The 121,896-nt window shown below is 47.4% G+C and overlaps 5 protein-coding genes across 6 annotated transcripts; 3 read left to right on the forward strand and 2 right to left on the reverse strand.

Annotated features, from left to right (window-relative positions):
* Nucleotides 1–3,098: 3,098 nt before the first annotated feature.
* PLA2G5 (phospholipase A2 group V) lies at nt 3,099–20,355 on the reverse strand. The gene is made up of 5 exons (XM_016214727.2): nt 20,012–20,355; nt 7,635–7,681; nt 6,373–6,517; nt 4,012–4,118; nt 3,099–3,306 (listed from the first exon to the last, which is right to left on the reverse strand). The coding sequence occupies exons 2-5, from the start codon at nt 7,669–7,671 to the stop codon at nt 3,182–3,184; spliced, it is 414 nt and encodes a 137-aa protein (XP_016070213.1). The 5' UTR covers nt 7,672–7,681; nt 20,012–20,355; the 3' UTR covers nt 3,099–3,181.
* Nucleotides 20,356–32,507: 12,152 nt separating this feature from the next.
* On the forward strand, nt 32,508–35,355 carry PLA2G2A (phospholipase A2 group IIA). The gene is made up of 4 exons (XM_016214530.2): nt 32,508–32,547; nt 32,748–32,892; nt 33,152–33,258; nt 35,213–35,355. Exons 1-4 carry the CDS (start codon nt 32,508–32,510, stop codon nt 35,353–35,355), a joined length of 435 nt encoding a protein of 144 aa, XP_016070016.2.
* Nucleotides 35,356–51,327: 15,972 nt separating this feature from the next.
* PLA2G2E (phospholipase A2 group IIE) lies at nt 51,328–54,261 on the forward strand. Its single transcript, XM_016214587.2, has 4 exons — nt 51,328–51,367; nt 52,013–52,151; nt 52,293–52,399; nt 54,119–54,261. The coding sequence occupies exons 1-4, from the start codon at nt 51,328–51,330 to the stop codon at nt 54,259–54,261; spliced, it is 429 nt and encodes a 142-aa protein (XP_016070073.2).
* A 3,980-nt stretch (nt 54,262–58,241) lies between these two features.
* Nucleotides 58,242–121,554, reverse strand: OTUD3 (OTU deubiquitinase 3). Of its 2 annotated transcripts, XM_016214644.2 has the most exons (10): nt 121,534–121,554; nt 97,536–99,366; nt 93,384–93,524; nt 75,838–75,986; nt 72,041–72,153; nt 68,498–68,620; nt 66,293–66,424; nt 65,718–65,814; nt 64,329–64,513; nt 58,242–63,102 (listed from the first exon to the last, which is right to left on the reverse strand). In XM_016214644.2, the coding sequence occupies exons 3-10, from the start codon at nt 93,467–93,469 to the stop codon at nt 62,926–62,928; spliced, it is 1,062 nt and encodes a 353-aa protein (XP_016070130.2). In that variant the 5' UTR covers nt 93,470–93,524; nt 97,536–99,366; nt 121,534–121,554; the 3' UTR covers nt 58,242–62,925. The 2 variants fall into 2 exon arrangements, with proteins under 2 accessions (XP_016070130.2, XP_087676320.1); XM_087820194.1 differs by lacking the exons at nt 93,384–93,524; nt 97,536–99,366; nt 121,534–121,554 and adding an exon at nt 82,337–82,685.
* RNF186 (ring finger protein 186) lies at nt 109,424–110,193 on the forward strand. Its single transcript, XM_016214529.2, has one exon. It carries the CDS (start codon nt 109,498–109,500, stop codon nt 110,191–110,193), a length of 696 nt encoding a protein of 231 aa, XP_016070015.2. The 5' UTR covers nt 109,424–109,497.
* Nucleotides 121,555–121,896: the final 342 nt, after the last annotated feature.

Consider the following 121,896-nt stretch of genomic DNA (forward strand, 5'->3'; position numbering starts at 1 on the left):
TTGGGTTTGGTGGATCTCCCCCATGGCAGGTACCATTTATTGCATGCCCACTGTATGCCAGGCACTGCAGTGGGCAATTTCTGTGCATCATATCATCAAATATTTCCAACAACCTAGTGAGGAAGGTGTTATTAGCCCATTTGACAGCTGAGGAAACTGAGGCTTAGAGGATTAAAATCACAGGCTTTGAAGTCACATGGCAAGGAAATACGTAGAGTCGCAGTAGGAACCCCTCTCTCATTCCAAACCTTAAACACTAATTCCCCATGATTAAACTCGGTGGCTTGTTCTCTGGTTCCCAGTGAGGAGCCAAACACTGGTGTTTATGTCGTTCTTTGTGCTGGGTGGTTATTGAACATTTAGGGACTGGTGCCATCAGAGGCTTGGAAAGCCTTGGCCAGAAGCCCAGTTCTTATCAAATAATGTTTGAAGAGAAGGCTGAGGGATTCCAGGGGCATCGTTCCCCAGGGCAGCCTTTGGGGGTCCATATGATGAAGGCGAAAACATGGAAGCCACTGAGACAACCACAACTGCAGAGCCAGGTGGGCCCTGAGAGGTCATGTGAACAAGGGTTTCTCAAGCCCTTTTGATGGCAATTCACAGAATGTCATAAAATTTACAACTGGCAGGATCAGATTCAAACGCCAGTGAACTGCCCGTATTTCTAAGGCAACCTGCCTGTTGGGTGTCTATGTATCTATATTGTCTGTCTACTTTTATATAAAGCTCTACCCAGGGAGGCATTTATGGTCTGTACATTTCAGTACCTCCTTTGAAAGGAGGGCCATGCAATTTTGAGAGAGATGACCTTCTTGATGGTTCTCTTACCAGCCAAGAGAGAGTAAAATAAAAAAGTCAAGGAGGCCGCCCCTTCCCAAGTTTCAGCAATCACTTGGTTTTCATCATTTCCCCCAAAGCTGTTCACAGCTCTGAAGTTGGATCCAAGGCAGTGGACATGGAGGACCTCAGTGGGGTCCCCTCCACTGAAGATGAAGCCCAGAGCCCCAGCCAGCCTAACCATCCAAGGACAGACTCTGGAATCCCAGGAGGCAGTTAGAGCAGAGATGAAATTGAGCTGGTTCTCAGGCAGAATCCAGGGGATGCTCCTGAGAATCTCCCAATGTGGCCGAGTCCCTGAACCACTCCAGGTTCCGTTTTCTTTCTGTGGGGACTGGAGTCGAAGACAGTGGGAAGGTGGTCAGAGCCCAGGGTTTAGAACCAGCGTGTGTTGTCGGTGTGCTGTGTGACTTTGGGAAAGTCTCCTAACCTCTCTGAGTCTCACTGTCCTGGTAGGTAAATGAAGGTTCTTCATGGATCCTTCCAGCTCAAACCCACATCAGCCTGTAGTGTTGCTTTTATAACCTCATAGCATACGTCATCCATAAATGCCTGTTGGCATCTGTCTGAATACCAGGTCTCTGAGCTGGGATGTCCCAGGGAAAAGGGCCTGTTGACAGCAAGACTTACCTGCAAGACACCACCTTGCCTGCCACCTGACCCTGAGAGAAGGGAGAAGCCTGGGCTGGGTCTCTTCTCCATCACCCAGAATATTGCAATGGAAGAGAAATGGCATTAAGAGCGAAGCTCCCCATTTCCTCCACATACCTATTTAAAAATGGATTTGGGAAATGGCTCTGATCAAAAAAATTTTATGAGTACATTGGACATCTGAGCCCCATGCTGTGTTACATTGTCAAATATAGGCACGGGTCCACATCAAACTTTTCTGAAACACCAGCACATTCAGGGTAATCAAAAGATCAAATTTTATTTTGAAAATGTTTAACACTGGAGGTTTTTAAATATAGATCCCATTTATCATGTGGTTATTTTGGGGTTTGTCGGTGGAAGGAAGCCAAAGGTCTTTCCTTGGGCAGGACTCTCCTTTGTTTTAAAATATATCCTTTCTTCCTGCTGTCTTGATATTCTTTCATGCATTACTAGATGAGCTGGGGTTTTTATTTTTACCTTACTTGGTAAAAATAAACCCCATAGCTGAACCCTATTTAAAAAAATGTTCTGCTCTGTGAAATCCCAGAACCTCAGCATCCCTGCGTCAGCATCAGGGTGGTTTCGGGTTTCCCAATTTACACTGCAAGAAACATTACAGTTTCTTTTTTAAAAAGACAAAGTCAGAGCCCTGGCTGGTGTGGATCAGTTGGCTGAGCATTTTCCCATGCACCGCAAGGTCACCGGTTCGATTTCGGGTCAGGGTACGTGCCCGTTGCAGCTCGGTCCCTGGTCGGGTGTGTGCCAGAGGCAGCCGACTGATGTTTCTCTCTCACATCAGTTTTTTCTCTCTCTCTCCCTTCTTCTCTCTCTTAAAGAAGAAAAGATAAAAAATACACAATAAAAACATATATATAAAAAAAAGACAATGTCAGAGATGGTTCAGAAAGGGGTGGGCTCGCCTAGCTGGAGAAGCCAAGCTGGATTTGGACGTGGCCCTCTCTGGCCTGGAAGCCCGAGCTGGCATAATTGTCCATCACCTTCTCCCCACCCCCTCAAGGAAAAATGAGACCCAATGCTTGGCTCCAGAGGACCCCCAAGGTTTAAGGAGATGAGCCCCAAACAAGGCTTGACACTCATCTCAGAAAACCCCCCGTTTACTAATCCGCACCTTCTGTCTCTGAGGGAGTGTGGTTATCTTTGGGTTTAGTGGCTCAGTGGCAGAGACAGAGGCACAGGCAATCCTCCAGAGCACAGAAAAAGGCCTGATGGTTTTTATTAGTCTTGAGGAAAAATTTTATTTAATATCAACATGTCAGATTTATGGAGTCAATTTTGTTTCTCCTTGAGTAAAATTCTCTAGAGGGTGGCAGGAACCGAAAAGGAAATGCGTCCCAGGAAAGCCTGCCTTCCGGAGAAGGGGCACTGTCTTCAGAGGTGAGGACGGCTGGCCTGGCCTTAGGCGGGATCTCTGGGCACCAAAAGGACTGACCTCACAAGTGGAGGCCAGGGACCTTGACCTTGTCAAGTCCTGTGACCAGAATCCCTCTCTGGGGATTCTCTGGAGGGTGAAGGGCAGCCGTGGGGCTCCCCCAAGCCCAGGGGACCATCAAGAAAGAACCATCAAGGGGACCATCAAGAAAGAGCCTCCCTCAGGAACCCAGCAGAGTGGGTGAGCCCTGTGCAGTAGAAGGGGGCAAAAGTCATGGTCTGGGGGAGCTCATTGAGGTCACTAGGTGCAGAAGATGTTGGGAAAGAATTGGTAAATAGGGTTGTAGCTCCTTAGGTTTCTCTTCAGGCAGTAGACGAACTTCCGGTCACAGGAGCAGAGCTTCACCTGGCAGAAGGGCCCAAGCTCTGCAAACAGGACGCCAAATGCAGAATGAGGAGGGGAAGGCACGCTCTCCAGGCACTGCCGCCCAGGCTTGCTGCAGCTAGGACTCGCTTCTAGGCCGAGCACTCCCGGTCCGTTTCTGCTCTGATGGGCGCTCAGTCTGATGAGGGAGGCACAGCGTCTACGCTGGGGGAATGCATAATCTGATGGCAGAGGCCCAACTGCTGCACGGGGTGAGGGTTCAGCCCAGGGTGGCAGAACTCCTGTCCTCAGGGAGCTCCCAGTCTGATGGAGGACACACATTCCCTCCCCTTGGGAGTTCCCAGTCTGATGGTGGAGACAGCTCCTGCTCTGGAGGAACCCCCCTTCTCATAGAGACACCATACCCAGACTTAGCTTTGAACTCAGAGGGACCTGAACTTGAATTCCAGCTCTAGCTGTGTTTATTGGCAAGCCTTTGAGTTTCAGTTTCCTCATCTGTAAAATGGGGAGACTAAACCTACTCACAGGGTATTTTCAGGGAGCAAGTAAAAGGAAGTATGCAAAGCATTTGGTACCTACTGAATGCTCACTCTAGGAGGTTGCATATAGCTGCAATATGCCTGCCTCTCTTGCCCCCAGCTCTGTCCCCCAAGATATAGTCTGGCTGACTTCTAGGGACAGCTGAACTCAGAGCCAGCACAGACCCAGGCTCTTGCAGTGGCCTGAATGGGAAGTCGCAGCCTTACCGCAGGCGACCAGGCCCCGTGAGAATCTGTATTTGTATGACTGTGTCCGGATGCTGCAGCTTTTCTCCTCCAGCAGCCCATAGCAGTGGTCATGCACCTGACAACACCTGTCAATGCAAGACACTTAGATCCTGATTGGAAGGGGCGTGCCACTTAAGCAGAGGCCACACTGTAGGTGTGGTCTGGGAAAGAAAGACTCTAATAATAATATGCCCTTCCTCTAGGGCTGCTTGCCATTGGCTAGCAGCTCACTGACCTGCTTTTTCCTCCTAAGTTCATGGTGAGACTACATTTCCCAGCCTCCTTTGCAGGTACATGTGCTCACATGACTAGGTTCCAACCAGGGAAATGTGGGCAGAAGCGAAGTACACCACTTTCAGACCTACCCATAGAAACCTTACACAGTATCCTCTGCTTTCTCTCCTTCTCCACCTGGATAAAGGTGGATAAAGATGATCTAGCCAAGGACTCTGAGGCCATAGGGAATGGCAGAGCCACAAGATGGAAGGAACCTGGGTTCCAGAATCAACATGTTTGATTAAACTGTTATAAGATCAAAAAACAAATTTCCAGTATGTTAGGTGTAGCAGGTTGCATTAAAATTTTCTTTTGGCCTGGCCGGGTGTGGCTCAGCAGTTGAGCATCGACCTAGGATCCAGGCGATCGAGGTTCGATTCCCGGTCAGGGCACATGCCCAGATTGCGGGCTTGATCCCCATTCGGAGGCAGCCGATCAATGACTCTCTCATCATTGATGTTTCTATCTCTCTATCCCTCTCCCTTCCTCTCTCTGAAATCAATAAAGATATGTTTAAAAACAGAAAAAGTTCATAGCTTATTCAACTCTCCTTAGTTTTTACATAATGTCCTCTTTTCTGTTCCAGGATCCCACCCAGGACTCCACATGACATTGAGTCATCACGTCTCTTTAGGCTCCTCTTGGCCATGGCAGTTTCTCACACATCCTTTGTTTTTGATGACCTTGACAGTTTTGAGGAGTACTGGTCAGTTATCGTGCAGAATGCCCTGCTATTGGGATTTCTCTGATGTTTTTCTCATGTTATGTGTTTATGTTTTTGCTCAAATTGTTCCAGCTTTGGCTACTGGGAGCTCTTTCAGTTGGTTCCTGTGCTCTTTGACATATCTCTGTCAATGGGGTTTGTTTTGTTTGAGCACTTTCTTACTTTCTGCATTTTAAGAAGCTCCAGGCTCATTTTGTATATTTCCTGCCCTAGTCCTCGCAGCAGCCGTTCCTCCAAGGACCCTTGGTTCCTGGGACAATGGTATTAAAAAACAGATCTGGGCACTAGGTAGTGCTTATGGCTACTGAGGGGTTCTTTTTGGTCCTCTCAGCTGACAGAGTAAAAGAGTATATATATGTGTCTATGTTAACCCTGTGTATATACACATATGTGTACATGCTTCTATATGTAACCACCTGAATCTATATTAAGTTAAACGGGAGTTCATACTGACATCTCCAACTCTCATCCACCACCACATAGATCATTCTAGCTTCCTTCCCTTGCTTGCCTGTAAACTCCCACTCCAGCAGCGAGAAACTTGGCTCCAGCCATCTGCCATCCATTCGCTTAATTGCCCCATTCCATCATACGTGTCTAGCGGTCTCAGAATTGTTAACCCAGCAGGTGGCATTTTCCAAAGAACATTGACACTTCCTAATCAAGATGTGAAAACTAAGTCCCCTCCCCCTTAAGGCCATTGTTACTACCTCAACCAGGAGTGTGCTGGAAGGACCAGAGTGAACTCTCTGAGGCTTAATCATAAAAACGCTATACTTTTTTGCCTTGCAGTCTTGGGAAATGCACTCTTGGAACCCCAGAGTCACCGTGCTGTGAGGAAGTCCAAACAATCTTGGAGAGGCCTGGGTGAGAGGAACTGTGGCCTCCAGCCCCCACCCCCAGCCCCCAGCCTCATCTGAGCTCCCAGCCAGCAGACAATGTCCACATGCCAGCTATCAGAGTGCGCCATCTGGAAAGTGGCTCACCAGCCTCATTCCAGGTGCCCAAGCTGAACCCAGGTGGGGCAGAGACAAGCCATCCCACCAAACCCTGCCCAAATGGCAGATTCTTAGCAAAACAAATGGTCATTGTCACTTCAAGCCACTACATTTTAGGATGATTTGTTGTATAACAATAGACCGCCTGATACATCAGGCCACTGAGATTGGGGGGAGTTACTAGATGTATCTTGGGCAAGTCAGTTAACTTCCCCAAGACTCAGTTTTCTTATCTATAAAATGGTGCTTTAATATTCACCTTCCGGAAACAACATGGAATTGGAGGAGACAGTGTGGGCACAGAGCCCAGAGCGCAAAGGGCAGTTGTGATAATCAGCTCACCAATCGGTAGCATCCTTGGGAGTCCCTCGACCGCCCCAGCCACAGTAACAGCCGTAGAAGCCGTAGCTGATCACGGCGCTCTTTCCCGTCACCTTCTCAATCATTGACTTCAGCTCCAGCAAGCCCCCTGGCACAGCAGGCACACCTGAAAGACAGCCCGCTCTCCCAGCATGCTTTCTCCCACCGGGGCTTGGAGGGGCCGGGCGTCTCTTTGCTATCCCCTGCGTTCGTGGGCAAGGGGAGGGGCAAGGAAGGTGAGGGCAGGCGGCAGAGAGAAGCAGTCCCAAGTCTGGGGAGTGCAAGCCTGGGTCCAGGTCACAGCGCGGCCGCTGCCTCACGGCGTGGCATTGCGCAGGCCGCTGATCTCTCAGGGCCTCGCTGTCCTCGGCTTCCTAAAATGCACTCCTACCTCTTGGAGGGTTAAAATAAGGTAAAGGGTGTACATTTCGAGCACAGTGGCAGATCCGTGCTAAGTGACAGAGAAACAGTAGGTGTGATTACTAATGTATCTGTACGAAGTGGGCAGACAGGCCCTTCCTGTATCTCCTGACAATACGCCCCTCCCGCCTCCCTACTAACACCAGTTAGAACATAAGAACCTTCGGGCAGGGTGGGCCCCTGAGAGCCCATTGAAGCCAGCTCCCTCCTCGTGCAGATGGAGACACTGAGGCCTAGAGGGGAAAGGTGGTTTTTGCGGAGGTAGAGGCTCCAGGCCTCCTGCTCCTGCTGGAGTCGGTCTCCAGGGATCTGGAGGCATCAAAGAGCAGGACAGCCAGTCAGGAGCTGCAGGGGAGGGCTCAAGACAGACCCCAAACCCCATGCTGTGCAGCGACCCCCCCAGTGGGCTGCACAGAAAACCTGGACAGGCCTGAGCGGAGAATGACCAGGAATCCTGGGATGGAATATCCCTATAAGGTGCTTGTTTTTCATTTTGGTTTTGCTTTGGCTTTATTTTGTTTTGCATCAAACAAACAAAAAATCTGCCTCCTGTACTTACAAGCCACACAGTCTCCGTACAGCATGTTTACTAACCACCCCCGGGAACCCCGCCACAGCCCTGCTGGCCGACTGTTACCCTGCGTCATGAATGAGAAGGCAGAGGCTGGGAGAGGCAGAGTTTTGCCCACGTTTACACAGTAAATGCAGAGTCCAGATTCAAACTTAAGTCTCTATGACCTCAAAGACTCGTCTCCGTGCCATGACCCTATTGTTCTTAGAGGGTAGAAGGTCACAAGTTCAAAGGTCATGGGGCCAGCACTTACAAGCCAGGAACCAAGCCAGTGTGAGGAGCCCCTTCATCTCCAAGGTTCTGGAAAAGAAAACACATCCCGTGACACACTTTCCAGGAGATGTCCTCACAGCCCATTCGAACCCGGCCCCGGCTTCCCACCAAGCCCCGTCCTCTCACATTGTTCAATAAATAGGCAGCCCAGTGAGGAAGGATGAGGCAAATACCTCAAGGAGTTGACCCAAGGGGTCCCTGGGGGCAGAGGGGCATCCGCGGGGTATTGTCCCCAGGAGAGACGGGAGAGAACTGTCCCGCCACAAATGCGCCTGGCCACAAATGTCCCCGACACAGTTGCCCCTTCTGCAAAAAAATGGCTAAAAGTAACCAGAGGAATGGGTGAGATTCATACATGGATGGAGATTTGACGGCACAGTGGGGGCAGGAATTGACACACAGGGACAGGGCCCTTGAGGAGGGATGAAAGGACCTGGCAGGGAGAAAAGTATCCTGGACAAGGGGCGAGGCTGGGGCAGGGCGGGGAGGGCAAGGGAAGCTGATGCTTTTCAGTTTTGTCTTCCTCTGATCTCACGGTGCGGAGGGCCTGTTCAAGGGCGTCTTCTTTGCCCGGGCTGAGGGCAGAGGCTGGGAGGGTTCACCCCCCTCTCCTGGCACCGAGGGCAGCGGCTGCCGGGAGCAGGGGCTCAGGAATGAAGCAGAGCGCTTATGCGATGTGGCTCTCAGGGCCTCTTTAGGGCTTTTGCGGGTCCCAAGCACTTTTGCCTTCATAGTCCCGTTCCTCCAAAAGGAAATTCTAATAAATTAGATTTTACAACTGCATTGGTATAAAAACAAATGCAATCCATGCTGGATTCATTATTCTTATTATATTCCTTTTTTCTTCAATGTTAAAATAATTGAAAACAGAAACATTTTCATGGGTCCCAGGCATTATGCCTGCAATAAGTTCACCCTGGGCGCTCATGAGAGCTCTGAAGGGTGGGTATCACTGTTGTCATTTTGCCAGTGGAGAAGTGCAGGCTCAGAGAGCTCAAGGAACTTGCCAGAGGTCACACATTTAGTAAGAAGTGGAGGCAGTGTGCGCCTCAAGGCACCACGCACCTCGCTCCCCGGAGGGAGGAGCTCTCCTTTGAGCCTTGGAGCCCAGAGGCCCCAGCTTCCCTCCCAAGCAGACACATAAATCTCTGGCCTAGAGTCCAAAAAAGTCACACCCAGAGGCAGAGGAAATGTGTCTTGGGCCACTGCCTGATTCTAACTTGGCCTCTCAGAGGCTCCTTTACCAGCGGCTGCCTGCTTCCCTTCCCTCTCTGGATCCCAAAGTCCTTGTTCATCCGCAGCTGCTCAGTTGGCCAATGGTCTGCTGGGATTTCCCCTTCGGTGCCCTGCTATCTCTGATCCCTGAGTTCAGTGGTCATTTCTGCCAGTGCTGTGCCCTCAGCCTCTGCCCCCTCCCCGCCAAGGCCAGGCTCCAAACACACAACCCCCAATTCCCCAGGGCTCCTGGCTACTGGAATGTCCTCTCCATGCCATCCTTTGCCCAGCAGCTCCTCTGAATTCCAAGGACATTCCTGAGGGTGTATCCACCCATGGCCTCTGCTCTGAGGGCTCTGATTAGCCAAGGTAATGACCCTAGACCCTACCCTTCCACACCAATCTTCTTTCACAGCTGCTCCCTAGAGCTGTGACAAGAGGAAGATGCCAACTACCATGTGCTGGGCACCTACAATGTGCCAGGCACTGTCCACTGTCTCTTTAAACCCACCAAGGACCCTGGCAGGTGAGAATTGTTAGACCTGCTGGCACAGTGTCTGTCCCTTCAACAGTCCTTTACTGAATGAAATAATACATGTTGATTTTTACAGACAAGGAAATCGATGCTCAGGAAGGGGAAGTGAGTTGTCTGAGGATTCAGGCCAGGGATGGGCCTCAAGTCCTTTGACTGACTGGACTGCCCTGCCTCTGAGCAGCCCCCGTGCAGTAACCACGTTGTTCCCCTTCCACATCTTATAATGCTTTGACATCTTGGCGTCCTTGCTGGGCTGGGAAGAGAGAGCCTCTCCTAGGACTAGCTAATTCCTAGAGATAGCCAAAGACGGCTCTGTGAACACACCTTTCACAGGCAAGCCAACCAGTCCTAAGCCCCCTGGCCCAGCCACCTTTATTTAACACTCATGCTCCCAGCCAATATTTCTTCTGCCCTAAATCACCCGAGGGCCAGGGACAGACCACCAGGTGCCACCCCATGTAGCCTGGATTCCATTGAAATTTTTCAAGTTACTCAGTCGTGAACTTTCCTTTCCCGTGGAGAACACAATTAAGGCTCTGGACTATGCTTTCACTCATTTCTTTTGCCTCCTGGCCCACCCTGGTGCTTCCCCCAGTGGCCCTGCATGCTGTGGCATGTTCCCTTCTCTTGGAAACTGTGAACAGCAAACTCTCTTTTAAATGGTGCATCTCCTGACATGTTGGCCTCATCATACCTGAATAAGACCAAAATCCCAGTGCGTTTTAGAATACCTGGGGCATGAGCTGTGGGTGTGAGCACAGGCCCCGTGCAAAGGGGCTTAGAAGAGAGCAAATTGCACAGAGAAGGTGGCAGAGGCACTAAAGCAGCTACCCTTGTGGGGCAGGGAAAAGAGACCATCCGTGGCCCCAGGAGAAGGATGTGGGGGTGGCTATTTTTATCAAGTAACCACAGAGGGGAATGCATGCAGCCAGGAGATAATTTTGGAGTGGAACAGTGGCTGCCGTAATGAGAGGTGGAGAGAGTGGAGACAGACAGCCTGACAGAGCACGGAAATGTGGGGCTGGGGAGTGGCCGGGTCACTGATAGACAGGCCCCGATAGACAAATCCACATGCAGCAGTCCCCCGAGCTCCCAGGACCCCCTCAGTTCACGTCCTTCAGCAGGAAAGGAGGGACAGCACCAGCCCTGTCGGAAGGCACATCTGAGACCTCCTTGCAGCCCGTGGGGGAAGCAGTGGAGGGCCCGGAGTCCCTCTCACAGCCCCTCTTTGTGCCCAACCTCTGCACCCTCAGGTAAGGCAGCCCCCCAAATGAAATTCCTCACCAGTGAGACCTTCTCTCTGTCTTCATTGCCAGGCCTGGAAAAGAGGCAGAGGTTGGGCGCGCCTGGTTTTAAGGGCCTCGCTGCCCGCCTCCCACACCCTTGCCAGCTCCAGGATAACTGGAAACTCACGGAGGAAGCCTTACTCTCCCCCCAAGGCCTCTGGGGGATTTTTCCCTCTCTGTGTTCAGATGCAGCTACATCAGGGGGCCTGAGTAGCTTTCAGGAGGGATATTGAGTTCCGTCTGGCTTGGGCCACCCGCGGTCCCGGGCTCTTCTCCATCAAGGCCTGGAGATCTGGAATCACCCCTCTGGGCGTCACCGCCCTCGCCCCCGGCCACACCGGGGCTCTGTCTAGGCCTCCAGCCCACGTTCCTGCTCGAATTTCATTTTGTCTCCTTCATCCAGGGACAGCCAGGACAGCCAGGTGGCACCCCCTCCAGGCTCTGCCCCTTCTCTTCCAGTTGCTCCCCATCTGCCAACCCCGACTGTCTGTCCTGTTCGGGAACTTGTGAGAGCCCCGCTATGGAGTCGCAGTAACATGCTCCCAAGCGCAGCGGCCACCTCTTTTTTGCACCTGACTCCCTACCAAACTGCCATGTTTCCTCCCTCTGAGAAGGAGAAACCACCGCCTTGCAGCTGGAGAAATGCAAGCTGGAGGCCCCCCACTCCAAAGCTGTGTGACCCCAGGCCAGTCACCACACTTCTCTGTTTGCTCCTGCGACATAGCGGAATAATGACTCCCAGTGGCCCGAGAGGTTCGTGGAGAGGAACGCACTGTAGGAAATAAGGCCAAGGGGGGAGGTGTGCGGCGCAGGGGTTAGCAGCACGGACTCTTCTGGGCTAATGTCACAGCTCCAAGTCCCGGGTTCAAATCCTGGCTTCCCCACTCCAAGCTGTTTCACCTCAGGGCCGATTTTAGGTCTCTTGCCTCAGACAGTTATTAGGACTGAGTGATTTCATGCATTTGTAACAGAATAGTGGCAAAATAACGCTAACAAATAAATAACCTCCAAGTGTGTTGTCACAAGGACACGGGGAGCTGCTATGAGTCCATTCTCCTCTTCTGTTAATCCCCGCGTGCCCATCCCGACCCCACATACACACACTTTTCTGAGAAGACGCGGGTGCACCCATCCTCCTGTCCAAAAATCCCCTCCTTCAGGCCCTCGCGAACCCATTTCTTCCTGGGACCTGCCCACAGGCACCCCACGGAACCCCGTGAATCCAATTTAATACAAAAAGTACCCACTGACCGTCTGCTCTGCTGCATGCCAGGCACTGCTGGGGACCCAGTGTGAACAAGAGACACCCAGCCCCCACCAGGCGCCCGGCTGGTGGGGGGAAACTGGCAGCAAAGGCATCGAGTAAATAAATACAAGTCCAGGGGCATAACAGCTGTGGGCAAAGCTCCTCTATTCTGCCTTTTTATTTCTCTTAAGTCACCAGTTTCCTCCTCCGCCTGCGGGCACTCACAGGCCTCGCCTTCCTAAACCAAACAAAAGGGAGCCAACAAAAGGGGAAAACATCCCTTACCTCTGCTGACCTCGCTCCAGCTTGCTGTTTCCCCTGAGCGCCCAGTTTCTGGACAGAGAAGCCTCCACTGGCTCGTGGCCCGCTCGCCCCTGAAGCCTTTGCTGCCTGGCTCCGGCTGCGTCCCTGAGCCAGCTCTCAGGGCCCCCCAAAGCCCGGTGTTGCCCGAGCTTGGCTTCACCCCCCCCCCCCCCCCCGGTGTCTCGGGCACTCCGTCCGCTGACCGTCTAACCCCGCCGTCTGCGCTCCTGCTGCTCATTTCCCATTTCTGTCTGCCCCCCAAATGCTGGTGTTTTCAAGAGTGTTTGCCCCCCGTTTCTTCATCTCTCCTGGGGTGAGCTCATGTGAGGTCGGGGATTTGGGTCCTGTTTCCATGCGGATTCCAGGAGCTTTCGCTGGCCAAGCAGCGCCTGGCACTAGCTGTGAATCAGCAATAACACCGGGTAAGCAAGTGATCGCATGTGTGAATGGAGAGAGCACAGTGTCGGTCAAAGAGCCTGAGCTTCAGGTCGGACAGAAGTGTATTCAAAGCTGGTGTCACTTCTGATCGCCTCTGTCACCTGACCTCTTCAGGTCTCAGTTTCGTCATCTGTAAGGCAGGACAATAGTAAGACCCGCTTCATTTTATAGTTTTGATAATTCAATGAGATGAGGCAGGCTGAGGGGCTCGGTGCAGGGCCTGGCACCTAGCAGGTGCTCAGTGAGTCACAGCGATTATAAATATTATTGCTGTATGTCTTTTCACTAAACTCAGAGCTCTCTGAGGATAGGCGCTGTGTCTGCTTCATTAATGTACCCCCAGCACTTGGCACATAGCAGGTGCTCAGCTAGGTTTGCTAAGTGAATGCATGACCTCTCCCGCTCTAGCTTTCATGCTCACCCCACTGCCCCAGTCTGCACTTCTAATATAATTTGAATTATTACCAAATTTAAATATCAGGCAGGTATTTGAGTATCAGGCAGGTGTTTAGATTTTATTAATTATACTGTAATTTAATGTTATATTAATTATATGTTTAAATAAATTCAAATACTTACCTGATAGTCAGCTCAGTGGCCCACAAGAACCCCAGAACTAAACTCACTGTCTCCCCCACAATCCAGCCCCTCCCAACTCCCCTCTCTCTGGGAAAAGATCCAGTCATTCACACAGTTTCAATTAAAACACCCCAACCAGAGTAGAAGATTGTTGAGAGCAGGAATCTTCTCATTCATTTCTGACCCCAGAACCTGGAATAACTTCTGACCCCTGGTAGGTCCTCAAGAAATATCTGTGGAATGAATTAAGCATCCCATAAACATGCTTGTTCTCTGGTATTTGCTGTGTCTATCTCGTGCAGGCTCATCCCAGGGCCAAAGCCCCAGTGAGGGCAGCCACAGATACCTGGACAATCTCTGGCCCTGGGACCCAAGCTACTGAAACATCCCCGGCCTTATCAAATGAGTTGATGACCCCGAGGAGGCTTGCACATAGAACAGGATTGCCCAAGGGTCACAGACAGGAAGTCTACATTGAGTTTTCCTCCTCCAGGAAGTTTTCCCTGATTGCTTCTTCCACATGAAGTTTGTCTTATCACAGAACTTATCACATATACTGTCTACTCTGGTGCTTCCTGTTGGAGGGGATCATAAGGCTGATAGCTCAGGGAGGAAGGAAAAAGGGATTCAGGACTCAATGAGCATACACTGTGCCACAAGTTCAAGGCAAGTTCAGCATTTGTAATCTTTGATTCTCACAAAATCTTGGGGCATTATGATCCCATTCTGTGAAGAAACTGAGGGCCAGATGTTAACTAGTTTTCTCAAGGCCGCACAGCTAGTAAAAGGTGAACCCAGAATCTTAAGCCTGACCAAGTCCATGGTCTTTCCACTACAGAAAGGGGTTGAAATCCAATAGAGACATGATGATTAGGATTTTCACCAGAAATCGAACCGAAGTGACATATGATTTCTTTATAGACAAAATGGAGACGTGAAAGCTGAGGTATAGTTATTGCTAGGGGATGAAAGTTTACCCTGGGGGCAAAATTCTTGTTTGTCCAATTTTGCCCCTTGCTAGATGTCTGGGGCTTTCTGCCCTGGTGAATTTCTATACCTGGCCCATCATATTTGCTCTGCTCAAGTCTGTCTAACTGCCTATAACATTCCCCCCTCAAGGATCTTGGCTCTGAATTCTTTCAGAGAATAGGGGTGCAGGGTCTCTTTTGTAGCTGCTTCCTGCTGAAAGGGGGCGATGTTTTCCTTCAGAGCCAAGGGAGCCTTGCTCTTTGTCAGAGAGATGATGAAGCCTGGACACAAAAGGAGGTTGTGATGGTGCCTGGGGTGGAATTTCCTGACTACAAGTAGGGCTTGTAACTTGGTGGGGACTGACTGTATTACAGATCTCAGTATTATTGGGGCAAGAATTATGACAAATGGTCTGGTAAAAGCAATAAAGTTTTCGTTATTAATAGTTTCAAGGCAAAGGATGAAAGAAAAATGAAACATTAGTTTGGAGAGTTGTAGCCAATTATTTAAGAAAACTAGAAAAATTCAGGATCTAGTTCAGTTGAGTCTATGGGTGAAAAATAAAACTTTGAAGACAATTAGCTGAATTAGAGTCCAATATTCATAACTGTGTATAATGGACTTTATTGAAACATGGTTTCCCCCCTTAAAATCATTCTTATTTTTATTAGAGAACCAAATTAAGACCAATTTATTTACTATGTTAAGTCCAGTTTCAATTTGACCTGATTATTTCCATGAATACAAGAATAGTACTTGATTAGACAGTTCTTTTAAATTTCCTTTGCTGGAATTTCACAAGGAATTTTCAGATTGAGCTTTAATTTGCCCCTCAGCACAGGAGCCAAGCCACACAGTTGCCATTAGGCCTTGCCTGCAATACCTATAGGTTTGGGTGGATTCCTCAAGTTGTTGAGGTCCCCCAAATGTCTGAGGTTCTTTTCTTGCCATCTTTTGGGGAAGCAACCTTCGTTCCTTACCTGGCAAGACTGCCAACTGACCCACTGACCAAGCAAGTTACCAGGCCCTTTCTCCAAGGGGTTTTTATTAGCTTTAAAGTCAATCTTCATTTCTTAAGGCTTTCCAGTAACATCCAGAGTCTAGGCATGCCTCTCTCAGACATGCCATTCCAGTCAAAGTTTTGGTTAATAAAACCATAATTGGAAACTGGTCTTATTGAATTCATGCAAAGAAACGTATTGCCATGAAAATAATATTCATTTATTAAGAGTTGCCAAATTCTGGAGGAATTAGGTAGGGAGGGAAAGATAAGTGTTTCAATCTTGTTTATGAGGGCATTATTTGCCAAGTTACTCTAGGGAAAAAACAAGTTTCCTTATATCTGGAAAACAAAAAGATTTTAAAATCATCAACATCTTGAACAAAGTTATAAGAATAATAATTATTTTCAGTTCATTTAATCCCATATAACCAATTTTTGCTTATCCTGATTATTTGCCAGTATTTCCATGAATTCAGTTATTTCTTAGAGTTTTATGAATCTTTATCTAGTTTAAAGATATTATTTGCTTAGAAATCTGTAATTTAGAGTAAGTCAGAGTTATTTTTATGACCCTTCCAAAGACATATAACATATTTGCAAATGCATTAGAGTAAAACAATAACTGTCTGCAAATGACAAAATTAAAATGACATGGTTATAGATTTGTTTATAATGCAATTGATAAAGAAATGTGCTTTTTTTGTAAGATATAACTTTCCAAGATAACCATTTCTTGGTAAATATTATGAAACGACACAAAAGAACAATATAAAACCCATATGTTTAGATTTAACACACAATTTCAATATAGAAAGAACAAATAATATGTGAGATTTTAAAACATGCATGGCTTATTGGAAGTGTGCATTGAGCATTGAAAACAATTTATGAATTTTCAATGTATTAATCACAAACACCTGGAGTGTCACTGCCTGATGTCCCCCACAACAGGGAACCATCACTCTTGGCTTGCCTAGTGTCACTGACCGGACACCTGCTACCCCTGACAGTATTCTGTCTGATTTGGCTTTGAATCTTTGCAAGTTCCTTCCTATAGCAGGCTGAACATTTTAGAACATCCATTTTAGTAAAAATATATGTATATAAATAGAATATAGTTATTATTATTATTATTTTATTTGGCAAAGCTTCAGATGTAATTTTAATCATATTAAATAGGCCTAATTAGCTCAAAAAGTTTTCTTTTGTGAGGAGAGAGAACAAATCTTTAAGGTATTCCAGGGGCCCACTGGGATAACTTAAAGTCATTTCTCAGTTTAAAAAAAGTATTTTAAAATTTAAACTTTGGGGAGGTTGTCAAACAAACTTAACCAACAGATTATAACATAAATTTTTTTGTAAACCTGGGTAAAACTAACATATATTATATGGTAATAACTTTAAAAGATGTTAATCAAACTTAAGCTGGTGTTAATATTAAATATTTTGTCTAGACCACAGGATCCTGTTTAATTTATATAAGTATTTAATTTCTACAGGCCAATAAATATTACACCCCGGTTATGCTACCCAGAGGCAGAAAACACACCACATATAATACACTGACGAACACATATCACATAAAGACCATATACATAATCCAAGTCACTAATTTTGTAGAGAAGGCATAAGATTTTTTCATTTGTGTTTGATAACGTTTTAGAAGGCTGGAGAAGGTGGGAGGGTTTTAATCTTCTTACCTGTTCAGAAATAACCAGTTTATAACAACTCAATTTCGATTCTTGTCCTTCAAAACTGCATTATCATATTTTATATCTTCTATTACTAAACCATAGTTTTCCTCCAACTTAATTTGAATTCTTTACTTTTAGAAAATTTATCTTAGTAACTGCTAAAAGTAAGCAATTAGTCTTGTTTAGATTGGCAAGTATATTTTATGACTTCTAGAAACATAGGCTCTTTTTCTAGCAAACACATTCATACCTTTCAGAGACATACCTAATGAAGTGTAGGACGTGTGTTAATAGTTCCAAATTTATTTTCTAGTTTTTTTAATAACAAAAGGCCAAAAGTAGGTGAACTTCAGCTTTGTCTAGCAATTAATGTTTATCAGCTGAAATAAGTTAATTTGATTCACTTGAATGGCTAAGGTTTTTTTCCCCTTTTAATAAGGATTACCCCTTAGAAAGTTGCATTTTAAAGGCTAGTCCAGATGAGGTTTGGTAGGCTTCAAATTGTTCCTGGAGCCATACCTCTGGCCCTGTAAAGACTTTATTTGTAAAACAAGGACTGTGGTTTTTGGTATCTCAAGAACTGGGTTGTCACTCAAATGTTGGCAAACAGTGGATAAATAAATTCATTCACCCATTTTTGAAACGTTTCTTCTCTCATTTGGGTGTGTTTTCCTTTCAGGCTCCGCAGCAATTACAGAGAGATGCGGTTTACAGGTATACATAGTTTAGGATCATCCCCAAGAGCCATGAAGACTTGGGTACAGGGACCTCTGTCCATTCCCCTGGGACCCGCAAAACAGGTCTTGCTGCAAGTCTTACGAAGGCCTGGGTTGTTCCTTAAGGCCATGAAGACTTGGATGTACAGGAATTCAGCCCATTTGCCCTCATAACAGCAGAAAAAATCTAGCTGGAGGACGGTGCTCTAATTAAGGCTTCCATCCTTCGGCCAGGCCTCCTGGGTCCCCGCTTTGTACTGGGGCCATGCTGTACTGTAAAAGAAGACTCATCTCTTTTTCTTTAGAGTTTGGGGGTCCAAGTTTGACCAGTTTTTGAGGATACATTCTAGGGGAGAGTCCTGGGGAAGAGAGGGTGGTTTCCCATCTGGAAGAGAATAGAGGGGAGTAGGGGAGAAACAGGCATCCCGCCCCCCTACAGTGGGTTCAAAGGAGACTGTCCCCTGTTTCGTACCCCGATTTCTGGACTCAGCTAGCCTTACCACGTAACCCGCCCCCAGTCTTGTGTGAGACACCACGTCCCTAAGCTCACCGATGGGATCTCCTTCCTCTCCAGCCCCTCGTTGCTGGGTTTGGGTGCACACGCTAGTCTTGAGCAACTGAACTTGCCAGTTCGTCTCTTATCTTTCCCATTTCCCGTGACGCATAAGGAGGCCTAGCAGGGCAGCCCCTGACGTCAGGGACAAGGACCTGACCTCTTGTCCTTCCAGTCGTTTCTGAAATTCCCAGAAAAAGTGGCAAACCCATTGGAGATGACGAACAGTGTGCAGAAAGTTTTGCCACCTTCCGCCCGGGGGCTCTCTTTTGTCCCAGTTCAGTTTCCTAGAACCCTTCTTTAGGCGACCTGGCTCTCTACAAGAAAAACAGACTTCTACAGGAGTTTCCCAGCAGACTCTATTTAGTAATTCTGTTGTTTGGCTCCCAGAAATCAGAATCGGAATCGTTAGAAAAGCCAGGGCCATGTTCTCTAACAGTTCAATTAAATTCCTTTGCAAACCCATCAGGGCCCCGGAGAAAGTCAGAGAAATCTTTAGGCAGAACCCTTAATTCCTATTCTAGTATAAGGGAATGTGTACAATCCGTTTCCCCTCTCACGTAAGACCGATCTTTCTGGTTCTTCTATCCTGGGTACAGTTTACCTGCGCCTCTCCTAGAAGCCTTGAATTTCCAATCAAGATAAGCTTCCCATTCATTGAGTTTTCATTTTAGAGCTGGGTTTTTCTGATTTGGTGCAAAAATTAATTAGGCATCAAAAGCGCTACATTTGGACCACCTTCAGGTGATATCACTTCTAGTTAAGTTTTCCCATTTCTGTAAGTATTGGCAAGTAAAGGCTTTCTGTTAATTGTAAGAAGTATTAATGGGGCTGGCGGCTGGGAGTTTGCAGCCTTAGAGGCACAATCTCCCATGTTGATTTTAGTTTTGTTTTGAGATTTGTAGGGTCCGCACAAATTTCTAGGGATGTGGTGTAATGGGTTGAAAGTGTGCTGTTTGGGGGTTGAGCTCCGAGGAGCTTTTATCTCCCGAGTCGTCTCAAACCCTCTTGTGGGCCTTGGCTTCTCCCCCCAGCTTCTAACAGCCTCGTGGAGTCAGAGCGCTGGGTAACCAGCCTTGATGGGTGCTCCCCGGATGAGTCAAATAATTAATTACAGTCGAGCTGGATTCCCTATGGGGCTCCCGCACATCATGAGACACACCCTCTGAAACCTCCACAGAGATTCTCCGCGGCCCAAGAACACCCGAGACCCAGGCTGGAGGGTGGATGGGCCCGCCCTCGGAACTGAACAAGTTCAGCTTTCACTCATGTGGTAAAAGGTTTTGTTCAGACCCTCGGAAAGCACTGCCAAGTGGAAAGGCAAAGTTAAACACCAGACATCCCTTCTCTCCTGTCCTTAGTTATCGTGACCCTTGGCTATAGACTAGGTTCTTCTCAACCCTTAATCTTTAGCTCCACCTTGAGGGTTTCAAAAAAAGTTCAAAGGCAGCCTGACTTTAACTCCAGACACAAGGAACAAAGAGGAAAGAACATCCTTCCAGCCAAGGGCAAGGAAGCCTCTCTCCACTGGAACTAGTAAAGGACAGGGAAAGGCCGGGGGAGGGCTTCCACAGTGTCCCCGGCGCGGGCTGTGTCTTGCAGTCGGCGGGGTGCCCAGTGCGAACTTCCCCGGCCCAGGACCCTCTCATCCTGTCACTGGAGTCGTCTGGCTGTGAGCTCCCTAACCGCGTTTAAATGCTCACCCCGCACAGTGCAGCAATGGGGGGGGGAACCCAGGACCCGAGGAAAAGATTCAGGGAGGGGAGAGAACACAGAGAGGCATGTCCTTCCAGCCTAGGTGGCGAGGACGGCTGGCTTACCAGTGATGAAGCGACCGGAGCCACAGTAAGAACCATCCAGGTCAGGGCACCCAGTGCGTTACTGGCGAGAGGACGAGACTTCAGCTCTTGTCTCCTTGAGGGAAAGATTTCAATCAAGAGACAAAGTGCAGCAAAGCAAGCAAGAATTCACGGGCCACAGCAAAACACACTCGGGACGGTGCAGCAAGGAAGGAGCGACGGGAGGGCCGAGGGGGGGCTGCCCTGGCTCACTGGGAAGTCAGAGAGGCGCGGGGACAGCGACAGGTTCAGGGGGTCAGCTCGGGAAAAGCTGCCTCTGCCCGTCGCTCCCCTGGTTGCAAGTCTCGTGGGGTCTTTTAGGGGGGAAGGGAGACAGAGGGGAAGGGAACGGCCCAGGAGCTCTTCCCTGGGGGAGAGCACACCCTGGGTCCCTTGTGTGGAGGGTATTTGTGTCTCTTTCCGGCAGGTGGGACTCAGGGGCGGTCTCAGGGGAGGGTCGATGGAATATTCATCAGCTCTCCAGGTGTGCTCTTTCAGGGTCGTGGTCTCCAATGATTGGTCAGTGCCAGGGAGGGGTCATTAGTCAATGCAGCTGGTCCTGAGGCAGCCAGAGGCGTCACTTGTCTGGTTTTGCTGCTTTTCTGGGCCTGGAGCTGAAATACAACAGAGGCCTAGATGTTATCTTTAGGAAGGAAAAGGTCAGGGGGTCTAAACAGCATGAACAGTGATATGCTGGGGGAAGGAAAGGTTACCCTGGGGGGGCCAGGGGGGGCGGGGAGGTTCTTGTTTTTCCAGTTTTGCCCCTTGCTAGGCATCCGGGGCTTTCAGCCCTGGTGAGTTTCTGTACCTGGCCCACCGTCCTTGCTCTGCTCATGTCTGTCTAACTGCCTGTAACAGCTTCCTCTCTGTTTCTGAGTCAGTCTTCTCTGTGGCCGCACATACCCCATGCTGCCAAAGTCAGAGGCACCTGTCTGCCCCACAGGCACATGGACCCTCATCATCTGGCCCCCCTCTCCAGCCTCACCTTCTATATCACCCTGCTCCCCAAGGCATTCCTAGAAGAAGCCTCAAGCAAGCCCTTTCAGTTTCCCAAACACACAATCTCAGGAAGAAAAAAGTTTGTTGAATGACCAATAGAAACAGTTAATCCTTACTGAGCACAGATACAATGGTAAATTCTTTGCATGCTTATTCCGTTTCACCCTTTGGTTAGGGGACTCTGCAAAGTAGGGACTGTTCTCACATGCAGTTTAGGTGAGGACACTGAGGCTCAAAGGAAAAGAAATGGCTCGGCCACATCACAGCTGGCAAGGGGCAAAGCTCTGAGTTGAACCTGATCGGTTTGATTCCCAAGGCCACATATACTTAACCCAAAGCCTCTCTGACTTCTAGGGAGAGGGGTGGGAGTGGAAGGAGAGGAGGGCTTGAGAGAGATGGGGGAAGGGAGGGGAAAGGTCTTTCTATGGGTGAGAAATGGCATCTTCCCCATCTCTGTATTTCTTTCTACATGTTCCAAAGTGTCTGGTATGCAGTGGATGCTCACAGAAGGTTAAGAAATGTTAAAAACATGTAGACTGTTTCTATTGCCAGTGACAAATATGTTTGAGTGGTTTGAGTTAAAAAGAAATTCCAGCAAGGCCTCAGATTAACACAAACACAAGTCTCAACTCTAACGCTATGACCCTGCCCAGCGTTGGCCCTGATTTTACAGGTGGTCGTCTGGGTAACCTCCACCTTCCCTTCAGGTGCGGCCTTGCAGTCTTACGAACAGCACAGCTGCCCTGGCCGGGTGGCTCAGTAGGTTAAGCGCCATCCCCTAAGCCAAAAGGTGGCAGGTTCAATCCCCGGTCAGGGCGCATACTCAGGTTTTGGGTTTGACTCCCCGGTTGGGGCACATGCAGGAGGTAACCGATGAACGTTTCACTCTCTCTCTCTCTCAAATCAATAAAAACATATCATCAGGTGAGGAATTAAAAAAAAAAAAAGGGAGAGAATAAGACAGTTCACAAGCTTTGACTGCTTATGAGTAAAGGACCCCAGCAGCCCGAGGGATCCCCTGTAATAGGGTCTGTGCCTAGCCCACCCCTCTCTGGACCCCACCTTCTCCAGTCTCTCCAGCTGCAGCTGGTTCCCCCTCCCTGGTTTGTGCAGTCCCCGTGTCCGTAACTGACCTCTTTGGCCTGGCCTCAGCTCCTCCTCCTTGGCCTGCTCCCATGAGCAGCCTCATCAGGGAGTCTTGAGTCCTAGCCCAGCTGGCTCCCTGCTTCCTGCCCCAACACTGGGGCCCTCAGGCTGTAGATCCCAACAGACTCATGGACTCCAGAATCTTAACACCATGAATGGGAGCAAACGGTGAAGACAGGCCTGGAGGTGGTGAGGAGAGACTTCTGCCTGGACCCAGCTGGGCACAGCCTCTGCTCAGCCCCCAGCTGCCTCCACACGCAGGAAGTCCAGCCAAATCCTGGAGACTGGTGCTGGCGCTCCTGCCAAAGGGGCCTGGGCAGTCACTGAGAAAATCCAGTGGGGGTGTAGACTGGAGTCCTGAATTATCCAGGTCACAGCCTTATCCGGCTTCAAGGCCTTTGCTAATCCCTCAGCCTGGAGTGACCACCCAACCTGGGCCCCGAGCTCAGAACTTTCTTAAGGGTCTAACGTACTGCTCGGTAACTTGACTATCAGAGTACCTGGGGCACTCAGTTTTGGCAGAGGCAGGACCATGAACACAGACCCCGAGGATGAGATGCCCAGGAAAGCAGGTGGGGAGGAGAGCAGGAAGGGTGGGAGGTATGGACACCACCAAGGAAACAACCTAGTCCTGGAAGTGAGCCCTGAGGGTGGGAAACAGTGGCTAGAAATTCGGTGGTGTCGTGCACAAACAATTGCATGCAAAAATAATTTCCTGAGGACCTACTGTGTAGGACACCGGGTACGGAGATGAATAGGGCAGGGGAGCTCCTTGCTTGGAGTTTAATGGTGGAGACAGCACAGGAATGAACCTGCCACCAAAACCATCGCAGGAATTCGGGGACAGCTAAGCCCAGAGCAGCAGCGTGGAGAGGGGTGCCCTGCCCAGCCAGGCCAGCTGGGGAATCTCATACAGTGTCAGCAGCCCCAACAGTAATAATGGTGGTATCAACATTTCCTGGGTGCTTCCTGGGTGCCGGGCACTGTGCCAAGCACGACACCTGATTTATCCCGTTTAACACAGACATGAGCTCTCCAGGGGAAAGTGCCCTTCAGACAGGGGTCCAGGAGGTTGGCCAAAGTCACACAGCTAACCAGAGACTCCCATGAGCTTAGACGCAGAGGACTCTGTTTTTGTTTTTTCAGAGTGGCAGCCCCTAGTTTGACCGGTATAGTCCTTGGTACAATACAGATAGTAGAGCTTTTTTTCTCATGACCAGAGAGAAGAAAAAAAAACATTAAAAAATAAACCAGAAATGTGTAACGTTAAAAGTGAAACTTCCCCAGGCTCACTCAAAATAACCACTGTCACGAATTTTTCTTTTTCTTTCTCTTTGTTTTTTTCTATATTGGCTTTTGCTTCATATATACATATTTTTTTAAGAATGAAGGTCTTCCCAACTAAGTTGAAATTCGTCATTGTCCTCTCTCCCGCCCTACTTCCATCCTTCCTTCTCTGCCCACAGGGTACCAGACCTTGAACCTGATGTGTCCAGTCTAGAGTTTACGCTCCTGCTACACGTTTGAACCCATAAACAATATACACCATCACTTCTCACGTTATATTCCTACTCTGCTCAGACTGCGCCCTGCGGATCTGACTTATGCTAAGCTCTATATTGAAAATAGCAACGTTGGATCATAGAGTATTCACATTTTTTTGGCAAAATTTTATCTTGAAAAATTTTAAATCTACAGAAAAGTTGCAAGATTGCTGTAATTTACACCCATTTAACCCTTCAATTCCCCGAGTGTTAATGTTTTGCTGCCATTGCTCCACGTCTTCCCTCACACGGCATTTGAGAGGAAATTGCAGGCCCTTCATCCTGAATAGCTCAGCATCTGTCACCAGAGGACAAGACCTTCTCCTACATGGCCCCACGCAGTCGGGACACTCAAGAAATGTAACACTGATACAATATTGTCCAGTAACCACTATCCAGTAACCATTAAAAATGTCTAATACCAATTTCCCCCCATTGTCCTAATAATGTCTTTTATATCCAATTTGTTTGCTTTTTCCCCCAATTCAGAGTCCAAATATGAATCAGGCATTGCATTCTGTTGGATAGATCTCTTTGCTTTCCTTTAATCTACAAAGTGCCTGGATCATTGTTTTTTAATTTCTCATGACATTGACTTTTTTTTTTAATATATCTTTATTGATTTCAGAGAAAGGAAGGGAGCGGGAGAGAGAGAAACATTAGTGGTGAGAGAGTCATTGATCGGTTGCCTCCTGCACGCCCCCGACTGGGGATCGAGCCTACAACCCAGGCATGTGCCCTGACCGGGAATCGAACCCCGATCTCCTGGATCCCAGGTCGATGCTCAACCGCTGAGCCACACCGGCCGGGCTACTGGATTTTCTTAAGCCTTTACTCCTCCATATGTATTCTAGGACCAGTTTTTTGAGTTACATGATGACTCCCATTGGGATTTTTATTGGAATTCAATTGAATTTTACAGATTACTTGATGATAGTTAGTCTTGCCAGCTCAACATGACATGGTCTTACTCTCTATTTCTTTAGGTCTTCCAACATGTTCTTCGTAGCATCTCATGATTTTTTTCTTCATAAAAGTTTTTCACACGTATTAAATGTTTTTTAGAAATTCTTTTTTGGTTCTTATCATGAGCTGCATCTCCCCCCACCCGCCCCGTTACATTTTCTAATTTATTGTTGGTGTTACGTGGGGATGACTTTGGTTTTTGTATACCTCATTCTTGTATTGGCTAATCAGTGCTTTTTATGTTTATTTTTTAACCCATCTTTTCAAAATCTCTGCTTTCACTACCCTTTCTTTCCGAATCACATTCATTTCCTGATTCCAAAGACACTGCAACTCTTTGCTCAACTAAATAAGTCAGCTGAGACTGGAAGTTCCTGTGTCTGAGTGAAAGTCAACTGAAGATCAGTCACACTCCATGGCAGCCAAAAGGGTAACCAAATATTTGTATTTGTACAAGCCCCTTATGTGGTGGACGGATTGTACACACAACTACTAACACCAAAGACACTCAGCACCTTATAAAATGGCAGTGGGCTGACTTTTCCCCAAGAGCGTATTACGTCCCTGAGGTGTGAAGGTCATTCCTGGGTTTGCCCAGACAATGGCTTCTTTGGAGTTAGCAAGAATGGGCTTCTGACTTGAAGGAGAGCTTTAAGCCAAGTGGCAAACACCATGAGAGGGAGGTGATTGATTGTACAGACTTCACGTTCCCAGATAGCCATGACCTGGCGCAAAGGCTGGGAGGAGAGGAGAGTCCCAGCTTCGCCGGGCTCCGCCGGGAATTCTCTGAGCCTCAGCTTCGGAGTCTGTAGATTCAATGATTGAGCTCCATCCTCGTTAAGGGCCCTTCCCACTCTGCATTCTTTGTTTTTATTCTGGGCACATTCATTCCAAGTCAGAGCCCTGTCCTTCCTTTTCCAGGGCAGGGGTTTCAAGTTTCCAACTGTACCTCCGCCTGCCCCGGGCCCGCCCTTCATCGGTCTGTTGAGTAGTGTTCAGAGGCTGCCAGCCTGGCTGCAGGCCTCAAGGCCAAGGGCAAGTCCAGTTCCGGGCCCAGGGGCCTCCCCTGGGAAGGCTGCATACCCCAGGACTCTGAGCACAGGCACAACACCTTCTCCCCGCACCTCTGGCCACAGGCGCCACTGATCTCAGGTGGCCTCAGGGACGTTTGGCTGGAGAAGATCCTGGCTCCATTCTTCAGCCAAAGAAAATCCTGTTGCAGTTGAATAGTTCAGAAAGCCGACCGAGGAAATGACTGGACAGACAGCCAGCACAAACCAGGGCACCTACCCTCTGTGAGCAAATCAAACTCTTGTTTTCAACCCAACACAGAATCCTCAAGAAGCCATGAGCGGGCTTTCCCCAGAACCTTCCCTGGACCTTCTCGGCTGCAGGTCCTGAGACGCTAGAAACTTGGGACTACAATTTTGTCCCGTTATGATCCAGTCATGTCCCAGACAAGCAGTTTATCTGTCGGTCATCTTAGAGCCTCCCAAAGGTGGGGCCTAGAATTTATCTTATTGCCCTACCACCTGGTGCCTGGGATGGACTCTCTGTCCCTACATAGTTACCATTCATTCATTCACTCACTCATTCATTCGCTCAACACGAACTGATGGAGCCCTTGGCATCTATAGTCTGCGTGCTAAGGGAAAGAGCAAGTTCCCTCTGATTTTCAGCTCAGGAGGGGAAGGGGTGGAAGTTGAGCCCCTTAATGCTAATGGAGCTTTTCCTCCGCAGCGGACTTCGGGGCTCACCTCCTAAGTCCTGGCACTCTCCGTGTGGTTCAAACTGAAGGGACAAGCTTCTTACACCTTCCTGGAGTGTGTCACGGGGTGATATAGAAGTATGAGATGCAGGGAGTTCCCTGTCTGATGGAAAGACCATTCCATATTCTTGAGGGGTTCTCCGTCTGCAGGGAAAGACACAGCTCTAAGCTTGCAGAGCCCCTTGATGCTGAAGAGCCCCTTGTGTGTGGACAGATTGTATACACAAATACTAATATCCAATGACACGTAGGACCTTGTAAAAAAGCAGTGGGAGGGAAGGGAGGTGGCTTATTCCTAGGAAAAGTCCTTTGAGGTAAGATATGTGGAAAGAGGGATTCTTTGGGGCCTCACTCACTTCAAGTATGAAGGAGAAGCCCACATTCATAACAGCCAAGAGATTTATGACATGAGAGCTGTAGGCGGGCCAGGGTGGAGTGAATGTGAGGTAGCCATTCTGAGTGCCAATTTTTTTTTTTTTTTTAATATATCTTTATTGATTCCAGAGAGAGGAAAAGAGGGGGGGGGAGGGAGAGAGAGAAACATCAATGATGAGAGTCATTGATCAGCTGCCTCCTGCACGGTCCCGAGTGGGGACCAAGCCCGCAACCCGGGCATGTGCCCTGACCAGGAATGAAACCCCGATCGCCTGGATCCCAGGTTGATGCTCAACTGCTGAGCCATGCCTGGCCGGGCCTGAGTGCCAATTTTTTAAAGTGGAAAATGGAATTGAGGTGCGCTCTCTGGAAAGATGAAAGGTGGTTTTATTTGTGTCCCTGGATCAAATCCCAGAGAGAGTCTGAGCAATGGGGAGAGGCAGCCGATCTGAAGGGACATTCTGAGCCACTGAGCGGCATGGTCCACGAAGGGCCATTACGTCCAGCCCCTGCTGCAATGAAAGACTCACTTTATTCCCCTCCCAAACAGACTCTTGGCCTCCTCCATAACATCACACCAACACTAGCCTCTGATTGCCTCTGGGTCTTAAAACCATCCCCCAAATGAGGCTCTCTTCATGTCTATCTTAAACCTGCCACTACTCATTCATTCTCTCTCTCTCTCTCTCACTGCATTGATTGAAAATAAGGGCTGATCAATAACATTTCATATTTTACAACATGGCTTCACAGTGTTACAGGTTGAGCCAAGAAGGCCAGAAGGCTTGCAGCAATCTGTGTATGTGTGTGTGTGTGTGTGTGTGTGCATGTGTGCACATGTGTCCCAACTTTGACAGCTGAGAAGGCCCAGAAGCACTAAGCACCCTATCTCCCAGATCTTTGTTTCTAAACGCCATTCTCAAAACGTATGGGAGAAAGAAAGAAAGAGGGAGGGAGGGAGGGAGGGAGGGAGGGAAGAAGGAAAGGAAAAAAAGGAGCCAGGGCTCCTAGGAGAAATGGATGATTGGAAAGTTAAAATACAAGATAATCTTGGAACACTTGCAATGCCAGAAAGTAAGAAAATGCTAAGGAAAAAAACAATGATGATGAGGGCATGCCAAAAGGACACAGCTGTTACCCTAACGGTGCTTTCCATGGCCAAGATGGAACAATTTGAGCAAGAAAATAAATAATGATGATATAGACTTACAATCCACAGATGAAAATAAATGCGTACATACTAATATAAATAACGAATTGACTCAATCAATACAAAAAAAAGGAGAAATGGAATACTTGCATGGTTTCAAAGTAACTCCCCTCAAGATACATACTAATCACAAAAGGAAACTAGGAACTTTCCAGTGTTGATACCTGGCAGACACCACCTTCGCCAAGGGATCAAGGTAAATATCGGTAGCAATGAGACCTACCAATATCACGGGCCATCGATCAATTTCCCCGAGAAAGGCTCAGTGTCACTTCTGTGATAGTCCTGCCCCAAATGCATGACCTCAATCTGGTCATGAGAAAACATCAGATAAACCCAAATGAGGGACAGTCTATAAGAACCTGAGCAGTGCTCTCTAAAAGTTTCAAGGTCACCGCCCGGCCAGGCGTGGCTCAGCGGTTGAGGGTCGACCTGAGATCCAGGCAATCGGGGTTTGATTCCCGGTCAGGGCACATGCCCGGGTTGCGGGCTCCATCAATGACTCTCTCATCATTGATGTTTCTATCTCTCTCTCTCCCTCTCCTTTCCTCTCTCTGAAATCAATAAAGATTTTTTTAAAAAAAGTTTCAAGGTCACCAAAAAGCAAAGAAAGACTAAGGAGCTATGACAGATCAGAGGAGATGTGAAAACTACATGAGTTGTGACACCTTGGATTGCATCGTGGACTGGAAAAAAGGCATTTGTAGAAAAACTGGTCACACTCCAATAAGGTCTGCAGATGAGTTACTAATGTTCATTTGCTGGTCCCATAACTGTACCATGGCTATATGCAGGCTGCTAACATGCGGGAAAGCTGGAACGCCCCAGAATATAGAGGAACTGTACAATTGCAACTTTTCTATAAACGTAAATATATTTCAAAAGAAGAAGGGTTTTTTTTTGTGTGTGTGTTTCCCAAAAAAGGAGTGATGGATAGTATTTCCTCATACAAAGAAAGTTAGGAAATAGAAAGTAGTTGAAAAAATTTCAACCATAAGCCTGAGATGGAAAATAACCACGGCCAAAAGGCTGAGTCTGTTCAGTATGAATAATTTAAGAAAACTTCCCTGAACACTGAGGATGCTCAAAGAACCTTCCTTTTGAGAAGATCCGTCCTACGGAAAATTGCCCCCCCCCCCCCCCCACTGCCTCCCGCCATCCCTTCTCCATTTCTTTTGCTACTTTCTTCATTGCACCATCCCCACCTAGCATGCTATATAATTTATTTCTGGTGTCTCTTGTGTAGTCTGTGACCCTCTCCACTGAAACGACACCCCACGGGTAGAGGTGTTTCTTTTGTCCACTGATGTACTCCAAGTGCTTAAATTAGTCCTTGGGTGAAGGAGGCTGTCAAGAGGCCAAATCTTGGACTTTGAATGCTTGGGGGTAAAAAATCCTGCAAAGATGGGAAAAGAGAGGCACCATGTGCTGCCAGCAGTCAGTGGGTCCTGCTACCTGGATGCAACGCCGGGGCCCCCCAGGGTTTGGAGCTGGGGGCAGAGGTAGTTTGCTTATTCAAGAAATGACACGTTCCAAAAGCCGCGATGCTTAACAGGAGCCGGAGGTCTAGCCCATCACCTCTGAACCTCATCTGAGGCTAAAGCAAACAGCTGCAAGAGCGAAAATCCCAGACTGACAGTGATCCCTGGAGGCTGCATTGGTTTGCCAGGGCTGTGTACTAGGTACAAAGTCCCACAGACTGAGTGGCATGAACAGCAAGATGTACTGTTTCCTAATTCTTGAGGCCAGAAGTCTGAGAAAAAGGTGCCCGTAGGGTTGGTCCCACCTGAGGGCCGTGAGGGAGGATCTGTTCCATTCTTCCCTCCTAGCTGCTCTGGTGGGTGCCCAGCAACCTTTAGCGTTTCTTGACTTATAGAAGCATCGCCCCAGTCCCCACCTACATCTTCACATGGTGCCCTCCTGTGTGTGTCTGTGTCCAGATTCCTCTCCCCTCCCCTTTATTTTTAAAGGACACTCTTTCCATTGCTTTCCAGAGAGAGTGGAAGGGAGAGAGAGATAGAGAGAGAAACATGGATGTGAGACACATCGACTGGTTGCCTCCCGCACCTGCCTCGGCCAGGGTCAGGGATAGAGCCTGCCACTGAGGCATGTGCTCTTGGCCGGAATCGAACCCAGGGCCCTGCAGTCCTCGGGCTGGCACTCTAACCACTGAGCAAAACCGGCTAGGGCCAGATTTCCCCTTTTTATAAGGACACCAGTAGTAATATTGGATTAGGCCCAGCCTAATAACTTTATTTTAACTAGTCACATCCTCAAAGGCTCTATTTTCAAATAAAGTCACACCGGAGACACTGGAAGTTAGGACTTCAACATAGGAATTTGGCAGGGGACCCAATTCAACCCAATACAGGTCTAGCACTTGAATGAAATTGTATCTTAGAGGCGAAAGCTGCCTAGAAGGCTCTTAGCATAGATTAGGTTATGCTGTGGTCACTACCAAGCTCAGTGGTCAGTGATGTAAAATAAAACTCCTTTCTCTCTAAGTCCACTGAGGACCTGTGGGCCTCTCCAGGGCAGGCTTTCTCCATGCCCTGCCGCAGGGGTCCCGCCCCGGGTCCACCTGTCTCCTGGGCCTGCGCACCTGGACGGGTGCCTGGGGAAGACGGGGCACAGGGGGAGCGTTTACGAGCCCCACGACCTCTGCCACGCTGGCTCCTTGGGGACTGGTGTCAGGGAGTGTTTACTTGAGGCCATGGAAGCTAAATTCTTAGCATGTATTGGAAGGCAGGGGCAACGCTATTTGCTTTGGGGATTAACGCTGCGGCCTCTGTGTCCCTGATGGTTGAAGAAGAGCAATAGATCCGGGAAGCTCTGGCCAGTGAGGACGGGGTAAGGTGGAGGCAGTGCTTTAGGGTGACCTCCCGGGCGGTCTCTGGCTCTTTCCAGAAGGGGAGGAGAAAAACAAAGGAGAGCGAGAAGGGAAGGTGGAGGCGCTGGCCCAAGTCAGGAGGAAGGGACCATCTGCCTCACTGCACCCCTTTCCCTGCTGGGGCCCATAGGGGGGCAGACCAGTCCTCAGCACCCCCCAGAGGCTCACATTGGTCCTGGCACTTTGTAGAGGTTGAGTATGTACTTCTGGTGAATGAATGATTGATGGGATGAATGAATAACAATAAATGCCCCCCTTTTTTAAAAGCCCCCCTTTCTATACCCAAATGCCACATTCAGCCCAAGAAAGCAGCGATCGTCCCTCAGATCGTCCCTCAGTCAGTGGTCCCGCTGGCCGTGCAGATGAGTCACAGCCTGCAGCACTAGCCGCCCCTGCCCCGCCCCATCACCAACACGGTTCCTGGAAGGTGACTGGTGCTCACACCCAGTTGCAGTTATGAGCATGTGCTCAGTCAGGAATGAGGCCCCTGGGAAAGATTACAAAGTAATCTAAACTTCTGGCATCAGCTAACAGGACATAAAGTTTTTCCATCCTCAGCTCTGTCCTGCCAACTAATGAGGGGAAGAAAAGGGGATGGACCAGGGGTATGGGCCTGCCAAACTTTGAGTCCACCAACTGGCTGCACTCTGGGCCCATTTGCGTAATCACCAGCTCCCAACCTCCCCAAGGGACAGCTATTTAAGGGGAGCTGGAGTTTAGAGTATACAAGACCGTCACTTGGAGCTATCAATTCTGACGTCCTCTGAGAGGTAAACACCCTGGAAATTCATGCCCTGTCAGGAGTGTGAGTCCCTGCTCGTCGGCTGACTTTAAGAGAGGCTGTGTTGTACAAATGTGTGCATGTGTGCTTATGTGTGTGTATGTTGCATGCATGAACATAAACATGCATGCACATGATTTGGGGGTGTGCACAGTGTGTTGTGTGGGTATGTGAGTGTCTTGTATGAAAGGAGGTCTGCGCTAGCCGGCGAGCTCAGGAACGTGTGTATGCGTGCATATGTGTGTGAATATATATGCATTTTGCATGTGTATATGTACATGTAAGGGATTGTAAGTCTTTCAAAGAGATGGTGCTGTGCTTTAGTTTGGGAGAAAAATATTGGGGATTGGACTCCATGGATGAAATTCCCAAGCCTCGAATCCGGTTGGAACGAGTAAGATATGTCTAATGGGGGGCACACAGCCTGTGACCTTGGGAATCTCTCAGTTAGTAGGGATGACCTGGTTGTGACCTCCAGGGACTCTCAGTCTGATGGGAGCGTGGAGGTCTCCTTAGTGTACCATGTGGGGGTCTCATTGGGTCTGAGGCCTGCATGTGTGTCAAAATTTTCAACAGAACTGGGAAGGGTCAGGAGGTCATGCTTGTGCACACTCATGTGTTCCGTGTGTGACGAAGGTAGTTATCCTGGATTGAGGAGCATGTTTGTGTATTCCCTTGAAGATTTCTTTCTCCAAGGTTGCTGAGTGTGAGCCAGAGAACTGGGAGCCAGGGCAGAAGCTGGGACTACCTGGGAGTTTATGCCAATCCATCTGCATTTCTCCAGCAGGGAACTGTCCACATGAAGACCCTTCTGTTGTTGGCCTTGATCATGGCCTTTGGTAAGAGCAGACCCTGACCTCTGGCCACAAGGTGCAGCCCGAGATGGAAGCACCCTCAACCCCAGCTTTCCTACCCATTTCCGCAGACCCTCTCTCAGTGCGTGGGAGAGAAGCCATGAGGGAGGGAGAGAAGCAGAGAGGGGCAGGGAAGGAAGAAGACACAGGGCTCTGGGCCCCATCACCAGGCGATTTCCTTCCAGGCCTGCTGCAGACCCAAGGGAGTTTGCAGGATTTCCGGAGAATGACACGGCTAGTGACAGGAAAGACAGCTCCGGCCAGTTATGGCTCCTATGGTTGCTACTGTGGCCCTGGCGGCCAAGGAGCCCCCAAGGATGCAACGGATCGGTGAGACCACCCCAGCCCTCCTCCCCTCTGCCCACTCGTCCCCCCCGCAGGGCTGAGAGATGCCAGGGCAGTGCTGGTGCCCACCATCACAGAGCCCCAGGAGGTCCCGGCTGGAAAAGCAGTCATCGCGTTAGAAACTGAGCTCTAGAGCATTGCAAGGTCACTGGGTCTCTGCCCAGGGTCAAGAGGGCGAGACCACGGGGCACCAGGCTCCCTGGAGCTGTGGGGAGGCAGCCCCAATACTGTCTTCTCGCCGCAGGTGCTGCGCCAAGCATGACTGTTGCTACCAACAGCTGCGGAAGATGGGATGTGGCACCAATTTCCTAGGCTACAGGTTTACTTACCGCAATGGCCAAGTCATCTGTGGTAAGGGAGTCCTCCAGCTTCTCCCCTTCTCCTAGGTTTCTCTTACTGAGTGTCCGTTGTGCCAGGCACCGTGTTGGGCACCAGAGATAGAGATACAAAGGGACAGTGTCCCTGCCTCAGGGAGCTCACAGGTGAGTGGGGAGGAAAAATGAACACACGAGATGGGAGACTCCAATAGGACGTAAGCAAAAGGGAGGGGCCCTGAACGCAGGCTGAGGTTCGGGAAGGCTGAGACATCTATGCTGAGTCTCCAAGGCTGTGCGGGCATCAGGGGAGACGAGGGTTTGGGGGCCTTCCTACAGGAGGGCTCAGCAGGGTCCAAGCAACCCAAGGGAACTGGAACAGCTCTGTGAGGCTGAGGAGAGGGAGTGGTGAGAGGTGGTGCTGAAGGAATGGGGGGCTAGATCGAGCCCAAGGCCGTATAGTATTTGGATTTTGTCCTAGAGCTGTAGGGAGCTCTTGAGCAAAGGAGTGACAGGAACAGGTTTGCATTTGGGTGGACTCACCCTGGCTGCAGGGTGGGCAGAGACTGATGGAATTGCGGGGGGAGGGGCAACAATGAGACCATCGCCATTGGACATATGACAATGGTGGTCTTGATGGAAGGGGTGGAGAGTGACATTAAGGTGCATTTCAGGTAGAATCAGCCGAGCTTGGTGATTGACTGGGAAGGGGCATTGGGAGCTGTTGGGTGGGTACAGCTGTGTGGAATGAACAGGAGGTGGTCCTGGGGGGGGGGCTCTGTGTAGTCATGTTTAAGAGGCTTCTAGAACACCCAGCGAGAAGTGAAGGGGGTGGCTGGATGGAGGACCAGCAGCTCCAGGGGGGTTCCAGAGTGGGGACACAGGTTCCGGAGTCCGCAGCAGAGAGCTGAGAGCTGGATGTGCTCACCCACTCAATGACCAAAGGCTCAGAAAGGAGAGGAGGGGTAGTCAGAGAGGGACAGGAGATCTGAGAGAGAAGGTCAAGGAGTCTCCAGGATAAGGGCCGACCAGGCAGGAAGACCACCAAGGACCTCACTGGGGCCTCTTGCCATGGAGCTTGAGTGCAAAGCCAGGTCTGAGTGGGTGGGGAGCGAGCAGGGAGTGAAGCGGAGAGATTCTGGAGCAAGCCTGGCTCTGGAGGGAGGAGAGAGCTGGAGGCCGCTGAAAGGGTCTGCCCAGTGCCCCCAGACAGCAGGCCCACTGGTGGGATTTGGAGAGAGCACCGCCTCTCCCCCAGCGCCCTGAGCTCTTTAAGATCAGAAACTCTGTCTGCCTGTCATGCCCTCTCACAGGGTCATGTATTTTAGCAGGCTTTGGGTTGCAAGCAACAAGATGCCCAACTAAAAGAGGCTTGGATAAGGGGAAGCCAGACCTAACAAAACCGAGGCCTGGCAGAGGGCAGTGCCAAGGCGGGGCCGGGGCAGCTTCTCAACCGTGTGGTCAGGGATCCAGCCTCTCCCCCACCTTCCGCCCCACCCCACATTGGCAGTGTGGTGCCAAGATGCTCGGTGCCACTCTGAACATCATGACCTTACCCTAGAGAGGAGGCTTTCCCCTTGGACATCTCTCTGTTTGCGGCTCATTGGCCAGAACAAGGTGACGCGCTCCCCAGAGACCAATCATTGAAAGGAGAAAGGGAAGAGCGGGGCTGGCTTACACCAATCACGACCCATTCCTGGGCCTAGGGGGTGGGCTTTGCACCTGGACACATCTGCTGGCAAGAAAAAAAGCAAACACTGGCTGTCAGGAAGGCCTTTAAGAGTCTGCCAGTGCGTGGGTGCTGGTGTCCCCATCAGGCTGGGTGCTAGCGTCCCGAGGACAGGAATCTGTCCTCCCATCCATCAGGAATACCTGGAGCATAGACGCTTGTCTCAGACTAGACGCCTCTAGAGGACAGGGGCTGTGTCTTTTCCCGGAGCCATAAAGTATTAATAAACCTTCATCCAGTATTTATTTCCTTGTGATTTCAGGGAAACTGGGAACCTGTCAGAGTCATCTGTGTCATTGTGATAAAATAGCTGCCCTCTGTTTTAAAAGAAACCTGAAGACCTACGATAAGAAATACCAATTCTACAACAAGACGCAGTGCGAAGGGAATGACTACCAATGCTGAAGGTCCTGTACCCTGGACCTTACCTCCGATGCTGAGTTTTCCTCTCTAGCCCTCACCCTTCCCTACCCTAGTTGTTCCCCGGCAATGAAGGAAACAGCCTTCTCCAGTCCTAGAGACAAGCCAGGAGCCCTTCCATCCCCAGATAGAAGCGTTCTTTCCAGAATGACAAGCCCTGAGGCATGTGTGCCTGGCGCCTTTTCCCCCTCTTCCTAGGGCGCAGGAGATTTCCCCATCCCCACTTCCTCCAGGCCCTGCTTCCTGCTTAGCAGTGGCAGCTACACCCTTCTGAATAAAGCAATTCATTGGCAAACTGTGTGTGAGTGTGAGTGTGTGTGTGTGAGTGTGAGTGTGTGTGTGCGCGCACCCACTGCCCCGTGTGAGAACGAACTGGTACAAGGCAATGCAGTGTAAGGGGTTAAAAATACGGACTCAGGTCAGACTGGCTGAGTCAAATCCCCCAACACCACCTCCCTGAGCCTTGCTTCCCTCACCGAAATGAAGATGACTTTGGTACCAACTGCATGGGCTTGTTGGAGAATTAAGAGAGATACCAAATGCAAAACACCGGGTCCTGCACAAGCGAAACCCAGCCGTGCACCTTTCCTTCCCTGGGCGAGAGCAGCTCCTGCTGGCCTGTTGGGGGAAAACAGAACATTTGGGGAGCTATCATTCACATCCTCCACGTGGTGTGTTCTCCTGTGTTGCCAGCCTGGGGAAGGTGGGTGCATCCCGGGCATTATCCCCTCTCCTAGGGGCAGCTTCCTGGGCTGTGACCCGTGCAGAGTCCCGTAGGGTCCGTGCTTGGAAGGGCACTACACCTAGTTGAATGCTGCGTCCCAGACATCTTGAAATTCTTAATAACATAGAGTTCTGCTTTTTATTTTGCACTGAGACCCATAAATTCTGTAGCTGGCCCTGCCCTCCCCTGGATGCTACGTCCCCTCCTGTCATCCAGGGTTCCGCTGGGATAGTCCCACCTGGACCAGCTATCCGAACAATCCCCGTCAGGGTCGCTGGGTGTGGGTCCCTGCACAATGACACCCTGCTGGGGGCATGGTGGGAGCTGAGCTGTAACCCAGGCACAGCTCAACATGACCTGCCCTGACCCAGAGGCGGTGCCTTCTGTCTGTCACTCATCTTCCCAGAGGGCTGCCTTTTTCTAATTCTGCATAAGATGCTTTGTTTGCTGGCGGTAGCCCTGATCATGTCCGCTGGCAAATGCCCTTAGCAATTTCATAATTAGCAATACAGTTTTGTCCTTTGACTTATATATAGTAAGTACCATTTATTACTATGTAGGTAAAGTCTCGTTTCCTTTCCTGCTACCTTTCAGGACACGCCGGAGTGAGGATGGGGCCCCATTACCCCTCCATGGTTGCTTCTCAGTCCAGAGACAGGCTCTGAAATGCCCTTTGGGGAAAAAGCCATGATTAAAATCTTGCCAAGGGTGTTCTTTCCTTCTGCCTCCATCCAGGGGAACGGCTTGTTTGCTCTGTTACGTCTCTCCCTCCAGTCAAGACTTAGCACCTCCTAATTTAGTAGTCTCCCAAGAATGTTTTTGATGCCAGTCTTTGTGTGCAAAATTTTGGAGGCCTTCTATTTCTGAGAACATTTTTTTTTTTTTTACAACCTCACTTTGAATAACAGCTTGAAAGGACATAGTAGTCTAGGTTCGATTTTTTTTTCTTCTATGCCTTGGAAATATTCCCCTGTCTTCTTCTCGGGTCCAGTACTGCTGATGAGAACTCTGATATTAATCTGACTCCTGATGGGTGGTTGGTTCCCCGCTTATCCCTCGGAAGGCTTTAGAACTCCCTCCGTCTTGGATGTTCTTAACTTTCCCTACAACGCATCTAGCTGTCAGCTTTTCTTTATCTGTCCTGTGTGCGTTCTTAGATCCTTTCACCTCTCTTCAAATATAGGAATTTTATATTCGTTAGTTCTTTGAATAGTCCCCTGCATTTTTCCCCTCCCTTCCTGGGACTTACATTGCCCAGATGTTGGCACATCTATCCTCCAGGTCTCTTAGATTTTCTTATCTGTTTTCTCTTTATACTCAGATTTCTCAATGTAAGCTGCTAACTCCTGTGTCATTTTTCAGCTGCCTACCACATTTCAATGATTATATTCTTCGTAACTAACACGTACATTTAGGGGTTTTTTAAATGATTTTTTTTCTTGGCTTATAAGGCTCATGTCTTTCCTTACCTACAAACGTGTATGTGTAACATGCATATTTAAATTTCGTGTCCATCCACCCTGACAATTCTGTTTCAGGTGCATATGTTGTCAACTCTATTTCCTTTCCTCTAGTGGGTGTGTTGTGCGCCCGAAGGTGAATCTGCAGGGAGGGGAGGGGATGAACCCTAGATTTGCTGATTGCCGTTTGCCGTCGCTCAGGGCAGGTGCTCTGATGGGGATTTCCTCCTGAAACATCTGGGAAGCAGCTGCACCGGCAGGAAGCCGCACCCTGAGGTTGAAATCAGCCATCCCTGGGATTTGGGGGAAGAAGCAAGGGGGAGAGGAAACAATGAATGCCTGAGGGTAGCTGAGCAGCCTGCACTGTCTTTAACAACCCCTCTCCCCGAGGGGTTTCTGGGCAGCCCTCACGTGACCTCCAGAACCTGAGCATCTCAGCTCTGGCTTGGGGGGGGGGGGGGCAGAGAGAACATAAAAGCCTCGCTCCCAGTGCGTCCGGCCCTCGCTCCCGCTCCGGGCACAGCGCCCCTTCTCTCCGACAACCACTCCCAGCAGCGAGACCAGCTTCCCGCTCGCTTGCAGGGCCCTGCATAGCTTCTTTTGTTAGTTCCTCGGATCGAAGCTTCTCTCTCAGGTCTGTAGTTTTGCCAGACTGGTTTTGGCAAAGGGAGCCAGCAAGCCTATGCCGGTTTGCCCTCTTAACAGAAGAAAAAGGGAAATTACACGTAGAGGGCTGGTATCTTGTGTATAATTTAAAAGCACATGCGCATAGACACGAAATATTTTTCAAGGAACCGTATATCTAAATAAACAGACGAAGACTAAATTGGTAGCGGGGATGGCGGGTACAGGGAAAAGACGAGTGAAGTAAAACACAAATCAGTCTTGCACAAGTGAATGATCACCGAGTGTTGTGGGGAGAGCCTGCGGTGCAATCGGCTAAGCAATCGGTCAGTTACACACGCATTTATCCTTTGACTCGGCAACTTCTGGAACTTCTCCCTCTAAATGTGTGTGTGAGCACGTGCACACACACACACACACACACACACAATGATGCATGAGCCGTGTGTAATTGACAGAGTGAGAATTCAAACCCAGAGCGGTTTTGATCGAAGTCCGGATTTTCTCCTGCGCCTGACCTTAGGTAGCTTGGCTGGGATGTCAGCTGGGGGAATGTCACCTGCCACGGCAGCCGGCTGAGCCCCTGGGTCCTAGCCTACACCATCTGGCCAGAACGAAATGCCCATTCCTCAGTTATTGCTATCTCTGGGCTACAGTCACAGAGGACACATTCCAAATCTCATTTCTATTTTGCTTTTGTTCTCAGTTTTAGGATGGAGTTAAACCGGCACATCCCGCCTGGTAGCAGGTGGTGGAAAGGTGACCACCTGAGACTAAAAGTCTTCCGTATCGAATGTAATGAGATATTAAGTAATTAACAAAATGAGTGACCGGTGGACTGGGAGCAACTCAATGGAAACCACACCCGGTTCACTGTTAGCTTGGGGCCTGGCTTGGTTGCAGCAAATGCTAAGGGTTCAGGACACAGGTGAGGCTGCAAGAACCCAGGGAGGCACGTAAATAGTACCTAACACTGTGTACCCCTTGAGCCACCCACATCCCCCGTGCCCTCCCATTAGGCTCAGCTTCCACACTACAACCTGCGGCCTTGTTAGCTTGAGACAGCTAATAAGATGCCCACCCTGCTACACCAGAGGGAGGTACAAGGCCAATGGGTCACAGAGCTCTCTTCAAGATCCAGCCCAGACTCCCTAAAAGATTTTGATCAAGAAGGCTAATGAAACAGTCCTTGCTGTTTCAGCTGCTTCCAAGTTTTTAACTGAATTCATCGTCTCCTCCCTCTCACACCCATGTCAGATCTTTGGCTTGTTTCTTGCTCATGTGGCATATGTCACCTTCACTCAAGAGGATGAACCCAGGCAGGTGGCCTATACAGGTCCTGGAGGTGACTCAGAGCCATTTGCACAAGAAAAGTGCAGTCACGGGCACCCGGATCATGGTCTGGAATGGGGCCCACATGAATCTGGAAAGGCACATCCCTCGGTCTGTGGGGTCCCAGCCCAGGGCAGGGCCCTGGAGACCCAGGTCTAAGGATGGTACTGCTACTCATCTTAGCTCAAGAAACTCTGAGAATGGACTCTTGGAGAAAGGATTTCTCTCAAAGAAAAGGCTCTTTCAGGGAAGACTAAATTTTTAGAGGGGGGCACGGGAAAGGCATTTTTGCTAATCACCTGCCTCAAAGCGCATCTTCCGTTAGATTTCCAGTGTTTTTATTTGGCCAGTGAAGTGATGAGGCTTTTACTGGTTTCTGAAGACCTTGAAAATCAAATCCAGACCACCTGAGCTCCTCACATTTAGTTCAAACCTTGCCCGGGAGACCTGTCAAGGGCAAGGCTACTGGATGAGTTCCATTCCCTGAGGGAAATAAATCACACGAACCACCTTCTGCAGGGCGGAGGCAACGGAGGAGCCAGCTGGCTGACCCAGGGACTTTCCCACTTTTCAACTGGGTCATGGCCTTGGGAGTCATTTCTATCCGAATGACAACAGGATAGAGAAAGTTTCTTGGAAGCCAGGACAGGGACAACAAGAGCACAGTGTGCTTCAACACCTCCCACTCACTGGCACTTACTTTGTGGCAAGACCCAGGCCACGTATTTTAAATGCATTTTCTCATTCAATCCTCTTAGTGATCCCATGAGGCAGAATGTTTTTTCCACATTCCATTCATTCATTCCACAGAACATTTATTGAGCAATTTTAATGTTCCAGGCACAGAACAGGGAACTAAGGATGCAGCAAAAGCCAGATAGACAAGGTCCCTGCCTCTTCGCATTGATAAGCCACTGGGAGGAAACACATGTAGCCAAAAAACAAGCCACAAGGAGAATAAACATAATCGTAAGTAATATAAAGAAAATAAAACAGCCCTGCCGGTGGGGCTCAGCAGGTGAGCATTGGCCTAGGACCCAGGAGATCACAGTTCAATTCCCAGTCAGAGCACATGCCCAGGGTGCACGCCCCAGGACAGGGGAGTTACCCTTGGAATGTGGTCCATTCTCCTTTCCTAAGAATTGCCTATCATCTGGAAAGATTAACAACCTCAGTCCGTAACAATGGAGTCCCAGAGCCGCCTGCCCTTTGCAATCCCCAGCTGACATTTCCTATAATCTGTAACCATTCCATTATGCCCATTATTAATCCTTTTTGCCCACTTCCCCATGTAATCTTTGTCCTTCTACCCAATATAAGCAGCTGGCTTATAGTGGGGGGAGGGGTAAAGCAGATTTTATGTGGATGACCCTGCCACTCTCCATACTGCTGGCATTATTGGAATAAACGCTCCTATATAATTCAACCCCGTCTCTGCTTAATTGGCTCAAGTGGCGACAGGCAGCCTGGACCCACTTGTTGCCTGGTTTCACTAGCTCATCTCCTCTTTGGGACCACAAACCTGGAGGCTACATATCTGATCTTGTTTTGCACCCAGACAAAACCTTGCACATAAGAGATGCTCAATAAACATTTATTAATGAATGATAATGACGATTTATACTATGACTCTTGGCCCATCTTATTATGAATTAAGTAATCCTTCTACTCCTGGGTGTGGCATAGAGCTTAGTTCTGTGGGTTAGCCCACCTGATCAGACCCCCATCTCTTAATGGGGCTCTGAAAATGTATCTTGCAGGTCTTATGCCATGTTGTCTAATTTGCTGATTGATTTTTCCTCGTGTAGCTCACGGCTAGCCTTTGGTTAATGTTTGAAGTCACTTACCTTATTTGCTTTCAGCTTGGTTCCCCTTATCTCAGCAGCTGAGGACTTGATTGACAAATTATTTCAGATCTTGATCTGGAAATGTTCTCTGTCTAACATCAAAGTATAGCAAGGTGACCCTGTGGAGGAAAACACTCCAAGCTGTTTTAACCTTTGCTGAGGAAAAACGAGAAAGGGGTGGGCCTGTTGATATCTCACAGATGGTGTGATTTAACACAGACTAGCCGAGGATGGGGAAACGTGCTAATAAAGGTGGTGATAAGGGTGAGGGTGGGGGGGGGTCATCAGCATGATTTCGTCCATAACACTCAAGTACAAGTAAGGTCACACAGCTTTAATTTACTAGGTAAAATCAACTTGGCTCACTTAACCCAGGTTGGTGAGCAGTTTAAGTCAAGTTTTAGGGGGAATCTCTTCCTCTCCCTTGAAGTTGTACAGTAGTCCTGAGGATTGTTCAGCCCAGAACATGGATAGAAAGTCTTGGTACATCGAGGCTGCACTTGCTAGTGGTCACTTGGCCCATTTGAAAGGCTGGAGCCTACAGATCTCTGTTGAGGTTTGCAACCACAGCACCTGGTATTCAGCTTCACCTCCACATAACCCCCCAAGACAACCCCATTCAAAGTCTCCTGAGTATAAGTAGGACCATGTTTCTGCCACCCACGGGAACCTCCTGGATTAGTCTGGAGGCTTTTCAGTTTCTCATGACAGAAGCCAAGTCAAAGTAGCATAAACGCCAAAGAGAATTTGTTGGCTCATGTGATCTGAAGGTTCAGAATGGAAGTCAAATGATGCTGAATCAAGCAATTCCCCCCTCTCCCTCTGTCTCTCTGTCTCTGTCTCTCTGTCTTTCTCTCTCCCCCTTGCCCTCAGCCTATTGGCTCCATTCTATAGGCAGCTTTATAGATCAAGGCTGCAGGGAAAGGGGAGACCCATAGTCAAGTCTAATGAAAGATTCTGATTGGTCCAGTTTTTGTGCCTACTCCTGGAAATAGCCCTGTGGCCAGGAGAATTCGAGGACTGTGCTTGGACAGTGTGGGTCCTAAGTCAGACCTTGTAGTGGAAAGTGCAGGGCACAGTGACAGGTAGCTCTGCAAGATCACATGGGATCAAGGGAGGGATGGTTTTGTTTATCAAAGTAAAAAGTGGTTATCACCAACAAAATGGAAAGGAAGGGTTGACACAAACCCTTCCCACCTCACCATGCACATACACACTCACACCATGTAAACACACACACACGCGTAGAATGCCTAGTGCCTGGGCATCCGGTCTCTCTACCCCCTACCCTATGGCCACCGCTGCACTCCCAGCAAAAAATCAGAGGACGTTTCCCTATTTCAACAAGATGTCTGGGAATAATTGGGGCACTTAATGTGGACTTGAATGCCCAAGATAAAAGAGCTCTTCATGCTGATGATTCCTGTTCAGTGTGATGGCCTCTAGAACATCTTCCTGCCCTTCACCCAAGTGCAGCAGCAGTGTGTGTGGGGGGGGTAGAATCCCACCAGGGCCAAGGCCATGGCCCAAGTGTCATTTAGAACCGCAAGTCCTCTTGCAGATTCTCATACAATCACCTCATAGTTCGTTGGAGGAAATGGAGGCGCAGGAGCGGCGGCGGGTTAGTGAGTGGCAGAGCCCGAAGCCTGATTCTCACTTCCTCTTTGGGATTCTTCCCTCCAGGCTGTGCCTCAGGCTCCCTGAGCTCTGAAGGAGCAGGTCCCTGAGCCCTGGGGCACTGGTGACGTCAGCTGGTGGCTCCCAGCAGAGAGGAAGTTTGCAGAGTTATAGGAAATCCAGATCACAAAACAAAGAGGCCCCAAGGCACCAGGGTACCTCCAGGAGGGCAGAGCGGCAGGCTCTGGAAGATCAAAGCACAAGTGGTCAGAGGAGGCAGCCGAGGGCGCCGCGGGCAGCTGCAGCGCTTTCGGGGAGCCAGACACCAACTTCCCGGCCCTGGGCCTCGGGCGGGAGCGAGAAAGCGCGTCAGGCCTGAGCCTAACCTCACCGCTGGGGGGCAGCAGGAAGCAACAGCTCCGGCGGGCTCCGCGCCCTCCTGGGAACCGCGCGGGCCGGGCGGGGCCGGTTACTTCCTTGGGGAGGCACCGAGCCTGTTTCATCGCCCCTGCCAGAGCCACGCTGTCTGCGCGGGGCTGTGGCGGGAGCGAATGCCAAACCCCGGGACCGCCTAGGGGGCGGCGATCGCTACCGCGGCACAGGCCTGAGCCCACGACCCAGGGAGACCCTGTGCTGCAGGACCCCACGCGTCACGCAGACACACAGACACACACATCCATACACACACGGATACACACATCCATATGCACACAGATACACACACACACAGATACACACATCCATATGCACACAGACACACACATCCACACACACAGACACACATCCATACACACAGATACACACATCCATATGTACACAGATACACACAAACACACACACACAGGCACACACATCCATATGCACACAGATACACACACACACAGATACACACATCCATATGCACACAGATACACACACACGGATACACACATCCATATGCACACAGATACACACACACGGATACACACATCCATATGCACACAGATACACACACACACAGATACACACATCCATATGCACACAGATACACACACACACAGATACACACACCCATATGCACACAGATACACACACACACAGATACACACACCCATATGCACACAGATACACACACACACAAACACACACACAGATACACACATCCATATGCACACAGATACACACACACAGATACACACATCCATATGCACACAGATACACACACACGGATACACACATCCATATGCACACAGATACACACACACACAGATACACACATCCATATGCACACAGATACACACACACACAGATACACACACCCATATGCACACAGATACACACACACACAGATACACACATACACACACACCCTCCCACACACAAACACACACATCCACACACACAGACACACATCCATACACACAGATACACACATCCATATGTACACAGATACACACACCGGCACACACAAACACACACACATCCACACACACAGACACACACATCCATAGGCACACAGACACACACATCCTCACACACATCCACACACACAGATATACATACATACACACATATACACACAGACACACACCCCATCCCTACACACACACACATAGACACACACACACAGACACACACACACCCTCACACACACACACAGACACACACAGAGGCACACACATCCACACACACAGATACACATACATACACACATATACACACAGACACACAGCCCATCCATACACAGCGCGCGCGCACACACACACACACACTGAATGTACTGCAGGGCCCATGGGTGCCTCCGACCCGGGCGATGCAGTCCGGGCCTTAGACACCCGCCTTAACCAACCCGCCCAGGCGCAGGGGAGCCCAGCCTGGAGCGTCCTGCCCTGCGCCCTGCAGACGGGAGGCAGCTGCATCAAAGCGCCGCGGGCGGGGCGGGGGGGGGGGGCGGGGGCGGGGGGGGGCCGGGGGGGCGAGGCGGGGGCCGGGGGGCCGGGGGGGGCGGGGGCGGGGGCGGGGGCGGTGCTGCTGCCACCTGGCGCCGGAGCCCGGCGCTGCTTCCAGGGCCGGCGGCGCTGCGGGAGCACCGGGCGGACTCCCTGCCAGATGCCCCCTCTCCGCCCCCAGCCCACGAACGCGAGGCCTGCAGGGCGAAGTGTCACGTCCCCTGGGTCCGGGACAGCCACCCTCTGCGCCTGTGCCTCCAGGTCAGGGGCCTGGAGACGCCCGCGAGTTAGGGGGAAATTCGCCAGTTTCCGGGGACGACAAGGAGCATCTGGTGATAGCAAACAAAATGCATTTTACTCAGCGACGTACATGGATGCAGGTCTCCATGCAACCTGGGTCACGAGGGCAGCTCTTTACATTGGCCCCAAATGATGCTGGATACTAGAATTGCAAATAGCTTTATTTTTATTAAAACATTAGGCAAGATGTAACTAAATTTCAATGAAAAAACTTTTTCAAAAGTCAACTCTATTCAAGTAATTTTATTTAAAATGTTTTATAATCATTAGCTATAATTTATATTTTACCTTTTAATCTTAATAGAGAATTTAGAGTATTTTACAAGAAAAATCACTTTGAAAACATATTAAAATAATTTATTTTTTTTCCTCTAGATTTACTCTACTTATGGTTTTTATGAAACATAATTGGATTTTATACACTTCAAATACAATTACATTTTTTTCTTTGAATCCTCGCCCGAGGATATGTTTTTATTGATTAGAGACGGAGAGAAAGGGCGAGGGAGAGAGAGAGAAACATCTATCGTTTGCCTCCCACACGCACCCCAACCAGGGGTCAAACCTGCAACCTGGGTATGTTCCCTGACCAGGAATTGAACCCACGATTTTTTGGTGCACGGGATGACACTCCACCCACTGAACCACCCGGCCGGAGCATACAATTACATTTTTAAAAATCTTTTAGGTCATTACTGTCAGAGGAACATAAATTACATAAGAATTTGATTACAACGTAACTGGAGATTTTTGCTGAAATGAAAGCATGGGAAACAAATTTTATGGAATAAATGTGTAATAATTTATGAAATACAAATGTCTGTATGTTATATGTGTATCACATGGGTGTATCGAACATTCCCATTCAGATACACACAATAATAATTGAACTCGGTCAATTTGGACATAATTCTGACTTTCAGTCACATGAAAACTGGCTTTCCATATAGTCTTTAATTTGTTATTGGGAAAGTAAGGTTAGATAGAAAGGTTGAACATGGCTGTCGGCTTGATTGATGACTTTTAAACATTTAGACACATGGCATGAGGAACCCCAGACCCCACAAAGGTTAAAATGTTAGGGGTGAGCCTAACCACTACCAACCAGAGCAGTTTCTTGAGGCCTCCAGAAAAGAGGGGGGCTCCAGGCCAGAAGGGGCTTTGTAGAGAGGCCCCCAAATCTGTGCTAACAAGTAATACTGCTACTAACAGCACCAATAACAGTCATGACTGTCAAAGTGCAGGTCCCAAGTATTGTTTTCTTAACTTTCCCAGCAATGTGACAAGACAGATGCTGTTCTTATCTGTCCCATTGTACAGATGAGAAAACAGAGACCGTGGAAAGTGAGGTCCTTTGCCTAAGTACCCAGTTAGCTGGTGGTAAGGCCAGGCAGCCCCCAGCCCATAGCCTCGTCTCAGCCAGGACACCGTGGCCCTGGGAGTAGAGGGGCCCCTCACAGTGGGCGGGCCCTACCCTTGTGGCCCCCACACAGGCACTTACAGACACGGGCACCCCAGCAAAGCACACAGGCCTCCTTCCGCACGGGGCACCTGCCTGGGCTCGTGCTGGCCTCGCTGCCCCCCGGGTCAGCACTGAGTCACCTGTGGGATGAGGGTCCCTGTGTCCTCTCCCCCCCGTGCCCACTGCACCCACGAAGGCTCAGTGAAGGGGTGGGGCCCGAGGCACTCGCACCCCTCCTCGGGCTCTGCCACCCACCAAGTGCATCCCAGCACAGCCCTGCCCTGTCCCCTGATGCGTGGGGCCCGGGCCCTCCTGGCGTGCGCTCTCCCCTGCTCCCTGGCATTCTCCTCCTGGCTGTGTCCCTCCAGTTCATTGTCACCTCCGCAGCCAGAAGCATCTTGCCCAGCAGGGGTGTGAACGCTCACTCGGTTCCACTGTGCCCTAGACAAAAACCAACAAGGCGCGGCCATATCATTTTACAAGGACATTGGCCACCGAATGAAAGACGACAACAGGCCCACATCGAGGATGCTTGTTCTTTACTCTCCATCACAAATGGAGAACCCAACTGTGATGACAGGTGTACAAAGCATGGTCCTGCGGAAGGGACCAGCCTCCCTGGCCTCTGGGTGCCCACAGGGGCTGCCCGCTGGGATGAAAATATCACGGGGTCCTTCAGAGAGCTGCCTCCTTCTCATGGGGGACTCCCAGGCCCTCTCCAGCACGCTGCAAGCTCCAGGCCGCCTGCCCATCAGGCTCAAGCAAAAGGCTTTCTGTGGGGTCAGTGGAAGGTCAAGGTCCCCGGAGCAGGCTCCTGATGAATCACATCCTTCAAGGCTGGTCCATCACCAGCCCAGCTACCCAGCATCCTTTCAGCCCCTCCTGAGTGCTATGTTCCTTTGGACCACAGGGTCTTTGCACAGGTTGTTCCTTTATTTAAACTCTCTCCACTTCTACCTTCACCCAGTTAACTTCTTGAGACCCCTGCTAAATCATTTCTCCCACAGAGAAGCCCTCACTGAGTCCCCGCCCAGGTCAGGTGCCCCGGTTACATGTTCTCATGACCCCTTGGAACATCCTGTCAACCTACTTGCCTCTACTTGTCTCATTCAGTAGGTAATTACTAATGTCTGTCTCCCTACTGGCCCGCCAGCCCCACGAGGGCAGGAATCATACCGGGTTTTGCTCTCCTGTGTATCCCCAGCACATAGTAAGTCCTCAATATAGGATAGTGACCAAACAGGCCAAGAATCCTTCAGGTTATTGCACTTGGCTGGGAGTCTGTAGGATTCTTCGGGGAAACAACAGAAGCAATGAGATCGGGCAGATGAAGAGCCCCAGCCCGGTGCCTGGCACACTAGGAGCTTAGTAAGGGGTAATTTTTGCCATTTTTATTGTTAAGATGACGATGATGATGATGATGATGACGACGACGACGATGGCTTCTAAACTACAAGGGATAACTTTACACCAAGAGCAGAAAGAGGGCTCTGTTCCCTCCACTCACCTCCACCCCAACCGAGATCCCTGCTAAAGGGATCTTGTGGAATTTAAGACCTGCTAAGTAGGGACAGTAATCCCACTGAAATGCTGGGGGCCCTGGCCCAGCTGCGTGGGGACTTTGAGCTCCTGGGACAGCAGCTGCTGCCTCTGTGGCCAGGTAAGGAGGGAGGGAGGGACCCAATATTCCTGGGCTCCTCCCGTGGGCATGGCATCTTGCAAAGGCATTTACACACTTCATTTCCTTTCCATCCAGTCCAAAACTCTGAAAGGTAGATCTAATTATCCATATAGTATGGATGATGAAGCTGGCCTCAGAGAGGTAACCAGAGTGGCCAAGGTCACACAGCTGCTAGGCGGCAGAGCTAACACTCAAGTCTTCTTCTGGCTCATGCAGATTATTCAACCACATTGTGCCACTGGTGAGAAAACCGTAAAACGAACCACATTTCCCAAATGCCTGAAACTCTCTTCTAAGTCCAAGTCCTCCCAACGCCCGCACTTCAAACATCAGCTGGAGACACATCCTCCTGGAAGCCCACCTGGATTTCTCTGCCTGGATTTTCCTGCCTGGCTCTGGCCTGACAGTCCTCGGTTTTCTGTCACAGGTACACACTGGCAGGAGCTGGCAGGGGCCCCATCCTGGCCAGGCCAGGATCCAAAATGGCTCACAAAGGGATTGTCTCAGAAACTCTGCCCTTACCGGGAAACACCCTGATGCTACAGGAAGGGCTTCGGGCCAAACCTGCCCAGGAGTCAAAGCTAATTCTCAGCTGTTTAGGAGATAGCTCCTCGGTGAGTCACCGTTTGGGCTCTTGTGACCCAGGCCAGGAGCCAGGGGCTGCCAAGAGGTGCCCTCATTAAAATCAAAAGGCAATGGTGAGCACAGAGGAGCCCCTTCCCTGGGGGCTCCTGGCCAGGTGGACTCACCCCTCTGCCCCTCTTCCCCCAAGTCCGCTCTAAGTGGGTGAGAGCCCAGCATGAAGATTGCCAGGAGTTATTAGCAAGAAATGGGAGGGGCAGGAGGCAGGGCCACCGCCTAATGGTGTCAGAAACCTTTAATTCCAAATCACTGCCAGGGGTCCCTGCCACCAGCTTTCCTGTCTCTCTCTGAGGCAAGACGACACCTCCCCAGGGACTCTATCCCTGACGGGGTGGCGAGAGGGAACCTGGGTTGGGACTCCTTCCCGTCTGCAGTGTGAAACCGGCCTCTCCTCTGGAAAGGAGGCCAAGGCCAGGTCTCAAGTCAGCTCCTGAAAGGGACGCTCCGAGGCCTGTGGGTAAGCTCAGGGCTGCAGCATGACTCCTGTCCTGGGCCCTGGGCACTTCTGCTTTCATGGGCCTTCTCCTACATAAAAAAATAAAAAGGAAAAAGCAAGTGTTAGGATCTCATTGGTATGGAGACAAATATAACCCAGACTGGATTATAGCCATTCTTCCTCTGATTTTAAGGAAATTAAAACATACTGAGCACAGCCCATATGGCTGTGGTTGAGCGTCGACCCATGCACCAGGAGGTCACGGTTCAATGCCCAGTCAGGGCACATGCCCGGTTGCAGGCTGGATCCCCAGCGGGGGCGTGCGGGAGGCAGCGATCAATGACTCTCACATCATTGATGTTTCTCTCTCTCCCCCTCTCCCTTCCTCTCTCTCTGAAATCAATAAAAACATTTTTTTTTTTTTTTTAAACTTGAGGCACCTAGAGGTATCATGGGCACTGGACACTGTGCCTACTGTCGGCAGTTAGTTAAGCCCTTTGGCCTGCCCGGGCCAGATTTCTGGCTCACCATGGACTTAGGCATGTGCCTCAGTTTGCCTCTCTGTAAAGAGGGGCTGATGGTAGCACTCACCTCGTGGGGCCGTTTGAGGGCTCCTTGAGATCCCACTTGAGGGGGGCTTGGCACAGTCCCAGCGCAGAGTAAGTACTCCGTGCAGGCTCCTCGCTTTAGCCGCATTTGAACTTTGCGTGAAGGAGGCAAGGGTGGGATGACTTCTCTCCTCATCATAGGAAAACGCAGGTTCTGAGCCAGGGGAAGGAACTGCCCAGGGCCACGTAATGAGCGGAGGAATCAGGACTCCAAGATCCACAGGTGAAGCAGCTCCAGGCCCGGACGGATGTTGGTGGAAGTGGTTGGTCAAGTTATCCCAGTCCCGGACCAGGAAGAGGGAGGGCAGGGCCAGAGGAAGACGCGGCCAGGCCCGGGCGGCTTGTCTCCATCTGCCTCAGTGGACTCCAGGGAGAGGGCAGCTGTCAGCAAATGAGTCACCTCGAGTCCATGGCCATTGGGACTTTGAAGTTTCTGACCATGACAGAGACAACCTCTCCTCCATTCCTCTGATCATGGGGACAGCAGCTGTCCCTGGGGGCAAGCTGGGCCCGGGGGCTACTATCTCCCCAACCCAGCCCCTAAGGTGACATCAGGAAGCTGGAATGCGGGTGTTCCAGCTGACTCAGAGCCCATTTCCCCAGCAGCCCCACTACCCCACTGTTGGAGAATTTAGGGAGACAGAACTGACATCTGGGAGCATTTTCACTGCTTGTCAAACGAGCAGGAGCCTTCCCAGTAAAGAACAATAAAGAAAAACCCCTAAGCTCAGCTGCCTGAGCTCCCAGCCTTCAGCCTGTAGGGTCTTGGACAAAGGGCCTCCCAGGCCCCTGGTGTCCTGCCAGTGGTCAAGCTGCCCCGGGTGGGGGCGAGGGAAGGGGTGGGAGCAGAGGGCAGGCTGGAGCAGCCAGAGCAGGGAAGCGGACAGACTTGGCACTTCCAGGCCACGTGAACTTAAGTTTCTCAGTCTCTCTGGGCCTCAGTTGCTGCCTCAGTGAAATGGGGGTGAGAAAAAATACCACAAATGAAAAACCTGGGGCAGCCGTGCTCAGCGCTCCAGCAGTAGGAGCTGGCAGATGATTTGGGGAAAGGGGTACTGAGGTGGAGGGAAGGGCACTGAAAACAAAGGCCACCGGTAGCCCCTCCCCCGAGCACCTGGCCACCGTGTCAGACCTGGAAGTCGTTGCATCACTGGGCACTCAGGGGTTAATGATGGGGAGTGGACAGGACCCAGGTATTTAACTATTGAGGAGGTGCCCGTAGATCAGAAGTGCCCCTGCTCACTTCCCTCTCCTGCAGCCCAGCTCCTCGGCCCCTGCTCACCTCCCCTCCCCAGGATGAAGCCTCCCCTTCTTCTAACAATCCTTTGCCTCCTGGGTAAGTGACCTTTGTGACCTTTACCCTTCCCCTGACCCAGCTGGGAGCCCCAGACTCCCTGGGGCCTCCAGGGAGTGGCGGGTCATCCTGTGGCCAGTTCTGCCTGAGCCAGCACTGACCACTGGAGAGGGCAGGATGCAGTGTCGGTGGCCTGGAGGGGCATGAGAAAGGAGCTGGCAGGGACCCCAGACAGCACACAAGGGGCTCCTGCCACCCACACTCCACCCCCCGCCCTAGCTTCCATTTTGGGAAGGGTCTGGAGGAATCCGGGGAAGTGGGGTGGTGAGGAAGCCTAGCAGTGGCATCCGATGAGACTTGGTGGGAACAGGGTGCTTCTGCGGGCACAGGGCTGCCACCTGAGGAGATGACTAGAACCTGCTGGGAGACATCTGGGGAACGTTGGGAGTGATCCTGGGAGATGGGGAAGGAGAGCAAGGGGGGGTCAGGTGCAGTGGGAGGGGAGGGGACAAGGGGACCCAGGTGCAGTGGGTATCAGAGATATTATTACTGATTCGCGTGATGGGTGTTGGGAGTGAGGTGTTGGGGCTGTGCTGTTAACTGGACAGCCAGAGTGATGTCTGGGCTAGGACTGGAGGGGACCTCAGGGGATTCTCGGGATCTGATGGCCCCGGCTGCCTCCTGCAGTGGCCGTGGCCGGCGGGAACCTGGTCCAGTTTGGGGTGATGATCGAGAAGGTGACAGGGAAGTCAGCACTGCAGTACAATGACTATGGCTGCTACTGTGGCATTGGCGGCTCCCACTGGCCGGTGGACCAGACGGACTGGTGAGTAGGCGGCCCACAGGGCCCTGCCTGGGGGACGGAGGAGCCGGGGGCATCCTGGGAGGAGGGGGAGCTGAGGCCACCTGGGAAGTGGGGGCTGACCGCTCCTCTGAGCCCCCGAGCAGACCCTGGTGGCACTTCCAGGTGCTGCCATGCCCACGACTGCTGCTATGGGCGTCTGCAGAAGCTGGGCTGTGAACCCAAGCTGGAGAGGTATCTTTTCTCCACCAGCCGGAGCAACATCCTCTGTGGTACGTGAACAGCCCTAGGTGCTCATGACACTGGGACAGCGTCAGACAGAAACCCCCTCCTGATGGCGACCCCTGAGCCAGACCCTGGCCTGGAGGGGTGGGGTCTTCTGTCATAACAGGACTGGGAGAGTCATGTCCATCACCTAGATGCTCGCCTGGCATCCAATCCCCAGCTCTGGCCTCTGGGGAGGGGACCAAAGGGGCAGAGCTGAGCCAGTGTCCCCCTCCCCGTCACCAAGGAGCTGTACCCACACCCTCCCCAGGCCTGGGCAGCAGCTACAGGTAAAATCCCCAGGACAGAGCCGTGGGGCATCAGCGCAGTCAGAGAGCTGGAGCTTTGATTGGGGACAGCAGACCCCATTCCCAAAGGCTGACTCCCCCAGTGGGGCTGCCAGGCGGGGACCATTTGCTCAGCTTTGCCAGGTCCAATGCCCACTTGGACCAACCAGCTTTCCTCTGGCCCCGCCCTGGGTAGCAGCCTGAACCAAGTGAGAGTGAGGAGGGCTTCCCGCAGCCCAGTCCCCTGGGGAGCCCAGACCAGATAACCAAGCCATTTACCTGCTCCAAAGCCAGGGGCTGCCTGGAGGGAGAGAGGGCCCAGTGTGGGGCCCAGGGAATGACCCGGGAAGTCAAAGAGGGCTCAGCTCAGATCCCTAAAGTGTGTGCTGGTAGAGGGCGGGGCCAGGACCAGAACCACTCTGGCCCCTGCAGCCAGCTACTCAGCAAGGCAGCTTTGTCAGGGAGTGAGCTCCCCATCACTGGGGGTTCATGCAAGACAGGGATGGCCACCTGTCAGGACAGTGCTGGGAGCTGTCCGGTGGGTATGGACACAGGCTCAGAGGTTCACCTTCTACCCGCGGTGTGACTTTGAGGAAGTGATGGAACCCCTCCGAAAGCCTCTGCCTCCTCACCTATAGAATGGAGATACTCACACTCGCTGGCCCAGCTTTAGTCCAGCTCCCAGCAAGAACCCAAAAGAACTGATGCGACAGTTAAGCCCCTTCCAACTCTGAGTTTTGCTGGAAAGCAGCATGGGCAGAACCCTGATGGGAAATGGAGAGTAAACTTTGAGGGGGGAAAGGAGCCCTGGACTTTTCTGAGCTGTGAGATGTATTCCTGGGGACGGAAAGGAGCCAGAGCCACTGGGGCAGACGGAGGCACTGAGAGAAGAGGCTTTGGGCCCCTGGTGCCTGAGGCCAGTTCTGCTCCCCTGGCTGGGTGTGGGCACACATGGGGAGGGGGGATGGTAAATGCCAGGACAATAGGCTCTGTCCACTCATGGAGACGAGCACAGGGGCCCAGCTTCAGTCCCAGCAGCCTCCAGTCTGGCCCCGGCTGCTCTGGGTGCAAAGGCCATCTGGGATTGGACTGTCATTTTGTAATTTTCCTCTCTGCTTGATGGCTGCAATCCACCGTAAGCAATGCTTCACATGGGACAGGAGCTGCCTAGAAAGCCCCCCAGGCTGGGGCAGATGAACGCTAGTGAATCAGCTGACACCCCTCCCCCCCGGGTGGGGGAGAGGAGCTAAGGAGCAGAGGAGAGGGCTGGGGGAGGAGGGACAAGCCTGCAGCCTGCCAGCATCCTGGCCCCCGCTGTCCTGCCCTGTTTCTCACCCATCCCTGACACATCCATGACAATGGGGTGAGAACGGAGCAGCCCCGTGTGAGTGAGCTCAGGAGGCTGCAGCCTCTGGTCTCTGACTCGCCTTGTCCCATCAGGGGGCAGAACTGCCTGCCAGCGACAGACCTGCGAGTGTGACAAGACGGCTGCACTCTGCTTTCGTCAAAACCTGGACACCTATGACCGCAAATACGCCCACTACCCCAATAAGCTGTGCAGAGGCCCCACTCCGCCCTGCTAAAGCTGCGACCAGCCCCTCCCTGCAGCCTTCTGAGGCCCCCACCTCTGGCTGCTGTAGCCCCAGGCCTGGGGAACATTGGCACCAAAGACCTTCCTTCTGGAACATTCCTTTCCTGCAAACCCACCCCTCCCTGAGAATGCTGACTGTGGCCTGGATCATCGCTGGCCTCCCAGGCTGCATACCCCTTCAGCACCTGGAAGACTGTAACCCACTCCTGAAATCTCAGCTCCTCCTTCTGAACAAGTGAATAATGTTTCCTATGATTCTAATATTCTCTGATTCTCATACTCTATCACTGTAGGGTTTGACCAACCTACAGTTCCATGCTCACATGTTGAGTGCCTCCCATGTGGGGGCAATGAGCTAAGCACCGGGAAACAGCTAGAATGAATTTGACATGGGTGGCCATGTGACAGGATGTGAGAAGCATGAAAAATACCAGCCTAAAAATATTGTCCCCACTATGTCCTCAGGCTTAAATCCCTCCCATCAGCAGATGGGCCGAGAGTAAAGAGAAGCTCTGGAATCATCCAAATTCCTTTTATGACAGACAGGCATCCAAGGCGGGAGAGGGGAAGTTCTAGCTGAGGGGTCCTCACTCCCAGGCCAGTACCCCTTCAGTTCTCCATGAGTATCAGCCACTGACACTGTGGCCCTCAGGCTATCATCTTGGAGAGACAGGAGAGCTCCTGATTGAGGGAGGGGAGTCGAAAAGATTTTAACATCTCGGGGCTGAGCCTGGCATCATGAAGTTAATGCATCACGGGAGCGCCGCCAGCGGTGTGCTGTGGCAGATCTACTCCTAGATACAGACATAAGAGCTCCACCGTCCATAACATGCTGATAAAACTTCCCAGGATTGCAGTGAGCCTGTTCAGTGAGATCGAGGCTGCGAAAAGGCATTGCCCAGAGCAAAGCTCACAGTGGACACGCAATAAAGTGGAGAAACCAGAGGGACGGTCATCACAAACGTTAGAAGGTGAAGAAGTTCTGCGCTAGCATAGCAAAAGGAGGGAGGCAGGCGTGCAAGCTTTGCTCACTCAAGAACAGCCAGCATGGTCAGGTCTTAAAGCAAAACTAGGAGCCGCGTTTGTTGGAAAAGTGGTCCTGAGGCGCCCTCTGGTGGCCATTTTATTCAGGCTCCCGGGGGGAAACCTGGATGGCTTTGAACCTGGATTGCCTTTCATGGGCGTGGGGGCAAAGTGTGCTTCTGGGCTAGTGAAATCAGTCCCCTCGCATTTGCAATAAGAAATACTCTAAAACATAACCAAGTAAGGTTTTACAACCATCTTAGAGTGATGGCGCTGCTGCATAAATGAGAAACTCAGGAAGAAGGATCTGCCTGGGAGAGGAGAGGCAGGATGGATTTAAGTTGTCAATGGGACGAAGACCTGGTGGTCTAGCAGCTGTGTAACCACCTGACAAAGTGAAAATGGAACTTGAGAACAACACCCCAGGACACCTGTTGTGACCTTCTGGCCACAGACCAGGTCGTATCCTTTGCTTCCCCAGGGATCAATAAATGTTTGGTGAATGAATCAGTGAGTCTGTGTAAATTCCATGTGTGTGTGTGTGGGGGGGGGGGGTACACACACTTGATTTCCTGCAGCAGACTTGTGGGAAGGACTTAAACAATGAAAGAGAACCCTGAACTTGAGGTCAGAGGGTCCAGGGACAGACCTCTGCTCTACCACTTAGCAGCAGTGCATCTGCTCTCAAGCCCTGCTGCTCAGTGTGGCCATGACAGCGACAGCAGCAGCAGCAGCAGAATCGCAGACCTGACCCCAGACCCGCTGAGTCAGAATCTATAGATTAACAAGACCCCTGGGTGACTGGTGTACACACTGAAATCTAAAAAGCGCTGACATGAACGTAGCCTCAGCCCCTGCACTTGCAGAACAGAACAAGGACATTTCTCTGGCAGGTTGTGGCAAGGCTTAAATAAGTTAGCATGTGTGAAAGTACAGAAAATAGTGCCTAGCACAGAAGCATTCGTGGTCTATGAATGAATGAATGAATGAATGTCAACAATATTAGCTAACATCTATTAAGCATTTGGCATTTGCCGGGCACTACTCTGAGTATTTTTTTTAAATTCATTGAAAGGAAAGAAAGGAGGGAGGGAGGAAGGAAAGACCCAATGTCACTTCCTCCACTGAGCCTTCCTGGAGCTCCCTTCTGACCTCACTGCCCTCCCATCAGCACCTTCTTCAACAGCCTGTGTTCTCCCCACTTCCACTCTGGATCCATCTCTGACTCAATGACCAGAACTAAGGACCCACGCACAGCACGGGTTCAGTAAACGTGGATGGATTCTTGGGTGTCTGGGTGTCTGAATAAAAGCTGAGACTCTTGAGATACCCAAGTCCCTCTCCCATAGGGAGGTCCAGACGAGTTTCTCCAAGATGGAAAGCATCTCCTCCTGCCAGGCCAGGATGGGTGAAGCGGCAGGACCGTGGTCCTTTACAACCACAAGAGCTCTAAATCTTGACCCTTTACAACCAAATAAGTTCTAAGTCTCAGGATCACCATGGCCCAAGAGCGCTCTTGTCCAGCAGTCTAGCCAAAGCCACACTGGAGCAGAGCATTTATGATGGTGAACGTCTCTCATCACCATCAATGTGCGCCTGGGGAAGGGCTCCATGGTGCGCCTGGTGAACGGGTAGCTCTACACGTGGACTCCCAGCCTGGCTTCTCCTGGGCAACCACGAGCAGTTACCAAGAGGCATCCCCCCTTATGGCATTTCAACCTTTGGCTTCTGTCACTCACCCAGAGTCTGCAATGCTAGGGCCTCGAAGAAAATCTAATAAACCTTGTTCTCGAATTACTCCCAACCCGGCCTGAGAACACCCCTCTGTCCTTAGCCACCCACCCTCAGACAACCTCACAGTCACCTAGACCCAGGCGTGGGGCCCCTCCTGCGTCACCCAGCCTGTGCCCCTGGGCCCAGCTGAATTCTGAAGAGAGAATTAAGGAGGCCACAGAAGTCGTCTCAGGCGGGATCTTTCGGACAGAATCTCTTGGGTTTACAGGGTCCAGAGCCTGGGCCTCATGGGCTCTGGGACCAGATAGTCTTCGTGCATCCAGGTCTCTCGATCATGGGGTGAGGTGAAAGTCACACGAGGACAGGGACTGAGGAAGAAACTCCTCTGTACTTGTCACCCAAGCATCCCAGAGCCCAGTGGGAGACTACGTGCTGAGTACAATCAGAACAAGAGTGGAAGTCCCGCGTGGCAAAGCCAAGGTGAGGCCTGGAGAAATCGATCTTGACCTCAGGTTCACCACAGCCCTGGTGCGCGCTGGGCCCCTACTGAACACGTTGAGGGATTCCCCTCCCTCTGGTTTTCTGTGGCTGGCCCTCCCTCTTCCCCTTCTGAGGATCTCTTTCTTTGTTTTAAATCCTCACCTGGTAATACTTTTTCCCATTGATTTTCACAGAGAGAGAGGAGAGAGAAAAACATCAACGTGAGAGAGACACATCGATTGGTTGCCTCCCACAAGCACGCTGGCTGGGGCCAGGGATCGAGCCTGCAACCGAGGCACATGGCCTTGGCTGGAATCGAACCCAGGACCCTTCAGTCCCAGGGCCGACACGCTAACCACTGAGCCAAACCGGCCAGGGCTGAGGATCCCTTCTAGGTGAGCCACTGCTGTGTGCCTGGCTTTCTCCTAGAATGGGATCAACCCAACCCTCAGAGCTCTGGAGAAACCCCCAGGTGGCGGCCACAGACAGCTGCTCATATCTCAGTCTCCAAGTCATCAGAGAGGCTCTTAGGTATGAAGCAGAAACCTTGGTGTCCAGTCCTAGGGCGGCTCCGTGGGTGTGCATTCGCCTGCGGTAAAGCTCCAACTCAGTGAGGTCCCAGCGCCTATGCACCGGAACACACCTTCCACACAAAGGTCTCTAAAAGGACACTTTGTGGGATACTCTCAGACTCATGCCCTCAAAGTGGTCAGAGAGACAGAAACAACTTGCAACTTTGTCTTTAAACTAGAATTTATTGGTATACAATAAATTTTTCATAGATAAAGTGGCACATCTTTGCAGCTTCTATTGCACCAAGTATTGAAGATTAAAAACAAAAAAAGAAACATTTGGTTTTGAAAACACTGCAAATAGCCAAGTACAGTACTTTGGTAAATAAAAAATGAAAGGGCTGGGACTAACACGTGTGGAAAGAAACAACCTAGAGGAAATGGACTGTGGACATCGGACAGCGGTCACACCTCTCCCGTCGCGCTCCATAGGTAAGGCGAGGCTTGCTACGGCTATGGATCATGACCCCACGGAGGTCTTACATTTATCTCCAGACTGAAGCTAGAACAAGTGTAGTGCAATTAGAAAAAAGAGAAGGTTCCCAAGCCCATGGAGAGCTGTGTTCTCCACAGACACACACGCCTCCTTCCGAAGGGGACTGCCGCCCACCACACGTCCGCATCAGCCACAGGGACAGGGAGGCTGAGTCCTGGCTCTATCCTTCTTGCTGAGCTCAATGCTGGTGCAAGATGCTGGAATGGTAGCTGGGGAGGCGAGGGCCCCTCCCACCGGGAACATGAACAAGGAGAGGGGAAGATGAGAGGCGCCCCACACCATCATTCCTCAAGTGTTGGTCCAGGGACCCGCCAGGGATTGGACTGCAGGCTGCCATGGACAGCTGGCAACAGCAGCCTGCTGGATGGTGACATGCAAAGGATCAGGGCAGATCACCGAGGTTTTGCCCATTGATCGTCACCTTCCATGATCACCAGCACAGTGAGCAAACAAGTTCTGCATCCTGGGGATGCCTCTTAAAATCAAGTCACCATGCAGTTCTGCTTTTATAGAAATACGTTCTTCTCAAGGACTTTGCAAGGATAGGGATTCTAGAAACCCCTTAGAGGAAATGGTTAAGAGCCTGAGGTGTTTCCAGGGAATGTACCTTGGGATGGAGCAGGGTCAGGCAGCCCATGGACCCAGCTCTCTCCTGGGGCCAGGCCGTGGTGCACCTTTGGGCCCCATGCTGCGTAAGCACGTTGTGACTGGTGCTCACTGTCTCCACTTCAAACCAATTATCCATCTCCCCTCTAATATGAGAAGGCAGGAGATCTGCTACAATTAAACATGACGTGTAGATCTCTAATTCAACATCAGTGGAAAAACACGATTTGCTTTAGAGTCGAAACACATGCCTTGTAAAAGTGCCATGATTGAATCACGTCAGAACAATGGCCAGAAGGCCCAGAGTGCCCACGCCTGCTCTGGGAGCTGAGCTGATGAACCATGGATCATGAGAATAGAGAGACAGGAAAGGGCTCCGGACTCCGAGTGTAACGGTCTCTATAGAGCCTTGAGGTACAAAGGTGCAGAGCTACGCATCTGCCCAGAACAGGAGCCAGAGGGCCGCAGCCGTGCCACTGAAACCACGGGGCTCCGTTCTCAGCGCCCAGGAAGATCCTTCTGGTCAGGGTGGCTTAGCTCTGACTGGGAATCCAAGTTTCCTTTAACAACTGAATATTCCAGCTGGACATTTCAGAGGTAAACTGACTGCATCCTCTGTTAACCCAGTAAAACCCAGGCAGAGGCTAGAGGTTCTCAGAATGAGAGAAACTGCACATTGATGACAGGAACTCACTAGGAGTACAGTTCAATGCCAAAGTCCATCTGCTATCTACCTACACAATAGGTGAGCAGCTCTCCCCTCCCCGCCACACCCTCCCACCCAGCACCGTGACATTTCACATTGTAGGAGCTCCCCAGGACAGCAGGGCAGCTTAAATTACCCAGCAAAGGCTCCCTAGAAGCCCAGCACCTACTGCCCCCCTGGGAGAGCCTGCTTCACAAGCCCTCGGATTCAACACGGGTTTGGAAGAGTGTCCAGAGCTTATAAAAGAAATTACAGACAACCTCAACTAACGTTTGAGAGTCTTTTTCTGCCATAATTTCTCAGCCAACTAAAAGCAATGTTCAAATACTGAAAATTAAATATATACACGTCTCTCTAGCATCTCCTGGTGGCAACTATGCTACTGAGAAGTTGTGGCTCTATGTGGTTTTAATGCATCTACCTCTCTGGGACAAGGCTGTTGCCACTACAATTTTATTCCTTATTTCGACCTTTAAAAAATCTTTTTTTTTTAATTCATAAAACCTTTATATACAGTTTATAAGACTAGTAAGCAGCTATGGTTCACTGCCCCATCCCTTTTTCCAGGCCTCACTAAAAGCCACTGAGACAATCCCATGTGTAACATAACTCTCTAACAGCCAAGATGTGACACAGGTAAAAAAAGTCACTTCCTAATACAGAGTGCACATGAGTAACTGTACTAGGTACCAATTACTGACAATAGCCATTCAGGACTGAACACAGCCTCCGTTTGGCTGCCAATAAAGTAATTTTCAAGTGACTATGAAGGCAACTAAGTACATGGATTCCGTCCACCTCATACTTGGCGAGACTGAAGCAGTGAGGTCTAAACCCAAACTCTTAGCTAGAAGATATCATTCAAGCTGGATACATATACCCCTTTCCTAATAATTAACAAACTAAACACAGACCAATTATAACTGGAAAACTATGAAACAGTAATAAAAGGAAATTACTAAAGCCATTTGATTAGTTTTTAAAACCACTGTTATTTTACCCCCAAAAATGCTGAAACCTATTATCAGAATTAGGTAATTGATAAATAAATATGCCCAATATTCTTTAACTTTTTAGCAGCTTCTAAAACTTCTAAAACCCAGTAGGGCCCAAGGCTACCTTCACTAACCAAGTAGATAACGCAATTCTACCACTCCAGACAAGGGGTCTCCCCTACGCTATTTCTGACTCCTAAATCTGCTGAATTTCTGGCACACAACCTTGATCCTTCTGAGAGATCTGGTCTCCTGCACGCTCATAGTACAAAACAAACAAGACACATTCAGAAAAGCACATTCAGGAAAGCTCAACTGGAGTTGGTTAGGACTCCGCCCAGACCTCACCCCCATGGAGACAGGCCATGGGGACCCTCCACTCGTCTAGACTGAGCTCTGGTGCCTCTCACTCAGGACTCTGCAAAGTGCAAGGGAAACCAGCTGTGCAGCTTCTCAGTCTAATAAATAGTACAATGTGTTGTACCAGGAAGACACCCAAACCAGAATGTCCTGGGAGCAATTCCTAGAGACGAATGATGCTCCACCCACAGAAAGTCACCAAAGGAAAAAAAGCAAAAAATTAAAACACATCATTAAACCAAAGAAAGCAAATCACTCACTGACAGACAATTCGATGAATCCAGGGCCAGCCCAGACAGTTATATGTCTACACAGGTCAACGCTTTTTTATAGTTTCCCTCACCTCAGAACGTAGAAATCTGAGGGGGGAGAGTAACAATTTACCTTTTGATTTAGCATATCTTACTTGTCTACATATTAAGGTCCCCAAAGGCAAAGACCATCCAAGACAGGCCATTTCCAACACACAGTTTTAAAGCTCACACCTACTAACTCCACCACTCAAATCTGTCCATCTCAGAACCGCAGAGTCGTCCAGAGTCCTCAGCCAAAGTGCACTCTCTGCCCTGTTGGTCCAGCACATCCCTGACAGTCTGTGGTGGTGGGCACTGGAGAGTTTCCAACATCAGAATCCCAAGCGGGATTCAAATAAAGAGAAATAAATGCAGCATTTTGTGGGATTTCGTTTTCACAATACTAAGAAAATTTAGCAACAGGCCAAGTTACCTTTTATTTCTCTGAAGGCATCTAAGTCTAGAAAAGTAAGGAAGAAAACAGTGACTTACAACGTGAAGATGAAAAACCTTAGATCTTCCAAACATTCTCCAGACAAAATCAAAAACTCTTTAGACTCTTCCCAGGCAAACACTCAGGAATCCCTCAATTTCTCCCTTTATGACTTGCCATACTGTCAGAATCCCAGAACCATATCATAAGCAGTGACAGGCCATCTTCCCATCGTCAAAAGACAAGTGCCAAAAACTCAACAGCATCAATTCTGCAGCAAAGCCCAGGCCTAATTAACAGTCAGGCGCATGCATCATATGGCTTGAGGATAAACGAACTAACAGCTCCTGCATCCCATCAGAAATGACGTCAGAATCAGGAAGGAGAGAAGTGTAGTTTACTTCCCACCCCGACTGCAGGCCACACCCCCACATCAGGTCACTTTGGGAGCACACTTCCTGAAGTATTTTCTGATTAGAAAGAAAATTAAACATGTTCCTGAGTTGGAGATCATTTACGAACTAGCCTGTATATTAATATATCTGCTTGAAAGTGAGAGAGAAACAAATGAAACTTCTCATTCTGAGTGTCTAACAATTAATCTAAACTAGTTCATGAACAAATACAACAAACCTCACCCCCAAGGTTAAGGAAAGATCCCAGGGTCACTGAACTGATTTCCAGAACAAATCAAACCACACCTGAAAGGTTTTTCCTGATGTACCACTCACCCTAAATCTCACCCTTTTAATCACAGAACATGAATGGCTTCACTGAACTTTCAGAAAATAAGACACGTCACTAACAAAACTTTGAACAAAAAAGAGGCTGCTTGAAGGGCTCTAACTCAGAGTGTGAGCTCCTGGGGTTCTGAGGGCTGTTCTGGGGACCGCCTCACAGAGACACGTGGTGCACAGCCCGCCCCTCTCCACTCGCTTCTCACAACCCAGCAGGCAAGTCAGATGTTGAGAGCAGCAAAGGTCTTCACCAAGGTGACCTGCTCGCCGGCCTCCGCGTCGCCTCTGTTGCTGTCCCGGTGGCTGCTCCTGCTCTCCAGGGCTTTTAGCCGGTGCCTCTCCTCCTGCCGCTTCTTCTTCTCCAGGCGCTGCTGCTCCCTCCGCTGCTTGTTGGTGACCTGAAAGAGAGGACTGCTGGGGGAGCGGCCAGCTCGCTGACTCGGGGCCACTGCGGAAGGAGGTGCGGGCAGACAGAGGCAAAGAGCATAGGCCGCCTCCCAACAAGAACGGAACACAGAAAACCCCCCTACCAGCCAAACATGATTCGGTTTCCATTACTGCTCAAATTTCCATTTAAATTTATATCCCCTTGCTGAGCTAGCAAACAAAATCAGTTCCATTCTCCTCATAAACCACTTCAAAATGACCTAAAAAAATGTGAACCCTAGTCCAACAAGAGATAATAACCCTCAATGGGCCACAGGACACCTTTCTCTGCAGAGTTTAAGGCCCAGGTAACCCTAACAAACTCTGCAGAAGCTTAGTGCACTTTTGCCTCTGCCTGTGGCTTTTTATCTCATGTTGCATTTTGAGCTCAGAACTTCTTGGTGTAAGTCTTTAAAATGGTTTCATATATTACCTGTGGGCCTAGGGGGTGGTGAGGGAGATGTACAACCTTTCTGGGAAGCACTTGACAGTTTACCAAAAAGCCTTAAAAAATTTCAAATATCCATGCCCTTTAACCTGTCAAGTCCTCTTCCGGGACTCTAGCCAAGAAAGTAATGCAAAATACAGATGTCTACAAATAAATTATGCAGATGATGGTATTTATAAAAAATGGGATTTGATAACGTGAGTTCCCGTGGAAAGCAGCCATACACACAGTCATGTTAGGTGGAAAAGGAGGGTGTACGTACACACAGAGTACCATTTCAGTGTGTACTTCCTTCCAATCACCACTGTATATGCCAAACAGGACAGTGAGGCCTTCATTCTGCTTCCTGCTATACCTTTATATATACCCTATATATTCTACAATAACTACTTTATAAGTTAAAAGAAAATTACACATTAAAATGAGATCCAAGCCCAGCTGGCGTGGCTCAGCGGTGGGGCATCAACCTATCATTCAGGAGATGGAGGTTCGATTCCTAGTCAGGACACATGCCCTGTTCAGGGCTTGATCCCCAGTAAGGGGCTTGCAGGAGGCAGCCAATCAATGACTCTCTCATCATTGATGTTTCTCTCTCTCCCCCTCTTCCTTCCTCTCTCTGAAATCAATAAAGACATACTTTAAAAAATTAATTAATTAAATAAAATAAAATGAGCTCCTTCCAACTCCAACCACTGCCACCGAGTTACAGCCCCCACCCCTTCGTCTGCCCTTGCAGCCCACCTTCCATACCTTGGGGAGCTGGTTCTTATTTGCCTTGTTTTCTTCACCAGGGCTGGCCTGCACCTTAGTGTTTTCAGTCCTGCCTTCACTTAAGCCCTGATTTCCAAAGATTCGGGAGCCACTGCCACCCTCCTCCCATAAAGGACCACTTTGCTTCAGCACTTGGCCCCTGGACTCGAGGTTTTCCTCTGCATCTTCCAAAGAAAGATATTTTATTAAAACTGAGAACCTAAGAGAGTTACACAATTCGACTCTTGTTAAATGACTCTAAAATTACCTGGGTCCCTAATTTACTGTCATTTGGAGAGCGTTTCCTAACATCAAGTCAACACAGTAGGGAACACGGGGAAAAATACTGGTAAAATTTGGAAGACAGACTTAACAGTAACCTGCTGACCAGCCTTGTCATCAGCTTTCCACCAGCAGAGTGTTTGGTTTCATTAGACAAACCACTTTTTAATCAAGTATTGAGGGGGAAATCTTTCACTTGCAGCCAAAAACCAGAAAAGAAACAGGCTCTAAAGCTGTGCTATACAGTACAGGAGCCACTAGCTACATGTGACTATTTAAGTTAAAGTTAAACAAAGTTTAAAATTTAGCTCCTTAGGCTCCCTTAGCTACGTGTCAGGCCCACAACATACTAGACAGCACAGATATGGGCAGTGCTGTCTTAAAGTTGCAGAAACCAAGTTAGTCATTGCTTTCTAAGGAGGTACAGCAAATATATAAAGTGGAAATAAAACATCCCACCACATAGGAAACTATAATGCCAGAAACAGTATCTGGCATATAATATCTGGCAATAAATATTGAAATAATTTTAAATAAATGACTTGAGAAAACAGTTAAGACATCACATCTTTTTTCCTTCCTCTGTGTTACAAAATTAAACTCAGTTCAAGTAAAAGTAATTCTGAATTACCACCAGTTGACAGATGCTAGTAATCTAAATATTTCCATCAGAAAAATAAGGTATTTTTTTTCCTCCATTCAATTTTTGTTATCATTTGAATTTTATGAAGAAATTTTATTTCTGAAAGGATATAGTCTTCCCTGATACTCTCCATCCCTCCAAAACTGGGCTTGGTGGCCTTTTCACACATTCCCCTGGCACCTTGTACCTGCAACTCCATTACGTATTACTGTGTCGGTTTACTTATCAGTCTCTACCACCTGATCTCCATCCCCACCCCAGACTACACTCTCCCTGATGCAGGACTAGAACCTAGTAAAAACAGCCTGCACAGAAAGTGCTTAATAAACAATTGTTGAACGAATGGACGTTATAATTACTACCTGTGACTTCATTAAATATCAATATTTGGAAAATCACCAATACAATAAAAATTCACCAATACGATCATTTTGAGAGCTTATAAATATCAATCGTGGACTTACTATTTCTTTTCCCCTGGTTCATCTGAAGCATGGCAATTACTGCAGATTCAATATTATAATTTTCAGCTTCCAGGTTCTGGACTATCAAATTAAAATCCTATCCAAGAAACAAAGAAACACTTCAAGACTCTGGGAATACTTTTCTGCCTCTCTCTACTTTGACAATCTGATAAACAAAAATGATGTAATAATGAGAACTGAGACAAGGTTTCAAGACCATTTACATTTAGAAAATGTCAACTTTCAATAAGGCTGGTCATGTGAATAACCACTTAATATAAATGAATTCCCTTTATAAAATGCTCTTACTTGTACAAACACTAATCAGAAAAAAATAAATCCACATACTTCCTTAGGATTTTGAGCAGTATTGGGTAAAGTCTAGCAAACGAGAGAGAAATGAGTGAACAGCTCTCATTAAGTCATGTCACACAACCTTGTCAAACTACAAGTATCATGGGCCTGTATGGCCCATCAGGTGCTGGCATGCTAGAGTGTGCTACAAAACTAGCAGGGGAACTAGGCACAGCAACGCTTGTTTATGAACCAGGCTACTGTGAGGTGGAGATACTAACTGAACAGCCAGTCGCATTGCACACTTTCTGGACAGCATCTTCCACCTCATCTCGCAGGTCGTCTTCAAAATCAACTCCCTTTGTCTTGATCTTCTCTCTCTTATTTGATTCATCTTGATGAAGCATCTGAAACTAAAGGGAATATTCAGAGTAATCATCAAGGAACACTTGCAAACTATGTTCAGAATCTTCAACGTGGGAAGACGCTCTAATCTCAAAAACATTCAAACATATAGGGATAAGATTCCAGAAACAACCTTAAGATCTATGACTGGGCTAAATTTCATCCAGGTACTGATATTCCAATCCACAATTGGAGTACTAAACAGAACAGCCCAAGGTATGGGATGAAGTGTTCGGTAAGAACGGCATTAGCGCTCCCATGGTCTCCAGATACCTTCATTTTGGCCATGGCAGCCAAGCCAGACAGCACACATCTGTCTCAGCCGATTTCCAGAGGTGTGAGTCTAACAGAGGCAATTCTCTACACTAGCACCTGACAAGCTCTGCGGCACAACAGCTTGTCTTGAAGCATGCATTCACCTCTCACTTGGTTCCCTAGGTCCTATGTCATCAACGAGCTCTGATGTGCTGAAGTCCCTGTCCTAGCTGGATAGTCACAAGTGACATGATTCATCTAACCTCACATGTATACCACCATACTCAAGTGAATCTGTCAATACAAACTTTAAAACCATAAAGAGCAGTTCACCTAGTATCCATGCAACCTATGCCTAAACCAGAAAAGCTAAAATCGTCCATCTGTAGGTGCTCAATCCCTTCCCCTTCTGCTTGCTATTAATGCAGGGAGACAGGATATGGGCAAGGACCTTTCTACTTTCTGCATGGAAAAGTGTAAGTGGAATCCAGTAATGTGCCATACAGAGTGTTAATAAAAAGCAATCCATTATAAAATTATATTCTAAAAATTTGACAATGTATATCAGAAGTCTTTGAAGTTTATCCAAGAAAATAATGTCAAGTATAGAAAGGACTTACATAAATGTGCTCATCACACTGCTACTAATAGTGAGGAGCTGGAAACAGGCTAACAGTTTCATAGTGTGGGCGTGGTTGAGTAACCAGGGTCAGCCACAGAGCGCCCCTTCATTCCCGCTAAAGGAAGGAGCAAGAAGGACTTGCCCTACCACCATTATTACTTAACAATGTTTAGGAGGCAACAGTCAAAATGCAACTGGCCAACAAAATTAGACATATAACACTAAGAAAGAAGAAAAGTTACCACTACTGGCAGATGATAATCTATACCTAAAAAAAAATTTTTAAATACTACAAACAAAAAGAATTCTGGCAAATCATATATTTTATAAGAATCTAACATCCAGAATATATAAAGAACTCTTACAACTCAACAACAACGAAAGCACAAATAGCCCATTAAGACATGGGCAAAGGACTTGACTAGGCATTTCTCTAAAGATACAAATGGCCAAGAAGTGCAAGAAAAGATGCTCAATATCACTAGTCATTAGGGAAATGCAAATCAAAACCATAAGGTACCACCTCACACCTAGCGGGATGGCCATAATTTTAAAAAGAAAGAAAAATGACAAGTACGGGTAGAGATGTGGAGAAAGTGGAAATCTCAATGCATTGCTGGTGGGAATGTAAACTGGTACAGCTACTGTGGAAAACAGAGTGGCAGTTCCTCAAAGAGTTAAACACAGAATTATTATATGGTCCAACAGATACTCAAACAATCTTATACACAAATATTCACAGCAGTGTTAATCGCTTCCCATCCCTTCTGAAATCTGTCCATGCTGTTCCATGCATCCATGTCTGTGGATCTATTTTGTTGGTTATTTTGTTCATTAGATTCCACACAGAAGTGAGATCATATGATATTTGTCTTTCTCCAACTGGCTTATTTCGCTTAGCATAATACTCTCCAGGTCCAGAAGCATGGACTAATTTTGAAACTAAAAGTAACTTAAAATTATTATATAAATTCTATCCACGTAATCACAGCTACCAGTCATTAGGAAAAGCAAAATAATGACAAGCAATTTTATCTGTCACTCTCATCTGAGCTAAAAAAGTAAAAAAAAAAAAAATCAAGCCCACAGATTCTTAAAGGCAAATTTCCACAAAAACATCACTGGTTTTTAGCTCCAGGCACCCAGACCTCAACCTGGTTCCTCCAGAGCCGAGAATACAGAAGATAACAGAGGCCTCACTCACATCAGTCTGGAGATGGGCGGGGGCTTCCGAGTTGTCATTGATCCTCCGGACACTGTCATAGTGCTCACCGTATCGATAGGCAATGTGTAACTCCCGCACGCTGCTTTTATCCGTACCTCGAATCTGGAAGCAAAGGGAGATGCCAGCGAGGCTATGGACACTGTCAACCCCTGGAGAGAAATGCTATCTAGGTTGTCCAGGAAGCCCAGTCAACAGGCTCTATGGGGAATGAATCAGGAATATGACTGGTTATGTTCAGAGCAACTTCTGACTTATCTTTCTCCTGTCCATGCAAGTAAGCTTCGACTTGCTTAGAATGGAACTATATGGAAATAAATCTGTATGAAAACACATATTCAAAAGCCAGCGCAGATTCACAGTGACGTGAAACAGGCTAAGTTCCAGGCATCAGCACCTCTCCAGCTGCACAGGCCCCTTCTGAGAGGAGAGGCCTATGAGCAGACACAGATTTGTTGGGCTTAAGGAGCACACAATTTGGGGGCCCTCCTTGAGAAAAATACAAGATTACAAATATTAAAATGCTAGAGTCCTTCCCAGGACCTAGAAAGAAAGCCATAAGCATGAAGGGCCTCTACAGGCTTCATTACTTCACAATAAATGAGCATTTTCCATCAACCACATTCTAAGAAACGTGAAAAAGTCAATCGCCCACTTACATCAATTTCAAAACAAAATTATTTAAAGCCAAGCAGTACAACCCTGTACAACCCTGGAGGCACTACTCACAAGATATCCCATGTGACTGGCACTCCTGGATCACACCCCAGCAAGAATGAACTCCCCAGAGGCTTGTCATACAGAAGCCCTAAGGTCCAGCCTGGGTATACCCACCAAAAACTCCACCTGACAGAAACTCTAGAGTAATTCTGAATCTGTTGCTTAGAAAGCTTGGTAATCATCTCTTTGTTAAAACTCTAAAATTTTACCACCTCCTTCTTATTTTTACTGAAAGTCATGGGTACTAAGACACTACTATTAATTTTAACATTATTTGTGATCTAAAAGCACAGCAAAACCATGGAACAAACAGGAAGCACAAGGGACCAGAAGTCGGAAGCATGGAGGTTTTCTCCTGGTAACTATCTCGCTCTCAAAGTACAGCCGGTCTGGTTTGACATACACAGAATAAAGACGGCATCATTTCTCTCCCAGGGAGAGTACTAGGGTAGGAAACTAGTTTATTAGAATCTCTGAATGACACACTTCCTAAAGCACTTACATGTTTAAATAATAATACTATATACACATTATGAATAGGAAAAAAATAACTAGAATAGCCACCAAAATAGCTGACAGTAATTTTCATTAGGAGGGAGACTACAGAGGACTTACACTTTCTACGTTAAATGTGTCTACTGCTCACAGAAGCATGCATTCCATTCGTAACCAGGAAAAAAATGCAGGTTTCAGTATCTCCACTGCTGTATGAGCCTACTTGTTATCAATGCAAGAAGTCTTACCATGACAGGAGCAACCAAAGTTGCAATTCCTAAATCTCATAAGATGCTTCATTGGGGCAGGGGGAGATGGGGGAGCCAGTGGATAGTTTCATTACAGAGCAAACAGATTTATTTTAAAAACATATACTTTGAATGCTTAGCAATTCATGAAAGAGAACGCTAAGAAATGTGTTTGAAAAAATTCTAACTATGCAGAAGCATCTTCCACAACTACTTAGATAACTAAGAAACAAATAAAGCTATCAACGGAGGAAAAAGCGAGCTCTGGTTACTGAGTTGGCCCTGAGTAACAGGGCCATTATGCTGTACATTCCAATGATTTTGATGACTTCTGCTGAATAGTAATAATTTAAGGACAGAAAATGGGGACAATGAAAAAGGTAAGAATATTCTTGGCTCAAAGACCATCCTTAGAAAGAGAGCACCTCACTAAAAAGATGATAGCTCTCTCTGGTGTCAGTACATCTGACAACACTGCCCCAAAGGACACACACATTGTTTCCCTCCCTGTAAAATCCCTCACCAATTCACGGAGTATCTAATTTATTGTGCTGTAATTTTGTTCAAAGGACATTATGGCATTCACAAGGGCTATATACTATCATTTAGAGGACATTCTGGAAAGGTAAAACTGTAAGAGATCAATCAGATTAGTGGTTAGTGGGGTTGGAGAGATGGGGAGGGGACTAGTGACTGCAAAGGAGCGTGAGGAAACTTCAGGGGGTAATGGAAATATTCTATATGTTGATAGTGGTGGTGGTTACATGACTATAGTTGTCAAAAAGAATCCACTCCTGAGAAGGGTTAATTATGCTATACGCAAATATCTCTCTATAAACTCAAGTTTATTTTAAATGAGCAAAGGTTATGAATAAACAACTTACAAAGGAAAATATATACTGGTGGTCTATGAAAAAAGTGAGAAAAAAGGTCCCAGTTGCCTTTATAATAATATATAGGGACACATAAGTGTGGGTACATATATATGGATATGTCTATGTGTGTGTAGATGTGTTTGAAGGGTGCATAAAAACATTGTGATACATGTCTTTCCAGTTATGTATGAATATTTTCATAGCTAACAAGTATGTGTGAGTGACAGGGATACACACTAAAATGTTAACAGTAATAATCTCTGGAGAATGTGACTCTGGGTGATTTTTATTTGCTTTTATTGGTTTTTCTGAATTTTCAAATTTTTCTATGTTTAATGTTTTACCTTTCTAATTAAAAAAAAAGTTAGAAGCGGAGGAGTGATGGAGAGGGAGGGGACTGACAGAAATCACAAGCCCAGTCTGCAGGAGAGCTCCAAAGCACAGGAAGCACTCTGAATGTGAGGGGGAAGAGCAAGGGCCTGTATGCACTCTCCCCCAACCTCTGGTTTGGTTTGATGGATTAATCTAGGAAACCAAAGGTAAAGAAGGTTGAATGGACAGCTACTTCACAACAGGGGAAGAAAGGAAAAGCTAAATGATTCAACAATGTGCTCTGCCATCCCACAGCACAAACTGAACATCTATTGTACAGTATTATCTGCTGTAGAAAAACCACTGGAACCATACATACAGCTGAGCAGACCGGATAAATGGAACTTGACACCCCAGGCCATTAAATTTTGTTGTTTAGAACATCTTTTTAAGCAATGGTTATTACAGTAAATTCGGTCTGTTTCTCTCCACCTAAAAGACACAACCATACATGTGGGACTAGGCATACTTGGAAATTAAATTTGTATGCACTAATCCTTCAAATTCTCAGTTACATATTTTACAGAATTATCAACAGTATTTCCACATTAGGCTCTCTTCCCCCAAATTACCCAATTAGCTGACTGCTGAATAATGTTTCTGGCATTTAAGTTTCTGAATTATACTCCAGACTCCATGTGAATTTGGCACAGGGTAATCTCAAGCCACCACACACTTCCAGTCTTTGGTTAGGCTCACAGTCCAAGTTACCCTAGAAAGTTCAATAGCACCGGTCATGCCCCATCATCTTAGGACATCCCCAAAGCTAAATTATAAAGAAAAGCTTCAGCTAAACTCCTGAATAGGTGACCTACCTGCCACAAAGGGGCATTAAGTTGATGAATCACCACATTCAATTGATGATTTCTTGCAAAGGCTACAATTGCATCATTGCCAGCAAATGTACCAGGCTTTGCCAAACTGGCCACTGCATGGAAACAGGAGAGAGAGAAAAATGAAATCTTTTTAATGGAAAGATCCAAATGCAAACATGCTTTAGTACTTTAGCTTCAAATAGAGAGAAACAAGGGTATTCATCTAACAAACTCCATTAGCATTGTCAGTCTAAGAATTTAGATGCTTCAACAATATGCAGACTGCTACTCAAAAGGGCACCAATCATTCATAAAGAGAAGATTCGTTTACTTATTCCTTCAATTGACACTTACTGAATGTTTCCCATAAGCCTTACTCTATAAAAGACAGAGGAAATGTAACAGTGATTATAATAATTTGCATTAATGAATGCATCCTATGTGTCAAGCACTGCTTTACTCCTCATGGATTATCACTTTTAATCCTCAAAACCATCCTGAGAGATATTATCATGCACACCATCTTAAAGATGAGGAAACCGAGGCTCAGAGTAATTAATTACTGTGCCCAAGGTCACAGAGCCAGTACACAGAGCTGAGATTATATCCCAAGCAGCCCAACTCCAAGATCCTGGCTTTTCGCTATTCCATTATATAGCCTGTCAGTTTTCCCTTGAGAAGTTTACAACCAATTGGGGGCAAACAAAAAATAGGCACTACTGATGCATAAGCACTACAGAAAAGGGATGTATGGTAAAGAATTTGGCCTTGCCCAAAGAAAGGTCTGGCCTTTGTCCCTGGCTCCTGGGAGACAACCGCTAAACCCTTCAAATGTCCCAAATGATAGGAATGTCTCTATTATTCACGGTGGGCTCCTCAGCCACACCTGATAGTTTAAGCTAATGAGGTGACTCTTTGGCCATGTGACGTCAGCTAGAACTGAGAGCTGGGGAGCTAGGCACCAATCAATAATGCCCACACAATGAAACACCATTAAAAACTGGACACCAAGTTCAGGTGAGCTTCAGGGCTGACAATACTCTGTATCACACAGACGCCAGGAGGAAGATGCATCCTGAGGACAAGAGAGGCTTCGCATTTGGAACCTCTCCACTCTGTCCTTTGGCTAATTTTGATGTATAACCTTGCCATGTAAACTATACCTGTGGGTATAAAGCCTTCAGTGAGTTCTGTGAGTCCTTGTAGCAAACCATTAAACCTGAGAGCAGTTTCAGGAAACCCCAAACTTGCAGTTGGTGTCAGAAGTGAGGGAAGTCTTGAGGAAGGCTGTGCCCTAAAACCTTGCCGCTTGGCTAACTCCAGATAGGGGGCATAAGTCAGTGTGGTAGTGGGGAGGGGGAAGTGAGGTGTATCATTAGATAAGCTTCTCGAGATAGACAACTAAGCTAATCCCCAAATGACAGGTAGGAGCTAGAAGAGAAATGAAGTTCCAGAGGGAGAGATGAGAGAGGTGGACAGACGAGTCTGTGGATGATACACTATTGTAGGAACTTAGAATGCTAAAGCAGCAGGGGGGGAAGTGAGGATAGAGAAATAAGAAAACCACAAACTGCAAAGAACTCAAGAGTTTGGACTTTATCCTGAGGTCAATGGGGAGCAGCCAAGGGCTTGTAGATAGGGGCAGACACATTAGATGTACATGTAGGTCACTATTCTGGCTGCAAAACACAAAGTGAATGGGTCAAGTAGTAATGAGACCGGTCGAAAGAGTATTGAAGAAATCTAGGCTAATGAGCACAGAGGCCCAATTTTACAGGTGGCAGCAGCGAGAGAAAAAATACTGAGGTAGATCTGACAAAACTTAATGAATGACTGGGTATGAGGAGGGAGGGAGAGGAGCATTAAGAACATTCAGGATTCTGATCTGGGTATCTGTTCAGCTGGAGAAAAGATGTTGCTGGTTCTCCAAAGCCACAGTCTAGAGGAAAGGATAATCCTAAAAGATACAGCCAGATGCAAGGGTAACTAGGTCCTGAAAAGTTAAGCGAGCCATTCATTTATTCATTCAACAAATATCTTAGGAGTGCCAACCATGTGCCAGGCACTGCCATGTTAGGGAAGAGGCACAGTCCTGCCCTCAGGAATCTCAGTGTAACAGGGTAGACAGACATTAAAAGCACCTAACTATGATAGGAATGATGATGTAATAAGCCTAGTCTTCAACTGACACACAAACAGAATGTTAAGACTTCTAGGTTTCTTTCCATTTCTGCAATGGCAGTCAGAGCCACTCCTCACTTTGAAGCACAAATTCTTTATGAAGCACCAACCAGTGATCAGGAATGCACAGTGACATTTGAAGAAAACACTTTCCCACTATACATCTAAAGTGCCTATCACACTGGAAACAAGTTCCTTGCCCCATCATACCCCGAAATCTACCACCTGACCTTCACTCAAGATGTTCAAAGTGGAATTTCAAGTCACAAACTAAAAACTCACTTCACCCAAAGTATTTTAATTGAATCAATGACACAATTCATTTTATATGGCTAAACTATAAAACTTGCCCCGTGTACCCGCATTTAATTTGGTAAACTGTGGGTAAATTGCTGACCATCTGGTAAATTGTGCCTACCTGCTAGACAACCACTGATAGCTCCCCTCCCAAATGACTTCCTCCTGCAGCCCTCTCTACTGTGAACAGTACAGCTACCCAGCCATTCCCCAAACCGGATCTTCAGAATCACCTCTGTCTCCCCCTCTCCCCTCCTCCCCGCCTCCAATGAATCCTGTCAATTACACTACCAGCTGTGTCTTGGTCTGGACCCCCCCCATCATTCCCAGCAGCTGCCTTGGTGGGGACCCTCTCACTCTTTCATCTGGTCAGTGCAGAGCACCTCCTAACTCACCTCCCTTCTCAGTCTCTCTCCCTGTTCTTTCCTGACATGGTTCCCAGAGTTAGCACATAGGAAATACTATCTCTTTCCTGATAAGAGACAGATAAGACTGTGAGCTCTGTGATGAAAATGTTATTGTAAAACATAAATATATCAGCACCTAGCACAGTACATCCTCAGTAAATTGTCAAATTAAAGTTTAAAAGTTCATCTGTATTTTCTTACTAGATTTGTGCCTATTAAGGAACTAATTAAAATCACTAAATAATTTGCCTTGAAGAAAACAGGTTGTGTTTGGGTTTTCAGTGAGAAATTAAAATGACTTTGATTTTTTCTGATTATAAAAGTAATACATGATCATTTAAAATCAGAAAACTCTACAAAAGTTAATTTAAAATATGCATAGATCCATCATCCCCAGATGGCTAACAGTTAAGAACTTATTTTAATGATATAATTCAATTTAATCTTCACCAAAAAAGCCTGTAATAGGTGCTATTATCTCCCCTTTACAGAAGTTTAAAGGAAGTGGTTTCTGAAAAATATATGGAGCCAAGAACAAACAACCATAAAATGTTAGTATCTTTCTAGAATTTCTCTAGTGTGCTTCTGTGTGTGTACACCTCTTAAAAATAGGATCAATCTATACACAGTATTTTATAGCCTGCTTCCTCCTTTATTCAATGGCCCCCATTGAATTAGAAGCCATGAAGAACTTTTTAAGTCAATGAACATCGTCATTTTTATTAAGGGCATACACATCTAAACCTACTGAATCCCAACTGCCTAGCATGCCGCCTACTGCAGAGCAGATTTGTTGAATACATGCCATAGTTTATGTAACCAAATCCCTGGTAGGGGAGGAGAGGGGGGTGCTATGGATTTAGTTACCAATGGATTACTCCTGGGGAATCCAGTGTCCCACAGTGAACCTACCATGTTTCTCAAAGGGAATGTCATCTTCTACAAAGGGTTCAAAATCTTCCCGCTGCTTTATCATGTAGTCCACTGTCTCTTGTCGGTGCTGGAGATGATTTCGTGAGTGTCCCTCCAACTGATCGCCAAGAGCTCTGAACAGGCAATTGCTATTAAAACAAAAATGTTGGTCAAAACCTTCTAAAAATGAATTTAGTTCATCTAAAACAATGATGCTTCATGCTGAGCCATTCATGGAAATCCTCCACACAGAGAAGAGAAAGCCTCAACTCTGACATTCTGGGATTCTTCCCAAATACTGAGGGGAGAGCACTGGGGCAGATGTCCAACTATGTGACCTTCGTAAGAGGCACAAACAAGGACTCTATTCCCCACTTACTAGCTGCTGACTCAGAAAAGTCATTACACATCCCTGGGTCTCAGCTGCTTCAACAAGTGAAGCTGGTGATACGCTAACTGCCTGAAGACAGGGTCCAGACACTATAGGCCACTTCTCAAGGGCTCTGACTCCCAGATGCTCTTCCATAGTGATAAATCATATCTACTGCCTCTCTTCTGAAACAAGTTTCACTATAGCTGCCCAGCTAACTAGTCATTCACCTAACAGAGAGCACCCAAAAGACAGTAATGTGTCAAGCTTCCAATACAAACTGAACTGAGCACCCTGCTTGAGTCCTAAGAACACAGTGGAGAAAGCTATGAAAGGTACCTGGGCAATGGGTACGCAACACTTTCCCTCCTCCTGGGCTCCTCACCTCTCACCCAGGGAGCCACAAGCTGTTGCTATTCCTGCCAAACGAAAACTTCAAACATGATTTTTATTTTGTTTCTAAAATTAAAATGCTGGTAATAAACTTAAAGAGTTACCAATACTTTCAAACCCCTCCAAGGCTTCTAAAATTCCAAACTATATCATACACACAAAGCCCAGATACACAGAGCCTGAAACAAGACAAACACAATCTGGTATCCTTAAAACTGAGGAAAGAAGCTATTCTGAAGCCAACAGTTGCCCAGTTTCACGCCAAACTGTTTACTCTTCCAAATGAAGACCTATGATATAACTCCAAAATATAAACTTATCACTTCCAGGAGGACTTTAGACACAAATGCATAGGAGAAAGAGGTTTTTTGTTTTTATTTATCAACTCAGAAAAATGAATTTTCAATACAAAGTATAGAGAGGCAGGAATCTCTTCAAATGTATAAGGATTTATACTATTTTTTACTTTATTTTTTGCAAAGAGGGAGGAAATATTTGAAGATGACAGATTCTATAAACTAGAAACCAAGCAACTTTGCATCAGTCTGAGACAAGATTCTAGAAGGGACTAGAACAGAGTAATTCTCTAGTAGACTGAGGAGTTTTTGCTAAAATCTAACAATGGCAGTCTTTTTTCAGTCGGGGGGGGGAGGTAAGCTAATGAATAAAGCCTTCTCAATTTAAGCTTTTCTCTCAAAGTTTTCTTAAACCTTTAGGTCTATTTTTTTAATCTAGCTCAAAAGGTGTTATTTAGCCCAAATTATGTATTTAGTTATTTTACATTTAATATATCAAAATTCATGGTGTTCTACAGAAAGTAACAGGCTTTCTAAGTACTTTTAGTAACACAGGCAAATGTTCTCCATATAAGCCAAAAACGTAGGCATAAAACTACATTGCATGAGGCCAAACACGTTCGTGCACACTACACACAAATGTATGCAAAGAAAAAACATTGACCCCCCACTGAAACACCCCTTACAATGTGCCAGGCACTGCTGCCAACACTTCACATGTACTACAGGTGCTTAGTCCTCACAGCTCTGAGCCAGGTTCTGCTACTCTCCCCCTGGGGTAGCTCACCCAAGGGCACACTGCTAGGACTCGGTGGACACAGGACTCAAACCCAGGCACCAAAATGTCAGCTGTAGTTACTCCTGGGTAGAATTAGAAGTAAATGTTAAATTACACATTATTTTAATATCTTTTTCTACATTTACCAAACTTTCCTGAGCTCACTAAAAATAGTCAAAATGAAAAAACCACACAGACAAATCACTTCCTTTTCTGACAGTTGCAAGGTAATAACACAGGAAATGTGAACAATCACTACAGCCAACCTGATTCCCTTAGGGAGCCCAGGGAGAGCACTTGGACGCTGATGAGAGAGAACAAAGCAATCACTGCCCAAAGGACCTCCAGGAGATCCCACTGTCCTAGGTCCACCCTTCACCCACTACACTACAGCAGGACTTCTCAAGCCCCACACTATTGACATCTGGGGATAATTCTGTGCTGTGGGGGCTGTCCTGTTAACTGCAGAAGTTTAGGAGCATCCTTGGCCTCTATCAACTAGATTCTACCACCACCTCCCTCCCCACCAGTGGTGACAATCAAAAATGTCTCCATACACTGCCAAACGTTCCCCAGAGGGACAAAATCATCCCCACTTAAGAACCACCGTGCTACAGGGGTCTATGGAAAGGTCTTGCATTTGAGTTCACAAAAACAACCAATTACACAAGTAGTATGTAAGGGTTTTAAGGGCTTGATAATTCAGTATGGGCCACGACTGTTAATATAGACATAAAAAAAAATGGGCTGCAGTAATAGTAGTCCATGTGCAGAGAAAGGAGCGAGGACAGATTTTGTTCTAGTCTTTGAGGTCAGACCACACCTAGGGTACTGGGTACCATCCTGGTGACTGCATTTTAAGGGACATGTTCAGATGAAATGATGTGGTTTTAAAATGCATAAAAGAATATAAACAACTACTGATGTTTAGGCTAAGGAAGGCTCAGGGCTAAAGGCTACCTCCAACTACTAGTCATAGTGAAAGGTTATATTTGTACAATAATATAAAACTAAAACTGTACAGAGATATAGATTTTAGCAAATAAAAGGAAATTTTATTTCAGCTCTAAGGATACAGGGTGTATATGTATAGACTCAGGATGGCTTAAAATACATATTAAAAATAGTTTCACCTGTTTCTTTTTAGTTTTTTAATGTGGCTAGGGGGGAAATTTTAAATTATATACATGGCTTCCTTTTTTTTTTTCCTGTGGGACAGAGCTGCTCTATACCACTGATTCTCAAAGTGTGGTCCCTGACTAGCAACATCAGCATAACCTGAGAACCTGTTCGAAAATTCTGGAGCCATCCCAGGCCTACTGAATCAGACACTGGGGTTGGGGCCCAGAAATCTAATCACTCCAACTGTTTTAACTAGCCCTCCAGGTGCCTCTGTTACATGCTAAAGTTCGAGAAACATTAGTCTAGAATCTAGACTCTAATAAATCAGTGGTTTTCAATTATGGCTGCACATTAAGAATTGCCTGTAGACTTTTTAAAAAAATATCAATAACCGGTTCCACTGCCTAAGATTCTGTTGTAGCTGACCTAGGGGAAAGCCCAGGCACTGTATTTTTTCCAAAGTTCCCCAGGTGATTCTATTGTGCCACTAGGGTTGAAAACCAATGTGCTGGAAACAAAAGCTGAGGCTGCTGTACCGGTGATGCAGGTAGCTAATAAACAGGAAAGATGACATGTAAATACCCTTCCATCACCAAGATCCATTATGAAAACAAAATAAAAAACAAAACAACTTGTTTTGGGACAGAGATAAATGGCTGAAATTAGTGATTCTTTGATGTTTTAATTTTAGAACACTACTAATTAGTTATGTAAGTTAGGGCTATACTTAGTAGGATACAACTATAGTTCAAAGAGACGCTAATGTTGTCTGTACTGCCTAATCCAATAAGAGATTCTTTTCACACTATAGCCAGTGATGTTTTTAAGGACAACATCAAGGTTAAAATCTTTCTTGTTTTGAAATTAAATCCAATTTATGTGGGTCCACCTTCCAGACAACATAACAAATATGAAAGTGGCCCATGATGCATTGCAAAACCCCATAAATAGCTCCCTAATTAATCTATGCTAAACTGACTCAACTCGTGGAAACATTAGACTCAGAGGATACCAGCTAATTTAACCCCAAACTCCTGGAGGTTCCAGAGTTCTACAAATACCATACCACCAACAAGCATGCCTACACAGCAAAATGCTCTCTCAGGCTACTCAATATTGTAATCAGACCAGAATGGAAAGATGGAAGAGCGAAGCCTATCAACCATTTTTTATATTACCATAACTTTATTATATTTCATCAAAGAGTTCTCAATACCTGCCAGCTCCTCACTACACAGGAAACATCATCCACTGCAGCGATAAAGCCTATTATCACATGTCCAAACACACCACAATACTAAGAAGGGCTGACCCCACAGTCCATCCCATGGTACCCACGGGAAGAATTTGTTAGTTCATGGAGCCCATACGAGGAATTATCGTTTTACCTAACACTGTCCAAAGAATAAAGACCTTGGAAGTGAGAAGCATGAGTGCTCCAGTCAAGCTGACCTCTGGTCTCCGCAGCCTCATCGCCCTGACTTCCACCCTTGTATCCTACATTCCTGTCATCCTAAACTTGTAGATCTCTTCAAAATAAATGTGCCCCGGTGCCTTTACATATATTACTCCTCTGCCTGGAATGTTCTCTTGGCATATTCCTACTGGTCCTTCATGACCCAGTCTGTACGTGACCTCCTCTGAGAGGCACCTAGCGCTGGGTAAGTTTCAGTGAGAATCTGCTGAATGAGTGAGAAGGTGCCCCTGACCACTTCAGGGAGTGGGAGTCACTTCCTTCTCAACAGCACCTCTGTAATCAATCACTGTTAAAAGTAATCAAACTTCACTTTATTTATATAACCTATTCTAAACGTGTCGTCCAGTTTGCAAGGGTAGGGAAAGTATCTCTGAGACCCTTTCAGAGTATCCCTTAGTTCATAACCAAGATGTTATTTACCTTTGTCACTCTGTGGAGTTTCCCAGAGGGGATCTCATTATGAGGTTATCACTCTGACAGCTAATGGAATGTGTTTGCAGATTCTTGTTTTAAATTTTTCTCTGTTACTTTCTAATATAGTAAATATTGCTAGCTATAACCCACATAAACGAAAGCTCTTTGGAGTGCCCAGTAATTTTTAAGAGTGAAAAGGGGTCCTAAGACCGAAATGTTTGAGACCCACTGCTATGTTTCTCTTACTAGGCCAAGAACTCCTTAAGTGTCAGTCATCCATGTACTCCCAGCTCCTCTTAGCCAGAAGCATGCTCTCTTTTGGGGGGGTGGAGAGGTAGCATCCCCAAAGTTGCCCACAGCATTAGGAAAGTTCCCTCAAGAATTTACAGCTCCCTGTGGTGTGATTTCCGCTCATAAGCAACCTTCTTCTGTTGAACATTTCAGGTGCCTGTGCGCCCTAACACTGAGAACACCATGCCCAGCTTAGCAGACACAAGCAACCCAACCATGTGCAAGGAACAGCGCCGCCCCAATCCCACCGTATTCAATTGGTACTCTGGTTTATAACGCAGTGTCTCGTGCTTGTGAGTCTGATAAAAATAAGTAAGGCCCTGAGTAGTTAATAAACTTTACTTTGGCAGAATCAAGGGACTAGGTGAAAAACAAGACCCAGCAAAGCAAGTCTGCAACTGGAGTGACTCCACTGAGGACGTGCCCCTTTGAGAGGCCCTGCCAAGGGTCTAGCTGGTCTCCCTCTATACTTTTATCACTCGTTCATCCAACAAAAATGTACTGAGCGCCTCTGTGCCAGGCGCTGCGCCAGGTGGGGGGGAAATACAATGTAATGAAGCTCCATCCACTGAGCCTAAAGCACTGAGCACGGGCAGGAACTACGGCAAAGGTAAATCCGGGCCAGTCCACAGGCAGTGCGGGTCCCAACCGTTCTCCCCTCTCCCCTACCTTTTCCGTCTTCCAGCCACGCTCCTGCTTCCACATCTCCCTTCCCGAAACCATTTCCCCCTCCTTTCTCCCATTCTCTACCTCTCGTCCATTTATTTACCACATTTTACCTAACCCAAACCCAAAGGAAGCTTGCTTATACAAGCGAAACTGAGGCCCATGGAAGTGAGAACCAGAGAAGTTGCCTTCAGCCAACACGCAGGCCCTCGCTGACCGCATTTCCCAAAGGGGGTGGGGGTGGGGGTGGGGGGGACCCAAAAGTAAGGACTCAAAGGAGGCCAAGTGTTACAGCAAGTGAGGCCGCCTATGCCTCTAGTTGTCCGGTTGTCACTGTGCCTGCTCTACGTGCTGTCCCGCTGTCGTTCTTCAAGCGACTGGCTCCATCTCATCCCCGCAGGTCTCAGCTTAAATGTCACCTTTCAGAGGCCTTCCTGGACACCGATCTAAGGGAGCTCTGCTCCGCAATTCTCTCTCCGGACCACTTTACAGCTTCCTCACCGCCTCTGCCACGACTAGGGGAAGCTGAGGTAACCCGAGCGTCCCCGGGGAGGGCCCTCGCCGCCTCGCCCGCCGCGGGACGCCCCGCGCACTGCGGCCGCCAGAGTGAGTGGACGGACGAGAGCGGGCGCCGGTCGCCAAGCCCGGCGCGTCCCCCGGCGCCGCCTCCCGCGCTCCCGGGCCCGCCTCACCCGTCCCCCGGCACCTCCCGCAGCTTCAGCCCCAGGGCCTGCAGCTGGTTGGCGAAGCTCACGAACTCCTCCTCGCCGCCGCCGCCGCCGCCGCCGGGCTCCGGCCGGTTCCGCCGCTCCTTGGCCAGGGCCCGGCGCGCCGCCCGCTCGTCCCGCTTGCGCTCGGCCTCGGCTTTCCGGCTGCCGCTGCCCGGCCGGCTCTTGGCCGCCTGCTTTCGGGACATGGCCTCGGCCCCGCGGCCCGCAGCGGCAGGACGGAGAGCCGCAGGACCGCGGGGCGGCGGACTCAAGTGCACCGAAAGCGGAGCGGAGCGGATGACGGGAGCCCGGCGACGGCGACGCGCCCACCGCGTCTGCGCCGACACCCGGCACCCGGGTCACGTGAGAGAACCCCGCCCCCTCCGCGCGGCGTGATGGTCAGGCGCCATAGAGACCTCGCCTGGGAGGGCTAGAGAGGCGCCCATCCTCGTTTGTTCCGCTCCGCCCCCTAGCGGTGAGTGGTCTTTTTAAGTGAGGAGCTGGCGAGTTCAGAGAACAAACGTGAAGTCAAAATCAAAATCAAAATGATTAATTATTTTAATATTTAAAAAAAGAGAGAGAGAAACAGATGATGGACCAGTGGGAGAGGAGAGCGGCGGCAAAAGTGAGGAAAGAATGGAAACTAAAAATTCTAACTCTAGCTGCGAGCCTCCAGTTGGGATAGGAGTTTCCACACGGCTCATTGTGGTTTAATTATCCCAAATTACAGGAAACTGAATCTGAGAGGTTAAGTTCAAGGAGATCACACAGCTGAGAAGCAGAGCTTTCCCCTGGTTCCAAAGGCCATCCACTTGTTGAGGTGACCTGACCTTCTGGGCCTCCCTACTTTCCCTCGTGGCTCAAGGGAGAGGCAGCCCTTGTCCAAAGCTGCTGGCACCTCTGGTATCTCGATTCCACCCAGGGCAGCCAAGCTAGATTTGCCTGGACTAAGTAAGGGTCTTCCTGGAACACAGGAGTTTCAGTTTTAAAACCGGGACAGTCCCCGGCATCCCAGGGTAGCTGGTCCCCCGCTTCCACAGCCGCCTACTCTGGCAGCTGACTCCATCGGCAATCCCCTCTTCTCCCTCATCCCGGCTCCTTTCTTCAGGGTCTCTTCCCATCATGATGCCACTGTCTCCTCTTGGCCATCTAAGCAATCTCTGTCACCATCCCTGGAGGTGTTCCTGATGTGTCGGCCCTTAATAATCTTATTTTCTCACTCTATTTTTAAGTTCCTCTCTGGCAATAGCCTCCACTTTCCCAGCTTCGATTAGTGTCTGTACTTATCTTTGATGTGTAAAGAACCCTCATTTCAGGCCCTGTGCTAGGTGCCAGGTGTTACGCTGAACCAAAGAGACACCGCAATTGCCCTCAGGAAGCCTAGATTCTAGTGGGACATATAGGCAAGGACACAGCAATTACAATAATGCTCCATGACAAATGCTATCAAGGAGGAGGTTCAGGAGGCTGTAAGGAAAAGCGGAGTGAAACATGCAAAAAGGCTTCCCAGGAGAGCTGCGTTCTAAGCAGAAGCTTAAAGGATGAGTAGGACTTGGCCCGGCTAAGGAAGTTCCGAGGAAAAGGGTTTGCGTATCCAACCCCCGAGCGCCGATCAGAGGAACTGAAGGACGTGCAGTCCAACAGGAGCTCAGGCTTGAGCCAGGCGGCGGGAGGAAGAAGAAAGGCTCAGCTCTGAACAGTCTCATGGGACGCATGGAAGGGCTTTATTCCAAGTCCTTAGAGCTGTGGGGAGCCACTGAAGGGTTTTAATCAGGGAACTGGCATGATAAGATTTGTGGTTAGAAATATGTCTTTGGCTATAGTGGGGAGAATGGGTTAAAGGTGGGATGCCAGGTAGAAGGCCTCTCTAGATGTCCAAAGACAGGTGATGGTGATGGTGGTGGTGGTGGTGGTGGTGGTGGTGGTGGTGGTGATGGTGATGGTGATGGTGATGGTGATGGTGATGGTGATGGTGATGGCTGGGACTGGGATGAAGGGGAAGAGAAGAAGATTGGAAAGGTAGATTCACATGTTAGTAAAAATTCATGAAAGGAAATTGGACTGAGTTGTGGAATGTTTTACACACTGTGCTGAAGTTCCTGAAATTCTTTCTCGACACATCCTTCTTCGATTCTCAGGAAGGAAGAGCGTGAATTGTGCCTGGCTCTTCCTTTTCTTGCACAGACATTCCAAGGCCTGCAGTGACCCCTCTGCTTGTATTTAGTAAAGTTGGGAGGCGGTGCTAGGAGTGGAAAACCCTGTCCAGGATGCCAGAGACCTAGCTTCTGGTCCAGGTCTATCACTGACTGACTCCATGATCTTGGGTTAGTTGCTTAACCTCCCTCATTTCCTTTTCCTCACTTATAAAATGGGAGTAACAACAATGAAGACCAAATACCATAGTAAAGGTAATAATAACAAACTTTTATGGTGTTTACTGTGTACCAGGCACTATTCTAATTGCTTCACAGACACTCTTATTAATCATAACAACCCAATCAAATATGGATTATTTTTAATTCCTACTTTATAGATGAGAAAACTGAGGCACAGAGAGGTTAAGTAACTTCCCCAAAGTCACATGGCTAGCAAGTGACAGAGCCAGAATTTGAAGCCAGACCATCTGCTCCAGAGTATATGCTCTTGACCACTGTATTATACTACATATGTAATTTGTTATAAACCGCAAAGAGCTCTACATAATGTATGAATCTGTTTCCTATGCCTCCCATATTTGTTGCTGATACAGTCTTTCTACCATCTGTATTGTCCCATATCATGATTGTCTCACTTTCTCTACGTTAAAGCAGTTCATAAAGATGTAGAGCCTGGTAGGCCTGGTTTTTCATCCTGATTTCACCTTAGATGAGTTACCTGACCTCTGAACCTCAGTTTTCTATTCTGCAAAATGACTGCAATAACATAAGAATGGGAGGAAGAATTGTAAAGATTAAATAAAATGCAAAACCCCAGGCCCCTAGTAAAAAAACAGCTGGCCAGTGTGGCTCAGTGGGTTGAGTGTAGTCCCACGCACCAAGAGGTCCCCAGTTCGATTCCAGGTCAGGGCACGTGCCTGGGTTTGGGGCTCAATCCCCAGTAGGGGGGCATGAAGGAGGTGGCTGATTGATGTTTCTATCTCATCAATGTTTCTCTCTCTCTCCCTTCCTCTCTCTCTCTAAAATCAATAAAAACATATTTTTTAAAAAAAACACTAAGTACTTTGAATCATTTCTCTGACTGTGGAAGGTTCGGGAGCCCAGGGGTAAACACTGACACTGCAAACTTCAGAAACCAGGGGAGAAGGGTTGGTCACCACAAAGCGTGGAAATGCAGAACATGTGAAAATCCTAACAGACACGCAAACACTTGCCCTTCTTGTAAACACCTTTTTCCTGCGTAAGCCCTTGGCCTGCCAGCCCATGCCTGGAATCCTGAATGAGCTGGTTTCTCTTCTCAGCAGAGGCATGTGTCAGACTGTGTCTCCCTTCAAGTGCAAGTCGATGCTGCTTATAAATCACATCTAAAGGCCAAAGTGAAGGAGTGCCTGTGAATTAACTGGGTGCTCTACCAACTACAAGTACAAATCAGGAAAAAATTGTGATGAGAAGAATTTTAGTGGAGAAATGCAACTTTAATTGCAAGAACACCCCATAAAGGGCGTGGGCAATGAGGGCTCTGACACTGCTGTTGGGAGGTAAACTAGTCTGGCCACTTTGGAGGACAATTTGGGCAGTCTCTGGTAATATTCTAGAAGCCCGGGGACCCTGAAATACCACAGCTCATTTTCTATCCTCAAAATCTTGCACACATGCACTCAGAGGTGTGTCCAAGGATGTTTAGGGCATGATAGTGTATAAAAGTAAATAATTAAAAACAATGTAAATATCCATCAATAGGAAAATAGCGTTTTAACTTATGAAACAGCCATTTGTTAAATAGTATGCAACAGTTTCAAGAGGTGAGGTGGAGGGGAAATGAGGTAGGTCGACGTGAACCCACACGGAAGCTCCCCTAGACATGTGGTCAACAGGAACAGCACATGGCAGAGTGAGCCATTTCGGTAACCTTTACATAAAACAACAACATGAGACGAAACAAAAGAACTGTATGTTTTCTGCAGGTATATATGTGCACTTAAATACGTAAAAAGTGGTCTGGAAAGATAAAGCCCAAATCGATATGAGTGAGGAGGGAAGAAAGAGTGAATGCGGCCTTATCTCTATATCTAATTCTTTTTCATGAGGGCAACGTAGCTGTGTATTATGTCTATAATTAATAAAATAATTTTATTGGACTAACAAAATCTATTCTTCCCTTCATATGGAAGCCCTATAGAGTTCTTTTGGGGATCGGCTCTGTCGGCCAACTTGGATTTGTAAGAAGCATATTGCTTCTCCTGAGAAGTGGCTATTACAGCCCTTATTAGACCTAGTAGCCAAAGGACTTTCTCCCTGCATGAGAGCCATTGCAGCCACAGCAGCTCTTGCCACATCAACAGAAGAAATCGTCACCGGCTCTTCCCTCACCATTTATGTTCCTGAGGCAATAGAAGCTTTATTAAACTCTCATCACGCTCAAAACCTTTCCGCAAGCTGTCTTACCTTTTGTGAAATCCTGTTACTTCTCCCCACATCACACTCTCTCGCTGCAATAATCTCAACCCTGCAACTCGCCTTCCTCTGCCTTTAAGGAGAAATCTCATGACACTTTGACTTTGACCAACTACTGACACCTAGAGCTAACTTACAGGAAACTCCTATTATGAATGCAGAACTCTCTGCTTCACAGATGGGTCCTGTTTTAGATGAAGGTGGTCAAAGCAGCCGAGCTACCGACAGCCACTTGAGCTCAGCAGGCTGAACTCGACGTCTTGACTGGAGCTCGCACTTCAGCCAATGGTAAAGCTGTGAATATTTACAGAAACAGTCCTTACATCTCTGGGGCCATTTATGATTTTGGTATGATCTGGAAACAGAGAGGATTTCTAACCTCTGGAGGATCTCGAATTCAGAAAGGATTCTTTGTTAACAAATTATCGTCTCAGTCCAACTTCTGTATTCCTTGACCATTATGAAAGCTCCTGGGCATTCAAAATTAGACTCAGAAGAAGCTAAAGGCAGTAATTTGGCTGATTGGGTAGTGAGGACTGCCGCCTTAAAATCCATCAGAACCAAGGCCAAAATCCATCAGAACCAAGGCCAAAATCCATCAGAACCAAAGCCCTTGTAGCCAACATTACTTACCTCCCAAAGGAAAATCTAATATTCATTATTAAGGATGCTCAATCTGGGGCACCCTACAAGGAAAAACTTTACTGAGCTAACAGTAGTTGTAGCTTCAGTCCACTGACAGATTTACAGGATGGCCCAACCAAGAAACCTACCCTGCCAGAGCCCATGAAAAGACCCTTGATAGAAATGACTCATCAGATGATCCCCTGGGCAGCTGATAAACTTATAAGTGTGACAGACCAACACTGGTGGGGAGATAGCTCAAGGGCCACCAAAGAGACACAATTGACTTGTACCTTACGTCCTAAGTACAATCCAGAAAAGACTACCCATGCAGCTCCTGGGCGCTCTGAGTTGCCTACAGGACCTTTCAAAGCATGCCAGATGGATTGTGTCCAACTGCCTCCTTCCCAAGCTTGCCAGTTTCTTCTTGCTGTGGTTTGCATGTTTTCTCATTGGGTTGAAGCATTCCCTTGCTGACAAGCCACTGCTTTGGGCAGTTGCAAAAATATTCTTAGAAAAGATCATACCCACCCGGGACATACCCTCAGAACTACATAGTGACTGCGGAACGTGCGGGGGGGGGGGGGGGGGTGTAAAAGTAGGTTTACAGTTGTGAGTATGTGAAACAGAGTTTATTCTTGTATTACTATTTTATTAATGTTTGTAGCGTTCATTATTATTACGAACCTACTTTTGCCCACCCCAGTATTTTATGGGCATCTGATGAAACAAGTCTGTGAGGCCTGGTCCATTCTACAGCATCTTCATTGTGTTTATCACCCTCAGTCCTCTAGACCGATAGGGCGAATGGCCTTATTAAAACTCAATTGGCAGATTTGTGGAGGCCTTAAAATGAGCTTGGCCTAAAGCACTTCTTCAGGTCCTTTCCAACCTGAGAGCTGCTCCCTTTGGGAAACACCAATGGTCCCTATTTGAAATAATTACCAGTCAACCCATGCATTTGGCACCCCCTGTTTTTGTATTCAACTAATTAAAGGAGACTTGCTTGCCTGGCAGGGTGTGGCTCAGCAGTTGAGCATCGACTTAGGTCTCCAGTTCTATTCCAAGTCAGGCCACATGCCCAGGTTGCGGGCTCCATCCCCAGTCGGGGGGCGTGCAGGAGGCAGCCGATTAATGACTCTCCTCATTGATGTTTCTATCTCTCTCTCTCTCCCTCTCCCTCCTCTCTCTGAAATCAATAAAGATATATTTTTTTAAAAAAAGAGAGACCTGCTCAATATTGCAAAGGAATAATCAGAGCCTTAGGTAAAAACCATCCCTCGGTAGAACAACCTTTCCACAATGTGCTCCCAGGAGATAAGGCAACAAACATCGCAGTCTATACCAGGTGATTTTTGTCTGCTGGGAAAACAACTGCACAAAGAATCTTTGCAACCTCGAGGGAAAGGACCACATCGGGCACTCTTATCTAATCCTTGCATCACAAAACTTAAAGGCATTGATTCTTGGATCTATGTTTCTCATTTAATGAAGGCTCCAATGCCCAACTGGACCTCGGAGCTGACTGGAGAGTTAAGATGAAAAGTAGGTAGTCAAGCAGATAACATCGAAGTTGACAGCTTTCCCAAGATTCTGGACCCTGTGCCCTACTCTGACCTTATAACTGATCCTCGTCACGGCAGACCTGCTCTATCAAGATCATGCTGATAAATTTATTGAGCCTCTTAGATACCTAATAATTCAACATTCTTCACAATTTCCTAATTACCAAGATTGATATGCCTAATGTCCCTGAGGCTTTTGGAATGTTATGGTTAATTGCTCTTTTTATGCTTATCGCCTTGCTAAAGAAGGTCCAGTTAATTAGCTGGTGGTTTGGGAATATCCCTTAGTGACTTCCTGTGTTATGTCCAAAATGGTGACTAGTGCTTTGTAAAAATCAGTTTAATCTTAGCCGGAGTCTTTTCCTCCTCTGAGGGCACTTCTGTTGGCAAATGGAAAAATAATGTTCTAGTGAATTATCCCCAAAATATAGCAACTAGGAAAAATCTCTTTGAATGCTTGTGTGTCTCCAAAGACCATGATCATCCAGATCTAAAGATCCCCGCTAGTTATACCCACCACCAATTTCTCCTTGGTCCCCAATGCTGCAGTAGGCTTCAAGTCCAACCCTTAAAACTGCCTACAGAGTAAGACTATTTGATTAGGTGTCCCCCCCAAAAAACCATTCTCTAAAGATTCATTCATCTAACAGTCCAACTAACTGTATACACTCTCACTCTTTCCTTTGCCTCCAGCATCAGACAAATTGCTGACCCAAAACTGTAAGAGGTGTAACCTCAACTGTGTTTGTCAAGCTTTTCGTCACACAGGGTCCAGATGGTTACCAGCTGGCCCTTTGGTGAACTGCAATGACGGCACTGGTCCTTGGCTGGAATGTATTCCTAAGTCCATTCCCTGATATACTCTTGGCCATGTACTATGTGCCCCTTTTGGTTACACTTTTGCTATTACATGTGATTACAAAGGGGAACCCCAGATATATGAATGCCTAGAGAGTTGGTGTATGGTAGGACAATGTCTTTTGGTCTACCATAACAGTCCATTTCAAGTCTTTTAAAAAAAAACAAAAAAAATCAAAAAACCACTGTCTCATGGGTCTAACCCGCTTTTTACACCTCATCTCCATTGATTACCATTTCCGAAAGCTTTGTTCCTTGGATTGGTGCAATCCATAATGACCTATTGACAAAGAATTTATCCCTAACCGTAGCTGCATTAGCAAACTCCACTGCTCAGGCCTCGGCTCAACAACCAGGATCCCTGGATTCTCTAGCAGGGGTTGCGTTAGATAATCAGACAATGTTTGGTTGTCTTCTTGAAGAACAAAACACCATTTGTGCCACCTCCTACTGTTCCTGGGTCGATACTTGTGACTGATGACATTGAATTCCAACTTGAGAAAATTAGAAAAGTAGCACAGGGCATCTCCAGTTCGTGTCTTTTAATGACACCTTCTGGTTCCCTGTAGATATTTTGAGTTGGCTTCCATCAGGTATAGGCAGGACTTCCAACATTATCAATGATTGTTATCGGAATTTTGCTCTATGTGCTTACGTTTAAACTTTTTATGCTGTTGCTTACTCGGATCTGTCCCAGAAACTCTACAACCACCAAGATCGTGATCACTCAATGAGTTAAAATGACAAACTAGACTTATTCAGCTAGAACTTTAGGTGGCTTAATAAAGTTCCCAGACAAGAAAACTGCCTAAGAGCCATGTCCTGACTGCCTCCTTGTTGCTCATGAGTGGCCTCACTCCAATGACACTGACTTCTGGAAATAACTACTGGAGATTAAAAATTCCCCCTGAGCCGCAGGATTTATCTTTACAGCTCCATGATAATTTCTCTGTTTGGTGTCTGTTGTTAAATCAGCTGTTCGCGTAAACTACCTGGTTCTGCATCCTCAGCACCTGCGCCAGGGCCCCACCCTCTGGCACCGGTTAGCCAGCTTGGCGTGCGGCTGGAAGGGGAGCCCTGTGCTGCAGGGCACACAAGGGGGCGGCAGAAAGACAGCTTTCTCTCTTCCCTCTCAAACACCCGCATGGAAACCTTTCTGGTATGAAAAATATAGTGTGTTCATGGTAGAAAAATGAAAAAGACATTAAAGAATAATAAAAGGAAAAAACATCCATAACCTCACTCTCAGGGATAGTGATTATTGCCATCTTGGTGTATTGGGTCGAACCGCATGAGATTGCTGATATTCGACTGTTTTTAACCTGCAAAAGTGATAATTTCATGTGATTTAACGTAATATTTCCTCCCACCTTTTTGCTACAACAAACATAAACGTATTTTTAAATACAGAATTGAGATAGGTGTGTATGTGTGCTATCTTTAAAGGCTGCCTTTTTAAATAAAATAATGATCACACACATAGAGTAATGTGATGTACACCAGTATGTGCAGTAGTTTCCTTGGGAAATAAAAGGTCACACACACAACTGACGCCCCGTGGACGCCCTTCCCCAACAGTCACCCCCCCCCTTATCCTTGAGGTAACCAGTCTCATAAACGTGCTGTTCATCGTGTGTCACCACACAGAATGCAGGATAGTTTAGCATTCTTTCCATAAATGACACCAAGGTGGATAGATCATTCTGTGACTTTTATTGCTTACAAAACATTGTATTTTTAAATATGTATCCATGTGGCTGCATGCAGCTTTTGTTTATTTGTGTTCAGCTTTTTGTTATTAAATACTCACAGTGGCTATCTGCCTTTCTCCACTAGACTTAGTGGACTCTGTCTTTGTCATCTGTGGCTGAGAGGCTCCAGAAATGGGCATCGAGCGGGCCGGACAGATGCAGGAAGTGACAGAGTGAGAACCACTGAGCTAGAGAGCCAGGCCCAGGCTCCTCTGTTGGGTACCCAAGGTGCCGGTGATAAGAAGGTTCTCGTGCCTGGGAGAAGCAACTATCAAAGATGGACACTGAATTATCACGTCACCTCTCCAGTGCCAGACTTAGGGGGCTAGAGCACCCCATCCAGAACTGTGGGGGTGGGGCAAGAGCCTGGGGAAAGCGTCTAAACTATCCTAAGCCTAGTCCTCAAAGATGAGTCGATCCCTTTCACCATGGCCACCAAAAGCCCACATTCTCAGATAAAAGCATTTCCATGTTCTTAGGATTCTTTAATTATATTTATCTCCAAGTTTTTCAGACCATTAACATTTATGATGGGTAGGAAATGGCATTGCTGAAGCCTTAAAACACAGACTACCAAAAAAATTGCTTTAGTAGTCAAAATCTTCCTGGCCCTGAGGAGTTTAAAATGCACCTGTAAACTGAGCTGCAAAACACAGGCTACCACTCAGCCACGGTGGCAATGAGGCAAGCTGGCAAGAGTCTAGGGCCCTGGGATCAGACAGAGGGGGTTCGATTCCCAGCTCTACCCCTTCCTGACCCTGCGATCCTGGGCGAGGAAGCTAGGCCCTTCCATTGCTCTCTTCAAACTGGAGACACCAAGGGCCATCCTGAAAGCTGCTGGGGAAGCCGCCTGGGGCCATTCGCCAAGGCGAGCCACTGCCACCAGCAAGCTGGCCCTCCGGGGAGCCACCTAGGCTGCACAGCTGGACGCACATGGCCCCGAGCGAGAATGAAGCTCAGCGACAAAGTCCCTGCATCTGGCCGGGACCACTGTCCCTTCCTGTCCAGCAGCTGGAGGCCACTGTTAGCCCTTTCAGAGACATCACTGTCCTTTGAAGAAGGCACGCTGCTGGCGTCCCAGGGAACTGCCTGGGCTTCTGTGACCACTCCTCTTCTTTGAGAAGATGGGGGGACTCAAGGGCCTGTGCCGGGAGACAGGCCCGGAGATGGGAGCTCTCAAAGGAAGAGAAATGTTTCAGGCGCCTGCGGGCCTCCAGGTGCAAGGCACGAGCTCAACAGCGTCCTGAGAGGAGGTCAAGTCTGGCGGTTCCACTGCCCCGGCTACTGCCCAGCAGACGTGGCAGGCATCTCTCCCCCTCCCCCTCGCTCCCCCCCCCCCTCGCTCCCCTCTCTCCCTCTCCCTCTCCTCCCCCACCTCTTCTCTCTCCCCCCTCTCCCTCCCCTGCCCCCCTCTCCCCCCTCTCTCCCTCTCCCTCTCTCTTCTCTCTCTCCCCCTCTTCCTCTCATTCAGGTAGAAGAAAAAGGAATTGGAGTTAAAAATGACCCATTTGGGGTAGATCTATTCAAAAAAATAAGTATTTCATTTTTGTATTTGCAGTTAATCGTAATATCACACACACACATACACGCTTTATTTAAATTAGCCTTTGTTTTCACTTACGCAGCTAGAGCCACCAGGATTGCTCCATTTTGCTGGTGAAACATGTCACGTTTCGTAAGGTGACAGGAGGTTACTAGAGTTGTCATGGTGATCACTTCGTAAGGTATACAGATGTCGAATTACTGTGCTGAACACCTGAAACTAAGATAATATTGTATGTCAACTATACTTAATTCTTTTTAATGGGTCATGCTTCAAAGGTGTGTGCACTGTTTGATACCTAATCTCAAAAATAATCATTACGGCATTTGTTATCACGGGCAAGTACTAAACAGCCTAAATGTGCATCAAGAGCAGGGTTTTTCAAATAAACTAGATGCCACGGGTACCATAGCATAATAATCTGTAGCCATTGCAAACAGCCTGGCAGAAAATGATTGGTCGAATGAAATGGAATGGAATAATGTATACAGTGTGTTACGAGGCGGAAAAAAAAACAAACAGTTTGCAAAGAGGTAAGGATCCCTTTTCTGCAAAAAAGACACATGCTCAGAGAAAGAATGAAAGAATAGGTATCAGAATGCTCAGTGGATTACCTCTGGGCTCTTGGAAATGGAAGTGACTTTTATTTTTTTTGTTTGCATTGTTGCATGTCTGTGTTTTTCTAAGTCTCAGACATTAAAATTTTATTGCAATGGTTATAAAAAGAAGTCCCCCAAAAGATGTGAACAGTTCTTGCGAATTATGAGATGCGAACACCTGGGTCTTCGCTCTAATCCAGTTCCCTCGGCGCCAGCGCTCACAATGCCAGGGCTGGAGCGGCCTGTTAAGGCAAAGGGCAAATACCCCATTTCGTCAGCAGCAAATCCTGACTTTGATTCGTGCCAGGCATGTCACTTGTGATTATCTAAGCGTATTCGTTAGTGTCAGGAATGGAGTAGCTGCCATACCCATTGTCTTGGATTGGCCAAAAAGAATATTGTAGACTATGAACACATATTTTTTTTAAAAAACCTCCCTGTGGACATTCATGCTTACAGCTGTGACATTAGCTTTGCTGTGCGTGAGGAATTTGAGATAGTCTGGCCATCAGGTAGATGGCTGGGTGATTTTATTTATAGGCTAAAGAAAGCTGCTAACCCTTTGCTGTGCACTCAGAACCTGTCCTTGGTCCCCTCTAAGTGAGAAAGAAAGGACAAGCCCACCTTGACCCATTGTGAGTATATACTCTGCCTTTTTATTGTCTATATGGTTCAGGAACTTTGCAGTCATAAAGTGATTGCCAGGCTGGTCTTCCTTGCTGAACAACAGTAGTTTACAAACCTGGGGGAGCAATGCATTTGGTAACAGATCAAATGAAGATGTAAAAGTGTGAAAAGAAGTAATATGACATCCCCTTTCCCAACTCACAATTAAACATTTGCTCCAGCTCTAACATTACCACCTACAGGAAGCCTTCAGGGTTTCCCAAGTTACCCTTAGACCAAAGACTATCATCTATACTCAGATCAGGCCCTGGCATTTGAGAAAGAGTCTATGAATGAATGAATGAATGAATGAATGAATGAATGAATGAATGAATATGTAAGTAAATGAATCATATGTTGAGAGTGAATAAATTAATCCATCTGCTCTGACAGCACTTTGTAGATATGCTTACTCATGCATTTCACAAAAATGTATTGAGGATTTACTGTGTGCCAGGCTCTTTTATGAGCACTGGGATATAAAGTGAGCAAGACAGACAAGCTCCCTGCTTTCAGGGAGCTTATATTTTAGCAGGGAAGCTAGTCAATCCACAAGGAAACCAATATGTGCCTGGTTTTAGATGGTAATGGCGCTATGAAGAAAACACACAAAATTACAGGAAATAGAGTGCCTGGGGGTGCAGGGTGGTTGGAAGATAAGGGGAGCAAGGAAGACCCCTCGGAGAATGCAGCATTTGAGTTCTGACTTTGATGGACTGTGAAAGTACTTCTTTTCAAGTGCTTATTTAGCTTATTTCAAGTGCTTTGTCCTTGAAAATGAGATTTCAAGGACACACCTGACATCACCTTTCTCCTGACAGTGGGAGCTATATCTTATCCATCACTGTTAGCTAGCAGGTTACAGTGGCAAGCACTTGAAATTTGCAAATGGACTACCTAGGTTCAAATCCTGCCTCCATCATTTACCAGCTACAGACCTTGGGGAAGTTACTTAAGCACTGGAGACTCAGTGTCCCCATCCAAGATCGGGAATGATAATTGTGATGATGATGATGAAGTATTATTATTGATAATAATACTTTTACAGAAGAGATGGCTTGCTGCCCATCAAAAATCCATGCTTCCTCTTCTGTAGTGTGAAGCTGTTGGTAAAAGGCAGCTGCCCAACCATGGATTCCATTTTCCAGTCCCTCTTGCATCCAGATGTGGCCAAGCACAATTTTTTACCACTGAGATGTGAACAGAAGTGATGCGTATCACTTCCAGGCCTGGGTCCCTGAGTCACAATATGGAGAAAAAACACCCCTTTGCCAGGAATGCCCTCACTGGACTGTTAAGTGAGAGGAAAACAAACTTTGATTATGTTTAACTTCTGAAATGTTAGGGTTTATTTGTTATAACACCTAGCATTATTATACCGACTAATACAAGCTTAAAGTGTTGTAAATATTGAATGTGCTATGCATTGCATACTCATAGTGGTTGCTGGCTGAGCATAACCGACTACAGCGTTTTGAATCTAATTTAATCAGTCTCATGAAATTTTAACCCTTTTCCTCTTCTCACCTTTCCAGAAGGGGATGGTTTTTACTGTACTGGACATTTATTTCTTGGAAGGTTTGTGACTATAGGAAGAGAACAATTAGGTCCTTAGGACCTTGCAGAACTTGTGTTACTAAAAATTTTTTAATTGCCTGGGGATATAGCAGGAGGGAATCTTGCTCAACTAAGTGATCGCCCTCCTCCTTGAGCTCAGAGTTTGCAGTGGAGCTTGAAAATCAAGACCTTCCCTGGAACATAAAACATCTTTTCTCTTTCTCCTTCCTCCAGGACTGTTCTTCTATGAGGAGATCCCTACAAGGCTTTTAGTTCTCAGGCATCTAAGAGGGAAGAAGAGAACTGCATGCCTTATGTTTTCATTCACTTTAAAATGAGATAATCAATATAAAGCTCCCAGGACAGCAAATGGCACATAGTAGGAATTTGACAAATGGGCCTGTCCTCCCTTTTGCTCATCAACTCCTATTTGCTCACTGTCAACTATGACACGATTGATAGCTTGTCTCCATTCGCTTTGCTCCTTCTGGGACTCTAATTAATCCTAAATTAAGCATTCTATGTCATTTATTCTCTTCTGTAGCTCACACCTTTTAGACTCCCTGTCCTTTTCTCTGGAGATTTTCTTTTGACTTGTCTTACAATTCACTGCTGTTAATCCTTTCTTTAGCTGTATCTAATCTGATGCATTGCATTCTCCACTTTACTTCTAATAATTTTCAGTTCTAGATTTTGTATTTGGTTTTCTTTTTAATCTGCCATGTAATTTTTTATCACTTCCTGTTTCCTGACAAAATTTTTCAGCTTAGTTTGTATCTCCTTGAACATAGTAAGTACAGTTGCTTTATTGTTGGTTTCTGATCATTCTAACAACAGTAGTTCCCATGGGTCTGTTTCTGTTGTCTGTTGTTTCTGTTTACTCTTGTTCATGGTGTCTTGTCATTCGGTGTGCTGGTTATCTTTAATTACTTATTGGATATTGTATTTTTAAACCTATTTGTTAAAATAATTTGAGGCCTAAGATGATGTTATGTTCTTCCAAAGAAGATTTTCCTTATTGTCTATCAAACCCCTGAGGGTACTATCTGTCTACAACAATTAATCAAGTTCAAAGACTGAGGTTAGAAGGCCACTCTGGTGGTTCAAAGACTGGCTACAGTAGGTGCTATAGCTGGTTTACTTCCATTTTACCCTTTTTCCTAGGCCATAGACCTTTTGAGCCTCAGCTAAAAATGGAAATGGTTTACCAAGATCACTACCCTGTATAGAATTTCAAAAATCCTACTTCAGTTCCTCTACCTCTGAGAGGTTGCCAAAGGTTCATCTCAATCTTTCCGCTGCCTATTTGATGTCAACAAATGTTTCTAGACACATGGATTCAGGCGCAAATACCAATCTTAGGATTATTGGTTCTCAAGATTGAGCTTCATACTATGTCCGTCTATACCTGCTGGAGTCCAGTTAGAACAGTCTTCAGTTCCAGGCATCGGGAAGGGTTGAACAAATCTTCATACCAGTAAACTGCAGCTGTCCTCATCACTTCGGTCCAATGCTATTTTGCAAGGAAGATCAGAGCGTTTACAAGCTAATCATAGCTCCTGCTAGCCTCATAAATTGGGAAATAAGGATAGGGCAGTAAAAGGGGAAATGTTTTATTGTCTTCATTTTCAAAGGCAGTTTCTAAGTCAAAGCAGGTGAGTCATAAAAGAGATCAAAATACAACACCCAGTCTGTTCCACCCCCCTGAATTTCCTCCTGCAGTGGGGGGCTTTACCTCATGCAGAAAACCACTTCTTTTCTAAGAAATGTGCAAAGTAGACTCTGGGCCATAAGGGAGAGGACAGTGGGAGACAGGTACGTGCCAGATCTATGAGTGTCCCTAAGGATTGGATGATCCCATATCTTGAATTTTCAGAGCATTAATAACCACTCAAGTTATTAATTGACCATTCACTACTGTCCTAAAGCATGTTCATGCATTATTTTATTTAATTCTCACCCAACTCTCTAATAAAGATTCTATCATTATTCTCACTTTCTGAGGCCTGGGGAGGTTAAAACATTTGCCATGGCCACCTAGTCAGGAAGCAGCAGACCTTTGGTTTGACACTCAAGTTGGTGATTTTTTGTCGCCTTTCCATCCCTGCTTACAGAGGTGTTTCTAGATTCTGAGAGACAGAGAGGGAACCGAGGGCTTCCCTGGGGTGCAGACTCACTCAGGGTCATCTGAGGAAGCTGATCCCCAGAGCAAAGGATACCAGGAAGAGGAGAGGGTTTCTCTGAAAACTACAGAGTGGGTGCAGGCTGATGTGCCTGTTGACATGGCAACTTGGACACACCTGGAAAAACCTGCTCCACCACCTAGATGGCTAATAATGGGGCAAGTGTCATGTTCTTTCAGTTGTTATTTTCTTCTCATTTCTTCAAAGTGGTACTAAGGTCAAGTTCCATCAAGGGGGCTTCCAAGGATCCCTCTCTCCACCTTACCTTAGAATGAAGTTTGAAGAATGATTTGTCACTGAGGCCCACCCTTTGGAAAGGCCTCTTCCAGGACAAGAAAAGTGCTGCCTCAATTGCATGAGTTTGGGTAGCTTTGGAACGGTATCCCTGCCCCCGAATAGATCTCCTATATTGACATCTCACACTGGCTGAAATTCCAGCAATGGAGCCGCAAGAGTGTAAGACTTAGCAAATAAAAATACAAGTAAGTAATGAACAGTTTTTCATTATAATATTAATTGTTGTTTATCTGAAATTCAAACTCAACTGGCTGTTCTAAATTTTATCAGACAACCCTACCTTTATAGACAGTTACTATGAAGAGTATATAAATTCTGTACACATATCATTCATAAAAGTTAAGCAAAGTAAATAAAGTATGTAAAGTGGCACTCAGTGAGGTTTATCCCCCAGTGTTGGACAATGGGATTGTGGTCTCATCTGCGTGACCTAGGACAAGGTGGTTTCTCTCTCTGCGCTCAGTGTCCCCTTCTGAAGGATGAGGGTTGCTCTGATCATCATTTAGGACCCTGTCTGAAGCAGTAGTGTCCACTGGTGACCTGTCAACTCCATCATCTTTATATATGAACAAAGGGACTTTTCCTGCTAGGGAAGCCACATCAGCTCAGTTTTCCCATTGGCTGTTTTTAAAGACCAGGATCACTTTGGTGGTTGTAGGGGCACATGTGGAAAAGCTGAAATGTCCTCAGTTGAATGAAGCTGCAGCAGAGTTTCTGAACCCCTGCTCTGCCGAATCCCAGTCCTGGGAGATGTTCTATCTAAAAGGGAAGAGGAGGTTCCATGATTAAATAAGTTTGGGAAACATTGCAATATACAATATGCACCCATCACCCCTTGGCAATTCAAATGCTGCACATGTTTGTGTAAGAAAATATGCAGAGTCAAATCCTGTTTAGCTTTACCTAACGCCCCATTTCCCAAGCTTGTTTGCCAGTGGAATCCCTTGTTTGCAAAACATCCCATCCAATGGCTGCTCCATGAGACTCACTTTGGGACACTGAGCTGTAAGATCCAGGGCTGCCATTATAGTGGAGTGTCTAAGATATTAGTCAAAACTGAGTTCTTACTCCTGGGATGACTTTAAAACAGGGCAGGTACTAACATTCCATTGGGATTCAGAGAAATACAGCATAGATTTCCTTTTAATATTTATCTTATTTTCTATTTGGAAATGGATGGAGAGCCTGGGAACTGTGTAAGGCAACCAAGTGGGGTTAAACACAGGACAGAGACTCAGACCCAGAATAGGAAGATGTGACTCCTTGTTCTACCACTTCCTAGCTGGGTGACCTTGGCATAGCCCTTAATGTTTCTGAACCTTAGATGCCACATTTGAAAATCAGGGCCAGTTATACCTCCCACAGAAGAGTAAATGAAGGACCATATGAGAATGCCTCACACAATGCCTGACACATAGGAGGTGCTCACTAAATGTCTGTTAGATCTGAACCAGTGGTTGAAGCAAAGAAACAGAAGTGTCCCCATGTTAACAAGATTAGAATTGATGGGGATAACAGCCAGGCATGGAGTACTGATGGGAGACAGAAACAGGCTGTAGGGTAGTCTCATGTGCATAGGTCAAGGCATATCAAAGGAATGAAAATTAGAGAAGCAAAATGTTGGCTAATTCTAAGATTGGTAGAAGCCACAAGACTGGAAGTGCTGGTAGCCAGTCTCAAGGTTAAGTGGAACAGCATGGGGCCCAATGTAGGCCTCCCAGGACACAGAAAAGAGTCATGAAAGACTCCTTTATGGATCAGATTTCTCTCCGGTTTTCAGCAAATTAGACAATACCTGCCTTATTCACCATCAAAGTGCAATGTGAGGATAAAATGAGATTTTTGTATGTGACACAGCTTTATTGGAATCTCGTAAAATATTTAATGGAATACACCTATGGAGATAAAAACTGAAAGTAAAAGAAGTATAAAAATTATTTGGGTCAAAGTCAGCGTTTATTTAATGGGTGTTCATTGAACTCCCTAATAATCTGGCATAAGGAAATGCTCAGTCTCTAAATCTAATGCTTGCCTTGATGCAGGAAAATTCCATCTCATTCACATTTTTTGAGGCCCTCCTCTCTCTAGGAATGTGCAAAAGTCCTGAGGACTTTTGCAATCTAGAACATTCTGGGAGAGACCCACCAATTGTCAGCCCAAGCTGGACTTGCCAGATCCACCATACCAGCCTGCCCTGAAGGTGGCATTTCTGCTGCCTTCAAGCCAAGCATGAACACAGGAGATCCTTGTCCAGGCCCAGAGTCTCTGTGTCTGGGGTCAGAACTCCCTCTGCTCAGCCCATAATTATTCCCATCAGAGGTCCTGCCTGCTCCCTTTTTCTGGAACTCATAAAATTTTTCTGTCCTACAGTTCTTGTTCTCTGGGGAAGCTCTCTCAAATTTCTCCTCTGTCCCTTCCCTAAAGGTTGCCTCTCCCAACTCAAGTCCTGGGGCTGGGGGAGGCTCTGCTATAAGAGGGCCTGGAAACTTCTGCTTCCTACTACGTTCCTGGGATGAAGGAGGAGAAACTATCCACCATTATGAGGACAAAAATACAGATTTTTCTCTGTAAATGATCACATATACACAAGTAATATGTTCTTCACACTCCTTAAACAAAATCTGATTTCAGGTGAATTTCTTTTATTGAGTTCCATTTTATTTTTAATAAGAGATCCATTTTTTTTGCCAGCAATCTTACACTGCCAACCACGTGCTTTGACCTCAGTCCCAATACAAACTGGAGTAAGGTCTCCCTAGTTGCTGGCTTAGTTGTTTTTTTGAAGATAAATGGGCACTGCTGACTCCGTAGGGTGAAGAGTCACACAGAAGGTGAACAAAGAAAGAAAAATATTCCAAGCCCACTTTTCACCCTTGCACAACCTCATCCTCATACTCTTACATTTGGAAAATATTCTGCCTCTCCTTCCTCCTTTTTTGGGGTCATAGCTATTTCTTTTAGGGGACAAGGCCACTATCAGGGAATAGCCAAACAACCCTGGTAATTTTTCCTGTGACATAGGGACAAGGCTGGGGCAAGGCTACAAACCATTCTGAGATGGAAATAAATCTTCTTGAGGCCTCTGTGCAGAGGAGGGTGGTTCGATTGCTGGTGAGATGACTATGGTGTTTTTATAAAAAGAGAGATAGAAAATCAAGGTCGACAGAGAAAAGAGAGGGAGGAAGCAGGTGCGTAACAGTGGAGAATTGTAACCCACCCCACCATGTTTTTGACATTGTTTCTGTAAATGCTGACTCTGACTAATATGTAGCTTGTAGATTAAACAGCATGGTTGTATAAGAATCCTAGGGACTAACTTCAGAAGATACAGACTCCGACTTTCAGGCATTTCAGCTCTGAAAGATTTGCTGATCTTCAAACGAAACCAGGAGGATGCACATCAGATCATCATTTGACCAGTTTCAAGGTCCTTATCAAAATAGACTGTGCTGGCCTGCATGTAGAGAACTTTTTAACCCCCTCTCCTTGATTTCTTTGTTCTGCTTTCCATCTCCCGCCTTATAAAAACCTCTGCCTACACTGAGGAGGGGAGATGGGCTTTGCGACAAGAGTCCCTCATCTTGTCAGATGGCAACACTTGAATAAACCTTTTTCCTTTCTCACCAGCACCTGTCTCATGAGTTTGGCTCTCTTTACAGCAGGCAGCCGAACCTGGGTTTCAGTTACAGGTGGGGTTATTTTCCAGAGAAAACAGTAATGTTCCAGGATGGTCAGTCAAAGGTGGCCATGAACTTGGATACAGTGTGATTCAGAGAAAAACACAAATGCACAGCAACAGGACTGAGGGAGAACCCCAAACTGATAAGCGAGGCTACCCCTGTAGAAGGGATGGGATTGGGGGCCATGGAGGGGTTGGTAAAGGTGGTCATGAAGAAGTTAGACTCACCTGTAGTGCATTAAATTTTAGGATGGATACATATTCGTGCAATACTTGTGTAATTAAAATTAATGTTTAAAAGTTTAATTTAATAGGGAAAATACATGAGATATGAAGTCATAGTTCTGGATTTGAGACTTGCCTTTTCTATTTGGAGACATTCAGCCATCATTTATAGAACAATTATTATATGCCAAAGAGTATGTTACGGAGCAAGGGTACAAAGATGAATAAAAAGAGCTGATGTCCTAAAATTTAAGATCTTCACTTATGTCTCATTTTGCTTGTCTCTACAATGGGTATATTAATTTCTACCTCACAGGGTTGTCAAGAATATTAAATGAAAGTACAGAAGTATACCTCTGTTAACTATAAAACACTATACAAATGTTCTTTACATGTTTACTGCAAGCCTAATTCAAAGGAGAGTTTGAAACAGGAAAGAAGTCAAGATATAGGGATTTTTGCTGATAACCAACTGTGAAATCCACAGGGCTCAGTGGAAGTTTGTCGGAGTCAGGGAGAGGTGGAAAAGGGACAGAAGAAGGCATGATAGAGCCTTTTGAAGATTAGCAAGCTCAAGATGAGGGGTGACCTAGGATCTGGAGTCCTGGTGGTTATTGGCAACACTGAGATAAAGCGTCTCATGAGATGAGTCCTGGGACTCAAGGCAAACTGTGGTGGTGCGGTGGCAGTGTGGGAGCAGGGAGAGCTGGGTATTTGGGACTCCCTCTTTGTCCCTGAAGATACATGTTCACATTCATGCCTTGCCAGCAAAGGAGGAATCTCACCCGGTGTGGCGTAGTGGTTAGAGTGATGGTTCAGGAGCCAGACACCCTCGGATGATGTCCCAGCTACCACTTACTTGCAGTGTAATGCCACTTTACCTCTCTGTGACCTAGTTTCCTCATCATGAAGCAGAATAATATCTACCTCATAGGCGTGGTGGAGGAACTAAATGACTAATCCATAAAAAGCATTCAACAAATGCTAACTCTCGTGAGAGCCACAACGGCAAGACTTGCCTAAAGCCAGACCACCCCTGGACTTCTTGGCCACCTAAGCGAAGAAACGCCCTTTATTTGTGAGCTATGCAAGCTTGAGTTGAGTTGTCTGACTCTTAAGACTCAGAGATTCCTGGCACAGACACTCTTTCGATCTCCATTTGAAAGATGAGGAAACTAAGAATCAAAGACATGAAGTTGGTTGCTCAAGGACACACAGCTAGGATTTGAACACAGCTCTGTTGGACCAGCCAGTCTACTCAAACCCAGCCTTCCCACCACTGTTTCAAAGCCCAGGTGCCCAGGACCCTCCATTATTTCTAGTTCAGTGTCTTCCTCCCAGGCAGACTCTGCAAAGGCCAGGGCTAGACATTGCGAGAGAAATGGGGCTGGTTTGACAGCCTCCTGACCTTGGCCTAACTACCCTGCAGAGTGGTTTAATGGGTCACAGGCTGTGCTTGGAGGATTAATTTTCACATGGTCCAGTGGTCCAGATCCAAGCCCTGTGCTGCCTGGAATGTGGCACGCAGTGGACAGTGAAGAGGTGATCTGAGACAGGCACAGGCTGTCTCCAAACCTCTAGTACCCAGGACGGCATGGGTCTGAGGAAGCGGGAGTCCGTGGTTTAATCTCAAGAGAGGGATGCCAGGCTACACGCCCACACTCTTGATCCTTACCTCTGCCTTCTGTCCTATATTTACCAATTCTTCCTCTATTATTTTTTCTTCATTTCATTTCTTCTTTTTTTGAACATCTCCTCTCTCCACAACTGTTTTAAAATAATCTACAGAAAATATATACCAAGGTCTAGGTGAACCGTAGACTAGAATCGGGAAGTATAGACTAAGAGAATGGGTGGGGATGGACTGTAGCACCACATGCCAAATGCGCTATTTCACAGTGGCTGTCATTGAACTTCCTGGTGGCCAAAGCAAAAATGGGAAAGAGTCAATTATGTCATTTCATAAACCTATTTCTTAGAGTATCCTTTGAAGAAAGCCAACAAAATAGCCCCAAAATACAACTCTTGAGAGCCCCTAGAAAGCAGAGTCAAATGCAAGTTTCTAAGGGTTTAGTTTGATTCAACAGCATCCCTCAAAACCCCATAGGTATACACAGCACTAATAACTGTTCCAAGAGAAAAGGGTTTCACAGGCAGGTCAGTTCAAGATAAAATCAGAATTAACAAAACCAAGATAGCACTTTAACTTCAGGACTTCCAAGAGCTTTTCATATTCTAATGTCACGTGACTCTCCAAGTTTGAGGGAACCCCCCTCTCCATCCACCCCTGGTTTTTCCAGGAGTGTCTTTTAGAAGCTCACAGAAAGCTAGAGACCACATTTGATATGCATGGACCACAGTTTGAGAAATGCTGATCTAAAGGAATGGCTGAGCTGAACTCCTCCAAATAAAAGTTCTCTCATCCAGGCGTTTGAAAGAGTTGGCCATCTGATGGTTTAAGGCAACAGTGTCTGACATGACCAGACTTCAGGGCTTCTGATATGCTTGTGATGAAATAAGAATGCCTCTTCCTCAAACTCCTCTTTTCCAGGACTCACACATACTTAGTCCAAACAAGTAGAGGACACGGGAAAGAGGTCTCAGAGGGTGAAGTCGAGCCCCTCTCACAACCTGTGAGCTGCTCCATCTCCACCAAGATGGGGCCAGGTGTGCTCTCCTAGGAGCCAAGGACAGGTGCAAAGGTGTGGGTCCCCTTTGCCCACTGGCTTAGCTGCATGGAGTTGAAGGAGCAATTAAGAGAATGCAGTCTCAGAGACATGCTACATGTGTCCCAGGAAATAGTCAGAAGTAGTTCAGAGATGAGTTCCAAGATGAAGTCTGAACTAGAGCTGGCCAAAGAGAGAGGGACTGGGAGGAACAGGAAAGTCAGTTTAGAAGTGGCAGTGAGAAATGGTTCTAGACACTAGAATCATTCTGAATTCAAAAAAATGTGGACTGAGGGGTTCCTCGTTTGGTTTCTGCAACTTCAGGAGTAGATGTACTTTGACAATTCTGAGTCGGACACAAGTGGTTCCATTTATTGCTCATCAACGATAGTTCCCAGCCTTCATGTCTTAAAGCAGGTTCATAAACAACTCAGCATAGATCCAAGTTTGGGACCTGAACCACCAGATGCTCTGAGCTGAAAAGGCAGATAGAGAAGATAGCATGCATATTGCAACTTGGAAAGGGCAAGATATGAAAAGCACATGTCAGTGGATGCTTGTCGCAGGACTATTAATAACAGTGGAAAATGGAAAAAAAAAACCCTCAACATTCCCCTCATGGGAACTGATTAGCTAAAATATGTACATTCATATGACAGAACCACCTTCACGAATGATTTGAAGTGTATTTATTAATGTGCAAAAGAGATGTATAATAAACTAAGTAAAAATACACATTACCAAAATATAAGCAGCAGGGTCCAATTTTAATGAAAGGAAACATTTTTGCGTAAGTATGCAAAGAAGGAAGTCTAAAGGGACATGTCAGAATTAGAACTGGCTCTCTGTGGGCTGTGAGATTGCTGATTACTGACGTCTTCTTCTTTATGATCACCAGTAATTCCTTTTTTCTGTTTTTACAATAAGCATGGGTTTTGTTTTGTTTTTTTTACATAATTATTCTTAAAAACCAGAAAAAGGAACAAGCACAGTTGGTCCAACTTCCTGCAGTTGGTCCGCTGGGCACTTTCTCTTTAGCACCGTTGCCCAGCCCCCTCCACACTTCATTGTCCTGTTGTCAGTTTCCTTCCAAATCCCCTTCCTGTCTTCCCCCCCAAATTCCCTTCCTCTGTCTCCCCCCCAAATCCCCTTCCCCTGTCTCCCCCCCAAATCCCCTTCCCCTGTCTCCCCCGCCAAATCCCCTTCCTCTGTCCCCCCCACCCACCCATCCTCAGACACACAGCTGCTGAGGGGGTGGAGGTGCAGCCAGCTGGATTCTCAGGAGCACAGGGGTGAGAGTTCTGCAATAGGAGTGTGAGCTAGGACACCGGCCAGTGGCAGGGGGTGGGGGGCTTGAGTGAAGGGCGTTTGGCTGGGACACGCTCTCTTTGGCCACTGGAGTGTGGAGTGAGAGTGGGTTGGCCAAGATCAGAGGCCAGACCAGGATCCGATCATTTGACCTCATGACATTGCTGCTCCCTCACTCCTTTCCTAATCAACTTGATGCAGAGCCTAAAACTCAGATCAAAAGTGTCTTTGTAGGGTGCGGGTCTGTGGTTACCAGCACAGCAGGATTTCCGAGTGGTCCCTATCAAGAGAACTGGCTCCGGTTTCCCCACTTGCAGCTGGGTGTGAAATTCTAACCCCGCTTGACGCTGAGCTTCTCAAAGTCCTTATAACCCCTGGGGTATTTGAAGTCACAGGATGAAAGAAACTGCATTTCAAAAGGGGGGAAAAATTGCACTGAGAATTAATGAGTTCCTCGTTCTACAGCAATTAAAAAACAAATATGTTTTATTTGGAGATTCAGAAGGACTCTGAGTTTTTGAATTCTAATGTTACAGCAAGCACAAATATAACACAGACGAGAATGAGACATCTGAATGAATTCAACTTTTTAAGGCTCCAGAGACGTTGTGCACTTCCCCCGGGATAGACCTGCTTCGGGCTATGCTCAGACCCTACCCGCATTCACTGCGCTTTAGGAAGCACTAGGTGAGCAGATCACCAAAGCGTCTTATCTCCTGTCCCTGGAAGGGATCAATTACATCCAGGTCACTTACAAAGCAAGGTGCATAAATTACTGAGCCTCCCCTGAGCAGGTTTGGATGGGGGGTGGGGGGGTTAAGTAATCTCCCACAATTTCCTACAGCATTATTGTCTCCATTTTATCGAATTAAAAAACTGAGCCTCAATGAAATGGAAATGACTCTCCTCAGGTCACCCCGCTAGTAAAGTGACAGAAGGCAGGTATCCAACCATAAAGCCAGTGCAGGTCATAGTGAAGCCGAGGCACCTTCAAGGAACAAAGTGGTAGGATGGGAGCAACATGAAGGATGGGGCTGTTAAAAGCGGTGGTTTCTCAGGGAATGGAACTTTCTCAAAGAAATGTTCACTTTCGACTTAATATAGGCCTTTTTCTGACTCTTCTCTCTTGTTTTTTTTTGTGCTGACCTTACTCTTAGGCAGTTTCTTTGCACCCAGTGGTCCTGGCAGCTCCAGAGTTCCATCCTCTAGATTAGAAACCAAGCAGAGAAATTTGTTAGTGGTTCCGACAAAAATCCCAGAACAGAATCTTATTGATTTGGCTTAGATCACATGCCTGTGTCTGAACCAATGGCTGCAGCCAGCAGGGTGGGACATGCTGACTGGTCTGCCCTGACTCACACCACCTCCCCCTTCCACGGAACTGGGAACCACACAGGATGACAGTGGGGAGCAGTGTTTGCCCAAAGGGGACACAGCCCACTATAGAAGGGAAAAAGGATACTTGACATAGGGACGAAACAGATGCCCAGCGCTTGATCTGAGATGCCCTTCAGCTTGACCTCCGGGAAACAGAATGGGAGGAAATAACTGACAAACTGAAGGCTAAGGAGAAGAGATGCCATGCTGGGGGTGGGGGTGGAGAATTAGATTTCAGAGACAGAGGGCCCAGGGGACAGTGAAGAAAGAGGGTACCGCCTGCCCCTTGGGGTGGGAAAAGAGCTAGGTCAGAAGAGCTGGACTCTATGTGGCTCTCAACAAGTGCCTTGAGCAGCAAAGATTGCTCTGCACGTCCTGGATCTGGCGTGGCCTGAGTGAGGCAATTGTTTGAGGGAGTGGAACGTGCCACTCCACACACCCTCTGACGTGCAGGGCAAGGTAAAGGGATTAAGGTTTCTTAACTGCCATGCCTCTTGTCTCCGTCAGTCCCACTGGAGGCCGGTTAGCTTGAGTCACCTTACTGGAAGCTAATCGCCTCCACAGCAACTGATGAGATTGAGTTCCTGGACACTCGAGGCTGGGAACCTGACCTTGGACGCTGTTAGATTCCTGCCCCATGGAAGGCCCATTGGGGGGCAGTCAGTAGGCCTGCCCTGACCCCAGCCTGCCTTTGCTTCCAGGCCCCCAGTGTCTCCTTATGGCACTGTTCCAGGATCCCAGGGGACCGCAGAGAGGACCCCTGGCACAGGAGTAGGCCAGATAAATGGCAGCTGTCATTACTACTGGGTGTGGAATGTGTCTAGCACACAGCTAATGGTACCTATCAGTAGGTATGTGAAGAGGGTGCCAGTGAGATGCTCGGGAATCAGTAACTATAGATCGACTGTTCAGCTGGCCTCCCCCCTCCCCTTCCCAGAATACTTTCCCATCTCTCTTTTTCATGAGCCACCTGCTTGCAAATGTGTTCAAAGCACAAACTACCCCCCCACCCCCACCCCTCTCCAATCCTGACATCCAAAGGTTTTGTCTGAGACTGCCTCTGGCAGTGTTTCTCAAAGTGGGGTCCCCCAGTCCACCTGTGTTAGAATGACAATGCTTGTTAACTGTGCAGATTCTCAGATCCCCCATCCAGACCTGCTGGATCCATCTCTGGGTTTTGGGGGCTAGAGATCTGCCTGTTAAAAGGCTCCAGGGGTGGCCTGGTGGCAGTGATGGGAATTCTAACGCATCCCAAAGCTCCCAAGCCCCTGTCCTGCGGGCATTCCTGAGGCACCTGATCCCAAAGCTCCCAAGCCCCTGTCCTGTGGGCATTCCTGAGGCACCTGGCCCCAACAGGAAAGTTCTGATTCACTAATAGGCCCTGCCCACTCTGGCCCTTCTATCAGGTAATTCAAAGTCTCCAGGCTGCTAGTTACTGATTAACTCTAGAAAAGAAATAATAATAACTGAAGGGACAACAGAGAGAGGTACCAGACGGCTGTTGTCACCAGGCACCTAACAAGAAGGAAAGGAGGCTTGATACACCGCCTCAGGTCAGACTACATCTAGGTCCCCCAGCACCTCGTCCACGCCCAGGCCCTGAGCTGCCACATCCCGCCGGCTCCCATCCCCGGAATGGCCTGCGCTGAGGTCCCGCAGAAGGCAGCTCCACACCAGCCCCAGCCCATCTCCGCAACAGCCACCACCACCGACACAGCGGGCCCTGCCGGGGGTCATCGTGGCTCCGCGGACGGCGACCTGGAGTGCCTGGTGTGCCGCGAGCCCTACAGCTGCGCCCGACTTCCCAAGCTGCTGGGCTGCCAGCACTCCTTCTGCGCCGTCTGCCTGAAGCTCCTGCTGTGCGTGCAGAACGACACCTGGGCCATCACCTGCCCGCTGTGCCGCAAGGCCACCGTCGTCCCTGGGGGCCTCATCTGCAGCCTGAGTGACCAGGAGGCCGTGGTGGGGCGGCTCACCCGGTCATGCCCAGAGGTGTGGCTCTGTCCTCAGGAGCTGGTGAATCCTGCCACCTTGACAGCAGGGCACCCCAGCTGGGTGGGAGAGGATGAACAGGACTTGGCAAGTGCCAACCGAGTGGCAGCCCGGGGCCTGGTGGCACACCTGCTCCTCCTGGCCTTACTCATTGCCCTCATCCTGCCCTTCATCTACCCTGGCGTCATGCACTGGGCGCTCTCCCTTGTCATCGCCCTGGCCCTGCTAATATCCATCCTCTCCTGCTATCACCCCTGCAGCCAGGGCGGCTGCTGGCACTCCCCCAGGACTCTCTTCTGCAGAGGGCAGAAACACAGCGAGGTCTCCTCCATTGCCTGAGTGCCCCAAGCAGGCACCCACAGCACCCTCCGCCTCTGCCTCCGCCTCCATCTCCGCCTCGGCGGGCCCTTGATTCTACAGTGAACAGGGTAAGGGGCTATGAAGTAAGACTGCTCCCGCGGGAGGCCAGACGCCGGCCAAGCTTGCAAGCGAAAGCAAGAATGGCTGTCTTGGGTCCAGAACTCTGTGTTTGGACGACAGACTTATGCCTGCCCTGGGGACAGCGTGTGGGGTGGGGAGGAGGCACAGGTGACTTGAATGCTACAAGGGGGGCCTTCTGTTCCTCTTATTCCAGTGCTCCAGGTTTTTTCTATACCTTGATGGAAATACTGCAATATTAATGTTATTGAAGAACAAATAGAACTCTTTTATTGTTTTGCAATTTATGTAGCTGGTTTTGTTTTATTGCTTGGTTTGGGATTCGGTTTTTGTGTTTGGGGTAGTTTGGTCATATTTCTGGCTGCTACACATTTTCCCTCCTGGGAAGTCACAGCCCATGGGAAGTTCCCCTGTGCTCCCTGCCATCTCGTGCCCACCCCACCTTGCCCAAGGTCCCAGCGGTTTGGGTCTTCCACTGAGTCGCCTTCCCCCAAGAGTGGAGGGAGAGGACTTGTGCGAAGCAGTGCTTCTGAGGCTGCCTGGGAGCCCCCACATTTAGTTGGCAGAGCTGGGGAGGCAGGAGGGGCTGCAGTGGGTCTGGGAATTCCCCAGCATGCCCACCAGGATCTCCCAGCTCTGTGTCATCAGGCCCTGACTTAACAGAGACTCTCGCAGTTACACGGGCTTCCTGCAACACGGGCCCAGCTGCCCATCCAATGCACTGTCCCGCACTCCAGAACCGAATCTTATGGGTGCCGCTTTATCATTGCATCTTGCTTCCCATTTGAGCCTCTGTCATAAAGATAAGAGGCCTCGTAAACGCAGTGGTCCTCTCTAATAACCCCACATTTCCCGTCTTGCCTGACAGTCACCATCATCTGAAAGGCTTTTGTGTCTTTTCTGCTCCCTAACATCAAGGAGGCTCCTGCTGGAGGGAATGACCTTCCACAGTCACCCAGGTCAAACCTCAGCCGGGGGACCTGTGGGGCACAGAGGGGTGGAGGGTGAAAGATGGCACACTATTTCCTTCCAAAGGCCATAACTGGAAAGAAGACTTGAAACCTCAAAGGGGCTCCCCAAGCACAATCCATTGTCCTGCCCTGCCCCCCCCTTCTCCTGGAGACTCTGTACAGTGACCATACCTTTGTCAGGGAGGGAGACAAGAACTCTGCCATCAGAGCAAAGAAAAGTCGAAATATAAGTATGGATGCAGAGAGCTATTTTGAAATCTGGGTGCCTTTCTTTTTGCCTTATGAGGTCCTTCAGGGTAGCTCTGTGACACCCATGCTACTGGCCTTATTGACTCCTGGTGCTGAAAGAGAATGTGAGTGGATGTGGGTGCGTTGTCCATACCGTTAAGCCAAGACCAAGTGGGCCTGAAGAACACCCTGTCTCCCCAGGATGAGTAAATGACAAGAACTGTTTGGCATTTCCTGAGATGGCCTTGGGCATGTGTGTTTTGGGATGGATGCCAGTAGGATAGGCAAAGAACATTCTCTCCACACACACCGCCACTCCAATTCCATCTAGTTCTTGGACCCTCTACCAATAAGAAAACCTTCACCAAGATTTCAGTTGTTAATGACACCATTTCTACTATAATAATGGCGGGTGCATGTTTGTTGAGTGCTTACTATGTGCCAACCCCTGCAAAACTGCTTTATATGCGTTATCTAGCTGAATCTTTATTGCAGCTTATGCAGGTAGAGATCACCTGCTGATGAGGAGACTGAGGATCAGAAAGGTAAATTCATCTGCCTCAGTTGCACAGCCAGCCCCTTTCAGAGCTCTTTCTGCTCCATTAGGCTGTGTCCTTTGCGTGCAGTTCCAAAACAACCAGGAACCTGGTTGCCACTGGTAGGCTTGCGAGGGAGAGTAGGAGACTAAGCTCAAGAGCCTCCAAATTCCTGTGGTCAGGTACTCAGAGAGGCCAGAGAATTCTAGAACCTGTCATCTATGCTAAAAGAGTCAGAAAGGAGAGTGATGTAAATCAGATAGCTTTCCTATAGACTTTTACCACCTAGTCCCAGCCTCCCCTGCAGGGAGCTCTGTTGTCACATGGTCCCCAACCAGTGTGACCTCTGTCCCTCTGAGCAAATATGTCCTGTCACTGCTGTCACCACTCTCCTTGAAGCCCAGCTGGTCCCAAAGACCTTCTGGTCCCTGGCAGTATGTGAAGAGAAAGTATCAGGGGCCAATATCAGCCCAGGTTGCCAATATCAGCCCAGGTTGCCATGCAGGGGAGCAGAAGAAACAGGTAGTGTTGACAAAGACTGTGAGTGGCAGAAACCAGAGAAGCAGGCCAAGGTTCAAAGCTAAGTTCTGACCCAGCATACGACCAGTTACAGAACTTCTCTGAGCCTTAGCTTGCTCACCTGTAAAGCTGGGGAGGACACTACATACTTCCCAGGGTCTCCATGATGATTCAAAGTGCTCCAGGATGAGAATCCTGTGTCCTAACAGGTGGCCTTTATCATCAATCATTGACCTGTTGGGTGAATGGGTTTTCTGGGGTCTGTTCAGTGTGATAGTGAGCAGGGGGCTGGCCTTAATGATGGGGTGGAGAAGCCAGTCCAAACTGGGGGCATTGTCCAGGACAGGAAAGCTGGTGGAAAACTTTGCACTTAGGTCCTAAGGGGAGATCTGCAGGATGAAGAATTGCAGGGGACCAATTTCATCCCCATCAGAACCATCTCCCTAATCTGTGGCCTTGGAGCCAAACACACCTGGCTTGAATTCTAGCTTCACCACTTGCAAGTCATCTTACCTGTCTGAGTCTCAGGTTCCTTACCTATGAGACAGAACTTACAATCTATATTTCATAGTGTTGCTGGGGGGATTAATGAAATAACTCATGGCTGAGCACTCAGGATCTTAAGGAGGTAAAGCAGAGAAATGAAAAGGAGAGAGATGGGTTGAGTTCTAGAAAGCCCTAACAAGAATGGTAAGAACAGGCTCCTGTTATTTTATTCAATCTTATTGATAAGGAAGTTTACTAAAACCTGGCCACTAGAATTCACCTCCCCATGATCAGCTTCAGCATTAGCCATGTCCTCAGCAAAATATAATAAAACAATAATTGCTAACATGATTTGAATACACTGTGGGAAGTATATTATAAATGTTATCACATATGTTATAAGGTAGGTACAATTATTACCCCCAAATTACAAACAGGGATGCTGAGGCACAGAGAGGTTAAGTAACTTGCTGGAGATCACACAGCAAGGCAGTGGTGGGGCCAAGGTTAGACTGCAGAAGTCCAACCCCAGAGTGTGGACTTGGAGTCACTTTGCTGTATCAGAAGAAACATTTCTAACATATGGCAATGCTCAAGGTACATGGGTTCCCTGGCCTGAAGGATGAAGAATTAAGAAGAGATGGCATTTCCCCCTTTGGTTAGAGCTTCCTGACTTAGTGGGTGTCTGGGGCTGAGAGTCATGAGCGCCTACCTGTCCCATTACCCACCACCATGTTCTCATATCACCTTCCAGCCCCTGTTCATTGTTGGAACCTCTTTGAAAATGACTGGAGGGAATTTTCCAGCCTTTGCTAGAACAATTAATTCTTTGTCTGTGGCAAAGGAAAGCCTTTCCAGGAATGAAAGACGTTCCTGCAATTTCTCAGGCTATGGGAACAACATGGAGCACATTCAAAGAGAAATCAGATCTCTGCTCTTGAAACTGCCTGGAGCTAGTCTTAGGAACTTTATATTCTTGTCAGAAGATCTTGAGGTCACTATTTTAAAAGGGGGGATATTTCCTGGGTCAGTAGAGAACTCTGAACAATTCAGAACACCATGAAATCTTGGGTCCATTCATGCATTTATTCAACAAATATTGATTGTCTGCTCTGTTCCAAGCAATGAGCAGGGTATTTAATATTATTTGATAAGGAGCTTTAATGAGAAAGGAAAACTAATATGTGCAAAGGGCTTGTTATGGGTTGAATTGTGTCCCCCTCCCCAAAAGAAGATAGGTTGAAGCCCTAACCCCCACTACTTCAGAATGTGATCTCATTCGGAAATAGGGTTTTTACAGAGATAATCAAGTTAAGATGAATTCATTAGGGTGCGTCCTAAAACAATGTGACTGGTGTCCTTATAAAAAGGGGAAGTTTGGACTCAGAGGCAGACACACACAGAGGGAAGGCAATATGAAGACACACTGAGAGGATGCTATGTCACAAGGAGGATGCTATGCGAAGATAAAGGCAGAGACCAGGTGATGCAAAAGAAGCCAAGGAAAGCCAGCAGTGGCCAGTAAGCCACCAGGAGAGAGGGATGAAATAGGTTCCTGGACACCAGAAGTGTGTGAGTCAATACATTCCTGCTGTTTAAGAAACACGGTGTTACCTGGCCAGTGTGGCTCAGTGGTTGAGTGTTGACCCATGCACTAAAAGGTCACATGTTCAATTCCCGGTCAGGGCACATGCCCGGGTTGCGGGCTCAGTCCTCGGTGGAGGCTGTGCAGGAGGCAGCCAATCGATGTTTCTCTCTCATCAGTGTTTCTATCTCTGTTTCCCTCTCCCTTCCTCTCTCTGTAAACAATAAAAACATTTTTTTTTTTAAAAAGAACATTAGTAGAAAAACCAGTGAATAAAGTCTATACTTTACTTAATAGTAATGTAGCAACATTGGTTTCTAAATCTTGACAAATGCAACATCATTATGGGGAAACAGGGTGAAGGATCTATGGTTCTTTGTTAAGGATTCTTGGGTTCAAGATGGCAGTGTAGGTAAGTGAGGTACTTGAATCCTCCCACAATCACATCAAAACTACAGTTAAACTACAGAACAACCATCATTCAGCACCACCTGAAATCTAACTGAACAGAAGTCCTACAACTATGGATATAAAGAGGCAGCCACACCAAGACTGGAAATCAACAGTGGAGTAGATGAAGCAGAGAATCAAATCAGCAATTTGGAAAATAAGGAAGCAGAAAACACCCAATCAGAACACCAAAAGAAAAAAGCAAAAAAAATATGAGAATAATATAAGAAGCCTCTGGGACAACTTCAAGCATACCAACATTCACATCATGGGGTTGCCAGAAGGAAAAGAGAGAAAGCAAGGAAATGAAAGCCTATGTGACAAAATGACAGAAAACTTCCCTAACCTGGTGAAGGAAATAGACGTAGAAGTCCAGGAAGCACAGAGTGTCCCAAACAAGAGGAACCCAAAGAGGCCCACACCAAGATACATCATAATTAAAATGGGAAAGGTTAAAGACAAGGAGAGAATCTTAAAAGCAGCAAAGAGAAAAGCAGTTAGTTACCTACAAGGGAGCTCCCTTAAGACTGTCAGCTGATTTCTCTACAGAAACTTTGAAGGCAGGAAGAGACTGGCAAGAAATATTCAAAGTGATGAAAAGCAAGGACCTACAACCAAGGTTACTCTACCCAGCAAAGCTACCATGTAGAATCAAAGGACAGGTAAAGAGTTCCCCAGACAAGAAAAAGCTAAAGGAGTTCATCACCACCAAACCAGTATTACAAGAAATGTTAAAGGCTCTTCTTTAAGAAGAAGGGGGGCAGGGGGTTAAAAAATATGAATAATAAATTGGCAATAAATACATATCTATCAACAATTACTTTAAGTGCAAATGGATTAAATGCTCCAATCGAAAGCCATACAGAGGCTGAATGGAAAACTAAACAATACTGTCACATATGATGTCTTCAAGAGATGCACTTCAAATCAAAAAACACACACAGACTGAAAGTAAAGATATTTCATGAAAATGGTAACAAATAAACAAGCAAAAGCTGTGATAGCAATACCTGTGCCAGACAAAATAGACTTTAAAACAAAGGCTGTAACAAGAAACAAAGAAGGACCCAGCAACTCCATTTCTGGGTATTTATCCAAAGAAACCCAAAACACTAAATTGAAAAGACATATGCATCCATATGTTTACTGCAGCATTATTTATAATAGCTAATATATAGAGCAGTGATTTTCAACCTTTCTCACCTCATGGCACACATAAACGAATTACTAAAATTCTGCAGCGCACCAAAAAATATATTTCGCTGGTCTGACAAAAAAAAATTGGTATAATTTTCATTCATTCACACCAAACGGCTATTGTTGTGTTGGCTGTTGTCATTTTTATCTGACAACCTAAGGGAAAAGAGGTCAGTGCCCCTGACTAAACAGTCAGGTATTGCATGTGTTAAAATTCTTGCAGCACACCAGCTGAAAATCGCTGCTATGGAGCAACCTAAGTGCCCATCAACAGATGAGTGGACAAAGAAGTGGTGCATATGTACAATGGAACATGACTCAGCCGCGAAAAAGAATGAAATCTTGTCATCTGCACCAACATGGATGGACCTGGGGGTATTGTGCTGAGTGAAGTCAGGGAGAGAAAGAGAAATAGCACATGATTTCACTTATATGTGGAATCTCAAAGAACAAAATAAATGAACAAGCAGAACAGAAACACATTCATAGATGCAAAGAACATTTTGACAGTTGCCAGATGGGAGGGGACTGGGAGGATGGATGAAAACAGGTGAAGGGATTAGGAAGCACAAATTGGTGGTTACAGAGTAGTCACAGGGCTGTAAAGTACAATATAGGGAATACAGTCAATAATATTGTAATAACTATGTATGGTGCCAGATGGGTAGACTTATCACTTAGCGAATTATATAACGTCTAATCACTGGGTTGTCTACCTGAAACTAATATAATATTGTATGTCAACTGTGATTGAAAAATAAAAAAATTATTTAAAGTAAAAAAAAAAAAGAACTCCATACTATCTTTGCAACTATCGATCAATCTAAAATCCTCCCAAAATAAAGTTTATTAAATAAATAACAGAATTATTAAATCCTAACTCAACATTTTAGATGGCCAAAGCCTCTGAGCTGAAGACTGTTCCTCCTTTGTTAAAAAGGATTACTAGCAAATTGTAGAGGAGTACAAGGGATTTTTATGCAGCCTCTAAAAAGAAGGAAATCTTCCCATTGTGACAACCGACATGTGCAAACCTGGAGGACACTGTAGTAAGTCACAGAGACAAATACCACATGATCTCACTCATGTCTGGCATCTAAGGTAGTCAAACTCATAGAAGGAGAGCGTAAAATGGAGAGCGGGGAGGGAGCAACGAGGAGATATTGGTCGAAGGGTACAAAGTTTTAGTTATGCAAGATAGACGAGTTCTGGAGATCTAATGCAGGGCATGTGACCATAGGTAACATACTCAATCATACACTTGAAACCTGCTAAGAGGATAGATCTTAAAGCAAATCTACACACACACACACACACACACACACACACACATACCACAACTGGAAACCACATAGAGGGGATGGAGTAGCTTATTCAGCTTGATTGGGGTAATCTTTTCACGAGGTATACACATACCAAAACATCAAGTTGTACGCCTTAAATATACATAGTTTCATACGTCAAAATGTCTCAATGAAGTTGTTTTCAAAAGAAATATGTATATATACTTTTTGTCTGTTTGTGAACCTGAAAATCACATAAAATAGTTTAGGTATGAGTTAATTAATGGCCTTGATTAGTAGTTTCTAAGAAACAAATAAAAAACTGGACCTCAAAACAAAAGATTCAGTAGCATCAAACTGTTCTCAACAGAGTAAGAACTGAAGGGGATAACTTTCTCATGTGCGACCCAAAGTGATTTAATGCAAATTCACGTTCCAGCTAAAGGTATCTTGTGTGCCACCGGGGATATGGGCCTCATGCATTAGAAAATATCAGACCGGGGGCAAGTGTCAAGCATTCTTAGATAACAAGCAGGTATAAGTAATCACCCAAGCCTCTGTGTAAGAGATAAGATAGAGGGCTACAAAATTATTACCTAACACACAGGAACAATGGGGGAAAATATTAACCCAAATGGCTTTGACCCCAAACCCCTGCCATATGGCTTAGCCAATTCCAGTTGATGGTCCAATTAACAAAAAGATATTAAGTTCCTTGGGTCAAAGATGCCTTGGAAACACAAGCAAGAGATTGCTTAGCAATGTAACAATATCCATGGTAACCAAAAACCATCTCTAACACCCTCCACCCAGTCCTTCCTCTAAAGGTGTGTCCAGTCCCTCCCCACGAGAGCAGTGTCTATTTCTGAGCGTCATTAGGAAAGAAGTGACCATAAACCATCTTCTGAGTCATTCACTATCAAGTTCATCATGATGGCATCATAAAGATGTGGGGCTGCCTTCAGTTACATCACCCCAGAATTCAGTTCCATTCAACAAAAACCCAGGCCAGGCCAGGCCCCACCTATGTCCCGGGAAGATGGACATCTATGGGACATAGCTAAGAAGCCATCCCCTGCTGGGGAGCCATTATTTGCAATTCAAATAAATATCTTTGAACCTGTATTGATATTTAAGCCTATGAGAGGGCAGGATAACAGAATCAGCCAGATCTGGGGTCAAATCCTGGCTCTAATGTCTTGTAGCTCGGTGACCCTGGCCAAGTTATATAACCTCTCTGAGCCTCAATTCCTTCCTCTGTGAAATGGGGCTAATATTGCATAAACTGCACAGGATTAAATGATATAAAGTATGTATGAAAAGCCTGTAGAGCCAGCCACAAGAATAATGCTCCCATAACAGTATTCACAGTTATTTCTGTAATTTCTGGAACAATAGAATCCAACCATTTAGTTGCTCCAAATCTGACTATTCATCAGAATCACCAGGTGATCTTGTTAAAAGTATAAATTCCTAGGCTTCCATACCCCTAAGAAATTCTAAACTGGGTAGGTCTGGGCAGGACCCAAGAACCTATGCCTCCATTATATGTGTTTATTATACCCAGTCCATAGTAGGCACTCAACAAATCCAGGCCCCTTCCTGGCCTGGACTACTGCAACAGCTTTCTAACTGGTTGACTGAGTCTACTCTTATCCCTCTGACCTCCACAAAAAAACAGTGAGATGCTTTTAAAAGATGAAATCATGGCCCAGATGGTGTGGCTCAGCACTTGAGCTGGACCTATGATCCAGGAGATCTCTGTTCAATTCCCAGTCAGGGCACATGCCTGGGTTTCGGGCTCAAGCCCCAGTAGGGGGCGTGCAGAAGGCACCCGATCAATGACTCTCATCATTGATGTTTCTATTTCTCTTTCTTCCTCTCCCTTCCTCTCTCTGAAATCAATAAAAAGACATATTTAATAAAAACTTAAAACGATGAGATCATGTCATATTGCTGCTCCAAACCCTCCACAATTCACCACCTCACAATTCACCATCTCATGCAGAATAAAATCCATAGACGGGCCCTCCATCGGTGGTTCCTGACGCTGGGCACACAGAATACCTGGTGAGCCTGTAAACAATACCTATGCCTGGCCCGAGCCCAGACCAGCAGAATCAGAATCTCTGGAGGTGGGGCCCAAGTATGGTTGCCAGATAAAATATAGAACATCCATTTGCATTTCAGATACACAATGAATATTTTTTTTAGTATATCTATGTCCTGGGCAATATTAGGACATACTTCTACTAAAACAGTATTAACTTGTTGTGTATCTGAAAATCAAATGTAACTGGGTGTCCTATATTTTTATTTGCTAAACCAGGTGACTTTGGCCCAAGCATCAGCCTTTCCCCTGCTTATCTGCCATGCCTAGAATCTCATCCACTACTCAATAAATTCTGGTTGAATTAGTTAATGGTTATGAAAGGCTTCTCCTTCTAGCACAACCCCCTACACATTCCTTTGGGAGGAGCTGATAGGAGACATCTTAGAAGAAGTATCTTTTACCAAGAATAATAGCAGCTAATTTTTACTGAGCGTGTCCTGTGTGCCAGACACTGTTCAAAGCACTTTAGCTGTCATTTAATCCTCGTGACAACCCTTGTGGGGGCCATAATGACCGTCCTTTTACAGATGAGGAAAGTAAATTCTTCAAAATCCAACACCAAACCTCAAAAACTTCAAAGGCATACACTAGAGGGATAAACCTATTTTCCCCACCTTTCCTCCGTAGCCTTGATTATGGGTTAGGTCCTGTGTGCTGTTCGGAGGGGGTGACTGGGGTACAGCGTGGGCAGTGGGCATGGCTGTAACAGGACCCAATGTCCAGAGTCGAGAGTGTTCAATACAGGATCTCAAACGGAGTAAGAGACAGGGCAAAGCCAAGACTTCATGCAGAAGGATGCCTTGTCCGCAAAGCCAATCTGGCTGGAAGTGGCCACCAGACACTGAGAGGAGGGCTGGCTGGAGGTTTTCTGTTGGAGTCACTCCCATATGGTTACTAATGTCTTATCTTGACAAGGCCCACGTGCTCAGATACTATGCCCCCGGAAGGGTGCACACTATTCACCCATTGACCTTCACAACAGCCCTAGGGTAGGCAGAGCAGGTATTTTGGGTCCTGATTGGCTGGTGGAGAGATGCCCAGAGCATTCTAAGGAAGGCACGTGTGTGAGTCACAGATTCCGAACTGATAGCTGGTCTCTGACCCCACCCATTGCCTTTTCCATTCAAGGTACTGGGCTGTCTTCACCCAGACAGAGTGACAGCCTTGTAGCTGCAATGATTCGAGCTCCCACTCTGGCACTCATTAGCTCCATGGCCTCTGCATGGCCTGGACGTGAGCCTCACTTTCCTGTCCTGTAGAATGGATATGATTAGAATGCATAAGGTAGTTGGGGGAATAAGATCCATTCATGCTTTCATTAAGTGCCTCTGAACACCTACCGAGTGCCTGGCACAGCCCCTGCGGCTGGGCACACAGCAGAGGGCAAGGCAGCCAAGACCCCCATTCTCTGGGCTTTTCGATTCTAGTGGGGATGGCAGGTAATAAAGTGCAAACAGAAAATGAACAAAATAATCCCACAGAGTGAGAAACACCACCATTAAAAAGAACAGGACTGGAAGCCTGGTATGTGATTCCCCTGCCCTTAGAACAGCACCTGGCACATAGTAGACGCTCAGTAAACATTTGTTGGGTGACTGAGTGTGCTGGGCGGTTAGGGAAGACTCGAAGATGCGGGCCTGAGCGGACGCTGCAACGGAAAGACGGAAACAGACGCAGGGAGAGGAGGGTCTGGGGGCAGAGAGCCAGGCACGGGCACCTCAAAGGCAAAGGTCCTAAGACTGAGCCAAGGTTAGCGTTAGAGAAACTGAAAGAACAATCAGGGAGCACGTGGGTAGCTCAACACTCTGTAAGCGTCCAAGTGCTGCCTGCCCACGCGGGAAGGGCGTTTCTGTGGCTGGTTCTTTGCTTTTACCTAATTTACTCCGGAAGGTTTCCATCCAAGCCGCTGCCGCCCGAGCGCCCCCGGAGCACTTCGCGCAGCGTGGGCCCCGCTCGGCCCTGCCCCGCCGCGCGCGGCTCCCCGCGGGCCACGGTTCCCGCTCCCCAGCTCCGCGCCGGGGCCCGTCACTTCCTGCGGCCGCACCCCTGTGCCGAGCGGCGGCGGGACGAGCCGGTGGCGACAGCCCGCGAGCGACAGGTCCCGCCGCACGTCCGCCGGGCCGGGCCGGGCCGGGCCGGGCCGGGCGGGGCGCGCTGCGCTCGGGGCGGGCTGCGCGGGGCGCGCGGCGGGACCGGCCGGCGGCGGGGCCGGGCCGGGGGCGGGGCCGGCGGGAGG

This window comes from Miniopterus natalensis, chromosome 9, assembly GCF_054644295.1.
Source record: "Miniopterus natalensis isolate mMinNat1 chromosome 9, mMinNat1.hap1, whole genome shotgun sequence".
Taxonomy (NCBI): Eukaryota; Metazoa; Chordata; class Mammalia; order Chiroptera; family Miniopteridae; genus Miniopterus; species Miniopterus natalensis.

Bases quoted from the DNA above. Each gene is read 5' to 3' on its own strand.
- PLA2G5 (XM_016214727.2), bottom strand. From the start codon at position 7,671: ATGAAGGGGCTCCTCACACTGGCTTGGTTCCTGGCTT. The intron at 6,518-7,634 runs GTAAGTGCTGGC...GCTGTCTTTCAG, and splicing joins ACTGGCTTGGTTCCTGGCTT to GTGTGCCTGCTGTGCCAGGG. The intron at 3,307-4,011 runs GTAAGGCTGCGA...TCCTGTTTGCAG, and splicing joins ACGGGGCCTGGTCGCCTGCG to AGCTTGGGCCCTTCTGCCAG.
- PLA2G2A (XM_016214530.2), top strand. From the start codon at position 32,508: ATGAAGACCCTTCTGTTGTTGGCCTTGATCATGGCCTTTG. The intron at 32,548-32,747 runs GTAAGAGCAGAC...ATTTCCTTCCAG, and splicing joins GGCCTTGATCATGGCCTTTG to GCCTGCTGCAGACCCAAGGG. The intron at 33,259-35,212 runs GTAAGGGAGTCC...TTGTGATTTCAG, and splicing joins CAATGGCCAAGTCATCTGTG to GGAAACTGGGAACCTGTCAG.
- PLA2G2E (XM_016214587.2), top strand. From the start codon at position 51,328: ATGAAGCCTCCCCTTCTTCTAACAATCCTTTGCCTCCTGG. The intron at 52,152-52,292 runs GTGAGTAGGCGG...TGGCACTTCCAG, and splicing joins CCGGTGGACCAGACGGACTG to GTGCTGCCATGCCCACGACT. The intron at 52,400-54,118 runs GTACGTGAACAG...TTGTCCCATCAG, and splicing joins CCGGAGCAACATCCTCTGTG to GGGGCAGAACTGCCTGCCAG.
- OTUD3 (XM_087820194.1), bottom strand. From the start codon at position 82,560: ATGTCCCGAAAGCAGGCGGCCAAGAGCCGGCCGGGCAGCGGCAGCCGG. The intron at 68,621-72,040 runs GTAGGTCACCTA...CTTTGCTTCCAG, and splicing joins TTAATGCCCCTTTGTGGCAG to ATTCGAGGTACGGATAAAAG. The intron at 66,425-68,497 runs GTGAGTGAGGCC...TATTCCCTTTAG, and splicing joins CCGCCCATCTCCAGACTGAT to TTTCAGATGCTTCATCAAGA.
- RNF186 (XM_016214529.2), top strand. From the start codon at position 109,498: ATGGCCTGCGCTGAGGTCCCGCAGAAGGCAGCTCCACACCAGCCCCAG.